Source organism: Leucoraja erinacea, chromosome 15 (genome assembly GCF_028641065.1).
Source record: "Leucoraja erinacea ecotype New England chromosome 15, Leri_hhj_1, whole genome shotgun sequence".
Classification (NCBI taxonomy): Eukaryota; Metazoa; Chordata; class Chondrichthyes; order Rajiformes; family Rajidae; genus Leucoraja; species Leucoraja erinaceus.
In genome coordinates this window covers 24777018-24921196 of record NC_073391.1, presented here as the reverse complement: position 1 = coordinate 24921196, position 144179 = coordinate 24777018, and the positions used below count along the sequence as shown (strand labels likewise).

At 41.0% G+C, this 144179-nt stretch overlaps 2 protein-coding genes across 2 annotated transcripts; both read left to right on the top strand.

Annotated features, from left to right (window-relative positions):
- The first annotated feature begins 23515 nt into the window (after positions 1-23515).
- Positions 23516-74125, top strand: atp6v1ba (ATPase, H+ transporting, lysosomal, V1 subunit B, member a). The gene is made up of 14 exons (XM_055646926.1): positions 23516-23673; positions 45508-45563; positions 47075-47173; positions 50684-50777; positions 54319-54396; positions 56584-56723; positions 60169-60270; positions 62127-62224; positions 65538-65661; positions 67961-68111; positions 69171-69253; positions 71456-71560; positions 72202-72331; positions 73365-74125. The coding sequence occupies exons 1-14, from the start codon at positions 23568-23570 to the stop codon at positions 73505-73507; spliced, it is 1509 nt and encodes a 502-aa protein (XP_055502901.1). The 5' UTR covers positions 23516-23567; the 3' UTR covers positions 73508-74125.
- A 2709-nt stretch (positions 74126-76834) lies between these two features.
- On the top strand, positions 76835-130260 carry shtn1 (shootin 1). Its single transcript, XM_055646925.1, has 17 exons — positions 76835-82368; positions 88956-89008; positions 98023-98083; positions 100898-100992; positions 109633-109810; positions 111423-111520; positions 113932-114013; positions 115704-115798; positions 116138-116284; positions 118392-118545; positions 120055-120178; positions 121061-121119; positions 122514-122611; positions 124293-124355; positions 126049-126154; positions 126577-126772; positions 128280-130260. Exons 1-16 carry the CDS (start codon positions 82314-82316, stop codon positions 126753-126755), a joined length of 1647 nt encoding a protein of 548 aa, XP_055502900.1. The 5' UTR covers positions 76835-82313; the 3' UTR covers positions 126756-126772; positions 128280-130260.
- Positions 130261-144179: the final 13919 nt, after the last annotated feature.

The window sequence follows — 144179 nt, the reverse complement described above, 5'->3', positions numbered from 1 at the left end:
CTAATATTAATTGTTAAATGTATTATTAATTGTATTTAGTTTCCTTGAACTACTTCACATCACATTTTCTCTCCCCGCCCATCTTTACTGCTGCATGTTTCTTAACTTGTCATCTTCCACGGCAAATGGTTCATTTTCCCTCTGATTACCATTTAAATTCATCCCTTCTGCCTACCCAACAACCTTCCAGACACATCTCAGTAACTGCATCACTTCCCAACTTAACTACAGTACTTGTCTTGGCTGCATTATATAGCTCGCCTTAACTTACTTCTCGTGACCTCCTCCTTAGGCTGACTTTCCAAACTGACCACTTCCTGGACTCACAAAGTTGAAGCTAGCCACCTGGCCTCATCTTCTGTACACTTATCTTCTACTTTTCTGTGGAACAGCAGCTCTTGTTGCTAATTGTGGACAGCATTCACACATGCCTAGTGCAAACTTGGAAACTGTCTTTACTTCAACAAATTTCTCTGCTGATGAGGTATTAAACAATTATGAACACTGCAAAAACACATGGTGATTTGCAGTTTGAGAGGACAACTTTCTTTGTTGGGCATCTCAGAGAAATCAGACAGCCTTCCAGCAGATTTTCCAGCATAGATATAATCTATTTAACAGACACACTAAAAAAAGTAAGTACTTTTTCTTTTCTTAATTGACACAAAGCTTTCCTCCCAGTACCTCTGCGTGCCCTTGTGTGCTACCACTGGTGGTTCAAAATTTACATATTAATTGGGCTTGTCACAACGATTTCGGCAATTCTGAGGCCCATTTTCCAAAATCTACCTCCTTCTTTCAACTCTGTCAATGATCCTTCTACTATTTAGTTTTTAAGCAGAATTGATATTTGTTGGTCAATATGGTCTCTCACTCCTCCTCTGACTTTGTGTGCTGGTATTTATGTAAATCAATATTAATACCTTTTCATCTCCTGCTGCCATTACATTGCACCAAAACTTTCAGTCGCAATTCCATTTTATCCCTTTCTACTATCACGTCTCCTATCATTTGCCACCATGCGTGCACCACTCTCTCTTCCACAGAACAGGCTCCAAGGGGATTTTTTTGAGAAATGCCACAGTAGAACTGCTAATTAATTTAAAATTAACATGAACCAATGTTGAAAGTAATCTTTTACGCCTTCATTGAAAATGATTGTAATGTTGTCCTTTGCGATTAACTTGATCTGTTGATGTTGTTCCCAGCATAGCACATCTGAAGAAGGGTTTTGGCCCGAAACATTGCCTGTTTCCTTCGCTCCATAGATGCTGCTGCACCCACTGAGTTCCTCCAGCACTTTTGTCTACCATAGCACATAACCTAATGTACTGTATTCTTCCTATTACTTCACTCCCTCACAATGCACTATTGAAAGAATTTGCCAGGTGATCTGAAGACATTTGTTCATAACTCAGCTGGATATCCACCAAACTGCCACGATTCTGTACTGCAGCCGGAATAGTTTATCTCATTACAGGCAGCTGAAGAAAAGAATCAGATGGTAGCATCTGGAGGCCAAATCTACTTTGCTGATCATTTTAATGTGAGGTCAAAATGCGGACCTCGGTGAATGTTGGGTTTCAGTGATGAGGGTGAGTAGTGACCAGCTAAGGTTTTTTCTTCTCTTTCTTCTTTTATCATGCTCTACCATATATCATTGGAATTTCGATCTTGTTCTCTAACTTCTTTTTCCAAAGGCATTGAAGCTGGATAGATCCTGGCCTCAAGTGTGGGCTTCAGCAGTGCTTAGAATCCCACGGGAAACATTCCTGAAACACTCCGTATATGAATTCTACTGCATAAATTGTACTGATGACATATGCTGTTCTAAGAGCAGTGAGCCATTCTTCTAATGAGAAGTGCCACGATGGTGCTCTGTGTTTCTTTTTTTAATCTCATTGATTATTTAAATCATTGAAATTAATTAGAGCAGGACACACCACCCGAATCACTCCTTGCAAAATTTTGTGGATTATGTGAATGAATGTATGTATATGCATTTTCAGCATGCTTTTAATAAGACACTGTACAAAGAACGAATTAACGTATTATGCAAAAAAAAAGTCATTAGAATAGAGAGACAACAAGATGACAGTGCTAAAAATGTATTTTGGGCAGAAATGACTGTGACATGTTCAGGGTTCGTTTTCCTCATTAAACTCTTGTGCACATATCACCACACCATTGATAAACCATAAACATTAAAGATTTCCACTTTGTGAATTACAAAGTTCATGGGAATGTGAAGCAATGGATTCTGAATAAGATACTTATTTTTAACAAGCTTGAACAGATATTTCAATGAAGTAACGGATTGATGAAGGCAGTGTTTGATGTTATGTCGGCGGATTTCAATGCATTTTTTGATAACAAAAGATTTGTTGAGCAGGTTGGTAAAAAAAGAGAGGTTGGTAGAGTGGAAGCAACCATTTTAATGTAAGGTCAAAATGTAGACCGGTGAATGTTGGGCTTCAGTGATGAGGGCGAGTAGTGAACTGGTAAGGCTTTTCTTCTCTTTCTTAGTAGAAGGATCTGGAAATAAAGGATATGGAAGCTAGGACAGTGGTGTGCTCCTCGTACAGGATGTGGGAGATCAGTAACTTTTCTAATGTGTAAGAAGAAACTGCAGAGGCTGGTTTAAACCGAAGATAGACACACAAAGCTGGAGTAACTCAGCAGGACAGGCAGCATCTCTGGAGAGAAGGAATGGGTGACGTTTCAGGCCGAGACCCTTCTTCAAACTTTTCTAATGTACCTGGGGATTAAACCCATGTCAGCTACCATTCCTGCCAGACCACATACAGCAGTTGGAGCTGTGGCTGGATTCACTATGGAGTATTCTGGCTCCATAGTTAGATCTGATGCACAGCAGGAAGAGGAGAAGCCTAGATGACTAGTAGCGGTGGGGGAATTGTTTGTCAGGGCAACAGACAGGCATTTCTGTGACCAAGTGCAAGACTCCAGAATGGTATATTTCATCCATGGTGCCAGAATTCCTTTTGCTGAAAGGGTACAGAAGGTTCTAAAAGGGAGAGAGAGAACAGCTAGAGACTGTGGTGCACATTGGTACTAATGACAAAGATGGGGTCTTGCAAAGTAAGTTTAGCGAATTAGGCTCTGGGATCATAACTTTAGCATTACTCCCTGTGCCAAGTGCTAGTGAGGTTAGAAATAGGGTAGAAATAGTGTGATGGGACAGATGAATCAGTTGGTAGAAATCTTGTGCAGAAGGGAACATTTTTTAATATACATGGGTCACTGATATTGCCTCTGGGGTTAGGTGGGACCTGTAAAATAGGATAGGTTGCACCTAAACTGGAGAGATGGTAGGGGTGCAACATAATTCGAAGTGCTGATAGAGTAATACGGCATTGAAACAGGCCCTTTGGTTCAAATTGCCCGTGCTGACCAAGATTCCCCATCTACACTAGTCCCATGTGCCCATGTTTGGTCCATATCCTTCTAAACCTTTCCTATCCATGTATCTGTCCAAATATCTTTTAAATATTGTTATAGTACCTGCCTCAATTACCTCCCCTGGCAGCTAATTCCATTTTCCCACCACCCTCTATGTGAATAATTCCAAATACTGACCCATGCTCTAAGGTATTCTAATTTACCTGTGAGGTTCCTTGCATTAGAGTAAATACAGTAGTGCCTGTTGGCCCTCCCATGCTCAATAACTAGACCATGAAGAAAAATATAATAGATAAATCAAGTTCAGTGGGCAGAGCAGAGGCAGGTTATTGAGCATGTACCTGTCCAAATGTCTTTAAAATCTTGTTATAGTACCTGCCTCAACTGTCTGATCTGGCAGATCTTTCCATATACCCACCATCTTCTGTGTGAAAAGGTTGACCCTCAGATTCCTATTAAATCTTTCCCCTCTCACCTAAACCTGTGTCCTCTGGTTCTTGATTCTCCAACTCTGGGTAAAAGACTCTGTACATTCCCCCTGTCAATTCCCCTCATGATTTTATAGACCCCCATAAGATTATCCCACAGTTTCCTGCTCTCCAAGGAAATAAGTCCTAGCCTGCTCAACCGCTCCCCATAGCGTAGGCCCTCAGGTCCTGGCAACATCCTCGTAAAGGGCCTGTCCCACTTTCACGACATAATTCGCGACCTTTTTTACTCGTGGACATTTTTCATCGTGCTAGAAAAAATACCCCGACCAACTTAATGCCACGACCTCCTACGACCTACCTACAACCTACTAAAACCTACCTACGACCTCCTACGACCTCGTGATGACCAGGCTGCGAGTATGAGTCAAGGGCAAACTCGGCAGAGGTCGTGAATTACATTGTGAAAGTGGGACAGGCCCTTAAATCTTTTTTACATTCTTTCTTCTGTAGCTTTACGACATTCTTCCTATTGCAAGGTGCCCAAAACTGAAGACAATATTCCAAATGTGGCCTCTCCAACTAGTTGTTCAACTGTATGGCCTCGCCAATGTTTTGTACAGCTGCTTTACTGATTTATGCTCAAGGTTTCCGCATGGGAAGACATGACTAGTTCCCATCTTCACCGCTTTCCACTTTCTGCAGAGAGCGTTCCCTCTGCAACTCTCTGCTTAAAGGGGCTGTCCCACTGTACGAGCTAATTCAAGAGCTCTCCCGAGTTTAAAAAAAAATCAAACTCGTGGTAAGCACGTAGAATGTACGGAGCGGGTACGTCGGAGCTCGGGACGTCTCTTAGTGACTCGTAACGCTAACGGCAGGTACTTGGGAAACACGGTAAGCTTGGGAAGACTCGTGAAGATTTTTCAACATGTTGAAAAACGTCCACGAGAGCCCCGAGTACCTACGAACAGCCATTACTGTAATTCTCCGAGTTCGAATCAGGGGAAACTTGGGAGAACTCCTGAATTAGCTCGTACAGTGGGACAGCCCCATAACTCATCCCTTCCCACCCAAACCACCACCTCCCCATGTACCTTCCCCGGCAACTGTAGGAGATGAAATACCTGTCCCTATACCTCCCTCGACTCTGTCCAGGGAACCCAACAGTCCTTTCAGGTGAGGCTGAGGTTCACTTGCGGCTGCTCATTTACTGTATCTGCTACTAGGTGTGGACTCCTATGTATCGGCGAGATCAAGTGCAGACTGGGCAATTGTTTTGTTGAACGCCTTCGCTCAGTTCGCCTTGGCCTACGTAATCTCCCAGTTGCCAAACAAATTAATTCCCCTTCCCATTCCCATATTGACCTTTCTGGCCTGGGCCTCATCCACTGTCAGAGTGAGGCCAAACACAAATTGGAAGAAAACCACTTCATATTTCGCTTGGGCAGCTTACAACCCAGCGGTATATATATTGATTCCTATAACTTCAAGTAACCCTTGCATTCCCTTTCTCTCTTCGTCCCTCCCCCACCCTGGTCGACCTACAAGTTTAACTGTCACCCTGCTTAATTTCACTATTTGTATCCATACAATATCACCTTCCTCAAGTCAACAACTGACCTTTGTGGGCTCCACCTTTACTTGATCGTTGCTGACTTTGATTTGTCATTTTGCATACCTTTCATTTATTTGTTCATTGCACCTTTTCATATCTCTAGTTTCAGTCTCCCCTGACTCTCAAAATGAAGAAGGGCCTCGACCTGAAATGTCAACTATTCCATTTCTCCAGAGATGCTGCTTGACCCGCTGAGTTACTCCAGCATGTTGTGTCTATCTTCTGTGTAAACCGGCATCTGCAGTTCCTTCCTACACATCCAATACTCAGTGCCTGGACTGATGAAGGCCAGCAAAGATTACTCCGTCCAACTTTAATGACACTTTCTGGGAAATTTTCTTGCACTCTTTTAGGTGAGAACAATGCACATAGTCCTACTGTGGAAGCTCTCACCTAGTTTGACTTCCCAAAATGACTTCTATGAATTATAAATGGATTGGACAAGCTAGATGCAGGAAAAATGTTCCTAATGTTGGGCGAGTCCAGAACGAGGGGCCACAGTCTTAGAACAAAGGGGAGGTCATTTAAGACTGAGGCGAAAAAAAACTTTTTCGCCCAGTGAGTTGTGAATTTATGGAATTCCCTGCCACAGTGGAGGCCAAATCACTGGACGGATTTAAGAGAGAGTTAGATAGAGCTCTAGGGGCTAGTGGAGTCAAGGGATATGGGGAGAAGGCAGGCACGGGTTATTGATAGTGGACGATCAGCCATGATCACAATGAATGGCCTCCTCCTGCATCTATTTTCTATGTTTCTATGTTTCTATGTAAAATGAAACAAAATAGCAAAAAGGTATAAGATCAACAGTTTTATAGTATAGTGGGGTTTTAACTTCCAAAAGTGTAACAACTCACTCTTATCCAAAGTGAATGCCATTTGCTATTCCTTGACTCACTTAACTACTTGTTCAAGATCTCTGCAATTTTTGACAACCATTTTCACTGTCTACTATACCTCCCATTTTAGTGTCACCTTCAAATTTCTAATCATGTCTTGTACATTTTTATCCAAATCTTTTAAATAAATGGTGAACAACAATGGGGCCAGCCCCGATCCCTATGGCACTCATAGAAACATGGAAAATAGGTGCAGGAGGAGGCCATTTGGCCCTTCAAGCCAGCACCGCCATTCATTGTGATCTTGGCTGATCATCCACAATCAGTAAACCGTGCCTGCTTTCATCCCATATCTCTTGATTCCGCTAGCCCCTAGAGCTCTACCTAATTGTCTTTTAAATTCATCCAGTGAATTGGCCTCTACTGCCTTCTGTGGCAGAGAATTCCACAAATTCTCAACTCTCTGGGTGAAAAAGATTTTTCTCATCTATCTCATTGTAAATGGCCTCCTCTTTCTTCTTAGAATGTGGCCCCTGGTTCTGGACCCCCCCCTACATTGGAATTTTTCCCCCTGTATCTAGCTTGTCCAGTCCTTTTATAATTTTATATGTTTCTATAAGATCACCTCCCATCCTTCAAAATTCCAGTGAACACAAGTCCAGTCTTTCCAACCTTTCCTCATGACAGTCCCGCCATCCCGTGGATTAACCTTGTGAATATGCTGCCAGAGGAGCTGGTGGAGGCAGATAGAATTACTATATTTAAGAAACATTTAGTTGGGCATGGATAGGTAAAGCATAGAATATGGTTCTAATGCAGGGATCGGTGTGGATAAGTCGACTTGCAAAAAGATTGGCATGGACATGGTGGGCCAAATGGCCTATTTCAGCGCTGCGCAACAATACATTTTTTAAAAACTGTGGCGAATGGATATTTTCCAGACTGGAAGGAATGATCCAGTATTCCCCAGAACCTATTTGAATACTATTGAGGACACTTTTTACATATATTAATCATTTGGATTTTGGTAAACGAAATATAAGTTCAATTTCGTAATTTTCATTTCTTTTGCAAAGTAAATGACCTGTAAGATGAACTCTGTTTCTTCCACTTTAGGTGCTGCCTGTCCAGCTATATATTTCCTAGCAATTTTCAGTTTTATTTTAAAATTTCCTGCATTTGTAATATTTGGATTTTGGATCACTTGTGATCCAAAGCTCAGACATGGAGTAAACAACGATGAAAATAGTAGCAGTTTTCAGAAATTATATGTGGAGATAAAACAAAAAAAAAATCATGGCAGATTATATACTGGTGGAAAATTAAATGTTGAATAAGAGAGAATGAGGTGAAACAATAATAAACAATGATATAATTTGCAGGATTGGAGAGTTCCGAGGATGAATATAACTTTAAATATGGCTAGACCAATGAAGAAAGTATATTTGATTGTAACTTTAGTAGAAAAGTAAAATAAAAGTAAAAAGTCGTGTTGATGATTTGTAGCTTTTTACACCCTCAAAACATTGACTGTTTCTCTTTCTATCTGAACATGCTGAGTCTTTCTGACATTTTCTATTTTTGAAGTTATGTTAAATCTTCTTATAAAACACCGATTAGATTTATCCAGAGAAAAAGGTCATCCTTAGATTGTAGGAACTGTAGTATGGAAGAGAATTCGAATAATCATACCCCGGGTGAGTGACCTCAGTTACGAGGACAGGCAGGAGTAAATGAAGTTATTCACTTGAGAGCGATGTGACTGATAAGAGATTTGATGGAGACATGTTGTATGTATTATTTTGATGGAGTCAATGGTGACAAATTGTTCAGTTCGGCAGAAGAGCCTGTATACAGATAAAACGCATTTAATGTAATTATCTCAAGAATAGGGTGCCAGGATAATGATTGTTTTCACACACTGAGTTGCAATCTAGAATACACTGTCAGAAAGTATAGCAGAATCAACATCAATATTAAAACTAAAGGGCTACGAGGGAAGATAAATTAATTATATAGTCTGAAGAGAGACAATAAATGGAAACGCATCTTTCTGCCGTGCTCTATGATTCATTAAGTCATTTTGGCTAACTGATTGAACTGTTTAAGCCTCGCTAGGGTATCAAATGGATGGGCTTCTGGAGGGATCAGAATGTTTCAGAGATTATCATTAGTTTACCAGTCTGAACTGTTTGCGATGTATTCATGCTGACCAGGGTGATGATTGGACTTGGCATGCAATAAAATAATACCATTGAATGTAATATGCACATCTGGGACCCTGTTTTGAAAACTATGCTGGGGATATATCATCATGTTGTATTAATCCAATAATATTACCTTAAGAATGTGTATATTATGCTGTTAAATAATGCTGAAACAAAAGTATTAAATGGCGAATTTAAATAATGTAACTTACAAAATTTATCTTGACTTAAAATATGATTAAAGTTTACGGTAACCTTTTAGGTAAGGTCATACAATTAATGTAATTTGGTGAGTTTAAAATACAGCAGAATGCTAGGTTAAATATTTTGGAGAACTATAGGGATGATCTAAGTGGGTCAAATGATCTTTATCATTGTTGACTTAATCTTGGTTTTAAATCAGATTTCTCATAGCTGAACAAATGGTGTTGTAATTATGTTAAAGCAAATGAGTATTAATCCTTCCTTCCAACCAAGCAGAGTTCAAAACCAGATGAAGTGTACTGAATACATATTCAATACCTTTAACGTTTCAGGTATAAGTGGATTTGATTGTGAAGTAAATAATAATTTTTTTTGAGTATTACAAATTGCATTGAAATCAGAGTGTGCATGTCTTTTCTATAGATGGCACCTGAACAGCGAATTTAATATACAAAATACAGACTTACATATATTTGAGCCTTTCATGACCTCAGATAGTTCCAAAGGATATGTCAAACATGTATCTTTTAAGGCGCATTCATGGTGTATGGAAGGAAATACGAGAAATCTACACACAGTAAGCAATTGCAAAGAGTAATGGGGTAATGATAGAAAAATATGGTTTAGTTATGTTGAAAGAGAAGAAATATTAGGCTAAACATTAGGGATCATTTATCCCTCCTTCAAAATAGCATTGACTACAATTTTCAGAGAAAGCAGAGGGTGTGAAGGGTGTGGTTGTGATTTTCTACATTTTGCCTGAAATCCTTCACCTTATATGGAACAATCCCTCAGTCCAGCAATGAAGTCACAACCTACATTTTGCGCCTAAATTTATGGAACAAGACTTGAAGACACAACTTACAGTCTTGGGGCAACCGTACTATAACCTAATAATACTGCTACAATGGAGGCTACAAAGGGGTGGAAGATTGCAACCTTCATGTGGTCCGCCCTGTTTTGACTAATGCAATCAACTCACCATGCACAAACGGAAGATCAAATAGAACAAGTTGTCCAACAACTTTAGGCTGTGCACAGCACACGAAAGAAGAAGAGGCTACAAAGAGAAATTATATTACTCATCTGCCTGTCTGTCTATCATTATTTCCTTTCTCAGTTGATTTGTGTGACTAGTTTTACGGACTTTATATAATATGCATTGATGCAATATATGTTGCCCAAAAGGTTTTATCCTCCCTTAGTTTGATTGGCTTATCAACTAAACCCAGTTGTGTGTGCCTGTATGCATATGATTAAAATTTGGTTTTATTTCAATTATGTAGCTTTCTGCTACCTTGTTATTTTTTTTAATTATTTGAGGATTTTCATTGCAACTATAGTTAATATGAAATGTAATTTGTCTTTAGTTAATGAATTATTAAATAATTGCAATGCGAGCCTGAAAAGTGATACGGTAGATTTTATTGAATAATAAGTCAAGCCAGGGAATAGGGTTGGGATTTGGTGTTAAATAGGAACAAACTTACTCTAGGAGTTTTGTTAATAGCTAACTAGACTAAGTGGGACACGTAGGGTCCCTGTCACACGGGAGACCTGGTCCCCCAACGCAACCCATTCCCCCAGCACAATATTCCACCACTCACCCATAGCCCCCAACTGGCCAGGGACGGCTCATTTTCTCTCATCCCCAGCACTCCCTCCCCCTCCACTTCACCTCACTTTTCTTTCCCCCTCCTCCTCCCCTCCACAATTCCTCACTCACCACTCCTATCTCCTACCCTAAGTCACTCCCTCCCTCCCTCCCTCCCTCCATACCTCCTCTCCCCTCCATACCCCCCCCTATTCCTCCACCCCCACTCTCCCTCCTCACCTCCCCACTTTCCCCTCCCTCTCCCTCCCTACCCCCTGCTCTCCCTCAATCCCCCCCCCCCCCCAGTCACCTCACCTCCACTACTTTCACCTCTCCCTCCCTACCTTCCTCTCCCTTAATCACCCTACTCTCCCTCCTCACCTCCACAGGATCTTGAGGTTGCCGCTCCTCTCCCTTCTTGCATGCCCCGGAGGAGCATCAGCCATCGGTGCCATCAGAGCCAGGCTCAGCACCCAGGTCTCGGGTTCCTCGGCACGGCTCTGGAGCACCAGCAGCTATGGCTGTGCCGGCAGAGGCCGCGCCAACCTCCGGCCGCTGACCGACTGACAGTGGACGAGGCCAATCTGTGCGGCAATGGTGCAGGAAGGGGCATCGCTGTCCTGGCGGTGACTGACGCGAAAATAAACCAATCTGTGCATGTGCAGTTTTTAAGATTTTAAAACCTTAATAACTTTTAAAATATATCACCGATCGGAACAAAACGCGTTGCACTTGCAGCACAGGAGAATGGTGATTAAGGTTGCAAAAAATTGTCGCGCTATCATGTACCGTTTTTGCACAAATGTAAAACAAATGCAAACTGGAAGATAACAAGATGATAGTTTTAGTTATATACTAGACCAAGTGGGGCCCATTGGGTCCAACGCGGAGGGGGGGGGGGGGGGGCACGGTGTCACACGGGAGGGCTGGTCCCCGAACGCGGCGTCGATGTTCAACCCAGAGACAGATGCCCCCCCCGGAGCCAATCACCCCCATCATCCGTTCCCCCAACGTAACCCGTTCCCCCAACACATTCCGTTCCACCACTAACCCGTCCCCCCAGCGCAACCCGTTTCCAACACTCACTCACTGTGCAGGTCATTTTAAACTTGGTTGGGCATTGTGACATCATAACTGCCTAACTGCCAATGCAGATTTGAAGAAATCGAACTTTTAAATGTCACTTTAAAACTTTTAAATCTACTTCCACTACATCCCTCTCCTTACAACAGAGAGCAGCAGCAGAGAGCAGCAGAGAGCAACAGAGATCACATGGTGATGTCATTGGCCCACAATGTCCATACTAGCCCTCTGGAAACCAGTCCCTTCAGCCCATAATACAAATACATATATGGGTATTATAGATATATAGATATAGAGATAGATAGATAGAAAGATAGATAGATAGAAAGATAGATAGATAGAAAGATAGATAGAAAGATAGATAGATTTCACATGCCATTATAGATTACCTAGAATGGTGTATTTCGTAGAAGTCTGACAAAGATCTTGTGCTACCGACGTTTGTCAAATCACAATACAGAGAATGGACTAAACATATATTTATAAACAGAGGGAAAATGAAATAATATTTATTTCTCTGAATGCATACTGATTAGAGACATTGCTGGCAAAAACTTAGGCAAATGCAGTAAAAAGTTATATTGCAACAACATTTACTCCCAAATTATAATTCTCGATTTGTCTTAGTTTCAAAATTATACGGCACAATAAAACAGCCCTTCGGCCCAACTGATTCATGCTAACCTGGATGCTCATATATTCCCATTTGTTGCATTGCCCCATAACCCTCTACACTTTCCCTATCCATGCACTTGCTCAAATGATCTTTAAACATTGTAGTTGTACCTCCCTGCACTACCACCTATTTCCCTTTTGTTACACCAAAAAGTCATTAATTAAGGAATAGATTTGATATAGATATTCAATATAATTATGGAGAGGGACAAAACTGGACCTAGGGTTGAGATTTTTGATTGGAGAAAGGCTAACTTTGAGGAGATGCGAAAGGATTTAAAAGGAGTAAATTGGGACAGTTTGTTTTATGGGAAAGATGTGGAAGAGAAATGGAGTACATTTAAAGGTGAAATTTTAAGAGTACAGAATCTTTATGTCCCTGTTCGGTTGAAAGGAAATCGTAAAAATTGTAAAGAGCCATGGTTTTCAAGGGAAATTGGACACTTGGTTCGGAAAAAGAGGGAGATCTACAATAATTATAGGCAGCATGGAGTAAATGAGGTGCTTGAGGAGTATAAAGAATGTAAAAAGAATCTTAAGAAAGAAATTAGAAAAGCTAAAAGAAGATATGAGGTTGCTTTGGCAAGTAAGGTAAAAGTAAATCCGAAGGGTTTCTACCGCTATATTAATAGCAAAAGGATAATGAGGGATAAAATTGGTCCATTAGAGAGTCAGAGTGGACAACTATCTGCAGAGCCAAAAGAGATGGGGGAGATATTGAACAGTTTCTTTTCTTCGGTATTCACCAAGGAGAAGGATATTGAATTATGTGAGGTAAGGGAAACAAGTAGAGTAGCTATGGAAACTATGAGGATCAAAGAAGAGGAAGTACTGACACTTTTGAGAAATATAAAAGTGGATAAGTCTCCAGGTCCGGACAGGATATTCCCTAGGGCATTGAGGGAAGTTAGTGTAGAAATAGCAGGGGCTATGGCAGAAATATTTCAAATGTCATTAGAAACGGGAATAGTGCCGGAGGATTGGCGTACTGCGCATGTTGTTTTATTGTTTAAAAAGGGGTCTAAGAGTAAACCTAGCAATTATAGACCAGTTAGTTTGACGTCAGTGGTGGGCAAATTAATGGAAAGAATACTTAGAGATAATATATATAAGCATCTGGATAAACAGGGTCTGATTAGGAACAGTCAACATGGATTTGTGCCTGGAAGGTCTTGTTTAACTAATCTTGAATTTTTTGAAGATGTTACACGGGAAATAGATGAGGGTAACGCAGTGGATGTTGTGTATATGGACTTCAGTAAGGCCTTTGACAAGGTTCCTCATGGAAGGTTGGTTAAGAAGGTTCAATGGTTGGGTATTAATGGTGGAGTAGCAAGATGGATTCAACAGTGGCTGAATGGGAGATGCCAGAGAGTAATGGTGGATGGTTGTTTGTCAGGTTGGAGGCCAGTGACGAGTGGGGTGCCACAGGGATCTGTGTTGGGTCCACTGTTGTTTGTCATGTACATCAATGATCTGGATGATGGTTTGGTAAATTGGATTAGTAAGTATGCAGATGATACTAAGATAGGTGGGGTTGCGGGTAATGAAGTAGAGTTTCAAAGTCTACAGAGAGATTTATGCCAGTTGGAAGAGTGGGCTGAAAGATGGCAGATGGAGTTTAATGCTGATAAGTGTGAGGTGCTACATCTTGGCAGGACAAATCAAAATAGGACGTACATGGTAAATGGTAGGGAATTGAAGAATGTAGGTGAACAGAGGGATCTGGGAATAACTGTGCACAGTTCCCTGAAAGTGGAATCTCATGTAGATAGGGTGGTAAAGAAAGCTTTTGGTGTGCTGGCCTTTATAAATCAGAGCATTGAGTATAGAAGTTGGGATGTAATGTTAAAATTGTACAAGGCATTGGTGAGGCCAATTCTGGAGTATGGTGTACAATTTTGGTCGCCTAATTATAGGAAGGATGTCAACAAAATAGAGAGAGTACAGAGGAGATTTACTAGAATGTTGCCTGGGTTTCAGCAACTAAGTTACAGAGAAAGGTTGAACAAGTTAGGGCTTTATTCTTTGGAGCGCAGAAGGTTAAGGGGGGACTTGATAGGGGTTTTTTAAATGATGAGAGGGATAGACAGAGTTGACGTGGAAAAGCTTTTCCCACTGAGAGTAGGGAAGATTCAAACAAGGGGGCATGACATGAGAATTAAGGGACTGAAGTTTAGGGGTAACATGAGGGGGAACTTCTTTACTCAGAGAGTGGTAGCTGTGTGGAATGAGCTTCCAGTGAAGGTGGTGGAGGCAGGTTCGTTTTTATCATTTAAAAATAAATTGGATAGTTATATGGATGGGAAGGGAATGGAGGGTTATGGTCTGAGCGCAGGTATATGGGACTAGGGAGATTTGTGTTTCGGCACGGACTAGAAGGGTCGAGATGGCCTGTTTCCGTGCTGTAATTGTTATATGGTTATATGGTTATATACAGAGCTTCGCATAAACACAAATACAAATCACAAACTAACTGGGAACTACTTTGGATTAGTCATTAACCACTCCCTAAACAGTAATTGTACCAAATGTAACATTCCCTGGTGAAAAAAGACAAAATTGAAGACTCTTTGCCTGAATGCAGGCAAATAAATTGACAATTAATGGTACAATTAGAAATGGGCTAATTTACATGCATGGGTTTCAAAGTGATCAAAGTAAAATCAGAATTAAATAATTTAGTGCACATAACTTCTAGAAGGGACAGACAAATTGAATATTGAGTAGTGACCCGGGTAATAAAGAATGATATAAAGGCAGTACAAAGACAATCAACTAGAATACGTTTTATGACAACTAAGAGAGACCAAAGGACCTAAACACTGTCTAGTGTTGTAACTTAAATATATTTGATCAAAAAATATATAATGCATACTTTATGAGAGGCCCAGGAGCGGTTGGAGCGCCTGGTACAGCGTTGCCCACTCTGCAAAGCTCCATCACACTTCAAAAGAAGTGGTCTGGAGGAAGCCGCTGATTGGTGGAAGCGGACTAGGGGAAGCAGCTGATTGGGAGTAACCCCAGGTATGTATTTCTGCTTTCTGGTCGTACATTTTAGTTAAGGGTTCAGTGAGTTAAGGGTACAGTGCTTTTTAGTAAAGGTATAGTTTAAAGGATTAAGATTTTTATAGTGGGAGTGAGTTGTTTTAATTTGGGGGTAAGCCATGTCAGTTGAGATCGGCCACGTGCATTGCTCATCCTGCAACATGTGGGAGATCAGGGATATTGTCGGTGTCCCTGGTGACTACGTGTGCAGGAAGTGTGTCCAGCTGCAGCTCCCGGCAGACCGCATTGAACGGTTGGAGCTGCGGTTGGATTCATACTGGAGCATCCACGATGCTGAGTCATGAATAGCACGTACAGTGAGTTGGTCACACCGCAGGTAAACGTTAAGTGGACAGAAAGGGAACGGGTGGCCACTAGCCAGCGTAGCAGTAGACAGGTAGTGCAGGAGTCCCCTGCGGTCATCTCCCTCAGATATACCATTTTGGATGCTGTTGGAGGAGATGGCTTATCAGGGGAAGGCAGCAGCAGCCAAGTTCATGGTACCGAGGGTGGCTCTGTGGCACAGGGGGGGAGAAAAAAGAGTGGAAGAGCTATAGTAATAGGGGATTCAATTGTAAGGGGAATAGATGGGCGTTTCTGCGGCCGCAAACGAGACTCCAGGATGGTACTTTGCCTCCCTGGTGAAAGGGTCAGGGATGTCTCTGAGCGGCTGCAGAACATTCTGGAGGGGCAGGGTGAACAGCCATTCTCATGGTGCACATTGGCACCAACGATATAGGTAAAAAACGGGATGAGGTCCTACAAGGTGAATTTAGGGAGCTACGGGATAAACTTAAAAGTTGGACCTCAAAGGTAATAATCTCTGGATTACTACTAGTAGACGTGCTAGCCAGAGTAGAAATAGGAAGATATTTCAGATAAATACGTGGCATGAAAAATGGTGCAAGGAGGAGGGATTCAAATTTCTAGGGCATTGGAACCAGTTCTGGGGGAGATGGGACCAGTACAAACAGGACGGTCTGCGCCTGGGCTGGAATGGAACCAATGTCCTTGGGGGAGTGTTTGCTAGTGATGTCAGGGAGGATTTAAACTAATGTGGCAGGGGGATGGGAGCATGAGCAGAGAGACAGAGGGGTGTAAAATGAGGATAGAAGCAATAGGTAACCATATAACCATATAACAATTACAGCACGGAAACAGGCCATCTCGGCCCTTCTAGTCCGTGCCGAACACTTATTCTCCCCTGGTCCCATCTACCTGCACTCAGACCATAACCCTCCATTCCTTTCCCGTCCATATAACTATCCAATTTATTTTAAATGATAAAATCGAACCTGCCTCCACCACCTCCACTGGAAGCTCATTCCACACAGCTACCACTCTCTGAGTAAAGAAGTTCCCCCTCATGTTACCCCTAAACTTCTGTCCCTTAATTCTCAAGTCATGTCCTCTTGTTGAATCTTCCCTACTCTCAGTGGGAAGGCTTATCCACGTCTATCCCTCTCATCATTTTAAAGACCTCTATCAAGTCCCCCCTTAACCTTCTGCGCTCCAAAGAATAAAGACCTAACTTGTTCAACCTTTCTCTGTAACTTAGTTGCTGTAACCCAGGCAATATTCTAATAAATCTCCTCTGTACTCTCTCTATTTTGTTGACATCCTTCCTATAATTAGGCGACCAAAATTGTACACCATACTCCAGAATTGGTCTCACCAATGCCTTGTACAATTTTAACATTACATCCCAACTTCTATACTCAATTGTCAAAGGCCTTACTGAAGTCCATATATACAACATCCACTGCTTTACCCTCATCAATTTCCCGAGTAACCTCTTCAAAAAATTCAGAAGATTAGTCAAACATGACCTTCCAGCCACAAATCCATGTTGACTGTTCCTAATCAGACCCTGTTTATCCAGATGCTTATATATATTATCTCTAAGTATCCTTTCCATTAATTTGCCCACCACTGACGTCAAACTAACAGGTCTATAATTGCTAGGTTTACTCTTAGACCCCTTTTTAAACAATGGAACAACATGCGCGGTACGCCAATCCTCGGGCAGTCTTGGTGTGCGTGGCCCCTTGGGCAAGAGTGACCATAATATGGTTGAGTTCATCATTAGGATGGAGCGTGACATAGTTAATTCAGAAACAAGGGTTCTGAACTTAAAGAAAGGTAACTTTGAGGGGATGAGACATGAATTGGCCAAGATAGACTGGCAATTGATTCTTAAAGGGTTGACGGTGGATATGCAATGGAAAGCATTTAAAGACCGCATGGATGAATTACAACAATTGTTCATCCCAGATTGGCAAAAGAATAAATCAGGTAAGGTAGTGCATCCGTGGATAACAAGGGAAATCAGGGATAGTATCAGAAGCCTACAAATTACCCAGAAAAAGCAGCCTACCAGAGGACTGGGAGAAATTCAGAGTCCAGTAGAAGAGGACAAAGGGCTTAATTAGGAAAAGGAAAATAGATTATGAAAGAAAACTGGCAGGGAGCATAAAAACTGACTGCAAAAGCTTTTATAGATATGTGCTGATCTTGGCTCACCTCAAATCCTGCCTACCCCCCCACACTGGACCCCCATCAGTTTGCCTACCGGACCAACAGGTCTACAGAGGACGCCATATCGGCGGCCCTACACTCTGCCCTGACCCACCTGGACTACAACAACTCCTACATCAGGCTGCTGTTCATTGACTTCAGCTCTGCCTTTAACACCGTCATCCCCGCCAGCTTGATCACCAAACTCAGTGGACTTGGCATCTCCACCTCCCTCTGCAACTGGACACTGGACTTCCTCACTAACAGACCACAGTCTGTTAGGGTCAATAACCTCACCTCCTCCACTATAACACTGAACACCGGAGTGCCACAGGGCTGTGTGCTCAGCCCTCTCCTCTACTCCCTCTTCACCCACGACTGCATCCCAAAGTACGGATCCAACGCCATTATTAAGTTTACTGACGATACCACGGTAGTAGGACTGATCAGCGACAATGATGAGTCAGCCTACAGGGAGGAGATCCAGCACCTGACAGCCTGGTGTGCCAACAATAACCTCGTCCTCAACTCAAAAAAGACGAAGGAGATTATTGTTGACTTCAGGCAGACCAGAAGAGGCAGTCATACCCCCATCCACATAAACGGGACTGAGGTGGAGCGCGTCTCCAGCTATAAATTCCTCGGAATACATATCTCGGAGGATTTGTCCTGGTCCCTCAACACCTCCAAGCTGATCAAAAAGGCACAGCAGCGCCTTTACTTCCTGAGGAGGCTCAAGAAAGCCCACCTGTCCCCCCAGATCCTGACCAACTTTTACCGCTGTACCATAGAGAGTATCCTGACCACCTGCTTCACGGTATGGTACAGCAGCTGCACTGCTGCGGACAGGAAGGCACTACAACGGGTGGTAAAAACCGCGCAGCACATCATCGGTGCCCCGCTCCCTGCCATGGATGCCCTCCACCGAAAACGGTGTCTGAGACGGGCTGGGAAGATCATCAAAGACCCCTCACACCCCAACCATGGACTGTTTGCCCTCCTCCCATCAGGGAGGCGGTACAGGAGCCTCAGGTCACGTACTAGTAGGATGAGAAACAGCTTCTACAATAATACAATTACACTGCTGAACTCGGAGTCCCGCCGATAGATTTCTCTGGTCCCTCCGTCCCCATTGTTTAATTATTCTGTATTTTTTGATTATTCTGTATCTTCTCTCTTTCTATTTTTTTTATTTCTTTATGCACAACTACTACGGACTGACGTAAAACTGCATTTCGTTGTACTCGTATTTGTGCGATGACATTAAAGTTGAATTGAATTACTTGAAGAGAAAAAGATTAGTTAAAACAAATGTGGGTCCCTTGCATTTGGAAAAGGTGAATTGATCATGGGGAACAAGGACATGGCAGGCCAATTGAATAACTACTTTGGTTTTGTCTTCACTAAGGAAGACATAAATAATTTGCTTGAAATAGCAGGGGACGGTGATCAAATGGAGGAGCTGAGCTGAGATGGAGGAGCTGAGTGAAATCCAGGTTAGTCGGGAAGTGGTGTTAGGTAAATTGAATGGATTAAAGGCCGATAAATCCCCAGGGGCAGATAGGCTGCAACCCAGAGTGCTTAAGGAAGTAGCCCCAGAAATAGTGGATGCATTAGTGATAATTTTTCAAAACTCTTTAGATTCGGGAGTAGTTCCTGAGGATTGGAGGGTAGCTAATGTAACCCCACTTTTTAAAAAGGGAGGGAGAGAGAAAACGGGGAATTACAGACCAGTTAGTTTAATATCTGTAGTGGGGAAAATGCTAGTCAGTCATTAAAGATGGGATAGCAGCACATTTGGAAAGTGGTGAAATCATTGGACAAAGTCAGCATGGATTTATGAAAGGTAAATCATGTCTGACGAATCTTATGACATTTTTCGAGGATGTAACTAGTAGGGGGAACCAGTGGATGTGTTATATCTGGACTTTCAGAAGGCTTTCGACAAGGTCCCACATAAGAGATTAGTATGCAAACTTAAAGCACACGGTATTGGGGGTTCAGTATTGATGTGGATAGAGAACTGGCTGGCAGACAGGAAGCAAAGAGTAGAAGTAAGCGGGTCCTTTTCAGAATGGCAGGCAGTGACTAGTGGGGTACCGCAAGGCTCAGTGCTGGGACCCCAGCTATTTACGATATATATTAATGATTTGGACGAGAGAATTGAATGCAACATCTCCAAGTTTGCGGATGACACAAAGCTGGGGGGCAGTGTTAGCTGTGAGGAGGATGCTAGGAGGCTGCAAGGTGACTTGGATAGGTTGGGTGTGGGCAAATGCATGGCAGATGCAGTATAATGTGGATAAATGTGAGGTTATGTGAGGATAAATGTGAGAAGACCAGGAAAGTAGACTATTATCTGAATGGTGGCCAGTAAGGAAAAGGGGAGATGCAACGAGACCTAGGTGTCATGGTACACCAGTCATTGAAAGTAGTCATGCAGGTGCAGCAGGCTGTGAAGAAAGTGAATGGTATGTTAGCATTCATAGCAAAAGGATTTGAGCATAGGAGCAGGGAGGTTCTACTGCAGTTGTACAGGGCCTTGGTGAGACCACACCTGGAGTATTGCGTACAGCATTGGTCTCCCAATCTGAGGAAAGACATTCTTGCCATAGAGGGAGTACAGAGAAGGTTCACCAGACTGAATCCTGGGACGGCAGGACTTTCATATGAAGAAAGACTGGATAGACTCGGCTTGTACTCGCTAGAATTTAGAAGATTGAGGGGAGATCTTATAGAAACTTACAAAATTCTTTAGGGGTTAGGCTAAATGCAGGAAGGTTGTTCCTAATGTTGGGGAAGTGCAGAACAAGGGGTCACAGTTTAAGGAGATGGGGGAAGTCTTTTAGGACTTAAATGGCCTACTCCTGCACCTATTTTCTATGTTTCTATGTTTCTTAATACTGTTAGAGTATTGAGTATAGAAGTTGGTTGGTCATGTTGCAGTTAAAGGGTCTCGACCCGAAACGTCACCCATTCCTTCCCTCCAGAGATGCTGCCTGTCCCGCTGAGTTACTCCAGGCTTTTGTGTCTCTCTGCGGTTAGATAAGACGTTGGTTAGTCTGCATTTAGAGTTTTGTGTTCATTTCTGGGCACTATGTTATAGCAAAGACGTTGTCAAGCTGGAAAGGGTACAGAGATGATTTACTAGGGATGTTGCCAGGTCTCGATGATCTGAGCTATAAGGAGAAGTTTAGTAGGCTGAGTCAGCAGAAAGACTATACATGATTACAATCGAGCCATCCACAGTGTACTGTTAGATAAAGAAATATTAGATAAAGAAAATAACGTTTAGTGCAAGATAAAGCCAGGGGAGCCACGCACGCAGAGGGAGTGTCCCAGGAGCCATGCTGGCCCAATCTACCTTCTGAACAACCGCGCTGCTGTCTACCAGAATGACGATCGAAGACCGGAATGCCTCCCGGTAGGCTCGACTCGCACCACAGGCCTTCCAGGGGACTGCGGAGAAGCCGGGCGGTGAGGCCTGTCTGGGCCAAGGGAGCCTCAGCGGTGGCAGCAATGAGTCTCAGCAATGGCAGCGGGTGTCTCGGTGGCAGCGGGAGACTCCGCAGTAACAGGAGCCTCAGTGGCGGTGGGGCCTCAAGGTCGATGAGCATGAGGGGGGAGGGGAAGACAATGGGGACCCAGTGTGAGGGGGACCATTGTGAAGAACAATGCGGACCCGGCGTGGGAGGAACCGCTGTGTGGGACGGTGGGAGAACAAAGGGGAACCTGGCGTTGGTGGGGTGGGGAGGCAGTCTAGTTTAGAATCCTCTGCTCAGGGGATAAGTTTGTGTTTGTTTGTTTGTTTGTTCATTTGTTCCAGTGAACGCACTGAGCACGCGACAGCCAGCCAACAGTCGCCTATCTTTCTGGTTTTGGTTTCACTTTTAATTTCATGTTTTTCTGTACCTTGTGTGTTGTGACCGTCAGCTGACCAATTTTCCTCCGGGGATGAATAACTTTTTATCGTATCGTAAAGTCTGATTAAAGATACTCCGATTGTCTTTCGTGAGGTAGACAGTAGCTCAGGACTGCTCTCCAGTTGTCGGCAGGATGGTTCAGTTGCCTGATAACAGCTGGAGAAGAAATGGTCCCTGCATCTGGAGGTGTGCGTTTTCACACTTCTGTACCTCTTGCCTGATGGGAGAGGGGAGAAGGTGGAATGAGTCTCGTCTTTGATTATGCTGGGGGCCTTGCTGAGGCAGTGATCTTCGACCGCCAGCCTGCGGCCTACACCAGCCTGAAGCCGCAGTCTCCGGTAGGGAAGAGCCGATCCTGGACTTACCTTGACTTTTACCTCGTCCTTTATCATCTGGACGCCCGCAACGACGGCTGTAGAGGGTTGAGGTCCAGACCACGGGGGAAAATGGAGGACTGGCCAATTTCTGTGCCTTCCACCAAAGTGATGAATGCTGTGGTGGATGTTTGTGTTAAATTTTTATTGTGTTTGTGTGTTCTTTATCATTGTACCGCTGCTGACAAATTCATTTCAATTGCACTTTATGTGCAATGTGACGAATAAAACTAATTGATTGATTGATAGAAGTGTTCATGGCCCATTGAGTTTACTCCGCCATTCAATCATGGCTGATCTCTGCTTCCTATCCCTATTTTCTTGCCTTCTCCGCATAACCCTTAACACCTGTTCTAATCAAGAATTGGTCTATCTCGGCCTTAAAAATATTCACGGACTTGGCCTCCACAGCCCTATGTGGCAATGAGCTCCACTGATTAACTACCCTCTGACGATAGAAGTTCCTTCTCACCTCCTTTCCAAAAGAGCGCCCTTTAATTCTGAGGCTATGACCTCTGGTCCTAGACTCTCCCACCAGAGGGAACATCCTTTCAACATCCACCCTATCTATGCCTTTCCTTATTCTGTGAGTTTCAATGAGGTCCCCCCTCAAGCTTCTTAACTCCAGCGAATAAAGGGCCAGTGCTGTCAAATGCTCATCATATGTTAACCTACTCATTCCTGGAATCATTCTTGTATAATCAATTGAAGGGAGGTTGGTTTGTGTGAAGGTCCGTTCTCTCTTTTGTGTGCAGTTCTATTACAGTTTTCATGCTGTAAAACACAACAAGCTTAACTCAACAGCGAGTACATGGTTAGCCAATATTAACTCGTGCAGTTTTAACTATTAACAGAACACCATACACGTCTTCACATGAAGATAGACACTAAAGCTTGAGTAACTCAGCGGGACAGGTAGCATCTGTGGTGAGAAGGAATGGGTGACGTTTCAGGTCGAGACCCTTCTTCAGACGAGTTAGGGATAAGGGAACGAAAGATAGAGACGGTGATGTGGATAGATAAAGAACAATGAATGAAAGATATGCAAAAAAGTAACGATGATAAAGGATAAAGAATAATAGCTGTTTGTAGGGTGAAAATCAGAAGATAGTGCGACTTGGGTGGGGGAGGGAAAGAGAGAAGGAATGCCGGGGGCTACCTGAAGTGAGAGAAATCAATACTCATACCGCTGTAAGCTACCCAAGCGAAATATGAGATGCTGTTCCTCCAATTTGCGTTTAGCCTCACTCTAACAATGGAGGAGACCGAGGACAGAAAGGTGTGTGTAGGAATGGGAAGGAGAATTCAAGTGTCCAGCAACCGGGAGATCAGGTTGGTTCACGCGGGCTGAGCGAAGGTGTTCCACGAAACGTCTTGTATTTACAGAATCCAGTAGTTCCCAACATGTAGGATCTTTGGTTCCCAAAACTAAGGTTCAGAGCTTCCCCGCTCCAGCGAGGCCCCGTCGTCTTAGCAACGGCGGCGTTCCCCCATTGGACAAGACGCTCGGTCCGGCCGATGGTGACGCGACGAGACGTTACGTAACGCGCGCTCCCGCGGCCGCGTCGGGCCCGCGCGTCACGTGAGCCGGCGAGAGGTTTCGTGCGCGTGCGAGCGGGGGCGCGCCGGAGCCCAGTGGGAACATGTCGCTGATGGTGGAGCAAGCGGTCGCCAATGGATCTGCACGGTTTGCGGCCATGGAGCACGCACAAGCAGTGAGCAGGAACTATTGCTCGCAGCCCAGGCTGAGTATGTGTCCGGACATTTCCTGACGATCAGCTGCAACCTACTGAAAGTTGTAAGAGTTGTAAATATTCGGGGCCCTTGAGGTGCTGGCGATTCATTTACTTTTAATTACAAGAGCAGGGGTTCTGCTTCCTAGTTTAAAGCATTCAAGCAAAAGTTTCATTTCCAGGATAGGTCACGTTGGCTTTTCAAAAACTATTATGAAATGATTATTCTCTCGGGTATTTTTCTTCAATGCAGTTAATGTTTTATTTGTATTAAGTGTAATTCAATTTTCTCGCCTGTATCAGGCGGAGGCTTCGTGTTGATCCATTGATATCTGAAAGCCTCGGAAGTGTCACGGTTAGCAGATCAATTTAATTGTCATGATTCGCATGTGTCAGTTACTTTTGGTTAAGTTTTAGGTTCTGACCTACGAGAGTCAGAATATTTCTGGGAATTGAATGGAATCTCTCTCCACCTCTATCTGCAGTTTAGTTTGTTGCATGATCATCCCAAGATTTCATGTGATTCAGTCATGTGATGAGAAAAATCAGGACATTTAAATGTGGATGACTAGTTGGTTGCTTTTATTTTTGAATTATTTTGTTACGCTGTTTACATTGGGTTAGTTTAGGGCCCTCAGACTCGGCAATGAAAACATTTTTAACCTCTACGATTACGTTTTGTTCAAGTAAGCATGACTATCAAGTTTCTTTGCACAAATATGGAGGAGAGCTTCACTAGCTATAAATTAAGGAGTGTTCAAATAACATTGTCTCACTTTTAAGATAATGTCATTCTCAGGTTTTGAAAAATGTGCATATATTTTTGTGAATACTAAAAACCTATCTGATTAAACTTTGTGCTGGCAGGTTTCACTTTTTTAACACTACAAAAACATTTTCAGGTTGTTATATTTATAAAGATGATTGTAACAACATTTCCTTTTTATGTAATGCCAAATGGAACTTTTAAACGAGGAGCAGAATTGACATCACAATCTGGTCAAATATTTCACTTGGTGATGATTTTAAACTTTTGCAAATATTGTCACTCAACTATGTCCAATAGTACGAGGATAGACAAAAATGCTGGAGAAACTCAGCGGGTGAGGCAGCATCTAGCTATAGACCCTTCTTCAGTCTTCAGGGTCTCGACCCGAAACGTTGCCTATTTCGTTCGCTCCATAGATGCTGCCTCACCCGCTGAGTTTCTCCAGCATTTTTGTCTACCTTCGATTTTCCAGCATCTGCAGTTCCTTCTTAAATATGTCTAATAGTACGGTAGGGTTGGGTTATGCAGCATAAGTGACACCATTAGTACACCATAGAATTCTCATAATTTTTATTTGCATCTCTTTGAATGTTACTTGATGAGATTTGGGAGTAATTCAATCTTGTTGTTCATAAGAGAAAAATTCTGCCTAAAATATTCTGATGGGGTCAGATTTGTTTTCTTCTGACTTTCAGTTTGCTGATAATAACTACCAAATGTTGACATCCCAGTATCAGCATTCCAGTGAATGTCATTTCTCTTGAAAAGCAAGAAATTGTTGGAAATTAACTTAGTTGTCTGAAATCATCCAACAACTCTTCAGAGAAAATAATACCTAATCTACCTAAATAATACCTAATATACCATTCATTTGCAATGTTATATTTGAAATTTGAAAATACCATAACTAATGATTTTAATCGGATAGTGACAAAATGGACTTTGTGGCATCAAACTGGGAGACATTTGCCTTTGCAGACGATAAAATCAGCTAAATTTGGAATTTTGCTCCCTTTTCTGTTAATTAGCAGCATAGAAAAGTTCCAATTTAGTTTGAGCTCCAATGTGACTATTTTGATTGATGAACTGCTCCATATTCAAGAACTCAGCAGCTAACCTAAATGAGGATACCCATGCCATCACAGACATCGTCAGTAAATATGTAGAGGATTACATCTCAATCTGACGAATCCCCAACTGACAACCACAATGAGCTGTGACTCACTCCCTAGTGAGGATCAAGTCTGATGTGTTCAAGGGAGATGATCCTGACATCAGGAAATCTAGGTATGTCCTTTGCAAAGCCATCGGGGACACCAAGATGATTCCAGACCAAACTAGAATCCCACGCTATCCACACAGATGCATACCGACAAATGGCATGCATATTATAACAGGGAACAAAGTGAAGTTGGGTAGAATTACTGGCAACTCTGCATCCCTCCCTATGACCTCAGTGCCGTCTGCTTGTCTTGAACAGGTCAGTGGTATGGTCCAACTGCCCAACAGCCTTGAGTTCACCTGTACCCCCAGACGCCATTTGAGTTCACCTGTACCCCCAGATGTCAGATTGGCCTTCTTGAATGTACCCAGAGAGAGCAATTGACTTGTGTGGAGTCCCTGGCCATGTTCTCAGAACCACCCAGTTCTGTCATATCCATCATCATGAAGTGCTTTGAGAGACTGCTCGTAGCGCACATCAAAGCCAGCCTCGCAGGCAGGTTTGATCTACTACTTCAGGAAAGCAGTCAACATAATCATTGACCACTTAGTCATTCTCTCTTCTTTCTTCTCCTGTTAAGCAGATGATAACAAAAGCTAATAAACACATACCATTAGATTCAAGAATAGTTCCTTCCCTGCTGTTATCAGACTCGTAACAACAATCTCTCCTGTGTTGAGGCTAATTTTCCAATGTACCTCATTATGACCCTTGCATTTTTTAAATCTGTACTTTCTCTGTAGCTGAAATACCATATTCCGTACTGTCTGAAGTACTCGTGCGCCATATGTTGGTTCACGTCAATAATAAGCCAATACGAATATCTTTAAAGTCTGGATTATTTTCACATTGGAAAGGGAGATGTTCAGACAGAGATGTTTGTAAAATTCACTTGAATATTGCATCAGTGAGATACAATTTTTCTGCAGGTGCTGGTTTAAACTGAAGATGGACACAAAATGTTGGATTAACTCAGATGGACAGGCAGCATCTCTGGATAGGAATGGGTGACGTTTCGGGTCGAGATCTTTCAGACTGAAAGTTGGGAGAAGGAGACAGTGATAAGGAAGTGTAAGGTGCGAGAACGAGACATCAAAGGGGATGAAGTTCAAGAGAAATGTAGAATAGATCATTATTAGCTAGGAAAAGGTAACAACAAAGCAAATAAAATGTAATTAGGAACTGTCGGACTGGTCGGGGAACTGGGAAGGAGGAGGGATGGAGAGAGGAAAGCAAGGGTTACTTGAAGTCAATATTCATACTCTGGGGTATAAGCTACCCAAGTGAAATATGAGGTGCTGTTCCTCTAATTTGAGCTGGGTCTCACTGACAATGGAGGGGGCCCAGGACAGAAAGGTCAGTATGTGAATGGGAGGGGGAATTAAACTGTTTAGCAACCAGGAGATCAGGTAGATTTAGGCGGACTGAGCGGAGGTTTTCAGCCAAACGATCGCCGAGCATTTCTTGCACCATCCTAGCCACCTTTCCTCTTGGTACGCTCATCTCCTATTCCTGAGTCCCATATTTCCCTCTTACTTCGCTCCTCCCCCTGAACCTTTCCACTTGTCCCTCCCTCCAGCTTTGTATTTCATTCCCATTTTTCCTTATCTGACACCCTTTTGTCTCGTTTTCACCCATCAGCCAATCAACTCTTATCCCAACCCCCCCACTCCACTCCACAACCTGTATCCACGTATCACTTGCCAGGCTTTGCCCACCCCCACCGCCAGCACTCTTTTACAGCTTTTTGCCTCCTGCTCCACTCGGTATGAACGTGGATCCTGACTGAATCATTATCTGCCCATCATTCCCTCCGCAGGTGCAGTCTGTTATTGATATAGTGCCATTATCACAGGTGAAGAGAGAACTTGATGTGTTTTCTGGGGTAGACACAAAATGCTGGAATTAAGGGCCTGTCCCACTTGGCTGTCATTCGCGCGCCATTTACGCGACCTGCTGGCGTGTGGGTAGCGCGGGACGGGCTCGTGGAGTGATGTGGAGTGGCGTGGAGCAGTGTGGACTTCGTCCTGAATGAAATCTTCGCGCGCCACCGGCCTGTTGCATAACTGACGGCCAAAATTGGACAGGCCCAAGACCCTGGTATGACGCAACGTCTCACCTCCAACAGCAGCAGAAGCAGGCAAATGATCGCCGAACTCGGCCTGGGGCTCACGGCCGTTACGGATCCGGATCCGCCTCCAATCCTACTTCCAAATTCTGACCAAACAAATCTTGTTTTTTTACTGTTGAAAATAGCATGTGCCTTAAAAAAATGCATCTGAAGTAACAGATTCTGTACGAAAGCTACATGTTACTTAAGTAAGATAGACATAAAAAGCTGGAGTAACTCTGCGGGTCAGACAGCACCTCTCGAGAAAAGGAATAGGTGACGTTACAGGTTGAGACTTCTTCAGACTTCTTAAGGATACAAAGGACAATTATTATCACATACACCAAATGGTGTAGTGAAATTTGACTTGCCAATGCAGCACATGAATAAAGATAGGACACAACATTAAAGAATTTAACAATAAACATAAAAACATCCCCCCACAATGGTTCCCACTGTGGGGGAAGGAGTCCACGTCCAGTCCCATCCCCTTTTCACCCATAGTCGGGCCTATTGTGGCCTCCGCAGCCAGTCCGATGTTTACAGGCTCAGATGTTATTTAAGCAACATTGCTTAAGTAACATAACTAAAGTAACATCTCCTGACTTTTCTGGTTCTCAATTTTCAATTTAAAAATCTTGATGCATTATGAAAGATGTCAGGTGTCAGCAATTATGTTAAGAGTGATTTTCTTTCTCCCTCTGTGCATAGAAACAAGAGGTATTCTGTGGCTTTAGTTAGTTATGTTCTAGAATCTTGTGGCTAAGGTGAATTTAGTGTGAAGCCCTTTTTTAAATTAAACTGTGGTCTAAATGCTTGTGTTATATATTGCTGAATCTATTCAGAGCTTGCCAAACTTAGGGACATGAAACAAATATTTCACAATATTTGAAATGCAAAATCATTAAAGGAAAAATCAAATAAAAATTGCAGGATATCAATTTTGTCTTTTTCAGTTGGTGTTATTTTCTTGGGTAAACACATTTTGCTGAAACACTGCATTTCATTGAGAGATTGGCATCTGTATGGGTTTGAGAATTCTTGCCAATTAATTACTTTTAAAGTGCAGTTGCTGTTTTAATTTTGGAAATACATATTCAATTTGCGCACATCAGGTTCTATTAAACAACATTATGCTAGTACTCAAATGTTTTTTGATGAAATCTAAAAACTGGAGATCAATTTTAGTTTTAGAGAACCAGGCCCTTCGGCCCCCCGGGTCCACATCGACCAGCGATCCCTGCACATTAACACACGCCTACACACACTAGGGACAATTTACACTCATACCAAGTATACAAACCCAAGCTAATTTACCTACAAACATGTACGTCTTTGGAGTGTGGGAGGAAACCAAAGATCTCAGAGAACTCACACGCGGTCACGAGGAGAACGTACAAACTCCGTACAGACAGCACTCGTAGTCAGGATCTAACTCGGGTCTCTGGTGCTGCAAGATGAGTAAGGCAGCAACTCTATTGCTGTGTCGCCGATGCTGCAAATCTGATATAAATGAAAAGATGTTAGAAACACTCACCAGCTTAGGCATCTGCAAAGAGAAAAAAAAATAATACTTTTGGTTGAGGATGCTGTTTTGTGATATTGATTGAGAAATAAATTGATTCTTAATGGGTACAATGTCTTTCTGGGAGGACTTTTAATATTGTGCAAACTTACTCTTGTGACTTCACAGTTCAACAATTGATAAAAGGAACAGAAATCTGTGGTCATAAAGCAAGCAGATTCTTATACTTTCTCTTCCTTTTTTACACATTGCACTTGAAGTAAGCAATCAAAAATGAAATTATTTGTTAAGCGTTGATACAAAACAATTATAATAGCTGTACTAGTATATCTTCTAAGTATTATTTGGAGGCAGAAAAGTAAATGCAGCCTGCTACAGGATATTACTGTGGTGTATTATGCATCAATTTTGTTACTTATTCTTGTCTGTTCTGGAATATATGCAATCACTGCATTTATCAAAGTAGATTTGAAAGTGCAGATTTATTCTGCGTAAGTACAAAATTAAATCCTGACCAGCAGTTTTTTGTTCCTCTATCTGAGCGTCTACTTTCAAATGAACCTTACTTTTTGGTCTCGCTCTCCCTCCCTCCTTGCATCAAAGCTCATGCTTCCTGCTACCCCCACACTGTTATTCTTGTGTTTACTTTCACATCTGCCTTAGCTCCAGTTTTGCTCACCATGTTTTTGTAAATTCCTTCTGCATATCATGGCATACTTAAGGCCATTTTTAACATCATCTCAGCTCTTTCTGTATCACTTGCTCTATCCACAATTACCAAATGGTCGGAGGACATTTTGCTCCCAACTTCCTTGTCCGAATTGCACCAATGTTCATTTGCATCATATCAAATAGCTCGGCCTCTCCCTGTACCTTTTTTTTTATCAACTCTTAAATATTTTGCCTTTTTAAACCTATCATCTTTAAAACCCATGGTCTCTGCTGCCTGACAACATGCCACAAATGTGCTCCTGGCATAGTTCAGCCTCCAAAACGAGCTGTTCTCTGCTTTTGATGATTTCATTTTCTACCCAAATATCCTTTGCTTGCCTTCAGTAACCAAGTGCAACCATTTTATCACATTTGCTTATATTGTTTTGCTTCTAGCCTAGATTATTGACAAGAAGGTATCTGAACGTTTCCTCTTTTATCATCTACTGGTAGTGGTTGAGATGGGAGGTTGGAATGTGCTCCCAAATTGTTAAATATTGCGTACTTTTAATTACTTTATGCTCCAGTCACTAAATATCTTGTGAACATTTTAAAACATTATTTAATTATACAGTCACCACGTCCATCAGCACTTTCACTGGATTGAAACCATCAGTCTCTAACTTTTGAGTTTGTCCCTGGTACGCCCAGCTTGTGACCAGGAGGCCCAGGAGCGGAGGAGGAGGCCCAGGACAGAAAGGTATGGGAAGGTGAATTAAAATGGTCCACTCGGCCTTGGCTGATCGACAGGAACAAACATAAACTCGGTGACTGTTTTGATGAACACTTGCACTCAGTTCACCAAGACCTACTGGATCTCTGGGTGGCTAACCATTTGAACTCCCCATCCCCACAATGACCTTTCTGTCCTGGGTCTCCTCCATCGCCAAGTGAGGCCACATGCAAACTGAAGGAACAGCACCTCATATTCATGCCTGTGCCTCTCTGCCCGTGCCTGTGCCCAGAGGACTTTGTTGCCCTTGATTTTAGGATATCAGTCCCTAATTAATATGTGGGATGTAGATAACTCTGGCCAAACCATAGTTTATTCCACATTTAGTATTTCCCTTTCGGAAATTGCTAACTTGAAATGTTAATCATTATCAATTAAGTTGTTAGGTATGGAGCTTCAGGGTCTTCAGAATGACAGTACTTCAGTTCAATTCAGTACTTCATGATAGAATGCTAGTATAAATTGGAGTGGGTATGTTTCCCATTTGCCTGTCATTCTTTTTCTGAATAATGTCTCGTACTTGTGAGGTACAAGTGAAAAAAATTGGGAATTTGCTGCAGACCATATTTTTCTTCCTTTGAGCTAATTCTCTCACTGGATCATAAATGTAAGATTTTGCATCATCTTCATCTTAACTATGAATTTAAGTCTAATTCAACAATTCTTGTTACTGAGACATAATTGCCTTTTGCCACTGATTCCAATTGGCTATCATCCTTGGATCCCATGGAATTTGTATTTTTGATTAGCCTCCATATGGGACATTGTCATAGCCCCACCTCAACTGGTTTGATCACCTTTTTGTGCAACTCGAAATGAACGCACATTCCATGAATAAAGATGTGTGATAATCGATGCCATTGACATTCCTGGTGCAAGAGGAAATGTGGGGTTTTAATCCCTGATTAACTACAAGTATATGTGTGGATATATTGAAGATGAGACTGCCTGTGAAGCGTCTGCAAAATCTATCTTTGTCCACCACAATCCAAGGACAGTTTAAAGAAAGGACCGCTGATCACACATTACTCATGTAACTGTAATGTAGTGAATACCATGCATGGAAGTCTTCTCTAAGAAGTGAACATCTGAGGTAACATCTTAAAAATTCAGTAGGGATATTGAAGAAGTTGAGGCAGGATGTTTGGGGGAGATGGCTGGTCAATGAAAAAAAAAAATTTTCTATTAAATTACTGCATGATGCTAGATTAAAAAATGTGCTTCAAGGCCATTGCAACAAAGAGATGGAGTCTTCAGTTATGTAGACATTTTCTTTAAAAAGGTACAATAAATTAAATTTGCTTAGGAATGTGGACGATTATGCAGAGGCAAAAAAGAAAATTTTAGGTTTTCAGTGAAATAAAATGATTTATGCACCTTTTATTGTACCATTTTAACATGAAAGGAAGCAATTATGGGAATCTTACCCATGCTCTCTATCACGTGTGTAAGAGGAAGATTGGCAATTGTTGTTTCTTTCTAATGTAATCTGATACACTGTTCTATTTTGCACATAGTTTCAAAGGAATAAGAATGAGTTACTCTGAAATCAGAGCATAATTGAGCAAGTTGTTGACTTTACCTCATGCTGAATTTTTTTTCTATCTGCTTTGTAAAAGCTATAGTCAAGAGAGACTTGACTGTTTAATTGTCAACAGAACAATGACATTCTTACGTGGCAATTTAACAAGCCTGTAAATGTAATGGAGATGATATATAATAATCAAAGAATACAATATGTTATTAACTGTAAAACTAGGTGACCACAGTTGTGCAAAAAATAGTCCATAGTGCAACCAAAGTGTTGCTTTGGATGTGGCTATGCCTTGCCGAATTGCATTGTAAAACCACTGTAAAAATAGAGAAGGAACTTGAAATGTGGTAATATAAATTGATCAATTATTACTCAACAGAATACTTACGCCATTAATTTTCCTAAATGTCCATGCGTCATGTGATTTGATGCCTTTAACATAAACTTGGGTGGCAATAATTGTTTCATTTTCAAGCTCCATCATTGATTTCTTAGATGCAACAATTTGTAGAGATTTGGGAGAAGTGTGAGTGGTGAATTTTGATGAGAAAGAAACATGGGAAAAGGGCAATGACATCGGGTATATTTGCACAAATCTTTGAATGTGCGAGATGAACATATTGCGAAAGGTTTTTTTTTTTGAACGCCATTTAGGATCTTGGACTTTGCATGTAGGCTACAGAAGCAACAAGGGTTACGATAAACCTCTGTAGAATATAGACACAAAAGGCTGGAGTAACTCAGCGGGACAGGCAGCATCTCTGGAGAGAAGGAATGGGTGACATTTTGGGTTGAGATCCTTCTTCAGACTGATGTTGGGGAGTGGGCAGGAAAAAGAAAGAATGCAGTCAGAGACAGACTGGTGGGAGAACTTGGAAGGGGGAGGGGATGGAGAGAGGGGGAAAGCAAGAGCTATTTGAAGTTAGAGAAGTCAATGTTTATACTGCTGGGGTGTAAGCTAGCCAAGCAAAATAAGAGGTGCTGTTCCTCCAATTTGCGCCGGGCCTAACTCTGACAATGGAGGAGGCCCTGGTCAGAATGGGAATGGGAGGGGGAGTTGAAGTGCTGAGCAACCGAGAGATCGGGTAGATTAAGGCGGACTGAGCAGTGGTGTTCCGCGAAACAATCGCGGAGCCTGCACTTGGTCTCGAGATGTACAGAAGTTGACGTTGACACCTGGAACAGCGGATACAGTAGATGAGGTTGGAGGAGGTGCAAGTGAACCTCTGCCTCACCTTGAAAGACTGATGTTGTCCTTGGATGGTGTCGAGGGGGGAGGTAAAGGGACAGGTGTTGCATCTCCTGCGGTTGCAGGGGAAAGTACCTGGGGAAGGGGTGTTTGGGTGGGAAGGGACGAGTTGACCGGGGAGTTGCGAAGGGAACGATCCCTGCGGAAAGAAGAAAGGGGCGGGGATGGGAAGATGTGGCCAGTAGTGGGATCCCGTTGGAGGTGGCGAAAGTATTGGAGGATTATATGCCCAAGACTATAGAATGTTGATCAAGCTGAAATTGGGCTATTGCATGCAATTCTCTTGCTCCAGGAAGGAGAGTGCACACCACATGTCATATATTGGTCTGAATGGTTGACTTTAGTTGGAGAAGATTGAAAGGTGATTTGATAGATTTGTTCTAAAATAAATTGTTGTCACTGCAAGAAGGGTTGAGAACTGGAGGACAGATTTGAAGTGATCACCAAAAGAACAGGGGTGATGTGCAGCAGATGTCAATATCTGGAGTTTTTTGTTCAAGGATGGTGGCTTCAGATAAAATCCTTGCTTTTAAAAAGAAATTTGGCCAATTATGCAAGGATGAAAAAGTGTTTATTGGGGAAAAAGCTGTTGAATTGGACGGATCAGATTGTTCCTGTAGCATGCTACAACAGGTTCAGTGGTCCTAATGGCCTCCTTCAATGTTGTGACCATTCTGATTCTAGTCCATGCTTCTTGAAAGAGCAGCAAAATTATCACACTGCTGACATCGAAGAAAGTTGCCTGCAAAGAGGTAAAGATCAATGTAGTTTGGATTTTATCTTTCGGTTACTGATTCTAGGAGATCTTTGGATCCAGAGAAGTGATATTATAAAGCTGGCTGAACAATCAATTGTAATAGAAAACCAAGGATTTAAAGGTGTGATTATTAAGTGCAGAAAACCGGCGTGATAATGGATCATGAAGGTGGGGAAAATGGTGTCCATTTTTGCCGATTATCTGCTACATGTCCGGAGAACATGAATAGATGATGTTGGGGCCCTTTTTCAAACTGATTCAGTCTGCTGAGTTACTCCGGCACCTTGTTTTTCACCTTAGAACAAGGTGCCAATGCCGCTGGTCTGCACCAGCGAGCCCTACTTCACGGACTACTGTACGGTCCAATTGAGCTCACATTGTAGCCCCTGGCCAGCAGCACTTTTGTTCAGGTCACCACCACCGACAGGATGTGTTCGCACACCGTGGGGCTCTCTTCTGCTTCTTTCTTCGCTTTGTCTGCTCTCTGCTCCACTGTTACCGTCACCTTCTCCCCTGCAGTTGTGACATCTTCTGAGGTGGAGTATATTGCCGACTCTGGAGGAGGACGTGACAGCGTGGAGAGCGGGCAAAGCAAGAAGCACGAAGCAGCAGATGGTGCAAGAGGAGGGATCCCACGATGACCGTACGTGTCCTGTCTGTTACGGGGGCCTGAGAAAGTGCTGTCCCCAAGTGCCACAATATGAGCCTCAACAACAGCCACATCAACTGATCCTTGCTACAGGTGAAGAAGAGCTTACTCGTGCACCTTGAGGATTGGGGCTGTAAGTGGACTGGAGGTAGTGTGAGCTGGGGGTGGCATCGGCAGGTCTGTCAGCCTTAACCAAAATCTTTTATAAAGGGATCCATTAAAATGAGGGTTTACTGTATTTATGGAATGCAAAACAGATTGGTGTTTGCTATTGGGATCATGGCAAAACAGATTGGTGTTTGCTATGGGGATCATGGCAAAACAGATTGGTGTTTGCTATTGGGATCATGGCAAAAGCTTAAATATTGTAAACATTTTCAAAGGGTAAGGTAAATTTTTGTATGTTAAACATGGAATTGTTAATTAATTGGGAATGAAAATCCGCACAATTAGATTGAATGGCCAGAGATGGGCCAGTGCAAATTGTGATTAATACACCATTAAATTCATACTTGCATCATATCGATCAAACGGAACATTTAATTTTCTCGGCAAAAATGATTTTTGATCAAGTTATTGATTTCTGAAGGTTGCACTGGAGAAGGCTAGGTAAGAGTTCATCTTTGAGTGCAACAGGAAATCCTTAACTACAATTTCTGGATTTCCAGATATAATTGTGCATCTGCATTAACCATAATTTCCTATTAGTTTCATTATGAAAAGACACACTTATGTGATGTGGACAGTTTTACAAAAATCTATATTGATGTAACAGATCCAAATGTTGAAATAAAGACTAGATCTAAAAATTATTGAATATTGGTTGTGTTCATTGATTTTTTTTTGTAGCTTGGCATCTATATAAACCATATAACAATTACAGCACGGAAACAGGCCATCTCGACCCTTCTAGTCCGTGCCGAACACATAATCTCCCCTAGTCCCATATACCTGCGCTCAGACCATAACCCTCCATTCCCTTCCCATCCATATAACTATCCAATTTATTTTTAAATGATAAAAACGAACCTGCCTCCACCACCTTCACTGGAAGCTCATTCCACACAGCTACCACTCTCTAAAGAAGTTCCCCCTCATGTTACCCCTAAACTTCAGTCCCTTAATTCTCAAGTCATGTCCCCTTGTTTGAATCTTCCCTACTCTCAGTGGGAAAAGCTTTTCCACGTCAACTCTGTCTATCCCTCTCATTTTGAATACCTCTATCAAGTCCCCCCTTAACCTTCTGCGCTCCAAAGAATAAAGCCCTAACTTGTTCAACCTTTCTCTGTAACTTAGTTGCTGAAACCCAGGCAACATTCTAGTAAATCTCCTCTGTACTCTCTCTATTTTGTTGACATCCTTCCTATAATTAGGCGACCAAAATTGTACACCATACTCCAGAATTGGCCTCACCAATGCCTTGTACAATTTTAACATTACATCCCAACTTCTATACTCAATGCTCTGATTTATAAAGGCCAGCACACCAAAAGCTTTCTTTACCACCCTATCTACATGAGATTCCACTTTCAGGGAACTGTGCACAGTTATTCCCAGATCCCTCTGTTCACCTACATTCTTCAATTCCCTACCATTTACCATGTACGTCCTATTTTGATTTGATTTGTCCTGCCAAGATGTAGCACCTCACACTTATCAGCATTAAACTCCATCTGCCATCTTTCAGCCCACACAACAATGTATTCACATTGTACATTAAATTAAGAAAAAATATCCCTCACTAGTAGAACTTTTGCTGAAATTAACAATTAAATCTACAATATATAATGAAGTTAGGGCAGCACTTTGGCCTAGTGGTAGTGCCGTTGCCTGACAATGGCAGAGACCCGGATTAGATCCTGACAATGGGTGCTATCATTACGGAGTTTGTACGTTCTCCCTATGGCCGTGTGGGTTTTCTCTGGGTGCTCTAGTTTCCTCCCACACTTCAAAGACGTACAGGTTTGGCTTTGTTAAGAAAGATTGTAAATTATCCCTAGTGTGTAGGATAGTATTAGTGTATGGGGTGATTGTTGTTTGGCGAGGACTCTGGGCCACAGAGCCATTTCTGTGTTGTACTGCTAAAGTCCAAAGTGAATAAATAGAAATCTGAGAACCAGTTTGAAAGCCGCTGATTCAATATACTTGTTCTCGTGGACATTGTAGTGTATTTTGGGAGGGTTATCAAACCTTACGTATGTTACCAACATTACTGATAATTTGCTCATATAATGATACCAGCATACTCGTAGCACTTTGAATGAAGCACACTGTCCCTTGGCATTTAAGGGAGATTATTAAAGGTAAATAGTTACAAAACAATTTATAACTTCAATTTATTTTCTAATAATTGGTACCCTTTAGAGTTTCCAGAAATCAACCTTAAAAATTGCATAAATGTTTATTCATGCGAATGTTGAATTGGGGTCTGGTGTCTGGCTGCAATATGCAAAGATCATTGATGTCAGAGCAAAGCAAAACGGAAGAGTTCTTGATTGTTGTGATTAAGATTTCCATGTTTGAATATGTTTTCAAAAATGTCGTCAAATGCCTGAGTTGTTACAGAGACAGGTACTTAATAGTTACTGAATCACTGACTTCAGTTATTTATATCTAGAATGTAATGTCACAGGGACTTTAAGAGAAAATGATGAATGACTGCACATAAAGTTTAATTGTTTTTCTTTGTGAAGTTGATGAGCTAATTTAGGTCTTTAAATGATTTTTAAAAAATGATAGAATCAGTAAACAGGTTTGGTAGCACAAAAGCTAGAGCAAGGATGACATATTTCCTTCCCTAAAGAGCATTAGCAATACAGATCCATTTTTTTTTTTTACAACACTGACAGTTCTCTTCATTGAGATGAGCATATATGCAATTAATTTTAAATTCCCCAGCTTTTGATGGTGGAACTTTAATTCTGCTGATTCAAGGGCTCACTTCTGTCGCTACTATCCAATAATTTAAACACTGCTACCATCATACCCTGTAGGTAGGAGATACACTTAATTTTGTGGAATTGTTTACACTGAAAATCAGACTGTTGCATAAAGTATTAATACTTAATAATTAAGTTCAGTTAAATCCATCTATTTACAGAAGCATTTTCTATGCAAATGGAATTAAATCAAACAACTTAAAGCTGTTTTTTATGGTCTCAATGCTTCAGTACATGCCACAGCCAATCCTTTATTTTTGAAGTTTGGCTTACTGCCTTTAAACAGAATAATGTGACAAAAATAGAAAATGCTGAAAATACTTAGCAGGTTAAATAGTATCCATGGAAAGAAAAAAACATTTCAAGTTGAAGAAATATTCTGCAATATTTTCAGTTTTTGTTTCAGATTTCCAGCATTGACAATTTTTAATTTTCAGTAAATTGTGACAGTTTATTTGTGCACAGAAAGATCTCACAGATAACTGAAAAATAATTGGATGATCTACCGTCATGTTTGGATTGAGGAATGAATGAAACTGGGGAGCTTGCATGCTCTTTGGATAGTGCTGTCGGATCCTATACTTGCACCGTGGAAAACTAACAGCGCTGCACAAAGTCTCACCTGAAATATAACACTATTAACACACATCATTGAACTAGCACATCAGATGATATCTTCGTCCAGAAGACAAGGCTGTAGTAGATTGCTTTCTTGAATTTTTGTTTAGAAAGTGGCGGGAAAGGGAGAATCTTTGAAAAATTAGCTCCAATCATTTTCTTTGAAATGTTTAAAGTTGGATTCAGTGGACAAGCAGAATATAATTTCCTTTCTAGTTAAAATGAATCATTCTAAAGTGAATTTGTTCTTGGTTTTATTAAATACACAAGTACTGCAGCTGAATGAATAATCCTTTAACATTCCATCTATGCAAGTATTCTGGGATTGAAATTATTTGATTGTTTAGACAGACATGCAAGTCAATATTATGCATAATATATGCATGATTTGTTGTCATTTAATAATATATTGGCAATTTTAACTAATTTAACAACTGACTTTACCAGTTTCACTCTAATACTCTGTCTTAATTATGTTGAAAACATAAAGACTACTCTCCTTATACAAACAATTTCTTAACATGATATACATTTTCTTCATTTGGTCTATGCCGACAAAGATTCCCCATCTACACTGGTCCACCTACCTGTATTTGAACCCTATCTCTCCAAACCTTTCCTATCCATTGACCTGTCAAATTTAAAATATATATATTTTATAGTACCTGCCTCGGCTATCTTCTCTGGCAACTTGGTCCGTATATGCACCACCATCTGTGTGAAAAGGTTGCCCCTCAGGTTTCTATTAAATCTTTCTCCTCTCACCATAAACCTACATCCTCTGGTTCTTGATTCTCCTACTCCGGGTAAAAGATAGTGCATTCACCCCATCTATTCCCTTCATAATCTTACACACCTCTATAAGATCACCTCTTGGCCACCTGCGCTCCAAGGAATAAAGTCAGCCTGCTGAATCTCTCTCTCTAGCTCAGGGGCTCAAGTCATCACTGCACTCTTTCTAACGTAACAACATCCTTCATATAGTTAGGAGACCATAATTGAACACACTTCAAATGTAGCCTCACTAACGTCTCACTAAGGGCGCGCAGCATCGTCAAGGACTGCTCTCACCCCAGCCACAGTCTGTTTACCCTCCTACCATCCGGGAGGCACTACAGGTCTCTCCGTTGTCGGACCAGCAGGTCCAGGAACAGCTTCTTCCCTGCGGCTGTTACGCTCCTCAAGTGATTGTTGAATCAGATAGTTGAATTTCATGAAGAACAGAATCAGCAATGTGAATTATTGAAAGAAGATTTCTATAGAAATACTGCATTTCTGTGTGATATCATATCAAAGAAAAATGACTTGCATGTTTCCTTGCAAGGTAAAACTAAGTCTATATATGATGTGGCAAAATATTCAAGCATTTCAAAAAAGCTATATTTTTTCAAAATTCTTCTTCAAAATGAAATTTCGGTTGAACATTTTCCCCAGTTAGCGAAGGTCCTTGAAGCAGGAGGATTTGTGTGAATCATTTGAAGAATACGCAGCTGTTATAGACTTATTAATTAAAATATACAATGAAAGATTCACTGACTTTGAGAATCATGATGTCACACTCAAATTAGCATTTCAACCTCACCTCGTTGATGTCTCCAAGGCTCCTAAAGAACTACAGATGGAATTGATTGAGCTCTCAGAAGATGACATTTTAAAGTCCTTATTTGATGCTCAGAAAGATCCGATTGAAATATGGAAAAATGCAGTAGAATACCCACACCTTCAGTAACGTGCACAAAAAATGCTTTCTTGCTTTTCAACCACTTATTGCTGCGAATCTACATTTTCCTACCTAACTCAAATCAAGACGCCCTTAAGGTCACAAATAATGGATACCCATCTAGAAGATCAGCTGAAACTACGTACCTCCATGTGGCAACCAAATATTCAAATGCTTTCCCACAAAAAGCAGTCACTACAATGTCATTAAAAGTTTAGTTAACTTTAGAATTAACAAAATGTTTTAATTTTTTTGAAGTTAGTACATAGTAGTTAGATTTTTACAAAATAATGTACATTTTCAAGTGAATCTAAGTGAAGTTTCTTGGATGCAGCCTTGTTAGATTACAGCTAACTTAATGCGGCATTCCATCATGAAAAGGTTCCCCATCCCTGATCTATGCTATCAGTGATATCACCCACTTTCGGGTTATCTGCAGACTTATTAATCATGCCTTCTACATTCTCATCCAAACCATTGATATAAACTAGAATGGGCCCAGCAATGATCCCTAAGGCACACCTCTAGTCACAGGCCTCCACTCCGAAAAACAACCTTCCACTATTGCCCTCTGCTTTCTTCCATGAAGCCAATTCTCTTTCCAGTCAGCTGGCTCTCTCTGGATCCCATGCGATCTAACCTTCCATAGCAGCCTACCATGCAGAACCTTACCAAATGCCTTGCTTATTCCCATATAATCAACATCTATGACTTTGCCCTCATCAATCTTCTTGGTTACTTCTTTTAAAAAAAAAAATCAGATTCGTATGGTACCATCTCTCACGTGCAAAACAATGCTATCTATCCCTAATTGGCCTCTGTCAATCCAAATGCATATATATCTCCAGTAACATGCCTACTACAGATGTGAGGCTCACTGGTCTATAGTTTCCCTGGCTTTTTCTTGCAGCCCTTTTTGAAAAGAGGCACAACATTTGTCACCCTCCAATTTTCTGGCACCTCACCAGTGTCTAATGATGATTCATAATCTCAGCTAGGACACTTGCAATTTATTCTCTAGTTTCCCACAGTGACCTCAGATATATCTGATCAGGTCCAGGAGATTTATCTACCTTCATATGCATTAGGATGATCAGCACCACCTCGACAGTAATACGAACTGTTCTCCATATATCTTAATTAACTGTTCCAAGTTCCTGAAGCCTCATGTCTTTCTCCATGGTAAAAACAAGAGAAATAATAATTGAGTATCTTGTCCTTCTCCCGCAGCTCTGCGCAGACTACCACATCACCCGATCCTGGCCTCTCTCCACTGGCTCCCTGTGCGGTTCCGTATACATTTCAAGACCCTCCTCTATGTCGACAATGCCCTCAATGGGCTTGCCCCCTCCTACATTAAAAGTCTTCTCACCCACCTCTCCACCTCCAGGTCCCTCAGATCGGCCGACTTGGGGCTGTTGTATATCCCGCGGTCTAGGCATAAGCTTAGGGGCGACCGCGCCTTTGCGGTTGCGGCTCCTAGACTGGAACAGCATCCCCCTTCCCATCAGAACTGCCCCCTCCATCGACTCCTTTAAGTCAAGACTAAAATCTTATCTATACTCCCAAGCCTTTCCTGACGTCCACTGAGCGAGGGCTATATGTATGTAGTTTGTTTGTTAATACTATTCTTATAACAAATGTAAAGCACTTTGGCCAACGAGAGTTGTTTTTTAAATGTGCTATATAAATAAATGTGACTTGACTTGACTTGACTGGTTTCTGAGAGGCCCTGTTCTCTCTCTAGTTGCCCTGTTTCACCTAATTTACATAAAATCTCTTTGTATTTCCCTTAATATTATCTGCCAGAGCTATCTCCTGTCCTCATTTTTGCTCTCTTGATTTACTTCTTAAATATGTTCCTCTGTTCCCAAAACTCCACCAGGGATACATGATCCCAGCTGCCTACACCTGCCCCACAACTGACTAGTGCATACTTTTAGTTCTAAGTGTACTGAGGTCAAAATAAAACATTGACATTTAAAGATGCTTTTGACTTGGAAGTGTCTCGTATTTTACAGACTATTGTCTGAAAGAATTAAATTGATGTTCAATTTCACTTTTTTAGTTAAATATTTACCAAGGAAAAATAATAAATTGTACTTGATTTGTAAAATGTATGTGGTATATTAATATTTTGAGTGTCCATGTCACAATGCTGAAAATTCTTCAGACTCCTCTTCCTGCTATCGGTGTTTGTGTAAATATCTGCAAATGGGAGAATAGATGACTTTTTAGTGGGTGGTTATGAAGAAGCCTCATAGTACTGAATAAATAAATATCTATGTAAATCGTTGCTTTAAAAATATTTCTGATAAAGACACAAAAGACTGATGTATCTTTTGTGTAATTATCACAAAAGAATGAACATGGTTTGATGAAGTTTGTGCCCAATTCAACCAAGCCACAATACAATGCAGATTAAATGTTAATTTACCACCTCAAACTTTTCGTAGCCACAGTGGCAAACTATAACATTAATGAGGATGAATTTAAGTGTATTGTGAAAATGCTCAAAATATTACTTGATATACCTGTGCAAATTTGTAAGTTGTGTTCTTTGCAAAGCATTCTTTGTGTAGCACTTTGTGTAAAAGTTTCTATGGAACTAAAACCACACATTGGAACTGAAAAGCCTGCAAAGCTGGCATTGGCCTGTAGCCCTTTTATGCTCACTTTGCTTTATCTGTGAAACATTCTGAAAATGAATTTAGTGTTTTAGCTTTATTCTAGCTATAAAAAGATCACTTTAGTAAGACATCTATTTATTTCAAACATAATCCACATGTTATTGAAGCACAAATATAATTGCTGTGCTTCTGTTAAGTTAACATTGTGCTAGACAAAAAGTGAAATAAAATCTTGGGGGGAAAAAAACTGTCGTATTGTCAAGTTAAAGTCCTAACAAGTTTACCCAGATACTAAATGGCTTGAGATATTACACTTGAGATATTACTCTTGTCAAATTCTTCGCAATAGTAAATAGAAAGACTAATAAGGATCTTGCTTGAGAGACCTTGAGTTGATGAGATGGATATGAAAAAAGGGGTGGATAGCATATTTGAATCTAGCCAAACCATATGATTTTAATGTGCCATGGTGGAGATAGTGAAGGAATAGTGGGAGGAGGGGGTATAGTAAAGCAAACCTAACAGAAGGGCCATTTTAATAAATAGTATTCAGAGCTACTCTTTACCGTCTTAATCGTGCTAATCTTGCTCTTATGTATACAAACTGAACTGACTTGTTATCTAATTCAAAACTGAACAGCAATACTATGTAGCATTCTTTTAATGTGGCTGTATTATTTTGAAAATGAGTTGTAATTTAGGTAGTCTTTTAGTAGATTACATCACTGAAGAGAGCATGCTTCACTGTTACCACAACTTGTAAGATTTATTCAGTTTAGAATGATGCTGTACCCTCCAGCCTTTTAAATCAAATGTGTTGGAATGCACACTGCTTTCTTTCACTCCTACTTGAATGGGCCCTTAGTATTTCACACCAAGGTGTCCTTCAGGGTGCTGGGTCAGGCTACCAAAACAGCTTCTATGAAGGGATTAGAACCAATTAACATCTTTGTACACAAAAGCTGCTGGCAGCTGAACAGACGGCCCTGTGACCTGCTCAGGAGCTGCATGTTAAACAGGGGGTTGTGTACTTGAGCTCAAGTGGGGAAGGGGTGGAGAGAGTTTTTATTTATAATTGAAATGGTGCTTCCTGATGGATTATGGCAAAAAAAAAAACCTTGCACTGAATTAGTTGTGCAAAGGCAGTCTAAACTCAGCTGACTTCCAAGTAATACAAAATGTTGTATTATTAAATCAACATTAAAACTGATTCTTCAAAGTATCAAATCCAATTCAAATTATATAACGTTGTCAGTACATTATTTTCATTGCATTGGACATTTCAAATTATATCTAATCACAATAAACTGATGCAGCATTTTGAAATTGTAATATTTTATTTTATTTTAATTGTTTTAATTATGACAGTAAACCATGTAATTCAGTGACAACATAGGTTTTTTTATTTCTGCCTCTACCTGCTTAGTTTTTGTCCCCATTAGACATTGTTCAGGTTTAATTGTCCAATGTTTTGCACAACTATCTCTATAATGGCTGATTGTATTTAAAAAAAACAAGTATCCAAAGTAGGCCAAAAGATTAAGGTCCTTCTTGAGATAACCAACCTGAAGTTTTTAGAGATTAAAAAAAAATAGAATTATACTTTTCCAACAAGTGGTGGTCTTCAAAAATATGTCTTGTGTCTTAGTTTAAGCATTTTGTAACTTCCAAATGGAAACTAAAAATACTGTAGGTGGTTGCAACACTGTTATATGGCTTTCATGCTTGAGCAATTTGTCTTCCTTCTTCCGATGTTTGCTTATTAGTGAATGAAATGCAGGTGTGTGGGAAACAGCAAGCGAACATTGACAGGTTTATTCTGTTGGCTGCAGCCTAATTAGTTGCATAGTAGATGCGCCCCGCTAAGCTTTAGTGCACTGCAGTAGAGCTGGTCTGTTCTAATTTCCTCGCAGCTTTGATATCGGTGAAGAGATTGACGGATTACACAAAAAGCAAAGTGTGATAGAAGCCAATCGAAACAATGCAGTCCTTACTTCAGCCACCACAGATGTGAGAGAAGGCTGATCAGAAATAAATGTCAATCATAGTCAAATTGTCTTCTCTGCATGGGTAATATTTTCCCATGTAAAATAAAAAGGCCAAGGTAATGGGCTGTGTCTCCATGTATTGCTTTATCACCTGACAGAAGCATCAAAGGTTGCAGTTAAATAATAAGGCAATTTTGAACACTTAGTAATGTGTCAAAATCATGCTGCAAAATGTGCTTTTTTTTTTACAGCTCACTGATAGTTGACCACCCATACATGCAACAGTAATGCCATTGTGTCCAGTTCATCAAATGGTGATTCTGTTAATATATCGAGGCTTGTCCACCAATTGAAGTATTCCATGGATCTTTTCATTCGGGTTGATGAAAAATGATCTTTGTGATCATGGTGATATAGACGGGAAAACGTTTAGTAAACAGAAAGCAACACCTCAATGGTGTTTGAGAATGCTAGATTTATACAGAAGCTGTATGGTGAATTTTGTCTTGCATTGTCAGTGAAAATGTAAAAATCAAATCTGTTGTGTATATTAACATCAACTACATTTTAACTAAAGCTTAACATTGTGAAGAATTTGAAAGTAATATATTCCTTGTTATATTGCATATTCTGTGCTGAATTTGATAGTGAATTTCTAAAGAATACTAATTTTATGTTAATTTTATTTTTTAATAGCCTATAAGACTGTGTCTGGTGTAAATGGACCGTTGGTAATTTTGGATGATGTAAAGGTATTTATAATAAAATGACATGGTTAATTTGGAATGCCAATTAGATGTATAATTTTGATTCTCAACCAAATAACTGGTGTTGTGGCAAGAAAGGTTGTGCCGATATGATTTCAATGGCACGCTTATAAAAACAACTCTTAATTAGCACCTCGATCCATTCAATCAGTTTTGCTGCCCCAATAGAAATTTAAATACTTAATGTGCTATTTTGTCTGAAATTCCATGATGCTGAGCAATAAAAATGTAAATAAGTAAAACTGTTTGAATTGGCAAGCATGCCATTGTTTTGAGGAAGAAATCTGTAAATGGGGCTGACATGATCAGGAAATGGGTACTGATATTTGCAAAAAATGAAATTAATTAAATTGTACAATTCTTAATTTGATCAAAGTATAAGATTGTTTTATATAAATGTGGGCAGCTTTTTGAACAAATTATTAGTTTGGTTATACTCATAGAGTAATGCAGTGGAAACAGGCCCTTCGGCCCAACTCGCCCGCACCGGCCAACAATGTCCCAGCTACCCAAGTCCCACTTTCCTGCGCTTGTTCCATAACCCTCCAAACCTGTCATATCCATGTACCTGTCCAACTGTTTCTTAAACAATGGGATAGTCCCAGCCTCATCTACCTCCTCTGGCAGCTGTCCCATACACCCACCACCCTCTCTGCGAAAAGGTTACCCCTCGGATTTCCTATTAAATATTTTCCCCTTCACCTTGAACCTATGTACTCTGGTCCTCGATTCCCCTACTCTGAGTAAAAGAGTCTGTGCATCTACCCAAACTATTCCTCTCATAATTTTGTATACCTCTATGAGATCTCCCCTCATCCTCCGACGTTCCATGGAATAGAGACCCAGCCTAATCAATCTTACCCTATAGCTCACACCATCTAGTCCTGGCAACATCCTCTTAAATCTTTCCTCAACCCTTTCAAGTTCGACAATATCCTATAACATGCTGTCCAGAACTGAACACAATATTTTAAATGTGATCTCACCAACGTCTTATCCAACTGCAACATGACCTCCCAACTTCTATACTCAATATTCTGATTGATGAGGCCAAAGTGCCGAAAGCCTTTTTGACCTCCTTATCTACCTGCAACGCGACCTTCATGGAACCATGCACTTGTACTCCTAGATTCCTCTGCTCCACAACACTACCAAGAGGTCTACCATTTACTGTGTAGGTCCTACCCTTGTTCGACATCCCAAAATGCAACACCTCACACTTATCTGTATTAAATTCCATCAACCATTCCTCCGCCCACCTGGCCAATCGATCCAGATCCTGCTGCAATCGTTCACAACTATCTGCGAAATCACTAACTTTTGTATCATCAACAAACTTGCTAATCGTGCCCTCTATGTTCTCATCCAAATCATTGATGTAGATTACAAAGATGATGTAGATGTTAGCAGAATAGTTTTCTTGTACATATGGTTTTTAATAGTTTATTTATCCTCAATGTATTAAAACTGATGGCATTTTTGTTTGTTTCCATCAGTTTCCAAGATACGCAGAGATTGTGCATCTGACACTTCCCGACGGCTCCGTTAGAAGTGGACAGGTTTTGGAAGTCAGTGGCAATAAGGCCATAGTACAGGTGGGGATCTTTGATACTTTTATGGTAGTAGATTGAATGTGGTTATATTTACTGACTCGTGTGAAAGATTATCTGATTACCTGAGAAATCGTTAATGAATGGGCAATAATATAGTAATTATACAACAAATTGTGGGAAAATTTGAATATATCCATTTTGGTTAGGAAAACAAAGGCAGATGTTTTTTTACTGGTGTTAGATTGGAAAAATTTGAACAACACAGGGATCTCATCCTTGTATATCAGTCATTGAAAGCAAATGTGCAGGTACAGCAAGCAAATAAGAAAGCATACAATGCATTACCCTTCGTTGCAAGACATCTGAATACGTATGGTTTTGCATGAAAAGTGTACGTGCATTTGACATAAATTTGGTAACAATCTAAATATTAATCTTTATAGTTCAACAAATGTGAAAAATAAAATGTTAACCTTTTTAAACTTTGGAATGCTTCTAGCATACAAGTCTTGTATAACTATTGCTTATTGCCACATTTTCTTCTTTCATCCTTGTCTCAAGGTAGAAATTTATGCTGAAATTAAATCTCCATAAGGCTAATAACCTAAATGGGCTACGTATAAATGTGAATCATCATTATTTCTACTAGTCTATATGTAGATGGAAACCATTTTATTTTAGTTTATAAATGTCATCTATATAGAACACTAGACTAAGTGGGAGCCGTCACTCAAGCCTGTTGTGCTGGCAGCTCACTGACTCACGGCTTGTGGGTTGGCAGTTGACTCACAGTTATTCCTTGAAATTCCATTTCAAGCAGGGTACAAAGCCACCAAATTCAAGTGCAGTTTCTTACCACTTCAAGCAGGGTGCAAGGCCACTAAAGACAGCGAGTCGTGACCTCTCCCTCCTCCATCTTGCAAAGACTGAGTCACGCCCACACTTCTGGGTTTTACAGTCCCTCCCCCCCCCCCCCCCCCCCCCCCCCCCCCCCCCCCCCCACCAGAACGGACGTGGCCTTCATGACATGATTGACAGGTGAGAGAATCTCAACATAGAAACATAGAAAATAGGTGCAGGAGTAGGCCATTCGGCCCTTCGAGCCTGCACTGCCATTCAATATGATCATGGCTGATCATCCAACTCGGTATCCTGTACCTACCTTCTCTCCATACCCCCTGATCCCTTTAGCCACAAGGGCCACATCTAACTCTCTTAAAAATCGACATTTTTTAAACACTAACAACTTTTATTTTTTCATCGATGGGAAAAATACTCGGCACCTGATGAGCGGAGGGGACTCTTAGTAAGATAGGCAAAAATCACAGGCATACGTGGTAGCGTTTTATTCTAAAATCAATATAAAGCGCAAACAGGAAGTGGTCAAGATTAGACTTTTAGTTATATAGAAGGCGAGGCAACATTAGTTAGGCAAGGCAACTTTAATTAGGCAACACAGCTTTAGCATTTCCAAACCAAAGGCAACACAGCTTTAGCATTTCCAAGCCAAAGGCAACACAGTTTTAGCATTTCCAAACTATATTTTCAAACCAAATTAAGGGCACTGAAAGTTCAGTAAAACCACTCACATTTTCGTAGACATGTGTCCAGTGTAAGTCACAGTTCAAACTGAGAGAAGTGACCCTCCCACTCCCCCATCTCGCAGAAACTGACTGAGGCACTCAACACTTCCGGGTTTTATAGTCCCTTCAGAAGGGGCGTAGCCTTCAGGAGAGAGAGTCTCAACATTTTTAAAACACTAATAACTCTTTTATTTTTCATCGATGGGAAAAGGCCTCTTGTCCTGCACAGCGGAGGGGAACTGAGTAAGATGGCGAAAAAACACAGCCGTAAATGGCAGAGTTTTTTCTAAAATCAATATACAGAACAACAGGAAGTGGTCAAGATCAAACTTTTAGTAATATAGATAAGATTTATAAACTCTTATTGATATTTTTTTAATCATGATCAAGTGTAACTAAAAACACTAAAATAAACTAAAAATAACCAACTTTGAGGGGAACCCACATTTAAATGTATGGTAACTCGGGTGCTTTGCCAATGTTTGAACCTTGTGAACCTACGCTGCACTTCCTCAATAGCAAGAATGTCCTTCCGCAAATTCGGAGACCAAAACTCCTCAAATTAGGAGACCAAAACTGCACGCAATACTCCAGGAGTGGTCTCACCAGGGCCCTGTACAACTGCAGAAGGACCTCTTCGCTCCTATACTCAACTCCTCTCGTTATGAAGGCCAACATGCCATTAGCTTTCTTGACTGCTTGATGTCCCTGCATGCTTACTTTTAGTGACTGATGTACAAGGACACCCAGGTCTCGTACTTTTCCTAACCTGACAGCAGTCAGCTAATAATCTTTTCCCACTGTTCTTGCCTTGCAAAGTGGATAACCTCACATTTATCCACATTATACTGCATCTGCCATGCATCTGGCCACTCTAAATTTTAAAATATACCATCAATTTGAACAAACCTTGTGGCATTTGTGGCACAGAAGAATGGTGAGTAAGGTGGCAAAATATTGTAGTGCTATCGTGCACCGATTTAGCGCAAATAGTAAAACCACGCAAACCGGAAGAGCACAAGATTTGAGTATTAGTTATGTATAGATAGATAACAACATTTATCAAGTTTATTTTACTTCATTTGCCATTAAAGGAGAAGGCTCTGATTGATCTGTTTCCTGGCCCCGTCCTCTCTGTGATTTGAGTAGCACATGTTCTTGGATTTCAAATATATTTATTTAAAATAGCATTTATTGGATTTGTGTGTGTAAAAAAAAAAAAAAAAAAAAAAAGTGTCATACTATTAGTTTTCATTGAAGAACGTTTTCTCCGTTGAATATGGTGAATCTATTTTTGAGAAGTCTTTGCATTCTGTTAAAATTTGTTCCAAAAAAATCATCATTAAATAATAACCATATAACCATATAACAATTTACAGCACGGAAACAGGCCATCTCGACCCTTCTAGTCCGTGCCGAACACATATTCTCCCCTAATCCCATATACCTGCGCTCAGACCATAACCTTCCATACCCTTCCCATCCATATAACTATCCAATTTATTTTTAAATGATAAAAACGAACCTGCCTCCACCACCTTCACTGGAAGCTCATTCCACACAGCTACCACTCTCTGAGTAAAGACGTTTCCCCTCATGTTACCCTTAAACTTCAGTCCCTTAATTCTCAAGTTATGTCCCCTTGTTTGAATCTTCCCTACTCGCAGTGGTAAAAGCTTTTCCACGTCAACTCTGTCTATCCCTCTCATCATTTTAAAAACCTCTATCAAGTCCCCCCTGAACCTTCTGCGCTCCAAAGAATAAAGCCCTAACTTGTTCAACCTTTCTCTGTAACTTAGTTGCTGAAACCCAGGCAACATTCTAGTAAATCTATTATTGTACATTATTGTACATTCTTTTGAATTTGGGCCTACTTTATGTAATCTCCATTGATAACATACTGATGATAGATGTCAAAGAATTGTGGTATTTTGTGTGTATTTGAATGTTTTCTTTCATCCTGCCGCAGGTTTTTGAAGGAACATCAGGTATTGATGTAAGGAAAACAGCCTGCGAGTTTACGGGTGACATACTTCGCACACCTGTATCTGAAGATATGCTTGGTAGGTATATTTTATTTTCTATAGTATGCCTTATAATTATAGCCTTATAATTATCTATTATAGTAATAATTTGTAGTATGCTTTTAGAACTTCTAAGAGTATCACACACTGGTTTGAAAAATGTAAATCTTCCCACTTTTTAATGAAAAATGTTGGGACTAAAGATAGATTCTATTTATGAGCAGTTTGTCTCTAACACATTCAATTTACTTATGTCTTAATATTCCATCAATAATCTGAACCTTTTGTAAGATCTTTAAAAATGTGAAAGCACACATGTAGGATTCTTTAAATTTCCCCGCAACTATTGATTGAAATTGGAAATGTACGGTTTTTGCAAACTGAATGGAAAATGTGCAGGGCATGTGACCTTTGGCTTGGCTTTGATAATTGTTTCTTAGCATTGTAAAAACACTGGAAGAGAATAACATTGGAAAGAGCTTCATTCTGGAAAAGTTTCCAACTCTCTTATGCTCAGTTCTCACAAAATACTCCAAGCAAAAAAAATAGTTACATCATGATTAAACATTTTAATTAAGCTCCTCAATATTTAAGTACATTAGTTTATAATTGCTCACCTAGGTGGTTGCCATTGCTATATCAGTGGGCTCTTAAGTTTTTGCCTGAAGCATCTATTTGTCAGCAAGATGACAAAAGTAGGGAGATTATTATTATGATATAGAATTTTTGCTTTAGTAATTATTGAAAGTGTACAGATACTTAAAGTGAGTAAGCAGGATTGAAATAAATGATAATTTGGAGAAAAGTAGAAACATGGACTGGATGAATGGTTTTACTGCAGCCTTATGATTGCGGTTTCCTTTTAGATGGGGTCTTGGCTTTCACTTTAATTTCATGAACAGTGAAAATTTGCATTCATGATGACTCATACGTTCATCAATGAAGTATCATATACCTATTAAAAGCCTGACCTTGGATGTGTGTGTGTGTGTAATTTGTTTGTGTATAATCATATCTCTAAAAAATGAGGCGCTAACGGTAATATTTTTCCATGTTTCCATGTTAAACATGTTTCCGGTAGTTTTCTACTGTGAAGCCCAAAATCGCCTTATCTGAAAAATTCATGCTTTATTTCTCGAGTTATTAATGAAAATGATCAAAAATATGAAAAAACGTTGTAAACAAACCCGCTGTCTTCTTGCTCGTGCTGCGAGTGATGTCACCACCCCCCTCCGACCATTTCCCCCCCATACTCGGGCCCTGCCTGCAGCCGGAGTGAGGGAGTATTGCTTTGGGGAACCAATCCTCCCCTGTGACGATGCCACACCCCCACCCCTCAAACTCTACCCCCTCCCTCTGCCCCCCTCCCTCTGCCTCACCCTCGTCCCGCCCCCCACGCCTCCCGTGGGGGCTATGGGTAGGGGAATGCCAACGGGTCTGCATTTGTACACTTTAATATCAATGCCCTAACAGTAGTTATTACTGGCCCATTCATTGCCATATATCCAGTTTGGTATACATCAAAGTATTTGGTTTAAACTTGGTACTTTTTCTGAAGGAGTTTTGAACAAAATAACTAAATCCATGCTATTACAGACTGAGTATATTTAAACAGTGAAGTTTGCAACTTTATTTGCACTAATTGCATTGAGAAGCAGAACTGCATTTCACCAAGACTCGTACTGGGCATTTAGTTAAATGTAAAGCTAGGCTGCAATTTGGCATTTGAGCATTTGTTGTACAAAATAACCAATCAGACTATACCTAATATCAGTAAATTTAAGCAGGTTTATGGAAAAGAGATCTTTAAGTTTACCATGTTACATACTGGCCAAGAGGGCACCTGAGACTTTAACACCTGGAATTTGAAGATGCTAGTTAACTTTCTTATCCTCCACCCCACCAATGAAAGCTGGTACATTGTCTCCTGACTCGCTCTTTTTCAAGTTAACTATTAATTGCTTGGTTTTGTTGACATTGAGTGATAGGCTGTTGTTTTGTCACCACTCAACCAGGTATTTAGTTATAATAATAATAATATATTTCATTGTCATTACACATAGGTGCAACAAGATTTGGTATGCAGTTTCCATCCGATAATCATAACTTAAACAACTAATAACATTTAGATACCCCGAGAAACATGATTTATTTTTTAAAAAAAAAAAGAACAGTAAAACAGTCTAAAGTGCAAATATGTCTGTGCCGGGTCGATGTGCGTGAATACAGTTCATGGGGGTGGGGGGGAGGGCCACTCAGCAGGGCCGGTTCAGAGCAGCGATAGCTCTGGGGATGAAGCTGTTCCTGAGTCTGAAAATGCGGGCGTAAAAGGCCTTGTAACGACTGCCGGAAGGTAGGACTTCGAACAGACTATTACAAAGGTGTGAGGAGTCTTTATGGATGCTGATGGCCTTCCTGAGGCACCGTGTGTTGTAGATGCCCTCCAAGGCTGGTAGCTGTGTCCCAATAATCTTCTGCGCCCTGTGGACGATGCGCTGAAGAGCTCTCCTCTCTGCCTCCGTGCAGCTGAGATACCACACAGAGATGCCATATGTTAGTATGCTCTCTGTGGTGCTGCGGTAGAAGGTTGTCAGCAGCTGTTGGGGCAGACCAGTCTTTTTCAATGTTCTTAGGAAGAACAGTCATTGTTGTGCCTTCTTGACCAGCGCAGCGGTGTTGGTGGACCATGTGAGGTCCTCTGAAATATGTGTGCCCAGAAACCTAAAGCTGGACACTCTCTCCACACTGTCCCCGTTGATAGAGTTTGGGGCGTGTTCCCCATTTTGTGTCCTCCTGAAGTCGATAATCAGCTCCTTGGTCTTGGAGGTGTTTACGGACAAGTTGTTACGTGAGCACCAGTCCGCCAGGTTCTGCACCTCTGCTCTGTAGTTTGTTTCATCACCGTTGGTGATCAGCCCGATCACCGTTGTGTCCTCTGCGAACTTGACGATGGTGTTGGTGTCGAATGCAGGAACACAGTCATGTGTGACGAGGGAGTAGAGCATGGGGCTCAGTACACAGCTAAATCATCATGATGTGATTTGACCAACAACAGTGGTTTTTTTTAGCAAATTTGTAGTCTACTAATTTCTTATGGTGGATTAGCTAGAACTAAGGTGACTGTCTCAAAATAAGTTGGTCATTCAAGAAAGGTAAGATATTTTTTAACCCAGAGGACAGCAAATGTTTAAAATTGTCTATTTAACAAATTTTGGCCACTGGGTATATCGAAGCTGCACATTTTTAAATATTAAGGGTAAGAAGGGCTATAAAGGGATATACAGCACAAAAATAGCCTCGTCGGCCCAACTTGCCAATGCCGACCAAGATGACTCATCCACACTAGTCCTGCTTACCTACGCTTGTCCATAATCCTCTGAACCTTTCCTATCCATTTATCTGTCCAAATGTATTTTAAATGTAATAGTATCTCCCTCAGATTCCTATTAAATCTTTGCGGTTAGTTAGTAAAGTGGCATTGAGGTGGAAGATCAGCGATCAATATATTGATTAACTGAGCAGGCACAAAGACTGAATGGCCTACTGTTTCTATTTCTTACTTATTTGCATTCCATTACAGGCAGAGTATTCAATGGATCAGGTAAACCTATTGACAGAGGGCCTACAGTATTGGCTGAAGATTTTCTGGATATTATGGGTAAGCTGAGAGCTAATTATAAAAAATGAATTTTGTTCAAGAGAAAATTCATCTGTTAATAGACAATAGGTGCAGGAGTAGGCCCTTTAGACCAGCACCGCCATTCAATGTGATCATGGCTGATGATCCACAATCAGTACCCCGATCCTGCCTTCTCTCCATATCCCTTAGCTCCGCTATCCCTGAGAGCTCTATCTAACTCTTAATGCAGACACAAGAAGGCATTTCAGATGCTGGTTTACAAAAAAATGGCACCAAGTAAAGAGCAGGTCAGGCAGCATCTCATAGGTGGGATTTCATGTTGGAATCTTCAGATCTGAAGAAGGATCCAAACCCAAAATGACGCCTATTCACATCCTTCGGAGGTGCTGTCTAACATGCTGTTACTCCAGTATTTTGTCATTTTTTCATGTTTAATATTCTGATCATTATGACATAAATATAACCCTGCATAGGTGTGGTAAAATTCACAATGAAAGTAAAGATAAAAGTTAAAATCACTGCAATGGATTGTGTGTAATCCCGTCCTGATCTCAGCTGGTGAGAAGCAGTGAGCGGAGGTAAAAAATTGTCTTGAAGACTGGATTGTTTCCCAATCCCAGATGTTCCTTGATCGCCTGTCGAGGCCTTTTCCTGCCACTGTCAGTTAAGATACCATTGTAAAGAAAACCCCCAAAAAATATATATATTTTTGTTTTTTGTTTTTATCTATGTATTATAAAAATTTCTGTTGATCTGTGGGGTTCAGACAACACAAATTTTAGGTAATCTACATACACCTTCCACCAGTTCCATTTTATTATATTATCTCATTTCAATGTTGTCTGCTTCAACCAACTGTTAATTCAATTACTTTAGATCAATCAACAAAATATATTCCTAAAGAGTTTTCATGCGATGCTGAACCTAGTAAAACATAAACATTTTGCAGCAATATAATTATAGCTCATGTATGCTGTTCATTTATTCTACCACCAAAGAGCTCCTTGTAACAATCTGCATTGTATTCCCCGTGCCCATTTTTAACGTTTGTTTAGCTTGTTCTGTAGCTACCTCAGTAGCTCACCAAGCAATATTGTACACCAACCTCAAATTACATTCATTTTCTGTACATACAACTTGGGGTGCTAGCGTTATAATCAGGGTTTCTATCATTTCCTTCAGAACTTTGGCTTTTGCCAAGAGGTTATCTTTTTCCCCATTGACTTAAACTGAAGCATCAGCATTCCATTTGGAACCATTTCAACAACTTATGCATATCATCATAGAAATTCCATTGGTTCCCTAAAATTTGTCAGGTCATTTATTATTATAGACACTTTTTAAAATCACCATTCTATGCTGAATTACCATTTAGGAAATATTAAGTGTCGATAATGGAATAGCAGCTAATGGAATTTTGGAACCATCAGCAATAATGTTAATGGTTCCTTGGAGGCAATGACTCCAAAAGTAATGAGTTTGTTTTCCAATGGAATAATCACAGTAGAGGCATTGGTGTGCTTTCTTGATTGTAGTTTCAATGTAGTGGTCTAGGACAAATTGTTGGTAATATTTACACCTTGGAAGTTGAAGCTCTTGAACATCTCCACTTTGGCACCATTGATGCCGACTGGGGCGTGTATACCACTTTGCCTGCTCAGTTGTCATAATATTTTGTGATTCAGTAGCATTTACTTTGATATTTATAGAATCATAGTAATGTGCAGCACAGAAACATGCACGTATCTATCTACACAATTCCCATTTGTCATGACTATCTCATCTATGCCCTTCAGAATTTTGGAAATCTCTCTTAACGTCAATGCTCAGCCTTCTAAGTTTCTGTGTGATTGAATCCAACCTATCCAATTTATCTTTATAACTACATCTCTCCATTCCAGGCAACATCCTTGTGAATCTTTTCTGCACTCTCTAGCAACCATAACCTTCCTGTAGTATGGTGACCAGAACTGTACATAATCCTCTAAGTGCAATTTAACCATTATTCTGTACAACTGCAACATGACATCCTGGCTCTTATACTCGGTGTCTTGACCTATGATGGCAAGCATACCAAGTTGTTCCTGCAAAGAGCTTTGAAGTGATTTACTGTGTTAAACGTTACATAACTACAATTTTTGGTTTTAACACGGAGTATTGTTATTTTTGACATTGCTCCATGAAGACATCTACTATTTTGTTTAGGTCAGCCTATAAATCCACAGTGTCGTATATATCCAGAAGAAATGATCCAGACAGGAATCGCTGCAATCGATGGCATGAACAGTATTGCTAGAGGACAAAAAATACCTATATTTTCAGCAGCAGGTTTACCACATAATGAGGTTTGTAGAAAATAAATAAACCTTTAGTTGGTTTGGTTGTCACTAAATATTTTGTTGGGATAAAATTGCTTTAATACTTGGTGAACCAAGTAAATCTGAACATTAAAGGGAAAGCACTTTTTTATTCAGTTGGTCACTCAGTTTCCATTTGTAAATGGTTGAGGTCAATCATCCAGCTTCAGGTCATTACTGTCAGAATTTATCAGGAAAACATCCTAATCCCAACTTTTCAGCTATTTCACCTATGACCTAATTTCCATCATCAGGTCAGAAATGAGGATGTCCTCTGATGGCTGCATAAGTTCAGTTCTACTTCTAAGAAAATAGAGGCGCTGCTGTGCCTTATTCATGATTACATATATGTGCAAGGTGCAAACAATAAAGTGACCTGCCTCAATGACTACTGCCAGTTGCTCAACATTGACCATATGAAGTGCTTTGAAAGGTTGGCAATGATTTATGCCTGCATCAGTCTTCCGGAGAATCTAGACCCTTTTAAATTTGTGGGAAAGTAGATCTACAGAGGACACCACCTCTCCTTGCACCACAATCAGCTTGACAATCTATATATTACTAAAAGTAAGACCTTGACCACTTCCTGTTTTTCTGTTTCATGATTTTTGAAAAAACGCTGCCACTTATGGCTGTGATCTTTGGCCATCTTACTCAGAGTCCCCCTCCGCTGCGCAGGGCAAGAGGATTTTTCCCATTGATGAAAAATAAAAGAGTTATTAATGTTTAAAAAATGTTGACATTCTCTGCTGCCCCTGCTGGTGGGAGGGCGGAGGGGCTATAAAACCCGGAAGTGTTGTGCCTCACAGTCTCTGCAAGATGGAGGAAGCAAGAGGGTCACGTCTCTCTGAGCTGTGAATAACACTGAACACATGTTTCCTCAATTGTGAGTGCCCTTAATGTGGTTTGAAAATGAAAATGTGGTTGCTTTGAAATGCTGCACTGCAAATGGCTCTTGGTGGTGGTAACTGCTTTGAAATGGTGCACTGCAAATGTTTGTTGGTGGTGGTAACTGCTTTGAAATGCTGCACTGCAAATGGTTGTTGGTGGTAGTAACTGCTTTGAAATGCTGCACTGCAAATGGTTATTGGTGGTCGTAATGCTTTGAAATGCTGCACTGCAAATGGTTGTTAATGGTGGTGACTGCTTTGAAATGCTGCACTGCAAATAGTTGTTGGTGGTGGTGACTGCTGGGAAATGCTGCACTGCAAATGGTTATTGGTGGTGGTGGCTGCTTTGAAATGCTGCACTGCAAATGGCTGTTGGTGGTGGTGGCTGCTTTGAAATGCTGCACTGCAAATGGTTGTTGGTGGTGGTGACTTGACAACTTCCTGTTTGCACTGCATATTGATTTTAGGTAAAACGCTACCACTTACAGCTGTGATTTTTGGCCATCTTACTCAGTCCCCCTCCGCTCATCAGGTGCAGAGGATTCTTCCCATCAATGAAAAATAAAAGTATTATTAGTGTTTAAAAAAATGTTGAGAATCTGTCTTCTGTCAATCACACCATGAAGGCCACGCCCCTTCTGGTGGGTGGAGGGAGGGATTATAAAACCCAGAAGTGTGGGTGTGGCTCAGTCTCTGCAAGATGGAGGAGAGGTCACGACTGTTTGAGCTGTGAATGAACTGAACACACTGAATGTCTACTGAACTGTGAGTGTGGTGTTTATGTGGTGTGTGGTTTTATGTGTGGTTTTATGGTGGTTTCACCCTGATTGAAATGGTATGAAACTGCATATGAATGTGATGGCCTTGCACCCTGCATGAAATCGTATGAAACTGCATTTGAATTTGGTGGCCTTGCACCCTGCATGAAATTGTATGAAACTGCACTTGTATTTAGTGGCCTTGCACCCTGCTTGAAATGGTATGAAACTGCACTTCAATTTGGTTATCTCAGTCAGTTGGAATTGGTCATCACATTTCCTTCACCCTGCCCCTCAACACTGGTGTTCCCAAAAGTTTTGAACAGTCCCCTGCTCTACTCCCATTGATCCTGAACTGTGTGGACAAGTAGAGTGCCAATTCGAACTTTAATTTTTTTCACGATAGGATGCATCTCAGCCTGGTATGGCAGCTGCACTTGTCTCGACCACATGAATCAGCAGATTGGTAAACGCCTCTAAGTGCATCACAGGCTCGTCACTTCCTTCCATTTGGTCCATCTTCAGTGTTTTGCAAAGGGAGGGCTGATAGTATTGTATATGACTCCTGCCACCCTGTTCCATTTTCTCTCTCCTACGTTCTGGAAGAAGATAAAGAACTTGAAGTCTGAAGTTCAGACGTAAGACCAGCCATCTCTTTCACACCCTTGTCCAGGTGGCGCTGCATCGTACAGTTATTCTTAACTCTTTCTCATTTGGTTATTCCATTATCGCACTTTAGTTTTTATATAGACTATTTTAAATTGTTCTACAATCGTTACACCATTCTGCTTCTTTGCATTGATCATTGCATTGTTTGTTGTGTCTATGATCAAGTACATTGTTTACTCTTTGAGCTTCATGTGAAGAAGGAATTTCATTGCATATGACAATAAACCAAACTGAATCTTTTGCAAATTACTTCTGGTGTAAAGTGGGTGGTTGGACGATCTAGGTAGAATTGATGAACATGTGAGAGAAAATAGCTTAGAAGGAATTGTGGGGAATGGGATTAATGAGTGCTTTGAGAATCAGCACAATCCTGATGTGCCAATTGGAAATCTTAGTCGTGAGAAAATCAAAAATAACGTGGACCACAAGTGTTTGAGGGAAGATTTAAAAGAAAGTTATTTTATTTGAATAGAGCCTAAAGAAAATTATTAGAAACTAACCTGCACCTCCTCCAACCTAATCTACTGCATCTGCTGTTCAAGGTGTCAACTTCTCTACATCGGTGAGACCAAGCGCAGGCTTGGCGATCGCTTCGCCCAACATCTCTGCTCAGTTTGCAATAAATAACCCGATCTCCCGGTGGCTCAGCACTTCAACTCCCCCTCCCATTCCAAATCTGACCTTTCTGTCCTGGGCCTCTTCCATTGCCAGAGTGAGGCCCGGCGCAAATTGGAGGAACAGCACCTCATATTTTGCTTGTGTAGTTTACACTCCAGCGGTATGAACATTGACTTCTCCAATTTCAGATAGTCCTTGCTTTCTCCCTCCTTCCCCTTCCCAGCTCTCCCACAAGCCTACTGTCTCCGCCTCATCTTTTTCCCGCCAACCCCGACATCAGTCTGAAGAAGGGCCTCAACCCGAAACGTCGCCTATACCTTCTCTCCATAGATGCTGCCTCACCCGCTGAGTTTCTCCAGCATTTCTGTCTACCTTCGATTTTTCCAGCATCTGAAGATCTTTCTTAAACAACCTGCATGGTCAGCGGTGTTTATATTTCTGAATATATACGTTATCTATAATACACACATTGGTTGACACATTTGAATTGTTTTTCAGATTGCTGCCCAGATCTGCCGTCAAGCTGGCTTAGTTAAAAAATCCAAAGATGTTATGGACTACAGTTCAGTGAATTTTGCAATTGTGTTTGCAGCTATGGGTGTAAGTGAATTTGAAATAGCTGTATAAATATTGTTAACTGGTGTGCCAATTCTTTTGCTATTAATTGGAGTGAGATCAGTGGCACAATCAGCTCCAATGCTTTTGTTGCAGTTGCCACATAATTTCCTGTGCACTTTAGGTCAATAGATTGTTATGTGAGGAAAGAGATTTAGTTTTCACTAGACCAAGTGCAGACCCGTTGGTTCTGTTCCCCCAAAGTGCGGTTGTGGGTGGGGGGGGAGGTGGCACGCAGTACTAACAGCCCCCCCCCCCCCCCCGCGCACACGCTAATTACCCCCCTTGATATTATATTAATATTATTAATTCGCTCCTTTTACCCCATAACCACTCTGACGCATGGCCCCCAACTTGCAGTCACATCTAGAGAGGGGGGGCGGGGGTAGAGAAGGGGCAGAGATGGAGAGAGAGAGAGACAGAGAGAGAGGGGCAAGAGGGAGAGGGGGGTGGAGGGGAGGAGAAGAGGGAGGGTGGCTGAGAGGGGGGGGGGGGCGAGAGAGGGGAGGGGAGGAGAGAAGGGGTGAGAGGAGGAGAGAAGGGGTGAGAGTGAGGGGGAGAGAGAGGGGGGGTGGGGAGCAGGGAGGGGGAGGGAGGGTGGAGGGAAGAGGGTAGGTGGTGTGGAGGGGAGGGGGGTTTAGGGGAGGGAGGGTTGGGGGAGAGGGGGGGAGAAAGAGAGGGGAGAGAGAGAGAGAGAGAGAGAGGGGGGTGCTGAGAAGGGTGAGGGGAGGGGGGGAGATGTGGGGAGCAGGGAGGAAAGAGGGGAAAGGGAAAGGGGGGGAGAAGGGAAGGGGGGGGGGGGGAGGGAGGGAGAGGGGGGGGGGGGGAGAGAGAGAGAGAAGGGGGTGGGGTGGGGGGGGGAGAGATGTGGGGAGCAAGGAGGATGGAGAGTGGGGGAGGAAAGGGGGGGAAGGGGAAGAGGGGGGGGGGCGGGGGGGGGGGGGGGGGGGGGGGGGGGGGGGGAGGAGGAAGGGGGGGGGGGGGGGGGGAGTGGAAGGGGAGTGAAGGAGGAGGGGGAGAGTGCCTTTTTACATCAATCCAAACCCCCCCAAACAACTATTTGCAGACAGTGCCATTTTACTTCAAACCAACCATAATTTCATTTTCAAACCACATTAAGGGCACTCATAGTTGAGTAGACATGTGTTCAGTGTTATTCACAGCTCAGAGAGAGAGAGAGAGGGGGGCAGAGAGGGAGAGAGGGAGAGGGGGGTGGAGGGGAGGAGAACAGGGAGGGTGGGTGAGGGGGGGGAGAGAGGGAGGGGGGGAAAAAAAGGGGTGAGAGGAGGAGAGAAGGGGTGAGAGAGGGGGTGGGGAGCAGAGACTGAGTGAGGCACACCACTTCCTGGTTTTATAGTCCCTCCCCCTCCCTCCAGCAGGGGCAGCAGAGAGAATGGTGAATTTTTAAAAAACATTAATATCTCTCTGATTTTTCATCGATGGGAAAAATCCTCTGGTACAGAAAGGCAGTCATGGACTCTGAGCGTGGTGGCCAAAAATGACGGTCGTAGGTGGAGGCGTTCTCTCGGAAATCGCAGCACAGTGGGCCAAAAACGGTCAAGATCAGACTTTTAGTAATATAGATTGTTGTAAATCCTGGAAACCTAACTAGCACTGACTCTAATCTGAAAAGAGAGAGCAATAATACTAGTGAGCTGGTGTGGCAATTTCACCATAATCTTGGTCTGTACCTCTATCTTCCTTTGGTGCTCTCACATCCTTCATCGTTTTTCTACATATTGCCTTTAGAGGTAGTTTTGAAACTGCATGTCAGATGTTTTGGACTAATGGGGTAGCCGAATTTGTCAAATTCCATTTTGAGTACGTATTCTGTTTCACAGGTTAATATGGAAACAGCAAGATTCTTTAAGTCTGATTTTGAAGAAAATGGATCAATGGATAATGTTTGTCTGTTTTTGAATCTTGCAAACGACCCAACGTAAGTAATTTAAAAGAGCACTTTATATTCTTGGCTTGCTGCAATTATCACAGGTTATGTTGTATGAATTAGATTGGCATTGTAGTTGATGGGCAAGCACATTTTTAAGATGGTAGATGTTTCATGTTATTGAGGAAAAACAAGAGAGGCACTGGTGATCAAATTATCCCTATCTTGGCTTCATCTGTTATGCTCATCTCATCATGTTTGTTATACTGAGTTTCTCAGAAATATCCAACCTTATGGAAGAATCGTTCAATAGCCTATTAAACATGGTGAAGAAGCTGTTCCCGAGTGATGAATGTTTTTCTATCTTCCCAATGGGAGCCTGGAAAAGAAGCAATGATCGGGGTGGGATGTGTCTTTGAGGCAGCATGACATATAGATGGATTCAATGGTGGGGAGTGTTGTGTGGACTGGGCTACAATAGCACCTCTTTGCAATTTCTTGTGGTTTTGGGCAGAGCAGTTGCCAACCAAGCTATGGTGCAACCTGACAGTTATGCTTTCATTGTGCATTTATAGAAATTTATAAGAGTCATGGAGACATGTTACATTTTCGCAGTCCCATGAGGAAGTAGAGGTCTTATTGTGCCACCTTGGCTGTCACTTCAGTGTGGTTGGTCCATTACATATTCTGGCAATATTTACCATAGGTGCTAATTAGGGCATGTAGTCCATTCTGTTTCTTGGAAAGGAGAACCAAGTCAGCGATAAGGAAGGCAGAATAAGAGAGAAGGTGAGAAAAAAGATGTAAGGAGTCTGAAGAAGAGTCCCAATCCAAACCTTTGTCTCCGCCGATGTTGGCTGAACATATAACCATATAACAATTACAGCATGGAAACAGGCCATCTTGACCCTTCTAGTCCGTGCCGAACACGTATTCTCCCCTAGTCCCATATACCTGCGCTCAGACCATAACCCTCCATTCGTTTCCCGTCCATATAACTTTCCAATTTATTTTTAAATGATAAAAACGAACCTGCCTCCACCACCTTCTGCGCTCCAAAGAATAAACATAGAAACATAGAAAATAGGTGCAGGAGTAGGCCATTCGGCCCTTCGAGCCTGCACCGCCATTCAATATGATCATGGCTGATCATCCAACTCAGTATCCCATCCCTGCCTTCTTTCCATACCCCCTGATCCCTTTAGCCACAAGGGCCACATCTAACTCCCTCTTAAATATAGCCAATAAACTGGCCTCAACTACCTTTTGTGGCAGAGAATTCCACAGATTCACCACTCTCTGTGTAAAAAATGATTTTCTCATCTCGGTCCTAAAAGACTTCCCTCTTATCCTTAAACTGTGACCCCTAGTTCTGGACTTCCCCAACATCAGGAATAATCTTCCTGCATCTAGCCTGTCCAACCCCTTAAGAATTTTGTAAGTTTCTATAAGATCCCCCCTCAATCTTCTGAATTCCAGTGTGTACAAGCCGAGTCTATCCAGTCTTTCTTCATATGAAAGTCCTGCCATCCCAGGAGTCAGTCTGGTGAACCTTCTCTGTACTCCCTCTAAATCAAGAATGTCGTTCCTCAGATTACGAGACTACTGGCCTCTGTGGCAGAGAGTTCCAGAGATTCACCACTCTCTGTGTGAAAAAAGTTCTCCTCATCTCGGTTTTAAAGGATTTCCCCCTTATCCTTAAGCTGTGACCCCTTGTCCTGGACTTCCCCAACATCGGGAACAATCTTCCTGCATCTAGCCTGTCCAACCCCTTAAGAATTTTGTAAGTTTCTATAAATCCCCTCTCAATCTCCTAAATTCTAGAGAGTATAAACCAAGTCTATCCAGTCTTTCTTCATAAGACAGTCCTGACATCCCAGGAATCAGTCTGGTGAACCTTCTCTGCACTCCCTCTATGGCAAGTGACTAAAGACCTAACTTGTTCAACCTTTCTCTGTAACTCAGTTGCTGTAACCCAGGCAACATTCTAGTAAATCTCCTCTGTACTCTCTCTATTTTGTTGACATCCTTCCTATAATTAGGCGACCAAAATTGTACACCATACTCCAGAATTGGCCTCACCAATGCCTTGTACAATTTTAACATTACATCCCAACTTCTATACTCAATGCTCTGATTTATAAAGGCCAACACACCAAAAGCTTTCTTTACCACCCTATCTACATGAGATTCCACTTTCAGGGAACTGTGCACAGTTATTCCCAGATCCCTCTGTTCACCTGCATTCTTCAATTCCTTACCATTGACCATGTACGCCCTATTTTGATTTGTCCTGCCAAGATGTAGCACCTCACACTTATCAGCATTAAACTCCATCTGCCATCTTTCAGCCCACTCTTCCCTGGCATAAATCTCTCTGTAGACTTTGAAACTCTACTTCATTATCCACAACCCCACCTATCTTAGTATCACCTGCATGCTTACTAATCCAATATACCACACCATCATCCAGATCATTGATGTACATGACAAACAACAGTGGATCCAACACAGATCCCTGTGGCACCCCACTAGTCACTAGTAACCCCAAGAGTTACTTCAGCCCTCAAGATTCCAACATCTGCAATTCCTTGTTTTTCTGTCTTCAATAGATATGGTGGGTCCTGGGACATTTTGAGGAATAGGAACTTTGATGTACTAGTCCAAGGATCCTGAAGCAGGGGATGAAGTCGTTGTATGAGATACTTGCCTCCATTAGCTTAGGAAATAGAAAATAAGTGCAAGGAGATAATAGTAACATCTTATAAAACATTGTTTAGGCTACAGCTGCAGTACTGTGTACAGATCTGATTACTATGCAACAGGAAAAACTTGATTCTCTGGAGAGTGTGCCGAGCAGATTTACCAGGATATTGTCTGGGATGGAACCTTCCAGCTATCAGACCAAATAGGAAGAATTTATGTTTGTTGGTAAGGAAGACACATAAGGGAGCCTGACATAGATGTTCAAATTTATGATCAGCAAAGCTAGGGTAGATTAGCGGTGCTGAGATACAAGATCACTGATGATCATATTGAATGCCAGAGCAGGCATGATGGGCTGAATCGCCTTTTGCTATTGACACAAATTTAAAGTTTGACATCCAACTTTTCTGCTTTTTGCCAATTCCCACAATATTTTAGCATGATGTCAATTTTCAGTACAATGAAACATTTAAAGTTGATTAAAGAGAATTAACCAACATATTGGTCTGCCCTAAAGATGTCAGCCTGTATGCTTGCTCTGAACTATCTAATCTGCAGTACAATATTGTATTTTGTATGTGCAAAACGTAAACTGAAATGTTTACATTCAGAGGCAACTACAAATCTTAGTACTGATGGTTAGCTGTCTTTTCAACAGCATTGAACGCATTATTACTCCTCGCCTTGCACTGACTGCTGCTGAATATCTTGCCTACCAATGTGAAAAGCACGTGTTGGTTATTTTAACAGACATGAGTTCTTATGCTGAGGCTCTGAGAGAGGTATGTGTTTCTTTTAATGTTTATCCTGAATTAAACAAGAATTTTCAAATGTTGGTTGTGACTGGAAGCATTTATCGGTTGATCCTATAGACACTTTTTTTGCTGAGGGACTGAAGCTGCTGCAAAATGCACATGTACTATAACAGTAACCTAGGAGTAGTGTGAATAATGAAATGCAGAAAATCCTGATCATGCTTTTGTTATTCTAGAATTGAACTAGATTTCTCTCTCATTGACTAGCCAATCAACACCAAGAAAATAGAAGGTACGCAAAATTGCTGGAGAAACTCAGCGGGTGCAGCAGCATCTATAGAGCGAAGGAAATAGGCGACGTTTCGGGCCAAAACCCTTCTTCAGACTGATGGGGGGGGGGGGGGAAGGAAGGAAAAAGGGAGGAGGAGGAGCCCGAGGGCAGGGGGATGGGAGGAGACAGCTCGAGGGTTAAGGAAGGGGAGGAGACAGCAAGGGCTAGCAAAATTGGGAGAATTCAACGTTCATGCCATCAGGACGCAAGCTGCCCAGGCGGAATATGAGGTGCCTTTCCTCCAATTTCCGGTGTTGCTCACTCTGGCAATGGAGGAGACCCAGGACAGAGAGGTCCGATTGAGAATGGGAGGGGGAGTTGAAGTGCTGAGCCACCGGGAGTTCAGGTAGGTTATTGCGGACTGAGCGGAGGTGTTCGGCGAAACAATTGCCCAACCTCCGCTTAGTCTCCCCGATGTAAATCAGCTGACATCTAGAGCAGCGGATGCAGTAGATGAGGTTGGAGGAGATACAGGTGAACCTTTGTCGTACCTGGAACGACTGCTTGGGACCTTGAATGGAGTCGAGGGGGGAGGTGAAGGGACAGGTGTTGCATTTCTTGCGGTTGCAACGGAAAGTGTCCAGGGTGGGGGTGGTATGGGAGGGAAGGGAAGAGTTGACAAGGGCCTTGCAGCATTTACCTTGGTGTTGCATAGAAGCTTCTTCAAAGCAGGCATACCTTGAGATTTTGCACCGGAAGTCAAAAAGACTTCTTCAAAGTAGATCTGAAGAAGGGTCCCAAAGCGTCACCTCTCCATGTTCTCCTGGGATGCTGCTCGATCCGCTGAGTTACAGCAGCACTTTGTCTTTATTTTACGTCAAAGCATCTGTGTTGGCTTATAGTTTAGTTTAGAGATACAGTGCAGAAACTGGCCCTTCGGCCCACCAGATCCGCGCCAATCGGCGATCCCCATACACTACCATTATACACACTACGGACAATTTGCAATCTTTACCAAAGCCAATTAACCTACAAACATGTACGTCTTTGGAGTGTGGGTGTAATCCGGAGCACCCGGGGAAAACCCGCGTAGGCACTGGGAGAACGTACAAACTGTGCAGAGAGCACCAGTAGTCAGGCTCAAACCTGGGTCTCTGGCACTACAAGGCAGCAGCTCTACCGCTGCGCCACTGTGATGCTCACGGTGTGTGCTAATTTATTTAAAGGGCCTTGATCCCAAGAAATTCTCATTCATATGTGTGAATATAACCAGTTAGCTCCAGCTGATATTTGTACACTAACTTTTGAATATTTTCTGTAGTGGTAGGATAGATATGGCAACACAAAGAACATAAGTTCCCCTCTCCCATTTTAGTAATGGCTCTAATTAAGGTCTAATGGGGAACCAGATTGCCGGTATATTGATTTACTACTGAAACAGAGCATATGTCTTCCAGCTTCTGAGTGCTCAGAGTATTGACTATTTCAAGATTTTTGGAACAACATCACTTTAACATTTTGGCGAGGAGATCTATACATGCAGAGTAGAAATGAATGTCATTCCCCAGAAAAGAACTAGGAAATTGGAATGGTATTGTCCATTGTCAAGAATTGTATTGGCTTTGGGAAGAATTACAGGATTGCTTAGGAATAACATCAGAGACCCCTTAATTTTCCCAAAGATAGCAGCATAGGCAGAAGGCTTAAACGGATGCCCTGCATTGAGCTTCGGAGGGATCCTGGGACAGAATTTTGAGGTTGAGTGCAACTTCTGTAATCCTGATCTTCCTTATTCTGCAAAATTAGCGCGTTGGCTTGAACACCAATTTCACACCAATTTCCTCGGTCTTGATTTAGTACAAAAAATATGCGTGTATAATGAATTATTACTTTCGGTTGCATAGAATCTCTGCAATGTACGTGAGCCCTATTATACAGTGTTTACCAATTTTCCTTTTGTACTTAGCAATAAACATTGCATCAAACTAAAACATGAAGTACTTTGAATATTTGCAGTTAAAATGTATGCAAGTTGTTTATCTTTTCTACTTTAAGGTTTCAGCAGCTCGAGAAGAAGTACCTGGGCGTCGAGGTTTTCCTGGTTATATGTACACAGATCTGGCTACTATCTATGAACGAGCTGGACGTGTTGCAGGCAGAAATGGGTCCATCACACAGATTCCTATACTCACCATGCCAAATGATGGTGAGTAAAGGGACTGAATTTTTAGTTGATCTATAAATGTTTTATTTATACAGTGTCATGTATTGAAATAACATGTGTAAGTAAGAACTGCAGATGTTGGTTTAAACCGAAGATACACACAAAGCTGGAGTAACTCAGCAGGACAGGCAGCATCTCTGGAGAGAAGGAATGGGTGACATTTCAGCTTGACACCTTTTAGACTCAATAACATGATGCATTCGGAGGAAAAATAACTAAGTTAGACAATTTTAAACAATGTGCTGGACAAAGACCTGGTGTTTTTACCTATTTACTCTTCTCCTTGTACCATTTTCTTGTCTCCTCCAACTTTCACTTTCTCCTTCTCCATTTGCATCTGCCTCTAGAGCTCTTCCCTCTTTTTAAAGGAGGTAAGACTGCTGCAAAAAGCATAAACCACAGAATTTGAGAAATTAACCAACATATTTCTTGCAAACTTGCTTCCCTCTTCTGTAATTGTGGGTTTAATTTTGGGAAGCATCAGTTTGTAAAGCTATGAAGCCCTTGGCAAAACTGCAGAATAGATTTTTTTCAGAATTAAATTAAGGATGGGAGATGTAATTTAGGAGTCTAGGGGATGGTTACTTTGTTTTTTTTGTTGTTGCAGGGAAGATTAAAGTGAGATTATTAGAAGTGTTGAAAATTAAGTGCGAATACAAATGTTTACATCGTGGGTGGTGTGTTGATGTAATCAGTAATTAATTATAGGGCATAAATTTTATTTTGAAAATAATTAGAGGATATCATTATGAATTGCAGTATAATGACTGTTAGGGCCATGGAAGCAGATTTAATAGAAACTTTAAAGATATTCTTGTATATGCTTAAAAAAAAATGTGCCACAGGGCAAGAACAAGGTAGAGGGATACACCTTTAAACTTGTGGCTTGTGCCACATTGACTGATTCTCTTGTAGAAGTGGTGGAAAATCCTGCTACAATCTTTTTACTATCTGAAGAATGTATTTCAGATAAAATGTGTCTGAAGTGCTGGTTTACTGCGGAAAATTAAATGATTCTATGCCTGTTTCTATTCATTGTAGATATTACTCATCCTATTCCTGATTTAACTGGATACATCACAGAAGGACAAATCTATGTTGACCGTCAGTTACACAATAGACAGGTATTCAATCAGTGGGTATATTTAAAAAAAAATATTGCGTATATTTATGAAATTTGACATAGTGGTTAGTTAGATTATGGCCCTATTAATTTAAAACCCTCGGATAGTGAAAGCACTAAGTTTGATATGTGGAGGAGGCAGAATTGAAAAGCAGATAACTCGCGTTAAACTTGTATTGAACTTTGGTGAGACTGAACTTGAGAATACTGTAAATCTTTATTGCTTGTCAGTTTACAAAAGGAAGTTCAAAAATACCAGAATTATGCTAAATATTGAAGGCTTTGTCTTTCAGAAGATTAAGCAAGTTGGCGCTCTGTTCTATTGGAGAAAGAAGACAGGAACCTGATTGGAAATCTTTGCAATCAGAGTTTTAGTTTAGTTATATTACAGCATATGTCAAGTCAAGTCAAGTTTATTTGTCACATACACATACGAGATGTGCAGTGAAATGAAAGTGGCAATGCTCGCGGACTTTTGTGCAAAAGACAAACAAACAAACTATAAACACAATCATAACACACATATTCTTTTACATAATAAATAATGGAAGGAAAAACGTTCAGTAGAGTTAGTCCCTGGTGAGATAGGCGTTTATAGTCCGAATGGCCTCTGGGAAGAAACTCCTTCAAACCTCTCCATTCTCACCGCATGACAACGGAGGCGTTTGCCTGATCGTAGCGGCTGGAACAGTCCGTTGCAGGGGTGGAAGGAGTCTCTCATGATATTGTTGGCTCTGGAGTTGCACCTCCTGATGTATAGTTCCTGCAGGGGGGCAAGTGAAGTTCCCATAGTGCGTTCGGCCGAACGCATTACTCTCTGCAGAGCCTTCTTGTCCTTGGCAGAGCAATTCCCAAACCAGATGGTAATGTTCCCGGACAAGATGCTTTCCACCGCCGCTGCGTAGAGCACTGGAGGATCCTCGGAGACACTCTGAATTTCCTCAATTGCCTGAGGTGGTAAAGGCGCTGCCTTGCCTTACTCACGAGTGCTGAGGCGTGTGATGCCCGTGTCATATCCTCGGAGATGTGGACTCCCAGATATTTAAAACAGTTCACCCTATCCACAGGATCCCCATTTATCCTCAATGGAGTGTACGTCCTCGGATGATGTGCCCTCCTAAAGTCCATGATCAGCTCCTTCGTTTTTTTGATGTTCAAGAGGAGGCTGTTATCCTGGCACCAAAGTGCTAGACCAGCCACCTCCTCCCGGCAGGCCTTCTCGTCGTTGTCTGAGATGAGGCCCACCACCACAGTGTCATCAGCAAACTTAATTATTGAGTTGGAGCTGAACCTAGCCACACAGTCATGTGTGTACAGGGGGTACAATAGGGGGCTGAGGGCTTCAGCCCATTGAGTGCATGCAGAACATTTATCGGCCACTCATATTATTTCTATGTTATCCCACTTTGCCATCCACTCCCAAGGGCAATTCTTAAATATAGAGACCAATTAACCTACAAACCAGCTTGACCTTTTGGGATGTGGGATGAAACTGGAGCACCCGGAGGCAACCCACATAGTCACAGAGAGAACGTACAAACTTCACACAGACTATACCCGAGATTAGGATTGAACCCAGGTCTCTGACGCTGAGGCAGCTGCTCTCCCAACTGTGCCACTGCTGTGTGAAAGAATTTTAGAAGATGGATTTAAAATTGATTCCACATGCAAACAAGAGCAGAACTTTAAGTCTTAAATGTAATATCATCACTGACAAATACAGTAGGGAGTGTTGGAAATGTGTTTACTGAGAGAATGGTTAGAATATAGAAATGACTATTTGCTTCCCTGGGAATAAGGCAGTCAGAAAATCTCAGTTTGGCCACTCACTCACCTGAGGAGTGTTGATGCTCACAGAACTTCAATCAGGACAATGCTCCAACCCTAAGTGAAATAAACACTTGGACCAGTAGCTACAGTAAGCAATTTTCAATTCAACTGCCGTGTCGTGACATGGTTGGGAGGGATGGGGAAGGGGGGAAATGAATGGTAACATATAAACAATTGTGACTGAGTGCACTTTACTCTTGCATTTTATGCAGTAATAGGATATGTACAGTGACTCACAATTTGTTTGATGCAAATTATCTGTCCCTCTAATGTCAACTTAAAAATTACTGCCCATGGGGGATAAATGCATCTAGGTATTCACTACGAAAGCCAGAAGAAAATTGTCTTACAACTTCAAATTGCTCTTTTACAGATCTACCCTCCTATTAATGTATTACCATCACTATCTCGATTAATGAAGTCTGCCATAGGGGAAGATATGACACGGAAAGATCATCCTGATGTGTCGAATCAACTGGTAAGATATGCAAATTCAATATTTAAAATTCAATGGTTTCAGAAATTAGATGTTATCTAAAATGGAACAGATACTATTTATTTTTTTAAGCCTGGATGAACAAATGCACTTAATTCTGAATTTAAAAGCTGAGTAGCATGTAATGCAGTTAAGCTAATCTTGTTTAGTTGAGAAGGGGCATGAGGTTTAGTCTATGAAATAGATTTACTTTCCACAAATCATTGTTAGATTACCATAATAACTATTGGAAAGAGAATTGGAAAGTAAAATCTCTACACAAGGCTTCTTGTAAGCATATGAAGCCAGGTTTAGCCAGTCCAATCCTATATCCATCACATAGGTGCTTCAAATGATGTACCAATCTTTGTAAAAAAGAATAGATTGTAGAAGGGGAGTAGTTTGATTAATCATTTTTATTCATTATTTCTCTTTTATTAATATTAACACAAGCATGAAGTTGACCTTGTTTAAAATTAGGTTCCTTACACTCATGAAGTATACAAAGGTATTGAAGATTAAATAAAACAAAATAATATTAGCATGATTAAAACTAGTCTAGTTATCTAGATTTTAAAACTTTTTTCTTAATCTATTTTTAAAGTATTTCTGAATAAGCTGTGAAAATATATATTTCTTTTTAGTATGCTTGCTATGCCATTGGCAAAGATGTCCAGGCAATGAAGGCTGTGGTTGGTGAGGAAGCTCTCACCCCCGATGACCTGTTATATTTGGAATTTCTGCAGAAATTTGAAAAGAACTTCATTGCACAAGGTATGTGCAGATGGTCGTGTGTACAATGAGAAAGTTTCAAAATCTTTAATCCAAAAGTAATTTCCATGTGTTATTTAGAATCGTGATTGTTTGAAAGATACAGCAGGGTAACAGGCCCCTCCACCTACCAAGGCCGTGCTGACCCTCGATCACCCATTCACATTAGATATCCCACTTTTGCATCCACTCCCTACACGAGTGACAATTTACAAAGGCAGATTAACTTACAAACCCACATGTCAATGGGATGTAGGATGTTGCAGAGGAAACCCAGGTCACAGCAAGAACATGCTAACTCCATACTGACAGCACCCGAGGCTAGGTTTGAACCTGTGTTTCTGGCACTGGGCCAACAGCTGTGCCAATTTTTTTGGTTTGTTCAGGATCTGGGTGCCTGCTGGATTTGTTCCTTATCCATAGTTAATCAGAAATAGGTGGTGGTGAGCCCCTGTCTGTAACAATTGCAGTCCTTCTCATGGAGGTACTTCTACAAAGCCACTGGGTAGGGATTTAGTTCCAGGACGGACCGATTATCAAGGAAAAACTGGGTAAATATTTCCAAGTCAGGTGCATTACTTGGAAGCAAATCTGTGTGGCGTGATGAATCCATGCAACCACTGCATTTGACCTGTTTGTTGGTAGAGGTCATGGATTTGGAAGGTGTCAGAATAATCCAGGTGAGTAACTCCAGTGCATTTAGTAGATAGCACACATTGCAATAACTGTGCACCAGTGGTATAGAGATGGATGCTTAGTGTGGTTGATGAGGTTCTGAAAAAAGTGGGCTGCTTAGTCCTAGAAGGTACTCCGCTTAATGTTTGTATTGCACAATAACATGCAATGGGGAGAATTCCATCAAACTCCTACTTGTGAGACAGAATGGGTGGAAAGATTTTAATATGTTAATAAAAATATTTGCAAACACATCTTATTACTATTGGGTATTAAATTTAAGTTTATAATGTTTCTGTGATTACAAAGAAAATATGCAAATTAGAATTTGGATAAGGGTAATTTTCTTTGTTTTGCTTAGGTGCTTATGAAAACAGGACCGTATTTGAAACACTGGATATTGGGTGGCAATTACTCCGGATTTTCCCTAAGGAAATGTTGAAACGTATTCCTCAAAGTATTCTGGCAGAATTTTACCCAAGAGATTCTACCAAGCATCAGTAAATCTCTAAATACAAGAGTAAAACCTTTTTATTTTACTTTTAAAAGAAACATTAAGTATTGGAACATTATACACTTTACACACTCCAATTGATTACATATATCTGTGTTTGTATTGTAAAAAATTAAAAGTTGTAATGATCAAACTATCACTTTGGAGTACGCAAATTGAAGCTACTTTTTAAAAAATGTTTACCTGTTTAGCATGCTGATGTTCTTAGAAATGTATTTACACCTATTGGTGATCAAACAACCATTGAGAAAGGTAAATTATCTCACAAAAGTAAAAATTAGATATTCAAAGGGAATTGCAGAGCCAATCAAGCCCTGAAATGGAGGGGGACTATGTATAAACAGCACTGTAATTTCTACACAGTGAAACCAAAATGTATAAAAATGGCCTTTATTAAAATCTGACAATGTGCACTTTAACCACAAGTGATTTTTTTTTCTATTACAAATCTCAAATTGTGGAGTACGAAGGCAAATAAATAACTGATGGATCTTTGTCCCAAACATTATGGAGGGCACAGTAAATAATCATTAACTAGACCTTTACAGTTATGAGGTGTGGCCAAAATGACAATTATTAGTACAAAAATAAACAGGTTGTTTAAAGTGTATTTGCCTACGTAGTCATTTATTTCAAAACTGGAATGTATTCTGTGACATTTAAAGTCTTGCTTAAAAAATGTTTCTTATCAAGACATAAAGTAATGGAACAAAAAGATCCATCTAAAAAGATTTATCTAAATGGTGCACTTTTTTTATGTACTGATCTTGAGAAATCGCTCTGTCTTTAAATATAGTTATTATAGTGGTGAAAATATTATTGAAAATCATTTGAATCTCTGATTGCTGACTTTCTAGCTGGGCAAAAATAAGATATAGGAATACATTCCAATTGATTACAATAAAAAGAAACTGAGAACTGTATAAGGGGCTTTGATTAACAATCTTTCTGTGCAAAGATTACAAGGGCGGAATGTTGATCTGTGTAAATAAGAAAATAATATTGGAGCAAATTTACATTCCTTCGACTTAATGCTTTTGTTTTTCAAGCTGTCTCTTACCCATTAAACCTGGGTCAAAAATAATGTACATCCATGTAAAATAATGTTAAAATTAGATTTTGGTGGATATTTGTGCAATTAAAATATACATGGTTACAAGCAGGAAAAAATATATTTAATGTCTAAATCATGTCAAGAGAGTACATTTTCTATAATGATATTATTGCAATTGATACAGTATAAACCAAAGGATATAATTATTGGATATGGTTTATTGTTTTAGTGCCGTGATCTTTTGGTGTACCAATGTGAATTTAGTGCCTTTCCATTGTTAATCAGTTATTAAATACTATGCACTTCAAAGCATAAAGACGTAATGTGCCTCCAAGATATTTTACTTCATCGCTAAGATTTAGCAGATTATTTTTCTCGTGTGTCTAAATGTAAGAGAGACTTTAAACTTTAGGATATTTTATTTTGGTTTAAAAAATGAATTGTGTTCTCTCCTTCATAAACTGTTACAGAAGCAACATTTCCTTTTGCTTGCTACCAATTTCCATTTTATTCTTGCATGGTTTATCTGCGGTATTTAGTGAACCTTTCTGTCTGACTCAGGATAACTTCTGGTTAAAACGCATTAAGAATCCACAGACTTCCCCAATGTATTGTCCCAGTCTGTTCCTTTAAAGCCACCATTCCTCTGTCATACCTTATCTGAGACTTTCCACAATATTCTACTGACCTGTTTCCATTGGTGATTTCCACCCAACAACCCTGTACTGTTTCCCACTTCCCCTCCCTCTTCTATTTCATTTTGCTTGTTGGCCAGAGAAAGGATGGGTTTGCCTGGCAAACAGTTGCCCAGCAAGACTCCTCTTGCTGGACCTTGCTTTCTACCATATCAGGCATTATTTTCAATAGAACATCCTTTAGTTTAGAGATGCAGCGTGGAAACAGGCCCTTCTGGACCATGCCAACCAGTTATCACCCTGACATTAGTTTTATCCTACACACTGGAGACAATTTACAGAAGCCAATCAAACTACAAACCTGCACGGCTTTGAATTGTGGGAGGAAACTGAAGCACCCAGAGAAAACCCACCCGGTCACGGAGAATGTGCAAACTCTGCACACAGCACTTGAGGTCGGGATTGGACACGGGTCTCTTGTACTGTGCTGCAATTTCTGTCACCTCCAGTAAGATTCTACCACCAGACACATCTCAGCATTTGGAAGATACTGTTTCCTCACAACATATGTGGGTGGGTGCCTGGCACGGAGATCGTTCCACTGAAACGGGCTCGGTTATCGTTTTACAGAAACTTCTCTACATCGGCGAGACCAAGCGCAGGCTCGGCGATCATTGCACTGAACACCTCTGCTCAGCCCGTCTTAACCTGCCTGATCTCCCGGTGGCTCAGCACTTCAACTCTCATTCTCAATCTGACCTTTCTGTCCTGGGCCTCCTCCATTGTCAGAGTGAGGCCCAACGTAAATTGGAGGAACAACACCTCATATTTTGCTTGGGTAGTTTACACCCCAGTAGTATGAACGTTGACTTCTCGCACCTCAGATAGCCTTTGCCTTCTCTCTCTATCCCCTTCCCAGTTCTCCCATTAGCCTTACTGTCTCTGCCTACATTCAATCTTTGTCCCGCCCCCTCCCCTGACATCAGTCTGAAGAAGTGTCTTGACCCGAAACATCGCCCATTCCTTCTCTCCTGAGATGCTGCCTGTCCTGCTGAGTTACTCCAGCATTTTTTTGTTTCCCTTTGGTTTCTCACAACATCCTGGTCAATACTTACATCGCCACCAATTTCTCAAACACTTTCTTCTGCAACTGAAGTTGAAACAATGATAACTATTTTACTAACATCTACTACAAAACCACTGACTGATGGGGAGCGAGAGCAGAGTTACGGGGTATAGAAGAGGCCCTGGTGAGAGCCTCATCCATAGTAGAAGAGGGGAACCCCGTTCCCTGAAGAATGAGGACATCTCCGATGCCCTATTGTGGAACAGCTCATCCTGGGTGCAGATGTGGCGTAGACGGAAGAAATGGGTGTAGGGGATGGAGTCCTTACAGGAAGCAGGGTGGGAAGAAGTGTAGTCCAGATAGCCATGGGAGTCAGTGGGTTTATAGTGGATGTCGGTCAGTAGTCTATCATGTGCGATGGAGATAGTAAGGTCAAGAAATGGTAGGGAAATGTCGGAAATGGTCCAGGTGTATTTGAGCGCCGAATGGAAGTTAGTGATGAAGTGGATGAAGTCAGTGAGTTGTGTGTGGGTGCACCAATGCAGTTGTCGATCGATGTAGCGGAGGTAGAGTTTGCAGATGGGGTCCTGGTACGTCTCGAACAAAGATTGTTCGACGTACCCTACAAAGAGGCAGGCATAGCAAGGGGCCATGCGCGTGCCCATAGCTACGCCTTGTATTTGGAGGAAATGGGAGGAGTCAAACGTAAAGTTATTAAGGGTAAGGACCAGCTCCGCTAGGCGGAGGAGATTATTAGTAGACTGGTTCTGCGGTTGAGGGGACCGACCAACTGCTCCATCCTTAACTCCCTGGTCAATTTATCCCTTCCCACCCAAACCACCCCACTCCTGGCAACCGCAGGAAATGCTACACTTGTCGCTTTACCTTCTCACTTGACTCCATTCACGGACCAAATAGTCTTTCCAGGTGAGGCAGAGGTTCACCTGCACCTCCTCCAACCTCATCTATTGCATCCGCTGCTCTCGATGTCAGCTGCTCTACATCGGTTAAACTAAGCGTAGGCTTAGCGATCACTTTGCCCAATACCTCCGCTCGGTTTGCATTAACCTACCTGATCTCCCGGTGGCTCAGCACTTCAATTCCCCCTCCCATTCCGAATCTGACCTTTCTGTCCTGGGTCTCCATGGCCAGAGTGAGGACCACTGTAAATTGGAGGATCAGCACCTTATATTTTGCTTGGGAGGTTTGCACCCCAGCGGTATGAACATTGACTTCTCTAATCTCAGCTAGTCCCTGCTTTCTCCTCCCCTTCCCAGTTCTCCCACAGCCTACTGTCTCCGCCTCTTCCTTTCTTTTTCCCGCCCCTCCCCACATCAGTCTGAAGAAGGGTCTCAACCCGAAACGATGCCTATTCCTTCACTCCATAGATGCTGCCTCACCCACTGAGTTTCTCAGCATTTTTGTCTACCTTTAACTATTTTACCTGGTCCCTTCACGCCATCCAGCAACCCAAACAGTCCTATCAGGTGAACCAGCAATTTACTCGTTCCAATCTAGTGCAATACATTTGGTGTTCACAATTCCTCTACATTGGAGAAACCAAATGGAGAAACAGATTGAGTAACTGCTTAGTGCAGCAACCTGAGCTTTTTGCTGCTTGTCACTGTTCAAGTAACTAGTTTTTTTTTGTGTATATTTAGAATCAAACAGTTCTGATGTCAGGTTATCCGTCTGTAACATGAGCTCAGTTTTCCCTCTGTGGTCATTGCCTGATCTGATAACCATTTCCAGCTTTCTCCCTGTTGGTTTTGTGTTTCAGGAATAGCTCTGATCTCTATGTCACATTTTTACCATGTCCCCTTTGTTGGCCATACAGGTCTGTAAACAGAATCACATTGATCTCATTCATTCTATCAGTGATATTCCCTTCCTCCTATCTATCACTCCTCCATTCACTCTGCATAAAACTATCACCTGACTTTCAAAGTTTTAATGAAGGATCTTTGACTTAAAAGGTTAACTCTTTTTTTCCATGTATTTTCCCTGACTTACAGACAGACAGACTGTTTCCAACATCTATTTTCTAACACCTGTATTTTTGTAATGTTCACCAACTTGTCTCTTTGGTAGGTTTGAGCACGTAAGTTCCACTGTACTTGTAGTTTACTTCTATAAGAAGATGAGCTAATTCTGGGCCTTACAAATTGATGCTGAATGCAAATAGAAGTTGTCTTGATAAATGTTTATGAATTAGTCGGAGATTTGTGGCCACCACTGAGGGACCACAGGAAACTTATAGACTAGAGAAACTAGGATTGTTCTTATATAGAGATATTTTTCAGTGGGGATTTTAATAACTTTTCAAAACTACTGTGTTTTAATATTTTAATATGGAGAAACATTTTATACTGGCAGGACAGTGAGAAACTCAAAAACATTGACATGAGACTTGCATAAGAACCTGAGAGATGAGCAACTGTCTTGCTCTCCATGTTATGATCTGCAATGCTTCCTGAAGGGGATGGTGGTAGATTTATTGCAAGTTTAAAAAATAAACCTTGCAAAACATTGTTGAGAAGTTGTTGTGTGATTTGATTTAAATAGCTATTGCAGAGTGGGAAAATTTGACATATTTTCCAGTGCTGTGTTACTGAAACATTCCGTAAAGTTGTCTATCAAGTGTGCAATTTGTGAATTCTTGCATTTCATTTGCGACTGCATTTCAAAAATTTGAATGATTGTTTGGAAGGTCTACAGTTGTGCAACAAGACATGAAATGGCTGCAGGTATTACATTTCAGCTGGAAACGCAAGAGACTGGAGGTGCTCAGAAATGAAGAAAGAAAGCTGCTCAAAGAACTCCAGTCAGGCAGCATCTGAGGGAAAACAATGGTCAACGTTTTGGGTAAAGACTGCTCAGCCTGAGCAGTTTTGCATAAACACAGTTGTGCTTTATTTTGTATTTTGAAACTGGATTTGATTAATTTATTCATAATTTCTACAGTGCTCTTCGGGCATGTGGATCAAAATGAAAGGTAATCCAAGTAATCGCGCTAACACGCTTTTACTCAGCAAAGGTTATCAATTCTCCAATCAATTTTCCATCTGCTCTACCAAAGTCTAGGCATGTTAGCCTTCATAACAACATGTTAGCCTTCATAACAAAATTATTTGATGTTGCCTAGAAACCATGCCCTTTGGAGGAATTAGCTGTAGCTGAAGCTCTAAGATAAATGGAAATGTATTGGACATTTATTACATGGTGAAATGAACACAATGCCACCTTCCTGCTACTGAAATTGCCTTGGGAAGCTTTAGTTGAATTTTAGACAATAGACAATGGGTGCAGGAGTAGGCCATTTGGCCCTTCAAGCCAGCACAGCCATTCACTGTGATCATGGCTGATCATCCACAATCAGTACACTGTTCCTACCTTCTCCTCATATCCCTTGACTCCGTTATCTTTAAGAGCTCTATCTAACTCTCTTGAAAGCATCCAGAGAATTGGCCTCCACTGCCTTCTGAGGCAGAGAACTCCACAGATTCACAACTCTGAGAGAAAAAGTTTTTCCTCATCTCCGTTCTAAATGGCCTACCCATTGTTCTTAAACTTGCCCCTGGTTCTGGACTCCCCCAACATCGGGAACTAGTTTCCTGCCTCTAGCGTGTCCAATCCCTTAATAATCTTCAATAAGATATCCTCTCATCCTTCTAAATTCCAGTATATACAAGCCCAGTCGCTCCATTCTTTCAACATATGACTGTCCCGCCATCCTGGTAATTAACCTCATGAACCAACACTGCACTCAATAGCAAGAATGCCCTTCCTCAAATTTGGACTTAAGCTTTCTTCACTACCTGCTGTACCTGCAAGCTTACTTTCTGTGACTGATGAACAAGGACACCCAGACCTCGTGGTACTTCCCCTTTTCCTAATTTGACACCATTCAGATTTTAATCTGCTTTCCTGTTCTTGCCACCAAAGTGGTAACCTCCCATTTATCCACATTAAACTGCATCTGCCATGCATCTGCCCACTCACCCAACCTGTCCAAGTCACCCTGGATCTTCATATCATCCTCCTCACAGTTCACACTGTCACCCAGCTTTGTGTCACCTGCAAATTTGCTTATGTTACTTTTGATCCCTTCATCTAAATCATTAATGTATAATATAATTAACTGTGATCCCAGCACCAAGTCTTGCACTACCCCACCAGTCACTGCCTTCCATTCTGAAAGGGAACCGTTAATCCCTACTCTTTGTTTCTTGTCTCCCAACCAAATTTCTATCCATGGTAGTGCACTACCGCTAATACCATGTGCACTCATTTTGCCCACTAATCTATCAAAGGCTTTCTGAAAGTCCAGGTGCACTACATCCACTGGCTCTCCCTTGTCCATTTTCCTAGTTACATCCTCAAAAAATTCCAGAAGATTCCATTAGCTTAATACTAGCATGCCACTAAAATTGAAGGCCAGGACCAAAATTATGCATGTGACTTATCTGCCTAGTTAGATTATCAACTTTGTTCAGCTAGGCAGTATAAATTGGGTGTAAGCAAAGCTGATATTGATCTGGAAGTGTTAAGTACAGCAATATTTTCTTCAAAGTTGAATATGTATACTTGCTTTCTTTGGCTGCATGAAGGTGCTGTATATCAGCTGCCACTTGTTAAATTTTCCTTTGATTTGTAAGTATTCAAAATGGCTCAGAGCAGCATTGGACATAAATTTCCAAATCTCCAGGAATGGAAAATTCAAGAAAACAAAAGCGGAAAGTCTGTCCTAGAACTTCAAGTAGGGAAGTCCTGGCTGTATTTTGTCTGTACATTTCATCTTCAGTCCTTATGACCGCAATGATTTCTGCCTATTTCTCAATTACATGCTCACAAGAATGCCATCGGAATACCTAGCAATGGTTTCCCTATGTGCAGAAACAATATCCATCTCTAATCTACTACCTTCCCATGTCTCTCTGTATCTACTACTTGTTCAGTGCTGAAATGCTGCAACTAAATATTGACTTTACCCCTCTCGCTGGTTTCTACCTGACAGTGAACTATATCACTTGCAAACTTGGTTTCAAATGGTCCCTGCCAATGTTTTTATTACATTGCCTGACTCTGCCACCATTACTGCTAGTTTGTTGAAATTACATTAATTCCATTCTTACCCTGGAGCTGACAATTTCAACACCATTTTTTCTATTTTACCCTGTGTAAACCCAAGGTCGCCCAGACTATGCTTATATCCAAACTCACACCAAGTTCCTTAAAATATTATCTTTTTGTTCAAGCTTTTGAGGTAGCCCAAAACTTCCTTGTGTAGCTTGTCAAGACTTCCTGCACTGTGTCGAAGCACATTTTGTTGCATTAAAAGTACCGTATACGATATTCTCAAATTTAAAGGGTAACATTGACACCAACATGTGAAAGACCCAAGATGGATTTTGATTGAAAGATACATATCTTTCTTTATATATCTTTCTTTAACTTCTTTCGGCCCCTAGGTCAGCGAAAATTATTGATCACCCGTTTACATTAGTTCTATGTTATCCCTTTTTAGCATCCAATCCCCACACCCGAAGCAATTTACAGAGGCCAATTACAAACTTGTACATCTATGGTTATGTGGAAGAAAAACGGAGCACCCAGAGGAAACCTGTGCGGCTATTTACCTGTGTTTGCACGTGACAAATCAAAAGCACAATCTCATTAAACGAGTTTGTTACTACCAGTTTCATAGCAACATAATATCGATCAAAATCAAAATTGTTTCATAACGTGATAGCCGCACACGACCAAAACATGTTTGGTTAATGCCCTATAATAGCTTAATAGCTTTCGGATACGTAACACATTAATATCGTTGATCAACATAAACACCATAAATAACGTATTTGTGTCAACCTTGTTCCTCTTCCTAGAACAATCATCCTATCCCCACTCCTTCCGGCTTCGTGTTCAGGTTAGGTTCACTTACACTGAGCCAGAACTGTCAGTCACACCCGGTGCCACACGCTGTAACCTGCCGCCTTCCTGCTGACAGGTGGATTCCAGAGCTTAAACGGTTCGTGGAAATGGCCACTTCAGAAGAGGAACAGATCGCCACCCTCAACGACTTGTCCAAACAAGGTGCGTGCTTGTGTTGAAGAGATTGTCTTTCACCTCTATGCCCTCGGAACCTGCAAGGGGCTCCTTCCCCTGACGTGCCTGTTCCCATGTTGTGTGAGTCTGGGTCTCACCTGGACCTTAAAGCTGTTTCTAAAGTTTGGGAACTTGGTGAAAACTTGGCTAGAATGCAAATGGGTGACGAATGTTGGCTTTGGTAACATTTAAAACAAGTCGCCAAATTCCACTGTTCAAGAAGTGGCAGATCATAGAGTTACGTGGAGGTTGTAAGGACAACGATATTTAACAAAATGCGAGGCAGAGGCAACGCACCTCTGAAAGAATCATGCCGTTTATATGTTTCAACGCCTTAGTGATAAATGTTGGGCATTTTAGGATTTTTAAAGTCGATAGACTTTAGAATGCGCTCTATCACAAAACGTGGCTTCGTTGATCATGCTTAACAGCTATTGCGCTCTCCCTAAATTCAGACAACTTTATGAGAGTGTCAAAGTCCATGCTGGGTAATTTCAGTAGTTTTTAGTTGCAGGTATTACAGGTATTAACAGAGATTTTCTAAAATATGTGTTGTCTAGATTAAATCTCTAAAGTGGTTCAAGAATCATTGATTATAATAATATATATAATAATATAAAAAATAATACAAATTCCTCCTGAGGCTGTTAGTTTAAACATTTGGAATTCTACAATCAGCAGTCTGTTCACTGGTGGTGTTAAATTTTATTTGTGTGGTTTATTGGCACACGACCCACCTGTTTATTGTATGTAATATTGTAGATCTTTTGGGGGTTGATGCTGGCACATGTAACTGGGTCCTGAACTTTCTATCACAAAGGCAGCAGACAGTCAGGGTGGGCAGTAGGACATCAAAAACCATAGCCGTGAGCACTGGCTCGCCCCAAGGCTGTGTCCTAAGTCCCCTGCTGTTTAGTCTGCTTACACACGACTGTACTGCTAGACTCAATAACAACTTCATCAACAAGTTCGCTGATGACACAACAGTGGTGGGTCTCATCAGTGACAATGATGAGTCGGCGTACAGGATGGAGGTGGAGCTGCTCACAGGATGGTGCAAATCCCACAACCTCATTCTCAACGTGGGAAAAACTAAGGAGATGGTGGTTGACGTCAGGAGGGCGGGGAAACAACACCATACACCTCTGCACATCAATGGAGCTGATGTGGAAAGGGTCAGCAGCGTGAAGTTCCTAGGACTCCACCTGTCAGATGACCTGATGTCCACAACCAACACCACAGCTCTGGTCAAGAGAGCCCAGCAGCGACTACACCCTCTCCGAAGACTACGTAAAGCAGGTCTCCCCACTACACATCTACGAACTTTTTATAGGGGGACAATCGAGAGCACATTAACCAACGGCATCACTTCCTGGTTCGGGAGCTGCAAGGCGTACGAACGGCACCAACTTGACAGGATTGTGAAGACCGCCAGCAGGATTATTGGTGCTCCACTCCCTTTCTTGCTGGACATATACAGGAAGAGATGTATCAACAGAGCCATCTCCATCATCAAAGACCCCTACCACCCATCGCATCACATATTCTCCATCCTGCCATCTGGGAAGAGGTACAGGAGCATTAGCTGCAAAACCAGCAGGATGCTCCTCAGCTTCTTCCCGCAGGCTATAAGACTGATAAACGGACTTAGCCCCCTGCCAAAGTATCGCGCACCAACCATCAACCTGGACACACTGCAGCAGCTGTCGATCGGAACGCCTGTTGATGTTTAGTAGAGAGTAGAATGTTTAATTTAATTTGTTCATGATATATGTATTTTTATTTCTATTTATTTGTTGTTATTTGTACTGCACACTGAATGGACACTGGTTGAGCAACGTTTTTTTGTTTCCTCTGGGTATGTGAGCACTCAGGTAATGACAATAAAGATATACTGATACTGATACTGACTGATAGATCAAAGGTTAGCTAAAATAGGATCTGGCAAGATTAGACAATGCGTTTTTGAATATGGTATGTATACAGATGGCTGTTATTCAACTCATTGGATCCATGTTGACTGCATCATGCGAGCATGAAAGATGAAGTATCTTGGACGGCATGGGCAAGTTGGTTCAAAGGGCCTGTTTCCCTGCTGTATGACACTGGAGGTGACCCTGTTGTGAACATCAAATGTAACATGATGGAATAAAACAAAATGCAAGTGAATTGTTTCATCTGGAAGGATTGTTTGGATCCCTGGATGGCGGGAATGGAAGAGGTAAAACGGCAAATGCTGGACCGCATACAGTTGCTTGAGGAAATGCCGTTAGGTGATGAGTGGCTGATGGAGATGGATGAGTGGATAGTAGGTAATTGAAAACAAAACCATCCCTTTGGAAAACCTGGAGTGGAGGGGTTTGTGGGAGGGATGATATAGCTGATGGTAGTAATTGCAATGGAAATTGTGATATGAACATCACAAGAAGAAACTGGAGATTCAGTATAATTTGTAATCTTTTGAGTAGCAGAATGAATTGTATGAATTATAAGAACAATTATAAGAACAAAACAGGTTCACCCACTTAGAAGCTGTTGGGACAGAAAACGTTATCACACCGAGCGGCGGACTGGCTTGTGAAGCAAAAAAGGGCTGTTGAGCCAAAACCAAAGAGGCCAGCATCAGGCAACGCCATTGTAGTTAGAGACTCCATTGTGAGATGTAGGGACAGGGGTTTCTGCAGGAACAGACGGGATTCGAGGATGGTGTGCTGCCTTCCTGGTGCCAGGATCCAGGATGTCACGGACAGAGTGCAGAAAATCCTCAAGGGCAAAGGTGAACAGCCGGAAGTGGTAGTGCACATCGGCACAAACGATGTCGGAAAGAAGGGGATGAATATTCTGCAGCGTGACTTTAGAGAGCTCGGAAAAATGCTGAAAAGCAGGACCTCCAGGGTTGTTATCTCTGGTTTGCTTCCAGTTCCTCATGCTGGCGAGAGCAGGAACAGGGAGATACGGGACCTGAATGTGTGGCTGAGGAACTGGTGCAGGGGGCAGGGATTTAGATTCTTAGATCACTGGGATCTGGTTTGGAGTAAGGGGCAACTGTACAAAAGGGACGGATTGCATCTTAACAGGTGGGGGACCAGCATTCTGGCAGGCAGGTTTGCCACTGCTACACGGGTGGTTTTAAACTGAATAAGGGGGGTGTGGTGTCAAATGGGATAGTCGAGGACGGAGTTCAAGGGAAAGAGAGTAAAGGGATGGTTAATGACCCCAGAATTAACGGGAAAGGAAGCTCACAAAGGGATAGGAGAGTATGGCCAAGTTTAATAGGGATCGATGTGAAAGGTGAGATGCGTAAGGAATTAAAAGTATTGTATATGAATGCGCGAAGTATAAAAAGTAAAGTAGATGAGCTTGAGGCTCAGTTAGAGGTTGGTAGATATGACATTGTGGGGATTACTGAGACGTGGCTGCAGGAGGATCGGGCCTGGGAACTTAATATTCAGGGTTATACATCCTAGAGAAAGGACAGGCAGGTGGGCAGAGGAGGGGGGGTGAGGGATGCTTGTGAGGGATGGAAATCAGTCCCTTGCGAGGGAAGACATAGGGACTGACGAGGTAGAGTCACTGTGGATTGAGTTGAGGAATTGTAAAAGCAAGAAGACACTAATTGGTGATATCTACAGACCCCCAAATAGTAGCCGCGATGTAGGGTGTAAGTTGCAGCAGGAGTTAAAACTGGCATGTAACAAAGGTAATGCCACTGTGGTGATGGGGGATTTCAATATGCAGGTAGACTGGGAAAATCAGGTTGGTTCAGGACCCCAAGAAAGAGAGTTTGTAGAATGACTCCAAGATGGATTCTTAGAGCAGCTTGTAATGGAACCCACCAGAGAAAAGGCAATTCTGGATCTAGCGTTGTCCAATGAACCAGATATGATAAGAGAACTCGAGGTAAAGGAACCGCTTGGAGGTAGTGATCATAATATGATTAGTTTTAATCTGCAATTTGAGAAGGAGAACGTTAAATCAGATGTGTCAGTGATGCAGTTGAACAAAGTGAACTATGAAGGCATGATAGGGGAGCTGGCCAATGTAGACTGGAAAGGGATCCAAGCAGGAATGACCATGGAACAGCAATGGCAGGAATTTCTGGGCATAATCCGGAAGACGCAGGATAATTTCATTCCAAAAAGGAAGAAAGATTCTAAGGGGAGTAGGAGGCAACCGTGGCTGACAAGAAGTTAGGGATAGAATAAAACTAAAAGAAAAGATGTATAACACAGCAAAGAGTAGCTGGAAGCCAGAGGATTGGGAAACTTTCATAGGACAACAGAAGGAAACAAAATGGGCAATATGGGCTGAAAAGATGAAGTACGAAGGGAAGCTGGCCAGGAATATAGAGAAGGGCAGTAAAAGCTTCTTTAGATATGTTAAGGGAAAAAGAGTAGCAAAGTCAAATGTGGGTCCCTTTAAGGCAGACACGGGTGAAATTATTATGGGCAACAAGGAAATGGCAGAAGAGTTGAATAGGTGCTTCGGGGACTAAGGAAGACACAAACAATCTCCCAGATGTACTGGAGGACAGAGGATCTAAGGGGGATAAACTGTCTGTGATGCAACTGCAATATTCTTGATTAATGATTTGGAAGAGGGAATTAGGAGCAACACTAGCAAGTTTGCGGATGACACAAAGCTGGATGGCAGTGTGAACTGTGAAGAGGATGTTAGGAGGTTGCAGAGTGATCTGGACAGGTTGAGTGAGTGGGCAGATGCGTGGCAGATGCAGTATAATATAGATAAATGTGAGGTTATCCACTTTGGCGGCGAAAACAAGAGGGCAGATTATTATCTCAATGGGGTTAGGTTAGGTAAGGGGAGGTGCAGCGAGACCTGGGCGTCCTTGTACACCGGTCACTGAATGTTGGCTTACAGGTACAGCAGGCAGTGAAGAAAGCTAATGGAATGTTGGCCTTCATAACAAATGGATTTCAATATACGAGTAAAGAAGTTCTTCTGCAGTTGTATAGGGCTCTGGTGAGACCACATCTGGAGTATTGTGTACAGTTTTGGTCTCCTAATTTGAGGAAGGACATCCTTGTAATTGAGGCAGTGCAGCGTAGGTTCACGAGATTGATCCCTGGGATGGCGGGGCTGTCATATGAGGAAAGATTGAAAGGACTAGGCTTGTATTCACTGCAGTTTAGAAGGGTGAGGGGGGATCTTATAGAAACATATAAAATTATAAAAGGAGTGGACAAGCTAGATGCAGGAAAAATGTTTCCCAATGTTGGGCGAGTCCAGAACCAGGGGCCACAGAGTTAGAATAAGGAAGAGTCATTTAAGACTGAGGTGAGAAAAAACTTTTTCACCTAGAGAGTTGTGAATTCATGGAATTCCCTGCTACAGGGGGCAGTGGAGGCCAAGTCACTGGATGGATTTAAGAGAGAGTTAGATAGAACTCTAGGGGCTAGTGGAGTCAAGGGATATGGGGAGAGGACAGGCACGGGTTATTGATAGGGGACGATGATCGCAATGAATGGCGGTGCTGGCTTGAAGGGCCGAATGGCCTCCTCCTGCGCCTATTTTCTATGTGTCTATCTATGTTTCTAACAAGGTAGAGGATTGAGACTCAGCTTAAGAGAGTTTAAAAGGGGTGATAAATATAGAAATGTTACAATGGTAATAATTAGCTAACAATAGGAAGACCCAAGGCCCAGGACACCAGTGAAGTTTTTCAAATAGGAAGGAAAATTGCTAACTTTCTTTGAGGAATCTTCAGAAATAGACATTGCAATACACGGTCAAAGTATACAGCGGGATATAGATCTACGATACAAATTGGCGGAGAAATGGCAAATGGAGTTTAAACCGAACAAGTGCGAGGTGTTACACTTTGGGAGATGAAATGTAAGGGGTAGATATACAATTAATGGCAAGACCCTCAACAGCATTGATGTACAGATAGATCTTGGGGTCCAAGTCCAAAATGCAGTGAAAGTAAAACATGTAGGTGGAGTGGTAAAGAGGGCACATGGTGTGCTTGTCTTCATATTTTGGGGCATTGAATGTAAGAGTAAGGAAGATATGAAGCAGCTTTATGGGATTTTGGTTAGGTTGCATTTGGAGTATTCTGGCAGTTTTGGTTGCTCCATTGCAGGAAAGATGTGGAGGCTTTGGAAAGAGTGTGGAGGAGGTCCAAACAATTCAACATTACAGCTGAGAAAGCACACCTCTGCTTTCTCATAAGACCAAGGAAATTTAACATACACTAGATTTATACCTAGGCCTGGTTAGGGGTATAAATGCTTTACCATTAAATGCACAGAGCTTTTTCTAACAAATATATAATTCCCATTATTAAAAACTTGCCGTGGCATCAAAATATGTATTTTGGCCAGGCTGTGCATAATGTTGCCCAACCCATTAAAAAAAAATTGTTTGTGTTTTTCTTAAAGTTTTATTTAACCCCTACCAGACCTTTGAATATTATTAAACCTTTCTCTTTGCATCATGTTAAGATCCCATGATTATGAAAGATGGGACTAAATTACAATCTATTCTGTAATATTTCAAAAGTTCTACTTTAGATAGTTATTTGACATCAGATGTTCTTTTTTCTTGCATAGCAATTGATGGGTATGACAATCTTGTGAAAGAAAATGAGAAGATGAAAGAGGAGGTGAGTAGTTTTCAACATCAAGCAATGACCTCTGCTGTTGCAACATCTTTAAAGAAGCAAATCATTTCTGAGATATTCAAGAATCAAGAGTGTTTCATTGCCCTATGTTTTGAAATGGAGCAATGGAATACTTACTTGCAGCAGCACACGTTTGTAAAGACAGTACTCAATAGACATTATAATAAACAAAAAATTACATAAATTTATGTCCAAAACAAACTTACAATGAGCCACAGAGGGAAATATTAGAAAGCTGTCCTAAAAGCTTGGTCAAAGAGATAAATTTCCAGGAGCAAAGAGAAAAAATAGATTGAGGAGGGGATTTTGGACCTTAGGTTCTTGGTAACTGAAGGCACAGTTGTTAAAGGGAGCTTCAGCGGCCTGAATTAAGGTAAAGGAATGTTATGGAGTTGGAGGAGTAAATACTTGGAGGAATTTGTAAAAGACAATGATAAAGTTTAAATCGCGGTATTAGCTTAATTAGGAATTAGTTTAGTGGCAGATTCATGGAAAATGGGGAGGTTACAGGTAATATTGAGGTCTATGCTCCATCTATCATGGTGAAGCATGTGAGCATCCAGCATAAGTCTGAGAATATTTTGAATCTTGTTATTTCGCTGGTTGTTTTGCTGGTGATCGCTGGTCGACGCAGACTCGGTGGGCCGAAAACCGTATTTCTCCTCTGTATCTCTAAAGTGTAAAGTCACACCAACTTTTCTCTGAGACATTAAAACCAGACCAGATCCCATTCAATCTCCCTTCCTGTTTGATGTACTTGACCCAGCTTTCAAAACTGTAAAAGAAGAGAACAAAGGATAAAATAGGCTGCTGGGCACTTTTGTGTTATTATGAGTTATCATCTTATAATCACAGATGCATGGGATATGTTGCCACAGGTGATACGAGGCTCTGTCAAAATTGTGCCATCTTTTCATGGCTGGGTTAGTAGGTAGGTGTTGAGTTGAAGTAGCAGATGTAATTCACTTTGTCCAGAGCTTTATTTGTTCTGAATTTTGGATGGGATGTCTGCTGATACACTAACATTTCACTTCATTCTGATCATTGTGTTGAAATTAGTGCCATCTTGGAAGAACAGTTTTCAGATTCCATTTGGGTAGATGACAAGCTAGTGGTAGGGACATTGAATTCTCCAATATTAGGTACCTAACCCACAAACAACCCTTTTTGTTTCCTTTCCTTCTCTCTTCCCCGTGCCCCACCAAGGCTTGCACACTTCTCTCCTACCCCCTCCTCTTATACCTATAATCCTTCTTCTAGTTTCATATTTTGCACTTCTATCCTTATCTCACACCTTTAGTCTTTTCATCTCTTGTCTTTGGCCAACCGCCTGTCTAGCAATAGCTCTACTCGCCTGTATCCACCTATCACTTGACTGGGTTTGTTTTGCCCCTCCTCTTTACCGGCTTTCTCCCCTCGGACCCGCTCACAACCATCTACAATCAGTCTGAAGAAGGTCCCCGTACAAAATGTTACCTATCCCTGTTCTCCATGGATGCTGCCTGGCCCGCTGAGTTACTACAACACTTTGTCTTTTTTTCCTAAATATTCACCATGCCTACCACATTCTAAATTAATGAGAAATAATGTATGGTATATTCTATCAATAACTAGAGAGTGGTCCTGAGTTATTATCTACCTCATTGGAGACCCTTGGACTCTCTTTAATCGGACTTTACTGGAGTTTATCTTGCACTAAATGTCACTCCCTTCCATATAACCATATAACCATAAATGTTACTCCCTTCATCATGTATCTGTACACTGGATGGCTTGATTGTAGTTGTGTATTATCTTTCCGCTGACTGGTTAGCAGTCAACCAAAGCTTTTCACTGTACCTCGGTACACATGACAATAAACTAAACTAAACTTTTTTGATCACTTAGAAAGAACAAGTCAAGCCTTTGTCATGCAAATTATGGATCCTTATTCTTTGTAAGGGAGAGATGAGGGGAGAGAGATGGGGAGGGAAAGAGGGGGGATGGAGAGATGCAGTGGAGAGAGAGAGAGGGGGTGGAGATAATTCAGTTCATCACATCCATGCTGGTTGCAAAGGAAATAAAAAATCTGATTATCCCAGTCTTCTCCAATTATTTCCTTGTATCTCTGCAAGTTATTCTCTCTTACATGCCCATGAACTCCCATTCAATTATTTTTTGCCATTAACTACATTAGAGGTCGACTTACAGATGCATATATTAATCTGAAAAGCAGCACATATTTAGGATGTGGGATGAAACTGAAGTAATTGATGGGAAACCACCTGCTGAGAGAGAATGTGCAACCTTCCATGATTCATTGTAACGTATTTCGTGAAGTATTACATTAAAATTAGAATTAGAATTAGATTAGAATTAGATTCCTTTATTGTCATTCAGACCTTTCGGTCTGAACGAAATTGTGTTGCCTGCAGTCATACACAGAACCAATAAAAACTAAAACATACAATAAACACAAATTAAACATCCACCACAGTGAGTTCACCAAGCACATCCTCACTGTGATGGAGGCAAAGTCTTAGTCTCCGTCTCTTCCCTCCTTGTTCTCCCTCTGCGCTGAGGCAATCGATCCATGCTGGAGATGCCGCCCTCCAGTCCAGCGGACCTCCGTGGTGATGTCGCCGCCGCTGAAAGCCAGAACACCGTCTCCGCTCCGAGACGGCCCGCCACAGCATCAGCTCTGGGCAACCGCCCCAGCTCCAGTCCGCTGCCCCAGCTCCGGGTCCCGCAGTCTCTGCTCCGGGCAGCCGCTCCAGCTCCAGTCCGCTGCCCCAGCTCCGGATCCCGCAGTCTCAGCTCCGAGCCCCGCTGCATCAGCTCCAGGCCGCCGCCGAAAGCCAGAACGCCGCACCAGCAAGTCGGGCCACCGCTGCCTCAGCCCCGAAGACGGCCAGCCTCTCGTTGGTAAGTCCTGGCTGGCTCTGCCTTCCGGAGCCTCGGGGTCGGTCGCAGGCTGGAGGCCGCCAGCTCTGCCATTAGGCCTCAGCGCAGACGGAGGCAGAGATGGGGGATACGACACGAAAAAGTCGCATTCTCCCGAAGGAAGAGACAGAGAACATGTTTCACCCCCCCCCCCCCCCCCCCACCCTCTAACACAACCCAACAAACTAAAACTTAACCAAAACAAGACCAAAAAAACAACAGAAAAAAGTAAAGACAGACGGACTGCAGGCGAGCCACAGCTGTTAACAGTGCCGCCACTTCCGGAACATAAAATAGTTTTCAAAAAATCACCCTTGCATTTGTGCTCTTTTAAAATTGAAGTCAATACTAATGTGACACAAATAATTTCCTCTGTTGTGCTGGATCATTTGGGTATCTGCCTTCCACTTCCAGCATTTTGCAACCCTGTAAGCTGAGATGCCCAGTTGATGCCCCTTTCTGGCAAGCTCTTTTGCCTCTTCCCGTGTCTCCTAACTATACCTCATCCTCGCATCTGTCGCCTCAATAACCACCCAGCTTCAGTCACGTTTCACATTTGCCACCCCTTAAACGGATGCGTTTTCCTCTCTTCTGCTGACTATATTGTGCTAGTTAATTAACTGATAATTCAGTGCAACTGACTTTGAGAATCCCATCTGCTGCCAATGCAAAATATTAAAGCAATCTCCATCCTTTCATTCCTGATCTGTTCTCATATAGCTGTGATGCTTTATCTCCTCTCTTTCATTTTCTTCTCCATTCTTCTTCTCTGCTCCACTTTCTCTTCTTAGATCCTATTTATCTTCCTAATCTGTTTCTTCTCATTATCATTTTTCTATTCTCCTCATCTCAGCCTTCTTTCCTTTTTACCCTCTTCTATCCTTTTTCCTCTTATATACTCCATCCATCTTATTTTCTCTCAGCCCTTCTACTCTCATCATCTCTCTTTCTTTCTCTCTCTCCTTCCTCTTTACAATCATTCTCTTTTCAGCATTCCTCCTTACTTTCCCTTTCCATCTACATCAAGTTTTTTCTACTATTGCTTCAACTGAATAATTCAACTGTCCTCAGCTTCTTATGTGAAACCACTGTTGCTGATATTGTGTAATTACTGCTCGCTACTTAACTCCTTTCTAATGGTACATTTTAAGGACATTTATTGGGATGAAAATAGTCTGTAAAGATAGATGTTATGATGTAATTATATTGTGTTATGCAAACATTTTGAATTTTTGTCATGAAAAGCAAGCATGAGGCTTTCACCTGTTAGATAATAAGGCAATGCAAATTGTGTTAGCTTAATTTTAATATAAATATATCAGGTTATATTGTTTCAATGTCGATAACAAGGAAAATGGAACTGGGACAAGGAACTGCCTTTGGTTATTCAGACTTGTAATACACATCGTTAGTGACACTATCGACACTACCTCACATTTATCAGCATTAAACTCCATCTACCATCTTTCAGCCCATTCTTCCAAATGGCCTAAATCACTATAGACTTTGGAAATCCTCTTCATTATTCACAACACCCCCTATCTTGGTATCATCTCCATACTTACTAATCCAATTTACCACACCTTCATCCAGATCATTGATGTACATGACAAACAACAAAGGACCCAACACCGATCCCTGAGGCACCCCACTAGTCACCTGCCTCCAACCCGACAAACAACCATCCACCATTACCCTCAAACTTCTCCCATTCAGCCACTGTTGAATCCATCTTGCTACTCCTGCATTTATACCCAACAGTTGAACCTTCTTAACCAACCTTCCATGAGGAACCTTGTCAAAGGCCTTACTAAAGTCCATATAGACAACATCCACTGCTTTACCCTCGTCAATTTCCCTAGTAACCTCTTCAAAAAATTCAAGATTAGTCAAACATGACCTTCCAGGCACAAATCCATGCTGACTGTTCCTAATCAGACCCTGTTTATCCAGATGCTTATATATATATTATCTCTAAGTATCTTTTCCATTAATTTGCCCACCACTGAAGTTAAACTAACAGGCCTATAATTGCTAGGTTTACTCTTAGAACCCTTTTTAAACAATGGAACAACATGCGCCGTACGCCAATCCTCGGGGACCATTCCCGTTTCTAATGACATTTGAAATATTTCTGTCATAGCCCCGGCTATTTCTACACTAACTTCCCTCAATGTCCTAGGGAATATCCTGTCAGGACCTGGAGACTTATCCACTTTTATATTTTTCAAAAGTGTCAGTACTTCTTTTACTTTGAAACTCATAGTATCCATAGCTACTCTACTAGTTTCCCTTACCTCACATAATTCAATATCCTTCTCCTCGGTGAATACCGAAGAAAAAAAATTGTTCAATATCTCCCCCCCATCTCTTTTGGCTCTGCAGATAGCTGTCCACTCTGTCTCTCCAATGGACCAATTTTATCCCTCATTATCCTTTTGCTATTAATATAGCTGTAGAAACCCTTTGGATTTACTTTCACCTTACTTGCCAAAGCAACCTCATGTCTTCTTTTAGCTTTTCTAATTTCTTTCTTAAGATTCTTTTTACATTCCTTATACTCCTCAAGCACCTCATTTACTTCATGCTGCCTATAATTATTGTAGATCTCCCTCTTTTTCCGAACAAGATGTCCAATTTCCCTTGAAAACCAGGGCTCTTTCCAATTTTTACTGTTTCCTTTCAACCGAACAGGAACATAAAGATTCTGTACTCTTAAAATTTCCCCTTTAAATGTCCTCCATTTCTCTTCTACATCCTTCCCATAAAACAAAATGTCCCAGTTCACTCCTTTTAAATCATTTCGCATCTCATCAAAGTTAGCCTTTCTCCAATCAAAAATCTCAACCCTAGGTCCAATTCTGACCCTCTCCATAATTATATTGAAACTAATGGTATTGTGATCACTGGACCCGAAGTGCTCCCCAATGCATACCTCCGCCACCTGTCCCATCTCATTTCCTAACAGGAGGTCCAACACTGCCCCTCCTCTAGTAGGTACCTCTATGTATTGCTGCAAAAAACTATCCTGCACACATTTTACAAACTCCAAACCATCCAACCCATTTACCGAATGTGTTTCCCAGTCTATGTGTGGAAAGTTGAAATCTCCCACAATCACTACTTTGTGCTTACTACTAATATCTGCTATCTCCTTACATATTTTCTCTTCCAATTCTCGATCCCCATTTGGCGGTCTATAATACACCCCTATAAGTGTTGCTACCCCTTTCCCACTTCTCAGTTCCACCCAAATAGCCTCCCTAGATGAGCCCTCCAATCTATCCTGCCAAAGCACTGCTGTAATATCTTCCCTGACTAGCAATGCAACACCTCCACCTCTTGCCCCTCCAATTCTATCACACCTGAAGCAACGAAATCCTGGAATATTTAGTTTCCAATCACAGCCCTCCTGCAACCACGTTTCACTGATCACCACAACATCATACTTCCAGGTGTCTATCCAGACTCTAAGCTCATCCACCTTTCTTACAATGCTCCTAGCATTAAAATATGCACATTTAAGAAACCCCCCGCCTCTTATTCTCTGTTTATTTCCTTTTTTTTCTTTCTCCTCTTGTGCCCGAGTGCTTCCCTTTTCTGCTTCCTGCCTCCCATTCTGTCTACTAGCTTTCTCTATTTGAGTCCCTTGCCCCAACCATTCTAGTTTAAAGTCTCCCCCAGTAGCCTTTGCAAATTTCCCCGCCAGGATATTGGTCCCCCTCGGGTTCAAGTGCAACCCATCCTTTCTGTACAGGTCCCACCTTCCCCAAAAGAAGTCCCAATGATCCAGGAACTTGAATCCCTGCCCTCTGCACCAGTCTTTCAGCCACGCATTTATCCTCCACCTCGCTCCATTCCTACTCTCACTGTCGCGTGGCACAGGCAGTAATCCTGAGATTGTTACCTTTTTGGTCCTTTTCCTTAACTCTCCTCCCAACTCCCTAAATCCTCCCTTCAGGCCCTCTTCCCTTTTTTTACCTATCTCATTGGTACCTATATGTACCACGACCTCAGGCTCCTCTCCCTCTGATTTCAGGATATCTTGGACGCGTTGAGACACGTCCGAGACCTTGGCATCAGGGAGGCAGACCACCATCCTGGTCTCCCGACTGCGTCCACAGAATCGCCTATCCGACCCCCTAACAATAGAGTCCCCAATTACTATTGCCCTCTTCTTTTTGTCCCTATCTTCAGGAGCAACAGGGCTGGTCTCTGTGCTGGAGGCCAGTCCGCTCTCGCTACCCCCGGGCAGGCTGTCACCCCCATCCGTACTCAAACAGGAGTACTTATTTCCAAGGTGTACCGACATTGGAGTACTCACTCGTCCCTGCCTCTGCCCCTTGCCCTTCCTTAGCATGACCCACATGTCTCTCTCCCGTGGTTTTGGAGTGACCACCTCTCTATAACTCCCCTCTATGACATCCTCACTCTCCCTGACCAGACAGAGGTCATCGAGCTGCTGCTCCAGGATCCTAATACGGTCCCTTAGGAGCCCCATCTCGCTGCACCTGGTGCAGATGTGGACGTCTGGAGGGCCATCCGACACCATGACCTCCCACATCTGACATCCCGAACAGTACACTGCTCTGACTGTCATTCTCTCGCCTTACCCTGGATCCGATACAAGTATAATACAATAGAAACTGCTGCGAGAAATCAGCAGGTATCTGACTCACAACAGCTGCTCCCTCTTGACCTTTAAACTGCACCTTTAGTATATAAACAAAAAGCACTGTACCCTTGGCTCACTGTACCTTTACTAAAGCACTGTACCTTTAACCAGAAAGCAGAAATGCTAACCTGAGGATGCACCCAATCAGCTGCTTCCTCTAGTCTGCTTCCACCAATCAGCGGCTTCCACCAGAACCCTCCCTATGGAGTGTGGAACGTTACAGATTTCTGTAAACCCTGACCCTCCTCCACTCACTCCAACGTTCCCGGGCCTCTGTAAAAGCAAGCCCCGCACTCGATTTATATACTCACAGCCCTGACCCTCCTCCACTCACTCCAACGTTCCCGGGGCTCTGTAAAAGCAAGCCCCGCGCTCGATTTATATACTCGCAGCCCTGACCCTCCTCCACTCGCTCCAACGAAATTAATGACTTAATTAATTATCCAGTGGATTGTCAGTCAATAGAATAATATTGACATAATGTTACAGGTTGTGATTTTATAAAAAAGCTTCTATAACTAAGGTAAGAAGTAAGTAATGGAGGTGTGCTTGTATCAGTGCATTATAATTCTGAAGCAGGGATAATGCAGATAATTTGCAATAGGCTTTCCTGATGTATTACATAAAATAGAAAGTTTATGTTCAGATATTTTATGTTCAAGTTTATGTTCAGATATTTGATGCAAACATAAACTCAACACATTTTATATTACCCTTTTGGGCAGCAAAGGTTCTCCACTCTTAGATGGGTCTCCTCAGTTCAGAATATGGAATGTGTATAAGATGTTGGGGCACAGAAGGCTGAGGGGTGATCTTATAGAGGTGTGCTAAAATCATGAGTCTTTTTTCCAAGGCTAAGAGAATCAAGAACTTCAGTGCACAGGCTTAAGTTGAGAGGGAACAGATTTAATAGGAACCTGAGAGGTAACATTTACACACAGAGGGTGATGGGTATATGGAATGTTGCCACAGGGAGGTGGTGAGTGAATGGAATGAGCTGCCAAAGGAAGTGGTTGAGGCAGGTACAATAACTACATTTAAAAGACATTTGAACAGATATGCGGATAGGAAAGGTTTAAAGAGATATGGGCCAAACATGGGTAAATAGGAGTAGCTTAGATGGGGCATCTTGGTCGGCATAGACAAATTGTTCTGAAGGGCCTGTTTCCGTGTGCTATGACTTTATCTCCATCAACACGTGTGCAAAAGCATCACTGCATCAAAAGCAGGTAATTGAGGGACCTTCAGAGAATTTGCGAAATTGGACCAGTTCACATTGTTTCAATTAGTTCACGTTGTTCCACTGGCCAGGTGGATTCTGAATCTCTGATGATAATGGACATCATCTCCTGGTTGTGCTCTGTATAATTTTTTTTATATATTTTATATTTATGAACAGAATATAAGATTGACTGAGGAAAAAGATAATGCTGTTCAACAAGTGAAAGAACTCCACAGAGGTGAGTCATTATTTGACCTGTTGAAAGGTGACAGTTGTTTCATTCATTTCAATAGACAATAGGCAATATTCAGCTCTCTGTGGCTGAATACGATGAGACAGGAATATATTCTGTCTCATGAGGCTTTGACAGTGGCCTGAGTGACCATCTCTGCTGAAATATCAATAGCTTTATTGTTATAGTTCAGTTAAACAATTAAACCGAAAGTGTAATGAAGAAACAATGGTCAAAGTTTAGGAGCATCGCATTAATGAACACTGTTTTCTGATGTAATTAGCAGCCTCAAAAAATAGTTTGATCTCTTTTTATTTATTGAGATGTGACCATGGCTGACAATGCTACCATGTTTTATCCATCTCCACAGATGCTACCTGGTTTGCAGTGCAAAAGCTACCCGATTTTATGTGGGTTAGAAAATAAAACATAAATATATTTTACATACTTTTCTTTGAAGAAGGATAATAGATGATGCATTCTGAATGTTGGAGTTTTAAAGCAATGTTAAAATTTGACAAAGATGAAGATGGTATCAATGTTCAAATGACATTTGAACAAGTTGTGAAAGGTCTAGAGGGATATGGGCCAAACATAGGTACAAGGGATCAACATGGATAGGAAACTTGGTTAAAGTGGGCAAGTGGGCCAAAGGGCCTGCATTTGTTCAGTATCTATGAATGAATCTAATAGTTACATGGCATGTTAAATAGATAAAATTGCAAAGTGCTTCACAATGGGATAAAGGTGGAAAAAAACACACAAAGTGCTGGAGTAACTGAACGGAGCAGGCAGCATCTCTGCAGAGCAGGACCGATGATGTTTCAGGTCGAAGTCCTTCTTTAAGTCTGAAGAGAGGTCCTGACCTCAAGTGTTACCTATCCATGTTCTCCAGTAATGCTGCATGACCTGGTGCTTTGTGTATTTTTTTATGAACCGGCATTTGGAGTTCCTTGTTTCTGGATATGGAATGAGATACATAGAAAACAGAAGAATTCAAAATCTAAAGCTTAATTCTTATTATTTTTTGATTTTTTTTTAATGTGAGGGTTGAGGAGAAAATAACATGTGGGTAAGAAGCAAAGCCATGACTCTTGACAGTTTTTACACCAGAGATAGTAGTAGGGGTTAGTGGTGGAATGGGGGGAGTGGGGTGGTAATGGAAAGATGGAGTTTGTAACTAGTTCAACCAGTGATATAGGGAAGAATAGAAGCATAGGGAATAGCTTGGAGGAGTTTGAAGAAGAGGCCATGGATTTAACATCTATCATTAATCCATATTCTAATAAACATGAAAAACTATCCCCAAACTTCATGGATCAGTTTATGCTTGCCAGGGTCCTCCAAGCCACCACTTGAATTGGTACCTGTGATATACTCACACCCTGATGTTGCCCAGATGGAAGCAGTGGGATGACCTGGCTGGTCCTCCAAATACTCGGACACAGCAATGACGTCTGGATGGTTGCAGGAAGAAATTAAGACTGAAAATAATTTGCATAACAAATATGATGTGCTATAGCAAAAATAAAGAAGAATATTGTTGTACTGAATTTTGAACTTTAACCAGATAGCTGCATACATTTAAAATTCAGATGACATTTTCCAGAGAAGCCGTAACAATGTACACCAATGGAGAATTGAATATGGTCTTGAAAGTATTTTTGTTCAGTCTTCGGCTTGGCATCACTCAGGTGAATGGCTTAAAGTTGATGTGAACAAAAATTGAACGAACAATATTATTATGAAATGACCTTGGCCTATAATTAATCTCGAATTGGAAAAAAAATTCCCAACTCCAATCTTAGTTCCAGCTATTTTATATTTGTAAATTATCTTGGGTTCTGTGCAGTTTTGATTTGTAATTAGGCATGAACACATATTGTGTGCGACTCCTGTTTACCGAGGCCAGTTTTATATGTGAAGTAGCTGCATTCTATACCCAATTACATGATTTCATAGATCTCTGAAAATTGGTTCTATTCACAGTCAGCGATAGAAAGCCTCAACACAATCATTTCTTTTCAATTGACGATGGCAAGGTTGATGACAACATGATCATTGTGTTATAATGATAAGACCACCAAGGCATTTGTACTTTTCATCAAGGCGTTTCACAGAGTAGATACAATTTAATTCACTACACTGTCAGCAATGCTCACATTTGTCTGATACCATTATGCTGCCCGTCTCCACAGTTATAATCACTGTCCTAAGAGGAATGCTGATAAATGATCTCCAGCAGTCAGAGAAACTCTCAATTAAGCCTGCCACTTTCAATGTGTCAGATTGTCTTATGCACTTGTACAATTTTGGTTTCAATCCTGTTTATTTACAATGCTTACCAATAATTATGCTTAACGTGCCATTAACTGAGAAGGATGCCCTGCTAAGAAGACTGCCAGAATCTGTGAAGGTTTCAGGGGGAGTTGCTGGAAGTCAGCACCATCGGAGGCTTTTAGTCTCTGATGGGATGCTGTGGTAGTGATTATAATGCAAGTATCAAGCTCATCAAGTCATAATTAGATGCCACTCAAATGTGCCACTTGTAATAACAGTGTTGATTCATGTTTTCTCTGTGACAGCAGCTGTTAATTAGTTAAGTGGATTCAGTGGCCTGTTCTTGCTGCAGTTTATGATTACATCTGAACATGTTAAGGTTACAGATGTCTTCCAGCCTTTTCTTGCCGTGGAAAGTTTTTATTCCCCATTATACTTTAACTGGGCCTCATAAAGATTATTTAACAAAATTAATCGTCTATAATTTGAATGTTTTCTGTAAATGAAGTGATGACGGGTAAATATGTTTTTTGATTGCAGTCTCTCGAATGGTGATTGATGAAGTCGGTGTAATTCAAAGCCACCTTGACATGGAGAAAAGTTGCCGTGAAACTGCTGAAATATTTGCTTCAAAGGTATATCTCATGTATCCAACACTATGTCAAACTGATTTTCTTCCACTCTTATACACTAGAATTTTCTAACTCTTTGATTTCCCATTCCTCTCAAAATTATCTTTGAGCCAGCCATTATTTAACCATAACTTACTGACTCTCTCTGCTCGCCCTCAATATGTAGTATTCATCTTAAACAGTCAAGTTAAAATTTAGTAAAAGATTCTGCGCTATCTCTGAAGTCCAGTTTTTCTTTTCTCTGAGAAACACATAGAAGTGATGGAATCTTATACTGACTATTAACAATGCACATTAAGGTTGTGATGGATTTCTAAGTTGATTCAATCACTCCGTTCCCAAAACTACTTGAAAAACACGATCTCCTCTATTAATTCCATTAACATGAATGTCACGTTTCAAATTTGAAATCTCTAACTTCAAGTGTATGCATAACACTAAAGAACCTGTTGGGTTACAGAACGTTATATTTTACCATGAATTTCTTCTTCTAGATTTTTACTTTTTATTGATTCTATAAATTCATGAAATGAACAATGATAATTTCTCAGCCTCGATTTTTTGTGAGTCTTGACAGAACTGATGAAATGTCCATCTCCTGGAACTGATGAGTTTTCATCTTGTACATTGTGATATTTGACACTTATTTGGCAGTAATGAAGCAACTGAACTTTCAAGAATAGTTTCATTGTAACATCAATCAATCGCTAAAACAATTATAAGAAGAATAAAAGGACTAGAACACTTGTTCTGGTCTCTTTTTATTTTACTATTTTCACATTCTCATCAACTCCGTCAAGATTGAACACATTAGGGGAAATTTACAGTAGACAATAAACCTCCCAATCTGCACATCATTGGAATGTGGGAGGATACTGGGGCAACTGTGGAAACCCATAGACAATTGTGAGCCATCCTCTGTCAAAATCGAAGAGGCTTGCAATAGATCTGAGTGATGCTTCTGCTGTAGTTGGACATCTGACAGCTTGTGGAAACTCAAATACAACACTATAACTTGCATCGTCAAGTGTGTGAGGAAGTGTTGGGGTACATGAATGTCAAGTAGAAGAATTACTTGATAGATATGGTGGTTGGGTGAGTGGTTGTTGCTTAGATTCATGCATGAGGTTAGTGATGCAGTTGTTGGAAGAATGGATTGAATGCTGAACCCTCTGACCAAGGCATCAATTATGACCAAATAGCCCCCAGATTCCGGAATAGTTTCTTCCCAGCTGTTGTCAGGCAACTGGTCCCCTCGTCAGCTAGAGTGTGTCTATGTTTGGTTTAAACCAACATCTGCAGTTCCTTCTTACACATCATATCTACCTCATTGGAGATCGTTGAACTTTCTTTAATAGAATTCATTGGAATTCAATGTTATATCTCTGCACTAAATGTTGTACCTTCTATCCTTTATCTGTACATAGTGGATGGCTTCATTGTATTCATGTATATAAACAAAGAACTGTGGATGCTGGTTAATAGAGAAAAGTACACAAAGTGCTGGAGTAATTTAGCAAGTCTGGCAGCATCGCAGGGAAACGTGGATAGGTGATGGTTCGGGTTGAAAATCTTCTTCAGATGTATAGTTTAAAAAAGAAAACTGGATAGCATGCAAACAAAATCTTTTCACTGTATCTCGATACATGTGACAATAATAAACAAACATTATTAACTCCTTAGCAAAACACATTGATGTCCTTGGGTTTTAATCCTCACAGCAACTTATCCTGCCTCCTGATCTTGGTGGGTGCTTGAAAATCTTTGAGTAGGGGATTCCCCTTTTTTTCACCTCGAGTAGCTCCAATCCAGACTAAAAATCAAGACATCCGCACCCTTGTGCCCTCATTGGCCTGGTTTCAATTAGTGTCCAAAGCTTTTGCACCAACTTCATCCGCTGATTACAATAAATGCATTACTGTCTTTAGATGCATGCATATTTTCAATCCATACTAACTTGTTCCAATGGTCTTTCACAAAATAGGAGCCTGTGGTCATGGTCATGGACATTCAATTGCCCCATTAGAAAACTACATAAGCTGAAAATGTGAAGATGATCAAGAGCATGAATATTGCGCCCACCTTCCATTGAATCATATATCATGAACTCAGGTTTTTCTATGATATTCAGTCTCTCCCTAGATGTATATATCAAACAAACTGTTGCTTCTATACACTTCTTCCCTTAATGAATGCAAAATATCCTCTTGGAAAGAAGGAATAAGATAGATGTTGACTACCTATATTCATTTTTCCAATGGAAATAATTTCATAAGTGTTGTAATGTAAAAGATGATTGATTCTGGTATAGGTTACATCAACTTCGCTATATGTCTGCAATTCCCAGAATAAGATTAATAAAACAAATATGACACAATTTTGGATATAAATTGTTGCACGACAAACATTGATTTATACTGTACAGATTGTAAAAAATAATCTGTAACCATGACTTCTAATGAGGACCTCTGCTCCCAGTTTCTGATTAATTTTATCGAAGACTGTAATTTTATGTAGTTGGTTCATCAGAGATGCATCACTTTTAGAATGATTTATATAGATCGTTGATTGCATGTGGATGCTCTCTGGCTTTCTCATCAGAAAATGGATTGGCAGAATATATCAAGGGCACATTTTATTTATAATATATGCCATTTCTGAGCTTTTACTCTCAGATATCACAGAAATCACACCTTCCAGGGGATAGATGTGAAGGTATTAGGTGTATATTTTCCCAAGGAACTAACTCAGAATTTTGATTGTAAGAACATATCTCAACCCATTAACTTGTCTTCACAATATAATTATTTGAAATTCATTCTGATGCTAACAAGGAAAATTACAGAAGCCAAAGGGTTATTATACTGCTCTGAAAATGATGTTTCTTTTAGAATTGTATTCATTTAGAAAGTGACGTGTCAGCGTACAAACCTTAAGGTTAAATATCTGTGCACATTCAGTCAAACAAACAAATACCATACCAACTAAAATCATTATCTGAAGCATTAATTGTCTCACTGTGAATCATAATTTTAAAGCAACCAATTTGCATTCAAAGGGAATTTACTGAACAACTATTTGCAAAAACATCTGGATATCATCCAAGATAGATTTGTTTTGCGAATATTTATCAAATGCATCCCAAAAAATCACCAAGGCTTTCATGACAGTTTTTAGAAAGATCATAGCTACAGGCAGGTGCAAACACTGCCATTTTCTTTCCAAATCATATGCTGCTATGATTTAGAAAAATATTGTCATTAGTCCAAAATCATGGTGCAATCCAACTAATAAAACTTGTCTACATCTTCACCACACAGACTCTCATGGTTCAAGAAAGGAGTTAACCATAAGTTTCACCAGGCCAGCAATATTTCCATCAATTTCCATGCTGAATTGAAATGAATACATTGCTTAATTTTGAATGGTTGATTTTGATTGAACACATACCGAAAACGGAGCTTTAATTGTATTATTAAATATTAGACATGCTCTATATACAGTTTCATAACATGAGCCGTTTCAAATTCTGAGTTGTCTGTTTATAACAGGAATATTATAATTCTAATTTTATTGGTTTTCCTTTTTAATTAAATTAATATTTAACTAAGTTGACATTCAAAAATATTACTGGTAGACAAAAATGCTGGAGAAACTCAGCGGGTGAGGCAGCATTTATGGAGAGAAGGAATAGGCGACGTTTCGGGTCGAGACCCTTCTTCAGAAATATTACTGGTATCTTAATGTTGCTCAACTTTTATCCTAAGTTTTACATTAAATGTCAGGTTACTGCTGGATCTTCAGAATATTTCAGCTCATGTATTTTTGTAAAGTTCATGTAAGGGATATTGGTATCAAAGGCATGGTCAGAATTTAATATCCCCAATGCCCTTGAGAAGTTCAGTTTAGAAATTCAACCTTAGAAACAGGCCCTTTGGCTCAGGTAGTCCACACTGACCAATGCCATTCACACTAGTCCTATGTTATTCTTCTTTCTCATCCACTACCTACACACGAGGGGCAATTTACAGAGGTCAATTAACCTGGAAACCTGGACATCTTTGGGATGTGGAAGGAAACGGAGCACCCAGAGGAAACCCACGTGGTCACTGGGAAAAACTGGAAACTCTGCACAGACAACACCCACGGTCAGGCGCAAACCCAGGTCTCTGCTGCTGTGAAGCATCACCTTTACCAGCTGTGCCACTGTTCTGATGAGCTGCCTTGTAGAATTGCATCAGTTAGAAGTATAGCCCCATTTGGTAGTTTCCGATTTAGACCCAGACGTGGTGAGGAAATGGTAATAAACGTTCGGAGAGCTTGCAAGGGTCTGTTTTCACTGAAAAAGTCTGACAGCGGCAAGGATAACTACTTATAATGTAAAATTTATGATAAAAGTTGATCAACATTGAGGTTGCAGTAATAGTTATGAACGTGGTCCAACTTTCTTCCATTTACTTTTTTGCACTTTAATTTCTCGTTGTTGGAACCTATGCATTTGGTAAATTGCTAAATCACTGTAGATTGTACACACTGTAGCTATTGGGAATGAGAGGAGGAATTTTCTCCCCCAGATTTAAAGTGTTGATTTTTGGTGGGTGATATTAAGCTACCTTTGTATTATTCTGAGTATTGTTCATCCAGGTAAGCGGACAATTCTGCATCTGATTCCTGGCAAGTAGTTAATATGTGGCCGACATTCTCAGGGGATTAGAAAATGAACCACTTGTTACGTAATACTCTTTGACATGTTCTCACAACGACATTTACCTACAATTCAATTAAGTTTCAAATTGACCCTTCCACCCCACCTAACCCCAGGATACTGATTGTGAGGAATTTGACGACAATGGTACTATTGAATGTCAAGGCGAAAGCAATAGAATCTCATGCTTGAGATACTATTGCTTAGCACTTAGATGGTGCAAATGTTATCTTTCACTAAGCAGCCCATATTGCCACTTGGGTCTGTGTGCACTCACAGACTTCTTTATCAACTAAGGTATTGCAAATTGAATTGAACCCTGTGTAATCATTGGCAAACAATCCTACTTCTGACTTTACAGCAAAGGCAATCTTTGGAGCAGTTATATTTGGTTGGGCCAAGACATTCCACTGAGAAATGTCAAGTGCAATATTCTATGGCTGAGATAATTGGCTTCAAACAACAAGAACAATTGTTCTTTGTATTAGATACCACTTCGGTTTTCTCTTGATTCCTATTGACATTGGTTTTACCAGGGCCCCTTGATCCTAACCCGGTCAAATGCTGCTTTGGTGACAAAGCCAGGCACTCTCACTTCTCTTTTGGATTTCTGCAGTTTGCCCACATTCAGGAAGGGAAAGTGAAGGAACCATGCACCTGTCTGCACTGGCTGGACAGCCATGGGAGGGTCAAAAGCTTCCAGTTCCTGAATGTACACATCTCTGATGATATGTCCTGGGCCCAGCACATCAATGCAATCACGCACAAAGCTTATCAATGTCTTCAGTTCCTCAGAATTGTGAGGAGATTTGGCATGTCATTGAAGAATCTAATGAACTTCTACAGATGCGCCATAGTGAAGATATTAACTAGTTACATAAACTAGGCCTGGTTTAGAAATTCGAATGCTCAAGAATGAAGAAAGTTGCACAAATTGGTGGACATTGCCCCGTCCATCATGACCTCCCCACCATCAAAGGGATCTACAGGAAGCATAGCATAAAGATGATCGCTAATATCATCAAAATCCCTCACGACCCTGGCCATGCTCCTACGGACCCGCTACGGACATTCTCCGAGTTCGAATTGGGCCCTTTAAGGGAAGATTATGTCTGTGTAACTTGATTGAATTGTTTGAGGTAATAAGACGGCTCATCGCATGTAGTACATTTAATGGAAACTGCTTGGAGTTTAAAGAGGAATTTGGCAGCGTCCAACCAGGAATGTAAAAACCTTTAGAATCTAAGAGAATTGTGGCATGTTGGATTCAATGTTTGGTCAATGAGAGAAAGTCAAGAAAAATATTTGTGATTATGTGCAATAATCTTTTTGCAGGCACATACTGGCCTCTTTGCTTTCAATGACATATATTGATGACTTAAAGACCTTCTCAAGATCTTGTTGCAACCTCCCAATATAGAGTCATACAGCATGGAAATAAGTCCTTTTAGTCCAACTTGCCCATGCTGACCAACATGCCCCACCTACACTAGTCCCACCTGCCTGCATTTGGCCATATCCCTCTAAACCTGCCCTATCCATGTACCTGTCTAAACACTTCTTAAACATTGCAATAGTACCTGCCTCAGCCACCTCCTCTGGTAGCTCGTTCCATGTCCCTAACATCCTTTGTAGAGCATGAGTTGCATACTAGTCAGTCCAGTGCCACTTGAAATATTTCCTTATCTTCAGGCGGTACTTACACATTCATTATGCATTTAAGATGTTTGTTGCCTGGCATAGAAATCACAACAGAAGACCTTTGCCTCCTCTACATTGAGAGAGCTGTTTTCCACCCTGAATCAGAGCCTCAGGCATTCCACCTTAATTTGCTCAAAGTGAACGATGGTGAAAGTGCATGCATTGCTGGGATCTTTGCATGGATTCACTGCTGGTATTTCATAAGGTTAAAATCCATTTCTTTAAGTGATCCAGTTTTGCTTATCAGGCTTTATCATTCTTTGCTTTGTCAGAGCTGTCTCTGCTCTTCACAGTTTTGAAGTGCACCATTATCAGATTCTTTGGGAGTATTTAGAATACGTTTAAAAGAGTACAGCGCATGGTTCCAAATGAATAACAAAGCAGCACATGTATATCCTAGTGATTTAAAATGTGGTTGACATTTCTTTGGTTTAGAATCCAATATAATAGCTGTACAATGTGATTTGTATAATAATAAGTGTGTGTACTATCCTCTTGGCACAAAGACTTCTGCATTTCTGCTGAGGTTCTATAAAGTGCTGGTCAGGCCACATTTGGAGTACTATGAGCAGATCTGGGCCCCATATCTGAGGAAGGATGGTGCTGGCTCTGCAGAGGGTTCAGAGGAGGTTTACAAGAATGATTCCAGGAATTAGTGGGTTAGCGCATATAAAGAGCATTTGCAGCACTAGGCCTCTACTCGCTGGCATTTAGAAAGTTGAGGGGAGACCTGATTGAAACTTACAGAATAATGATAAGCATAGATAGAGTGGTTGAAAGGATTTTTCCACTGGGATAGTCTGGGACCAGAGGTCATAGCCTCAGAAATTAAAGGCGCTCTTTTAGAAAGGAGGTGAGGGGGAACTTCTTTAGTCAGAGTTAAGGGCCTGTCCCACCAGCATGTGACCGCATGCGGCTAGCGCGACCTAACGTGGTCGCTTGAGCCGTACGGCCTCGCGGGGCCGGTCCCACTTCGATCGTCGGAGCCATATGGAGTTGTGCGGGGCTGGTCCCGACATCGCACGGGGCAAAAAATTCCGCGCGGCAACGGCCTGTCGGCCCACAGCCGTATTGAGGCCGTACGCAGCGCCTCAACGGGCGTACCCACCGTCCCGACGCCATACGCAGCGTCTTGATGGCGTACGCCTAGCGCATGGCGTTGCGTGATGACGTAACTGTCCGATGCAGTGCAACATCCAAATTCAGTCGGCCCGCCTCCTGCCCAGCTGATTGGTGAGTATGATGTTGGGACCAGCCCCGCACAACTCCAGACGGCTCCGCGGTTGGAGTGGGACCGGCCCCGCGAGGCCGTACGCCTCAAGCCAACACGTTTGGTCGCGCTAGACGCATACAATCACATGCTGGTGGGACAGGCCCTTTAATCCGTGGAACACATTGTCACAGAGATCTGTGGAGGCCATATCAGTGGATATTTTTAAGGCAGAGATAGACAAATTCTTGATTAGAATGGTTGTCAAGGGTTATAGGTGAAGGTGGGAAAATGAGATTAGGAAACATAGATCAGCCATGATTGAATGGTGGAGTAGACTTGAAGGGCCGAATGGCTTAATTCTACTCTTATAACTTGTGAACTTGTAACTTGTGAATTTTATATCTTCATCTCCAATAACTGCAATTGCCTGGTCACAGGTTACTCTACCTTTAAGTGATTATCGTCACTGGTGTCTTAGTATTCAGAGATGCTGGCAATCCAAACATAGTATATTCTGGAAATCATCTCACATTTTACCTTATCTTGTTTTTCCTTTCTTGAAAGAATGCCATAATATCGGTCAAGAATATATTTTTTGGATAGATGTGCATATTTCTCCAACTGGCCCATCAGTTTGTACCTTGGAAGTTCATCAACAGCTGAAGTAACACAGAGAACTGCAGATACTGGAGTCTTGAACAATACACTAAGCGCTGGAGTAACTCAGCAGGTCAAGCAGCATCTATGGAGGGAGGAAGCATCCTGACCCTAAACATTATCTATCCATTCCCTCCATAGATCCTGCCTAACCCACTAATTTACTCCAGTATTTAACACTAATGGCATGTAATTTAATCTTGTCTTGTGCCATGGCACTTGACGAATGATAGTAATATTTGATCTAAATATTGATCTTTTCAAAGTTGGAATAATTCTTTGTTCAAGGAATTTCTAAAGGAAAAATCCCTTAAAGACCCATTTTTAGTGAGAATGTGTTTACCTTTGCAAACCCTTTCATTTGCAGCTCCACAAGGACAATAAGAACCTTAAAAGAATCAGCATGCTCTGCATGGGGAAACTGGCAACAGATACGCTCCCTGTTGAGCTTTCCTTAGGAGAAGATTCAACAATTGATGCAACAAATATGCATTTAGACAAGGATGTTGGATGTACTTCAATAGAATGTCAACATCAAATTCAAGGTGAGTTAGTATGAGGAGAATGTTTTATTGATAATGGGGACATCCTAATGCCACCAATGCCTTCAATTGAAATTTAAAGAAAAGATGGTTATCAACAATTGCAGCAGCATCTTGATCAGCTGGTCAAGTGGGCTGAGGGATGGCTAATTGAATTTAATGCAGATAAGTGTGTGTTGCATGTTGGGAAGTCAAACCAGGGCAGGGCCCTAGGACGTGTTGTTGAGTAGAGGGATCTAGGAGTACAGGTACATTGTACTCCGAAAGTGTCATCACAGGGATATAGATGGGTTGAGAAAGTTTTCGGTATATTGGCCTTCATTGGTCAGGATATTGAGTATAGAAGTTGGGATGTTATGTTACAATTATATAAAATGTTGGTGAGGCTACATTTACAGTATTGTGTTCAGTTTTGATAACCCACTATAGGAAGGATGTGGTTAAGCTGGAAAGAGTGCAGAGAAGATTTACAAAGATGTAGCCAGGACTTGAGGGCCTGAGCTATATGGAGGGGTTGAGCAGTCTAGGACATCATTCCTTGGTGCGCAGGAGGCTGAGTGATGTTCTTATAGAGATGTATAAAACTATTAAGATAATAGATAGGGCACATATTTTTTTGCCCAGAGCAGGAGTATCAAGAGCTAGAGGACATAGGTTTAAGGTGAGAGGGGAAAGATTCAATAGGAACCTGAAGGGCATCTTTTTCACACAGAGGGTGATGTGTATATGAAACAAGTTGTCTGAGAATGTAGTTGAGATAGGAACTATAATACCATTAAAATACATTTTGACACGTCCCTGGAGAGGAAAGTTCATCAACAGCTGAGGTAACATGAACGGCAGACACCGGGAACTGCAGATACAGGTACTGGAGCCTTGTTTAGAGGGATATGGGCCACCCATAGGTAGGTGAAACTAACATAGCATGGGGCATCGGTTGGCATGGACAAGTTGAACTGTAGGGCCTGTTTACGTGCTATATGACTCTATTGCCATATTGTAGCATTGCTTAATTCTTGTAAAGTACTTTATGGATTAGAGATCATAGTTTAATGGAGGTTGTTTTTGATAATTGCCATAAATTGAATGTCTGGCCTTATTTGTAGAGTGAAGCAAATCTTGTAAGAGTCCATCATAAGCCCGTATTCACATATTGGTTTTTAATACACTATTTTAAAATGGTACACAGTCCAGTTTTGGGGTTCAATTAGGTCTATTTTGAGTTATTTTTTTTATTGTTGGTAAATGATACTGTAAAATGATTTTGAATTTGGATACTACGTAGACAACCAATGGCTGTGTTCAATGGCTAACCTGCAAATGTTTAAACTTATTTGTTTCCAATGACAGTTTCTGTTGTTTCCAAATATTCCAATCTTTGTTTCCATAATTAGCTGGTGAAGGAATAGCCGAAGTAAGTAAATGAATAATAGTCCATTCTGCTAAAGATTTTCATCTTGTTCAAACCCTATTGAAGCCAACCTAAACATAGATAGTGCTAAACACTGTTCCACTCCTTTCCTCTGAAATTCCTTATCTTAATATTTCTAAAAGTTCATCTCAATTATAAATTAAATCTATCGTTTATGTAAATTAAAATGTTTCTATAACATAGATCTTCGAGAAAAACTGACAATAGCACTGGAAGAGAAGAAGCAGTTGTCTTTTCAGCTGGAGACCATAAAAGGTCATTGCAAGGACTTGACTGCTAATGTAAGTATCCAATGCAAAAGATATCTTGTTGAAATAAAGAAAGGCTCTTGAAATAATTATGAGCACTATTTTAGCTGAGTGGTATTAATCTTCTGGAGTCTGAAGCGTCATCTGTCGATTACATCTCCAGATGCTGCCTGACCTGCTGAGTTCTCCAGCATTTTAGTTTTTGTTCAAAATTCCAGCATCTGCAATCTTTTGTGTCTCTATAGTATTAATCTTAACTTGGTAAAAGCCAAAAGATCATAGGTTCAAACTTCACATTCAAGATTGTGTATATTAATAATGCAATATTCCATTCCAAGTTAGATAAGGATGTGCCCGTTATACTATTTTTCCTGATATTCTAATCAATATTTATACACCACATCCGCTGGCTCCTCAAGACTACTTTTCAATTTTGTGTATTTTTGGCGTTTGAGGGGTTAACATTACTTGTGTGGTAATACTTCAAAAGTTAATCATGGCTGATTTAGTGTCATAGCTTTTAATATACAGAAGTTTCCTAATCTCCCATTGCCACCACATGTCTCATGTCTTCGTAGTTCATTTACATTTAAGACCTGGCTTCAGATTGAATGAAATTACTTAAAATCTTAATTAAAAAATCTACCATATTATGATCTGCATGCCCCCTCCCCTCCCTGCAACATCCCAAGGCCCTTTAACTATAGTTCACCAATTTGCTCCTTCTCATTGCACAAAACTGGATTTAAAATCGCCTGTTCCCTCACTAGTTCTATAACATATTGATCTAGAAAGCCATCTTTCGTGCATCCCATGAATTCATTTCCCACACTATTGAAGCTAATTTGGTTTGTCAAGCTGATATAGATTGAAGATGGCCAATAATATTGTATATATGTTATATGCACATTTATTTTCCTGGTTTCCCCTTGCCCTACTTACCATTACAGATTGGGGACAGGGCATTTATACCTTATACCAATGTTTTCTGTCCTTTGCTGCTGATTTTAATGTTTAACTTTCTGATCTCAGTTCCTTCCCCTCAACTACTTTTTATATCATTTGTTCAAATCAGACACATTAAATCTACTCCAACTGCTCATCCATTTTGTCATATTTTATTAAAATTTTGTATCATGAAACATTTTATACTCAATATTAGTCACTTTGTAAATGTCTGTGTAATGGCTTCAAAATTAATTAATTCATTAAAAATAGTATTTCATTGCCAGTGAATATTTGGGATTCTAGGATTGTGATAGGTACTATACAAATGAAAATGCTTGATGTAAATCCTTAAAGCAGCTTTTACAATTCACCGTGTTAATTGCATGACGAAAATAGTTATATGTGACTTTGCCCACAGGTAAAATGCAGTCAAATACATTATATTGATGCAACAAACAAAAATCTTAAATATCATCATTTGCCTGAGAATAATTTTGTAACATTAGTTCTTTCATATTATTTCAGGGCATGGTTTATTTTCCTTAATGCAATTTTTAACATTGTTATTCTCACAACATTTCTGTTTTGAAGCTTTATTCTGGGATTGAGATGCATGTAGCAGAGAGAAAATATTGACCTTATTGACATCTTAGAATCGTGGCCGTGAACAGAGGATAAACAAGAGCTAAGAGGTTATTGAATGTTTTCTCAAGACAGTCCAATTAAGTGAGATAGAGTGGCAACATTATTGATCAGATGCTAAATCCACCTTTTTGATGATGGTTAAAAGGTTAAAAGCAGGAGGGAAGAAAACTGGTAGAATGCACTAATGAAAGGAGCAACAATTGGTACCTGCTGTTCAGTTGTATCAAAGAAATCAAGCAGAGATTAAAACTAAAATGCTAACCACTGAAGGGAACATCAGTCAGCACCTGAAAGATTAAAGAGAGGTATTGTTTCAGTGGATCAATATTTACTGAGTTTTTTTTGAAAAACGATAAAGATAATAAAATAAAACGATACAATAATCTACAAAGAAATTCATTGTGAATTTGGCACATTTTGAAATGCTAAGTATTATTGAAAAGTTCTTCAATATAAATATATAAATGGTTCAGTATAAACCAGCTAAGAGATGTGAAAAATATCTCCAACTACGGATCAACTAAAACAACGACCAATTATTTACTCCAATTAGCAACATGGCACATAGAACAGGTAATGTTTATCCTTGAAATCTGGCTTATATTTTAATGTTATTCCCTTTGGGATAAAGACAGCATTTGACCAAGTAGGGTATCAAGGAGCCCTGGTAAAACAGGTCAATGGACATTAAGGGAAAATGTTTGGGCTTGTACAAATGACATGCCATCTGACTTCTCAAATAGTTTCCTCATTGTAGATAAGCATAAATATCTCTAATAGATATTACTTTTAGGTGTTATTTTAGTGATGCTGGTATTTATTGTAATATATATTCCTTTTAATTTTTCTAGTTACAAAAAGAAGAAGAAAGAAACATTGTTCTGGCTACAAAAGTTGACAAACAAAATCAAATTCTAGCCAAGTACAATAAAGGTTTTTGAACTTTTAATTCATAAGTATTGTTCTAGATCAATAGATTGGTAAAACTGGATAGAAAACAATTGCTCTATTTTACACTAAAATATAAATTAAACTTATTGAAGTATGCTATGGCAGAGAGAGTCTGACAGAACTCTCATCAGAGAGGGGAGAACGTCTTCAAAGTAGGCATGCCTTGAAGACCTTTCACAATGAAGATGTAGACAAGTAACTGCAGACGCTGGTTTACAAAACAAGACACAGAGTGGTGGAGTGAAACAAGAGGTCAGGCCGCACCTGCGTCAGGAAATAGACTGGATATTTTGGGTAAAGACCCTTCCAGTGACCTGAACCGAAATGCCATCAATCCATGTTTTCCAGAGATGCTGCCTGATCCGCTGAGCTACTCCAGCACTTCGATGGGTTTTTTTGGAAACCAGCATCTGCAGTTCCTCGTATTGCCAATTATGGAGACTATATTGGCATCTGCCCCAATCATTAAGCAGAAAAACGTGCCAGTGTACAGATGTAAACATTCTTCTGACTTCCTCCTTGCATTCATATTACTTTCTTTCATAATACACAGACATATTTCAGCAAAATGTTCTCTCCTCAAGGTACTAGTTTAATCTTGCAAACAATATAAACACTTATACCTCTCCTGACATCCACTTGCCTCATTTGCTAATACAAAACGTTAATTATTATTGAAGAACGTTTTTTAATTCAGCACACTTTTGTAGTAATAGGTGAAAACTGAAGATATTGGTGCAGGGCATAGCATGCAGTGGAAAGGTGTGGACCTTAAACGTCCACTGTCCATTTCCCTCCACAGATGCTGCCTGGCCCACTGTGTCCCTTTTATATTCCAGCTTTTCCTTTAACTTACTGATTCTTTATTTTCTATATAGTTGCTGTTAAGATTGAGTAAGGTTGCATGCTTTCTTTCAAAGTAGAAAGTAAATCAAAATTGTCCCCATATTTTGAAAAGGAAATATAATGTAATGAAATGTGTGATTACCCCACATCTTCATTGTGTAATGAAGGAAAAATATTGGGCTTTGGATCTGGAATATTAATGGGTGCCTTTGTATTTTCTCTTTCTCTTATCATTTTCAGGGAGCATTTTCCTTTCAAAAGAGAATGTAAGAGTTGGATAAGCAGATTCTGCTCCTCGGGTGGCAATGAGTTTAAGTGAGGGAGCTGGACAGTGTCCATCCATTTTCTCCATCAATAAAACCTGGTGCTCCACCTAGTGATGTAAAAGAGAACTTGCTCAAATAAAGCAAACAATCAGGATTATTTAAGCATGAGAATCTAGTTTGGTCTTTCGTGAATTTGGATTCAAAGGTGTGAACTCCAACTCTAATTGTTTTTCCAGAATCAAGTGCTATAGTATCGTGGCTATGGAGGCGTGAATATTTATTTTTGAGCTTCTTTTCAAACAGTAAATTTAAAAAAAAAGAATCATGTAATAATTATTGGAATAGATTTTAATACATCTTTTTCTAACTCAAGTAGTGATAATCAGATATCCAAATAATCCCAAAAGACCTTTATTTATTTTTTAACTTGGATTTAAGTGGCACATACTGCACACACTTTAATTTTATCTGCATATTTGAAGCATACTCAGATTCGCAAGTTCTGTGCAATAATATAATACACTTTATCGTTGAATGTTAATTATTTGTGTTTATCCAAGTTTCCACTTTGGCCCTGGAGGAATACGAAAGCTTGGAGCAAAGTCTAGAAATGGAGAAAGATCTCCGAGAGGAGGCAGAGTCTTTTGCTCATGAGGTATGAAGATTAATTGGTGTTTTGTGAATCACAGTGTATCTGATCAGTTAGAGGCACTCCAGTCTGCAGAAAAGAGGTACACTACCAAAAATAGTGGCAGCAATAAATCTGCTCATTAACACATTTTGCAGTGACATGCTAAGTACATAGACAAAATAACATTAATATCAAATCAACCCATCTGGCTCATGGTACATTTTGTCCGATATGCAAACATGGATTTTCAAATGTGGGGAACAAGATATCTCGTGGCCTTGTTTTGCAGAAAACTAAAATAGGGGATTAATTTAGACAGAAATCCAAACGCTCGAATTTAGAATTTATTTGTCCTCACTTCAGATGCTTATCGAACAAAAAAAATTAAAACGGCAAAGCCGGGTTCTTATTCAGAATATGGTGCCTCACGAGCAGCTAATGAAAGCTCTTGACGACCTTGCAATTGTGACAGAGGTAATGGAGAAGGAAAGAATTCTGCATGAGAAGAAGGTAAGATGCCCACACTCTCAAAGGAGATCACTTATGTCATAAGGGAGCACTGTATAATGGAAATATATTTTTTTCAAATTTGTGGGATACTGTGGTTAGGTTGGCTTAGCAATGAAAATTCACCCATTGTCAAGTATTGGATTAGACTCGCTTGAAGGCCAAGCGTGATGTTTGTGAACTATATTATTTGTAGAACAGTCAAACAGCTGCTTGGTTACTTTTAACTGATACAAATGTTTGTTCAAAGCATTTTCTTAAAATCTGGGGGAGTGTGCACGTGCGCGCTTTTAACTTTTTGATGTCTACAGAGCTAATGCTGTTTAAGGAGTTGCTGAGTGGGCTGAATCTAATGCAGAATGAGTTGGGTGCCTTGAGGAAGGAGTATATTCATATGTGGCTGCAATTCAAGAGTTCCAAACATCCAATGAGTGATGTGACATGGCTAGAATTAATTGTTATTACTTCCTGAATAGCATGCATTGGAAATAATCCAAGGGGAAAGAATTTATTGTATTTGGTAACAAACTGACTACTATCTATAACAATAACATATGAAGTGCTTTGGAAGATTGGCAATGACCCACATTTGCATCAGTCTTCTGGGCAAACCAGACTCTCTGCGATTTGTACACAGAAAAGTATGTCTATGGAGAAAGCCGCCTCTCTTGCAGTACATTTAGCCGTGAATGGACAATGCATTTCGAATACCGAGACAATACCGAGACAAATCCAATGTCAGGATCCTGTTCATTGACTACTGCTCGGCTTTCAACACCATCATACTGTACTGACTGATCCCTAAATATTTGGCTCTTGGCCCTGGGACCTCCATCTGCATTTGGCTCTGGACATGTTGACTGGCAGACCCCAGTAGATTAGAATTGGTCCTAATATTTCCTCCACCCTCGGGGTTGCATGCCCAGTTCCCTGCTCTACTACCTGTATTATCAACTCCATCTTTAAGTTCACTGATGATACCACTGTTTTCACTCAGATCTACAACAATCATGAGATAAATGATTGAGAGCCCTGTGTCATGGTGTCAGGGCAATAACCTAGTTCCTTAATTTCAACAAAGTGAAAAAGTTGGTTGCTGACCTAAGCAAGCGAGGAAGTGAACACAACTCTGTTCTCACCCACAGAGCTGCTGTTGACAGCTTCAAGTTCCAATGCATCTACAGTGCATTCAGAGAGTATTTAGCCCCCTTCACTTTTTCCACATTTTTTTACGTTTCAGCCTTATTCTAAAATGGATTAAATTTTTTCAATCATCAATCTACACACCATACCCCATAATAAAAATGCAAAAACATGCGATAGAAATTAAAAAGAAATAGCTGAAATATCACATTTACATAAATATTCAACCCTTTACTCAGTACTTTGTTGAGGCACCTTTGGCAGTGATTACAGCCTCAAGTCTTCTTGGGTATAAGCTTGGCACACCTGTATTTCTCCCATTCTTCTCTGCAGATCCTCTCAAGCTCTATCAGGTTGGGTGGGGAGCATCGATGCACAGCTATTTTCAGGTCCTCCAGAGACGTTCGATCGAGTTCAAGTCCGGGCTCTGGCTGGGTCACTCAAGGACATTCCCCATCCAACCTGATGAACCTACAGAGGGTGGTGAATGCAGCCGGTCCATCACATGCTCATCACTTCCCTCCATCCAGTCCAGCTTTTCCATGTTTCGATCAGGAAACCTGGATGTGTAGTCAAGGATGCCTGCCACCCTGGTCATTCCTTTTTCTCTCATCTACCTTGTGGGAGAAGATTGCATGAACTTGAAATTTCCTCGACCAGATTTAAGAACAGCTTCTGCCCCACAGTAGAACCAATAATCTCCTCACAGCCTCTCCATGTACTATTACACTTAACTCTACCTCATTCAGTTAATCCATTGTTGTTCTTTAATATTATTTTGCACTACTTGGTTTTTGCACTGCATTCTTGCAACATTCTGCTGTTCTGCACCTGTCATGTATTTATTGGTCTGCACAGTTAAGGTCATAATTGAAATAGAGGATATGAGATTACATGTGCATAAATACAAGATGCGAGTGAAATAGCACAGAAAGAAATCTAATGTGAGCCTTTTTTTAATTGTAAGATAAAGGAAATGGAGGAACATCTAAATAATTCCAGACTTCAGAAAGAGCTAAACTCACTGAGGAAGCAGCTTACACTTTTTGAAGAAGACAAAGATGAACTCAAACTTAAGTGCAAAATATCTGATCAGCAAGTTAACGATCTGAAACATACCAGTAAGTTGTCCGTGCTTTGATGTGATATAGATCTGAAAATCGAGGCATGCAAGATTGCGGATCCTGGAGTAAAAACAAATTGTTGAGGAACTCAGCAGGTTGAGCAACATGTGCTGAGGCAAAGGGTAGTCGATGTTTCAGGTCAAGATCCTACACTGATGCAGGATCTCAACGCAACACATCAGTGAAAGATTTTTAAAGATTCATTTCAACTTTGTATAGATTATACAGATCCAACTGGAATTCGTGGAACAATTTGCAAAACTATTTGTAAACCTAATTTTCTAACAGCTCTCCTGAGAATGCATGAGGGACTTTTAGTTTCTTGAAAAAATGAACTGATCCTGAATTGCAATACAAATATAAAAATGTAGCAATTTTTCCAATTTAATCTGGTTGTGTGATGAAGTGGTATTTTGTGCTTTCCATAAAATACATTTTATCTGCTTTTATATGTTATGAAACTGCAATTTGCATTTATATTGCTTTTCTCATGTTCAGGCAAATACCTTTGTGCTCTTTGTAATAAGGGAGAAGGAATTGGAGGATATACACTTGAACAGTTGTGAAAAAATGGAGAAGATAAGAGAGGGAATGTAGGTACAAACAAATGAAGAAGTGTGCCGGCAAGCCGAAGGGAAAATAGCTACAAGGAGATAATTGCCTGAAGTATACTAAATGGGTAAATAAATGGCCAACAGTTGTGGAAGGAAGGGAACAAGCAACTTTTTAAATGGAATTTTGTATGTGTGCAGACAACGTAGATGTATTTTAAGATAAACCATGACAAGGAAATGAGCGCTAAAATTACATTTGTTGAGGCATAGGGAAGCAGCATAACTGAAAGGCAGAGATTTCAACATCGAGGAGCTCTCAGTCTCGGGTAGAGACTGATGTCGGGAAGGTCCAAAATCGCTGGAGGTTCTACCAGCCCCGACCCGGGGTGCGATCGCCCGGCACAGGAAGCTGAGATGCCCCCGATGTGGGAGTTTGATCGCCCCGATGCTTGAAGTGTTTATGGTAGGGGAAACGATATGGTGAGGGAAGGTGAACTAGGTCTAAAAGGGAAGAATTGAAAACTAAAATACTGAGGTGGATGAAAATCTGAAATATAAATAAAATACTCAGTTACTCAGCAAGAATGCAGCATCTGTGGAGAGAGAAACAGTTAATAGTTTTCAGGTTAATAATCTTGTAACTAACCTTAAAGATAAATTAGAAATTAGCAAGTTTTAAAATTTAGAGTAAGTAAATGCTAAAAATACTGAGTAGGTGGAATGGAATTAGTTTAACCTCCAGCTAAGGAAGGAGCTAAGGACAGATTACCCTAATGGGAATTACAGAGGGACAGGACAACAGAGTGTGATCATTTTGTCAACTACAAATAAATTCACTGCACTGATAAAAATCTAAGTGTTGTATCTTGTGAATAAATGTAAAAATGCTCCTATAATTTTCTATCACATTTAAGTACTTAAGTAATTTTAAATGCTGGTACTTCTGTTCCAGTTGATGAACTGCAGAAACGCATCCAACAAGCGGAAAGCTCTACACCACCACCACCACCACCGCCTCCACCTCCACCTCCACCTCCACCTCTTCCAAAGCTATCACCATCTGCAAATCCACTAAAGTAAGAACAATGCTTACTTACCTATGATGCATTTTTTGACATACAATCATTTAGGACTATGATGTTGGCATGGTTTATAGTGCTTCAGATTTGTAAAGTCAAATGCTAATCATCGAAGAAGGATCCCGACCCAAAACCTCGACTGCTCATTTCCCTCCACAGATGCTGCCTGACCCACTGAGCTTGTCCAGTACTTTGTGCTGAGCTAAACTATTATATTTTTGGTGCAGAATTTAGAATAATAGAAAGATGACAAGATGTTTTAACAATGTCGCTGCAAATAGATTCATAGAATCACACAGCATGGAAACAGACTCTTCGGCCCAACTTGCCTACGCGGTCAAAGATGCTCCATCTACATTAGTCTCACCTGCCTGCCTTTGGCCCATAATCCTCTGGAATATTCTGTGCTTCCAGGAGGAAACCAAACTAGCAACATTTGATTGTCAAAGGGATATTTGCCATTCAGTTGTTTCTTCTCTATCCTTCTGTGTGTCCGTGTCTGATTTTTTTTAGCTTCCCCAAAGCAACCGTGTTATGACAGAAATCATTCTGTTATTAACAGGATCATCCGTTCATTATGGCTAGGAAGAAACTGCAGATGCTGGTTTACACCAATGATGGATACAAAATGCCGGACCGCCTCAGCGGGCCAGGCAGCATCTCTGATGAGAAGGAATGGGTGATGTTTTGGAATGGGACCAAAACGTGTCTCATTCCTTCTCGATCCGAAACGTGTCTCATTCCTTCTCTCCAGAGATGCTGCCTGTCCTACTGAGGTACTCCAGCATCTTCAGTTCGTTAAATGGATGAGTGATGTAAAATGTCTCAGAGAGTTACTTTAATGGGAGTTTAAGAGCAAGGTGTACATTTTTTCAACAGAAATCTTATGATGATCATTTGTAAAAAACAGAAAGCATCCAATTTGTCGCAGGAATCGGGTGAGACCATCAATTTTACATTTTATACAGTTCATTGTGGGTGTAAAATAAGTTAGATTTAATAAAATACAATTCTGATCAGAAAATGTGTAACCTTGTGATGTCCAATAGTTGACAGAATTAGTTATTATATTGTTGTTCCAGACTGCAGTTGTGTTTTGGCAATGAATAGTGCTGACGGTGTTTCTTACAATTTAACAAAAATTCAAGCATGGTAATGATGAAGTTCACTCCTGCAGCAAGATGTGGACTACAATCAGACTTGAGCTAATAAATGGCAAAAGCTTTTGGAACATGTGAGCCCCTTTCAATGGAATTTTCTTAAGATTGCAGCTCTGACAACTTTCAAGAAGTTTGACACTATCCAAAGAAATGCTGCCCATTTGATGGTATACTTCCATCTCTTAAACATGACATCCCCAACAAACAATCCTTGTCAATGAATTGGTCAAGGACGCAGGTGGATAGGAACAGCTACAACCTTTTTATCTGGTTGCTAACCATTTCAACTCCTCTTCTCATTCCCATATTGACCTGTCTGTCTTGGGCCTCCTCCATTGTTAGAATGAGGCCACATGCAAACTGGAGGAACAACACCTCATATTCTGCTTGGGTAGCTTAAAAATCCAATGGTATGAACATTGAATTCTCCAATATTAAGTAACTACAAATCCTACCCCACCCCCTCTTGTGCCCCACCTGTAAGCGCATCAATTTTTTCCCTCACTGACCCTTTCTCCACCCACCTACATTCCTTCCTCTAGCTTCACAATTCACAACCCTTCCATCCCTTTGTCCCACACTTGTCTTTTCATTTCTGGCCTTTGTCCACCAACCCCCACCTGCCCATCCATCGAATCAACCTACTCCCTGCCAGGGTTGGTCCAGCCACTCCACTCTTCAAGTTGTTTATGCTGCCTCCCTACAATCATTCTGAAGAAAAGTCCGGCCTGAAACATTAGCTATCCATGTTCTCCAGCGATGCTGCTTGACCTGCTGAGTTACTGCAGCTCATTCTGCTATTTTTTGTAAACGAGCATGTGCAGTTCCTTGTATTTGCATCTCTCCTTTTAATTCTTATTTTCTATTACAATTATTTTGTAATCATTGAGCTAATAAATGACAAAAAACATTATGTATAAGAGGAACTAAATGTATGCAATTGAAGCTTTCTCTGTAAACATAATATAGAGAAATACTATGGCCTTCTATCACCAGTATGATAATTGGAATACAATATCAGCCCAATGCCCTTCCAAACATTGTATTTTCATTTTTTTAAATATTGAAGATATTTACATAATTATAATACAAAACATCTTTGGATGATAAAGATACATACAAGTTACATGTGTCATTTTTTTAAAAACTATTATTTTCCCAACCTTCTAAAGACGGATCCTTGGATGAGGTGAAGAAACAAGCAGTTGATGAAATGTTGGAGAGAATTAAGAAGGGAGTTCAGCTTCGGAAAGTTAATTGTCCTAACATGGTAACGGTCTCATTATAATTTTATTTTATTTGGAGCATAATGCATTTCTTCCTTTTGAGAATTTGAAATCTATGCACAACATCCTCAAATTAGTTAATATATTTTGTAGTTGAGGAACCCGAAATCAGTAATTTAATACATTGACATTTGTAGAATTAATAATATGTCTCCTTGTGGAATGGGGAAATGAAAATCTTGTTTAATTTAAACATGGAGATGACTAACAATAGAGCAAATGGGTATCCTGGCTGCTCATTCCAATATAAAGAGTTGAGATTATCAAAGAGTGGCACAGTGGTAGAGTTGCTGACTTTCAACACCTTCAGCACTGGAGACCCGGGTACGATCACGAGCACAGGGGGTGTCTTTGCAGAGTTTGTACGTTCTCCCCGTGACCGCGTGGGTTTTCTCTGAGATCTTTGGGTTCCTCCCATACTCCATAGATGTACAGGTTTGTAGGTTCATTGGCTTTGAATAAATGTATTGTATTGTATTCAATTTATTGTCATTGTCTCATATTAGAGACAACGAAATGAATTTTCCTTACAGTCAAGTATCATAATAAATAAATAAATAATAAATAAAACATATTAAAATTTAAAAAAAAGCACAAACACAGAAGTCCACGACACAACACAACACAGTGGCACCAAAGTTGAGGAAGGTACCATAGTCCAGCCAGCCTCCCTTCTGATCTTCCCAGATGTTCACCCGTGGTCGGGGCCTCCCAAGCACCCGCAGTCGCCGCCACGGGCGGCACGATGCTCAGGCCCTCATGCCGGGCTGATGGAACACTGACGCCGAACCCCGACGGAGAACATCCTCAGCGGCCCGGACCTCCAGATCAGCAAATGTAAAATTGTCCCTAGTGTGTGTAGGATAGTGTTAATATGTGGGGATCGCTGGTCGGCCCAGAGTCGGTGGGCCGAAAGACCTGGTTCCGCGCTGTATCTCTAAACTAAAATAAACTAAACTAAAGATTAGGAATAGTTTGTCAGCATTTGCAGCTGTACTGTAACTCATTTGTCAACCTTATCCCCTGTATTTCTACAAATGTTTTGGCTTTTGTATTTTACACTCAACCAGCTCGAGGTAGGAGAAACTTCTCATCCAGCTCCCAACCTTAGAACATTATATTGCTTCTTATTTAGTTCTGGCTGTGTCAATCCAATAAAATTGTTTATCCCTCTATTTGCATAATTTTGATTTATCATACTCTTAATAAATACATTGTATGCTTTTATATTCTGATTTCTAAACAGTTGCTTCGTTCTTAAATTCAGTAACATATTTAATTTTTAATTTTTTTCACGAAGTAACATATGCATGCTTCATCTGTTTGTAGTTTTTTTCAAATCTACACATTGACGTATGAAATAAACTTGACAGCAATAATACATTTATTTAATTCTGTGATTATCACTTCATTTAAGACTCTATAAGTTTTAAATGTAATTGTGAATTGCAGACACAAACATAATTGTCAATCCTATTGTTTTACTTCCTGGAAAGGGTTTTCACTATAGTTCATCTATTTTTCTTCCATTGCCACCTTATCTCCAATTAAACAATGCTGTATATTTAATTCTGAATAGTTTTGAGATTTCTGTACCTATTAATCAGTTTTGGACTTGATTGATTGATTTGTTTTTGGTTACATTTCCATTTTATTTGCTTCTAGACTCCACTTACTAAGAATGCACCTCAAGAATATACTGCGCTACGCGAGCTCAGGGGAATACTGGTGAGTAATAGTTAACTATTAAGTAATAGTTCCAGTTTACCTAAAATCTTTCTCTACATCCTTTAGGTTCATTTGTAATTGCATAGCAATTCCCTGAAGACACCATTGTTAGAAAATACCTGAAAGTAGTCTGGAGCAGTTTGGCCCTTTTTTTTGTTCAATATGTGGCATTTCCACTTTTTAATTGGACTTTCATTGTTTTCCTCACGTAGGCCACTAGTGCAGGGAACAGGAAGTAGGAAGATGTGGCCTCAGTTGGATAACTATCGGCTTTGTATTGATCCTTATAAAGTAACATAATCTGCCTAACTAGTCTAATTGATAGAGATGACCTAATGATTGGGAATAAACAAGGTAAAGAAGATTATAGCCATTGCCTACTGGATGCACAGATGCTTTTTATTAGGTTAGGACTCTGAGGTGTTGCCACAGTCCAAATTGATTCACGCTCTGCGCGATACATGCCAACGCTAATAGGCGCACCTTCCTTCTTTTGATTGTGAGCTGAAGCATGGGGAATAACGTAATATCATGAGGAAAACAGATATTTTTTTGTACATGTGTGGAGAAGGCATTTATCCATCTCAAAAGCTGTAACATTGGAAAACACAGAGGCAAATGTCTGAGTAACCATTAATAATGCCATTTAAATAAAAATATTCCATTTTCCTTCACTCTGCATTTTTACACAACTTGGAGGAAATCAGCAGCATCTGTGGAGGGAATAGACAGACAACATTTCAGATCATGACTGGAATCTATCCATTCCTTCCATAGATGCTGTCTTACCCACTGAGTTCGTCCAGCACTTTGTGTTTTAATTCAAGGAGGGGGAATGCCAGCCATGACTGGGACATGAAGCACTCCTACCTCCGTGTCAGAGATTTGTGTCCTCCAACCTCGACTTCAGAAAGTTAAATACAATAATCTTGGCTGTCACTGCCAGAGCAGCTGAGATAGGTTACACTTTAAACTTGAGGCCCCATCTGATTTCTTAGCTGGAATTAAATAATCACATGCCACAATTTTGAGGAAGGTCATAGGAATTGGCCAACAGTTAATCCGCTATCAATATTGACTGGAACAGATCACTTGGTCATCACCATCGTTGTTTGCAGAAGCTTGTTGTTGTTTGCCATGTTGCCTACATTACCGCAGTAATTACACTGGACTTTATTGGCCATAAAGCTTGGCTCATCCTGAGATGATTAGGGAACCTCCATAAGGTGAGTTTAAGGGTTGCTTCGAACACATTACAAATGACTTCCACCAGCCTTTAAAGGAAATCGTTTCAAGTTCTTATTCAGGATTGTTCTTCGGTAATCAAATGTAATTTTTTTCCATCTGGATATCTGATGATGAAGGAATTGGGATTGAAGCTCCTCTGGTTAATGAGAATTTCACATTAATTGCACGTTAAAGTTCACTTTAATCATCTCTTTAAACTGAAGAAGGCGCCCGATCCAAAACGATGCCTATTCATGTTCTTCAGAGATTCTGCCTGACTCACTGAGTTACTCCAGCACTTTGTGTCCTTCTGTGTAAACCAGCACATGCAGTTCCATGTTTCTGCCATACTTTCAAGAACCAATGCTACTTAATTGATTGAGGGATGAAGGAAGGTATCTATGATGTTATGTGCTAACTTTAAGTTATTCATTTCGGTGACAAACTTATTTTCTTTCTCTTGAAGAAATCTAATAAAGTTGGAACGTTGGCCACCGTTACCCAGGTTACGGGAGAAAGTGAGCTGGAAAGAATCTTATGTCACAGAAAGGAAATAACAGAAACTGATGCTGGTACAAAGTTCTCAACGGTTCTCTGCTTATAATCAATAGCTCGTGCTTACTCCAAGGGCCCCTAACCATTCGGTCAACTGATTATTCTAGGAGTAAATCCATTTTATTGCAATAAATAAAAAAACTAATCCTTGTTTAGGCTTTCTTTAGTTCTTGTACACTTTAAAGACAAATCTGATATTAGTTTTGGAAATACCATATATATATATCACATTAAAAATCATGAATATTAAAGTATTTGGAACCAGAATTTTGTCATAATTATTAATATTTTAGTATTTAAATTTTTTTTAAATTCTGATAATTCATTAACATTTCAAAATTAGCTAACTATTTCAGAAATAACTAGGTTTTTCTTCCAGATGTATTTCTAGTGAAGCAAAAGAGCAGATTTTAATACAAATATATTATTTTTCTTTCAGGTCTACAACATAAAGCGATTGATACAACATCTCAATGTGTGGCTGCCTTAAGTTCGGGAAATATATTAATCAGGAATAACTTTAATCGAATTTCGGGTCGGAGAGAACGAAGCAAGAAAGTAAATTCAAAGCTTTCAGATTCCTGCTCAGTTCCAAATCAAAAGAAGGAGAATGACTAATCAAAAGTTAAATATTTGTGAGTGATACTTGTATACATATGCGATCTTTTGAATTAACCTTACAGAATTGGAGTTGTTAATTAGTTACTTTAGTTCTTTTTGTGGCTTTTTAAGATACACCTCCTTTTGGGGGGGAATAGATAGTTATTGACAGCCTGTATAATGACAAACCACAATCATCAGAATTTCTTGCTTTTAGGTCCTTCCACTGCCTCAAGCAAATGGCAGCTAGTTGACTAAATTCATAATGTTGCCAAGCGTGCAAGAATACTGCTACATCAATCGCAATGTGCTTTCAAAATATTCTCCAAGAAATTCCATTAAATGTTGTTGTAAAAAATAGACTGCAATTGCTATCGTTCTTATTCAAAACCAAAAATATTTTGCAGATTTTAAAGACACTAAGCGCTGGAGTAACTCAGCAGGTCAGGCAGCTTCGATGGAAAACATGGATCAGCAATGATCCTGGTCGTGACCCTTCTTCGGGTTGAAATGTCACCTATCCCTGTTAGCCAGAGATGATGCCTGAACTGCTGAGTTGCTGTAGCATTTTGTGGGGGGGAGGGAGGGTTCCCCATAAATCAGCATTTGCAGTTCCTTGTGACTCATTTTTAGATCACAAATTTGCAAAGATTGTGAAATACCTTTTTGACTACCATTGGTATGCATCTGATTTTATGGCAATTACGGTAACTTTTTTCCAATTTCCTCAAGAACACATCAGATATACCTGCATTTACAATTGGTTTTCTTTCCATTAACATGTACCACAATTTTTCATTTAGAAATAAATTGCAATGAGCTTTATTTCTGAAAAGATATTGATCTGTTCTTTTTAAATCTAATTAGCATTGAAGTATCCATTTAATAGAATGTATAATACATGCCAAAATCTGCAGGGTGTAATTTTTTTTAAAACTTATTATGAGCTAGGAAAAATGAATGTGACATATGCTGTGACTAATTGTCATATTAAGCCTAACTTGAAGGTGAACAATTCAGTAAGGTTGTAATAGAAGCACTGACTTTTCTTTTAAAGGTGAATTGTTTGTTTTTAAATAACATGAGAGTATTTGTTCCATCTGTCACATATCAGGATTTTGGATAATTTATCAGCAGAGAAAGTGCTAAGCAAATAGGATCAGCCTGTGGCTTTGGCGCTGCCATAGGTAATTGAAGCTTTGATGTGTTGTATTGTTGTGAAATAAATCTAGCTTTTACAGGTGTGTGCCACTCAAAGATTACAGGGGTGTTAAAAGGGGTTAAGTCAGTACAAATAGAAACGGAAATTACTTTCTGATCCGAGGCTTACTGGTAGTGTATTCTTTTGAAGCAATCTATCTTTTTCTGATGCACATTTGATCACCTCTCAAAAACATGATTAATCATTAACAATACAGCCAAAGATGGAGAGATTGAGGGCATGAGGAAATGTTGTAGCTATTAAACTTACTTTTCTGAACAAGGTCACTTAAATCAATTGCAGAAGGACGAGTTAGAATTGTACCATGTTCTGTCTTTCAGGCTAAATATTTTTCCATGGTTGATTTCAAAGCAACAATGCCTTTGTACAGTGTGTGGATCAGAGGAGCAAATTTAATTGGTGAAAGTGAGAGTTTTTTGGAGCCCTCCTTTGTCAATGTGCACGGCTTTTTTCCCCTTCCTCTTTAAAGATTAGATTTTATTAACTCACCCAAAGCAGCGGAGGCACTGATGTTTTGATCCTCTGTATAATTTATTGTGCCAAATGAAGTGCAAAACACCTTAACCGGGAAGGAAATGAAATAAATCTCTGCAAATTCAAGCACAATGTATGATAATGGAAACTGAACAGCACCTTGTATTTTTGTGTTCTGCAGTCATGGTTATTATGTGGAATAAAAGAGTTATGTGTACTTCCTTATTTAGTCCACTGACCGCTTATTAACTGATGAAAAATGATACTTCAGGATAAGTCCTTTGCTGTTAAATCAGCATCTCCTTTATTTTCTATTAACTCTTGCACTGCTGATTCTCATTTAGAAGCACAAATTTTCCAAGATATTCACTTCAGCTATACATTTCTTATTGGCATGGTTCAAATAGTTATAAAATGTTGCGTTATAGAGTGGAATTTGCTCTGATTGCACAATTATGTATTGCTGTGCCTTATCATGAACTATTTGATAAATAGATGAAAACCAATTGATGGCTCCTCTCTCTTGGAATCTTTGGCTACAAAAGACTATGGGGGAGAAATCTCTGGTTGCTGGCAGTAAATGCATTCGGTTCACTGAGCTTCACGTTTTTGTAAAATTCACATGCAATAGAGAAATGGTGTAGTAGCAGAATAACTGACTTGGACACTTTCCCAGCTCTCTTCCAGCTTTTTCCTCTCTCCTCGGTCTACAATCGGCCTGATGAAGGTTGCCGTCCCGAAACGACACCCACCCATGTTTTCCAGAGATGTTGCCTGACCTACTAAGTTACTACAGCATTTTGTGTACTTTTGTGCAAACCAGCACCAGCAGTTCCTTGATTCTGTATGATAACAATAGTTACTGGACAAACATCCAACAAGGCTGTTGACGCACCAGTGTATTTGACTGTCAAGTACCCCCTTTATTTAGGGATAATTAGTGATGTACAGTGAATGCCAGCATTGTCCATGTCCTGGTAAACAAATAATATGTTTGCTTTTATTACAGAGAAACTACAGTATGATCTTTGCAGTGTCCAGAATCAGTATGTTTAGACAGATGGTACACAAAATTGCTGGAGAAACTCAGCGGGTGCAGCAGCATCTATGGAGCGAAGAAAATAGGCGACCTTTCGGGCCGAAACCCTTCTTCAGACTCTTTAGACAGATGCAAGTTTATGTTAGCAATGGAGACCCAATGACTGTGGATGTTTTGGGGGTTTGAGGCCATGAGGAAGTTATGTTGCTATTGAACTGAGTGACATTGCTGGAACAAGGTCACCTCCAGGACAAGGGGTCACAGCTTAAGGATAAGGGGGAAATCCTTTAAAACCGAGATGAGAAGAACTTTTTTCACACAGAGAGTGGTGAATCTCTGGAACTCTCTGCCACAGAGGGTAGTTGAGGCCAGTTCATTGGCTATATGGACAACAGATGGCACAATGGGCTAAGTGTTCGGCTGGCGACCGGAAGGTAGCCGGTTCGAATCCCGCTTGGAGTGCATACTGTCGTTGTGTCCTTGGGGCAAGACACTTCACCCACCTTTGCCTGTGTGTAAATGTAATGTAATTATGTGAAGCACTTTGGGGTCAATGCAAGTTGACTAAAAATGTGCTATATAAATAAGATTATTATTATTATTATTTATATTATATTTAAGAGGGAGTTAGATGTGGCCCTTGTGGCTAAGGGGATCAGAGGGTATGGAGAGTAGGCAGGTACGGGATACTGAGTTGGATGATCAGCCATGATCATATTGAATGGCGGTGCAGGCTCGAAGGGCCGAATGGCCTACTCCTGCACCTAATTTCTATGTTTCTATGTTTCTAAGCAATCAGAGAAGGATGAGTTAGAAAAGTTTCAAGCCAGGACCCTTCTTTAGGCCGATGGATTAGTGAGAAGAAAGCTGGAAATCAGAGGTAAGGATGGGACAATAACTGGCAATTAATAGGTGGATATACAGTGACCTCCATAATGTTTGGGACAATGACCCATCATTTATTTATTTGCCTTTGTACTCCATAATTTGAAATTTGTAATAGGAAAAATCACTCTTATAGAAAAGCTCTCTTATACCTGCATTCAGGGGTGGAAATCCCAGGGGGGACAGGGGGGACATGCCCCCCCCCCCCCCCCCCCCCCCCCCCCCCCCCCTCCCCCCCCCGTTTTGAGCAGTGGGGGACGATTCCCCCAATTTTGTAATCCGGATTTTAAAACTCCGTGAAAATAAAAGCTGTTAAAAAACTCTGTTTTCCGTGAGATAATGGGGGTGGGACTGATGATCAAGGGCACCGATTGGACGAGAGAGATGTTCAGCCGGCTATAGGGCCCACAGCCAATGCCCTGTGTGCGCGCGCACGGCCGCCAAGAAATTGTGTCCCCCCCCCCATGTTTTGACAGTGATTTCCGTGCCTGCCTGCATTAAGGAGGCAATTAAACACACCTGAGCAATTACAAACACCCGTGAAGCCATGTGTCCCAAACATTATGGTGCCCTGAAATGGGGGGACTAAGTATAAGCACTGCTGTAATTTCTACATGGTGAAACCAAACTGTATAAAAATGTTTATGAAAAATGAAATGTTAATGAAAAAAAGACAGAGGTGATTTTGTTTGGCCCCAATGGCTGCCGTGAACCTCCCTTTGTTGACTTGGGTCCACTGGCATTGTCTGTAAAGCCAACAGTTTTAAACCTGGGTTTTAGGATGGACGGTGATTTTAAACACATAAACAAATTGTGTGTGGTGGTTAAGTCCAGCTTCTTTCACCTAAGAAATTGGTCCCCCCCCCATTCCCCCCCCCACAGCATTTTTTTGACAGTGATTTCCATGCCTTTATTACATCTAGGGGACGCACTATAACGCACTCTACTCTGGAGTCGCAAACACCCGTGCTCGTCATGGGTCCCCAAACATGCTGGTGCTCGCCTGAAAACCGGAACTTGAAAGAGGAAGCACATTACGCCAATTTTGGCCTCCCTTCACTGGCTCCCAGTGCACTTTCGAAAAATTTTAAAATAAATTTTATTTGTTTTTTAAATGTTGAATGGGCTCGCCCCGCCTTACCTCTCTGAGCTTGGCCCCCATGCGCTCCTGCCCGGTGCCTCAGGTCAGCTGATTCAGCTGCTCAGCACTCTGTGGCAACAAGGTTGTAAAAGTGCTTTCAAAGGGGTTATTATTATCATTTTCTTATTGCTGCTCCGGCATTCTGGAAAACCTTGACGTTGCACACTTTAGACAGGCCCCCTTTTTTCCATCTTCAAATCCACCCTAAAAACTCATTTTTATTCAATGATGGCTTTTGACCCAAAGACATTGCTCCTGTTTTTGTTGAGAGGTGATGTCTTTTAATTTTGACAAAGGTTTTATAGTCCTTTGTTTTTACGGTTTTTAGATGGTTTGTAATAAAGGAAGTCCATGAAGTTCTCATATAAAGCACTCTGTGGGAACAGCAGTTGGAAAAAGTGCTTTATAAATAAAGTTATTATTATTATACATTTATTAAAATCTGACAATGCGCACTTTAACCACATGTGATTTTTTTTCTCTTACAAATCTCAAATAGTGGAGTACAGAGGCAATGATGGGTCTTTGTCCCAAACATTATTGAGGGCACTGTAGATGTTGAGAGGTGAATGGGTGGAGATATTGACAAAGGCTTGAGGTGAAATGGACATGACAGATGGTGAGATAAGGAAGGAAGTGGAAGAAGTGAAATATAAAGCATTTAAACTTTAGGGATGCAGCAGGGAAACAGGCCCTTCGGCTCAGCTAGTCCGCGTCGACCAGTAATCACCTGATGTACACCAGCACAATCCTACACACTAGGGACAATTTACAATTTGCAGTAGCCGATTAACGTACAAACCTGTACATCTTTGTAGGGTGGGAGAAATTTGGAGCACCCGGAGAAAACCCACAGGGAGATCATACGAACTCGGCACAGACAGCACCCGTAGTCAGGATTGAACCCGGGTCTCTGGCGCTGTAAACCAGCAACTCTAACACTGCACCACTGTGCTGCCAGAGGGGGGAAATGGTTGGAAGGAATGGGGGCGGGGAACACATGCAGTATTAACCCTCTTGAGCACTTCTACACCACAATGAAGTACGATTATTCCATCCCTTGCCCCCATTTCAACCTGTCTGATCATTTGTCAATGCTGCTTCTGCTGGTTATAAACATAAATTTAAGCACGAGGAACCAATGGTAAGAATATTATTGCAGCGGTCAGTGGAGACCGAGGGCCTACCTCAGGCCTGCCTTGGGTCTGTGGACTGGAACCTGTTGAACACCACTTCATCCAACCTGAATGCGTATAGGTCAGTCATCACCGGTTTCGTCAAGAAATACATTGATGATTACATTCTGACAAAGACAATAAGGACCTTGGATGTACAAGGACCTTGGATGTACAAGATACAAGATACATTTATGTATCACATGTACCAATTGGTGTACCAATTTCACAGTGAAATGTGTGGTCGCCATACAGCCATGCAAATAATAAAGAGCACAGAACACGATAGTTTTTAACACAGACATCCCCACACAGCGAGATCAAATTCCCACTGTGAGGGAAGGCTCCAAAAATTCAGTCATCCTCCTCTGTTATCCTCCCGTGGTTGAGAGGGCTCTCGAACCCCCCGCTGTCACAGCTACGGCCGGCCCAATGTTCAGGCCCGCTTGCCGGGGTGAAGGAAGTCCGACGTCGGAACTGGAGGACATCCTCAGCAGCTTGGACATCTGAGTCGGGCACCTCCTACCGGAGTCTGCGGCTCCCGAAGTCCGCAGGCCGCGCCGGCGGCCCTCGGCAAAAGGTCCCAGGACTCCGCGATGTTGTTCAGCGCCGCCCACGTTGGAGATTCTCCAAACCACAGCTCCACGATGTTAGAGCAGCGGCCCAACGTTCCGGTGCTCCAAACAGCGATCCAGATAGGCATTCGCCCGCTCTGCGGTGAATCCAGCACTGCGCCGCCGCTGAAGCTCTGGTCCGGTCCCCGGCAGGAAAGGATGTACAGGGAGTCTCATTCTCTGCTGTCTAGATCTGATATTTTCAAGGATGATCTCACATTGTACAAGAAGGCGGAGGGATGCCAGACATCCAAAACAAGCTGGAGGCTCAGTTTAATCAAGTGGATGTCAGGCAACTGTGGCAGTGTCTGAAAAGCAGCTCAGGCTACAAGGTGAATGTGGGGACAATCCCTGGCTACAAAGCATGTCCATGGGATGAGATTAAACATATTTTATACCTGCTTTGAAAAGATACACTAAGTCCCATCAAGGTGTGTCCACCCCCCCTCCAGTCCCCCACTGGGTCTGGCCCATGCAATTTGGTGGCAGAATTCAGATTGCTTTTTCGAGGGTACACTCTCAGTAAGTGGCTGGCCTGGATGGAGTTTCTGGACAGGATCTGAACGTGTGCTAATCATCTGGATGCAGTTTCTACCAATATCTGCAATCTCTCACTTCAACACTCTATTGTCCCCATCTGCTTCAAGGAAATCTCCATCATTCCAGTCCCTAAGAAAAATACAGTGACCTGTCTCAATGACTATAGCCCAATACCTCTAACATTGAACATTATAAAGTGCTTTGCAAGATTTATAATGCCCCACATTTGTACCAATCTTGTAAACAATCTGGGCCCCTGCAATTCATGCAAAGCAAAACTAGGGCTCTGGTCTTCCTATACTATTCCTGGCCATGTGCTGTCACGTAACTCTGTCTTAATCAGTTTTTCTGTTGTTGTACTTTACACTCTGGCTAAAGAAATTCCTCCTCACTTCCATTCCAAAGGTACATCCTTTTATTCTGGTGCTGTGTCCTTTGGTCCAAGTGTCTCCCGCTACTGGAAACATCCTCTCTGTATCCACTCTGTCTAGACCTTTCATTATGCTTGTTTTACGCTTGTTGTATTTGTGTAGTATTTATCATTGCAATATATGTAATATTTATTCTGTGAGCTACATGTGATCAAGGAATTTCACTTCACCTTGGTGTACATGACAATAAACTAATCTGAATCTATTGAATCAACTTAAGGGACATGAATGCAAAATGAATAACTTAAAAGCACTGAAGACCAATAAATCCCTAAGTTTCTATCCTAGGATTTTAAAGGTGGAAAGTGAGAATATTGCAGATATCCTAACTTTCAAACTTATTTCACTCTGGAACTGTTCCATTATGTCGTTAATTTACTCTAACTTTTAGAAATGCTGATGGAAAGTAACCAAAGAATTATCGGACAATAAACACACATCTGTTGTTGGAAAGTAATGAATCAAAAGTTAAGGAGACCTTTATATTTCTCCCAAAAAATCACAGTGAGTCAAGATGAAATAAATGTTGTGTATATAAACTTCCAGAAAACTTTCATCTATTCCATCATTGAAGTTATTTTTAAGACATGAATAGTTGAGGCTCAATAAATAATCCTTCCTAGTCATCTCTAGTTACATCCTGCCAATTTGAAAACCTGCCCATTATCCCTATTATTTGTCCCCCACTGCTCAGCTAATTTCCTAGTCACTCCAGTAATGCTCTACCAGTTCCATAAACTACCTTTGAGCTAATTATCTCTCATGAGGGAGTTCATCGAGGCTCTTGGATGGGAGATTTTATTTTTGTGCTATTTACGCTTAAGACCTTCCTGCAAAGATCATGCCTGGGCTACATGTTCATAACAGCAAGAAACTCTGATAATCCAGCATCTGATCATTCAGAAATCCTGATGAATTTGCATCTGATTCACTCATTAGTCTGAAATGTGAATCAGGAGTATTTGAGAGAGAGAGTGCATGTGTGCACAGATGTGTGGCCTGAACCAGAGGATCTGAGTGCAGGTGGAGCTGGGGTCAAAGATTGGAGTTGCAGCGGTCAGGAACATGGGCAGATTTGCAGCCAGAACCATGGTCCAGACTTTGTGCTTTTAACCTTATTGGGTTCGCTGACCAATGTACTGAGTATTGAGTAACATGTTCAAAAAAGAAGTGAAATTAAAATGTTTTGTCGTAATATGAGAAATAACAGCCTGGCTCCTCCAAATTCCAAAGGATGTTGGATTGTCAGTGTTTTAATGTACCATGCTGAAACATGGCTGTAGAATTACTTAGCTCTATCTATGGGTGTTGGCTCGGTTGTTTCACATCCACATGGCTCTTTAGAGCTTTGCCAGATTGCCTGGTACGGCTCCAGGCAGGTGCTTGTGCAATCGTGAGAAAAATATGCCAGGCAAGCGGTTGCAAGTTGTGGTAGAATAGAATCAAATGTTGTTGAACCTATCCCACTTAAGATATTGGAAATTTAAAATATACAATGACGGTTGAAGACGGGACCTATCTCCATAAGAATCTTTGTATGGTCATCCTAACAATACATCTCTGATAGGTAGATTGGTCACCATCTTTTTCACATGTTGGCACATGCTCTGGGCCTGCATGAGAGCATTTTCGCCCATAAGCTTGATCAGTACTGCTTCTACTGAGCTAGACAGTGGTAGGCATTGAAGTCCCTGGCCTGGAATATGTAGTGTGCCCTTGCTATTGATTTTTTTGTTGGGTTCTACTGCTGTAGAATCCTAGATAAGGATGAATTCTGATTCATAACTGAGGGAAGGAGGTACATGTTAATCGTAGAAACATACAGCACAGAAATTGGCTATTTTGGCCCACCTCATCCATACCAAGCACGATGCCTATCTCTGCTAATCCCATTATGGATCTGGGCTATTTCTATGCCTTTCTTTTTCAAGTACAATCCAAGGCATTTTAATCCTTGTAATTATATCGCCATCCACCTCTGGCATCTAGTTCCAGGTATTCCATATCCTCTATGTGAAAAACTCACCCTTCAGACCTCCTTTAGATTTCTCCCCTCTCACCATATACCTATGCCCTCTCGTTCTAAACTCTCCTGTCCTGGGGAAATAATCTGGCTCTCGATCCATCTCTTGCCCCTCAATAATCATATTTGACCCAATGCCATTAGAATTTGTAAGGATTGGTATCCATTTTGAGCTCTCTCAGGACTTCTGCCTGCTGCTTGCATACCACTGTAACACCTTCCGATGAGTCTGGCTTGCCTATGAGTTAAGAAGTAGCCAGAGATTGTGATGTAGGATTCAGGATATTAGCCAGAAACATGTCATTCTGTACACGTTAGACTTTTTTTTGAAGATCCCAGTTTTAGGCCATTTTTGTGGGTTTGAGTGTGCCATTGTCATGTCTAAATCTGATGCCCGATTCAATGCAGTCTGATCAGTATAGTCATATTATTGTTGTGTTTGAACGTAGTGGTTAAAAATAATAACGTTGTTTATTTGTTTATTTCTAAGAGTGAACCGTATCTTTTTGAACCTGGAATCAGTTTGGACAAGGCCAGGATACAATGGTAGATTTCTGACTTTGGTGAACCAGATGAGTTCTTGTGACAACTCAGCAATTTCACATCCTCTACTATTGTTATTCCAAATGTATTTTATTCATCCTATCTCATTTCTCTCCTCTGACTTTCCACTTTATTGGGATGAAATTCTAACTGAAGCCAGTGGATTTGTGGTACTGGCTGGATCGCTAACAGAGTAACGTGGCCATTATAATACCATTTCCACATTCCCAAAATATCTTCATTTCAGAAAAAAAGCATTAAATTGTCATAACTGCCATTCAAAAATTTTAAATGAAACAGTGACCAAGCTATAAATGTGACAGATGTCTGTTTGAAAATATTAACCACAACTATACACATGAGCACTATTTTCCAGGCCGACCTTTACTGACAAAATATAAGGCAAATTTATGCAGATGAACATTTGAAGGTGTGGGATACATTAATATTGTTAACTAAGTAAGTTAAATAAATGTGCACATATTGAGGGCAATGTAACTGCTTAAATGGAACAGACTATGGTTGTAAATAAACACAGTAATTGTGCAGAATTGGGTTGTTTAGTAATTTATTTAAGGGGTAATTTATCAGCTGCAAACTGGCAGAATCTTCTTTTTCTTGTCAATTTCTTCATTAACTCTTCCCTCCTCCCAACACTTGAGAATAGGAAACACATTAGACATTGCACAATAAACCCAGCTATTTGCACTATCTGCAAATGACTCTTAACTGGGACATGTTCACAACATTTTGCTGTGACTCTCTTCCCTGCTAAATGATAATGAGCACCTACCGGAGTGTCTCTATGAGACTTGGAGTCTTGTGTCATTGTAAATCACCACTTGTGGCTGGTAATTAGTGGGTTGAAGCTTCCTACATTTTTTTATCTCCAAATCAGCAGGTGTCAGAGAAAACAAAGCACTTATTAGGCCAGGGATGGAAGTGACAGGTGCTGGTGAAGTACGGAAGTGTCATCCGAGAAACCTATTTTTCTCTCTGTGTTGTCCCCCCTCTCATTATTAATTCAATCAGCTGATTTTTTTTTAGGTTTCATTAATCCATTGGAGATGGGCAAACACCAAACCGATTTCTGGATTCTGTTTTATCAGATGATGTGCAGTAGTAGAGAAGTCCTATATCCTATCCTTGGCAGGTTTTAATGGATGAGGATATCTAAATGCAATTGTTAGCTTTAAATAAATTGTCTAAAACACGCCTATGTGCTTTGCCACTCCTTCCTCGGGCCAATGCGAATGCTGTGCAATCCATTGCGGCCTGAACACAGGCTGGATTCACTGAGGGAAAACTCAGTGTAAATAACATCATAGCATCACAGGTTCAAAGAATTATTGCAACATTAAAAAAAAGCAGACATAAGAAACTGCAGGTGCTCATTTACAAAGAAAGACACAAAGTGCTGGAGTAATTCAGTAGTTTGGGCAGCATCTTTAGAGAACATGGATAAGCGATGTTTCAGGTCTGGACCCTTCTTCATAAGACATTTAGCCTATGAGGCTAAATTGAAATTTAGATACATGCTTGCCCTCTTCAAGAGTTACTTGGTCAACCTCATTCCCAAATTTTACCCCATATCGCTGCAACCTTCTCCCATCTATTATCTATGTACATACACCCACTTCACGATTTGTTTGCAAAAGTACATGTGTGTAATTGAATCCTAAAGGATTGGGCTGTAAATTGTATCTACATTAGGTATGAAGCAGTAAGCTTGGAGGCATTGAATGCTTAGATTGATGAATGAGGCCTATAGAGTAATTCAGCACAGAAACAGGCACTTTGCCCCAACTCCTCCAAGATGCCACATCTAAGCTAGTTCCATATTCCCATGTCCTTCTAAACCTTTCCTATCCATGATGAAATGTCTTTTAAATGTGTTATTGTACCTGTCTCAACTACTTCCTTTGGTATCTAATTCTATATGCCCACCACCCTCTGTGTGGGGGAAAAAACTGGTATTGATCCAAGTGACGCATTTGTCCGAGATAATATCAAGCTTGTGTGTTATAGGAACTCTATTCGCGTGGGCAGTATTTCATCAGACTATAAATGTTAGAGGCTAATGAGTTACTTACCACAGGGCAACCAGTTACATACCTGTATCTGTAGCTTGCTGCAAGTGTTAGTTGAGATGACAAAAAAAGGTTTACAAAAAGATGATCAAATGGTACTGAATAAAACTGAACCAGACTACTATGAATTTTGCTATGCTATTTACACCATATTTGGTTCAATGGTAGTGGCACTTCTTATTAGGAATTCCTTCTCATTAGAAGAAATAGCTTTCCTCATGATGTTACTGCTTTTTACATGTGAATACTGTGACAGACAATAGGTGCAGGAGTAGGCCATTTGGCCCTTCGAGCCAGCACCGCCATTCAACGTGATCAAGGCTGGTCATCCCTAATCAGTAACCCATTCCTGCCTGTTCCCCATATCCCCTGACTCCGCAATCTATCCAGAGAACCGGCCTCCATCTCCATCTGAGGCAGAGAATTCCACACTCACAACTCTCTGTGAGAAACGTGTTTCCTCGTCTCCGTTCTAAATGGCTTACCACTTATTCTTAAACTGTGGCCCTGGTTCTGGACTCCCCCAACATCGGGAACATGTTTCTTGCCTCCAGCGTGTCCAAACCCTTAATAATCTTATGTTTCAATAAGGTACCCTCTCATCCTTCTAAACTCCCGAGTATACAAGCCCAGCCGCTCCATTCTCTCAGTATATAACAGTCCCGCCATCCCGGGAATTAACCTTGTAAACCTACGGTGCACTCCTTCAACAGCAAGAATGTCCTTCCTCAAATTAGTGGAGCAAAACTGCACACAAAACACCAGGTGTGGTCTCACTAGGGCCATATACAACTGCAGAAGGACCTCTTTGCTCCTATACTCAACTTCTTTTGTTATAAAGGCCAACATGCCATTCGCTTTCTTCACTGCCTGTTGTACCTGCATGCTTACTTTCATTGGCTGATGAACAAGGAACCCCAGATCTCGTTGTACTTCCCCTTTTCCCAACTTGACACCATTTAGATAGTAATCTGCCTTCCTGTTTTTTATACCAAAGTGGATAACCTCACATTTATCCACATTAAACTGCATCTTCCCACTCACCCAACCTGTCCAAGTCACCCTGCATTCTCATAGCATCCACCTCACAGTTCACACTGCCACCCAGCTTTGTGTCATCTGCAAGTTTGCTAATGTTACTCTGAATCCCTTCATCTAAATCATTGATGTATATTGTGAATAGCTGTGGTCCCAGTACTGAGCCTTAGGGTACCCCACTAGTCACTGCCTGTCACTCTGAAAGGAACCAGTTAATCCCTACTCTTTGTTTCCTGTCTGCCAACTAATTTTCTATCCATGTCAGCACTCTACCCCCAATACCATGTGCCATAATTTTGCCCACTAATCTTCTATGTGGGACCTTATCAAATGCTTTCTGAAAGTCCAGGTACACTACGTCCATTTTCCTAATTACATCCTCAAAAAATTCCAGAAGATAAGTCAAGCATGATTTCCCCTTTGTAAATCCATGCTGACTTGGACCGATCCTGTTACTGCTATCCAAATGTGCCACTATTTCATCTTTTATAATTGACTCCAGCATCTTCCCCACCACCGATGTCAGGCTCACTGGTCGACAATTCCCTGTTCTCTCTCCCGCCTTTTAAAAAAAGTGGGATAACATTAGCTACTCTACAATCCACAGGAGCTGATCCTGAATCTATAGAACATTGGAAAATTATCACCAATGCATCCACGAATTCTAGAGCCACGTCCTTAAGTACCTTGGGATGCAAACCATCAGGCCCTGGGGATTTATCAGCCTTCAGTCCCATCAGTCCACCCAACACCATTTCCTGCCTAATGTGGATTTCCTTCAGTTCCTCCGTCACCCCAGATCCTCTGGCCACATCAGGAAGATTGTTTGTGTCCTCCTTAGTGAAGACGGATCCAAAGTAATAAATTTACTTTTTTCAATCTTCAAGGGTCCAACTTTGCTCTTAACTATTTTTTCCTCTTCACATACCTAAAGAAGCTTTTATTATCCTCCTTTATATTTTTGGCTAGCTTACCTTTGTACCTCATCTTTTCTCCCCGTATTGCCTTTTTAGTTATCTTCTGTTGCTCGTTAAACATTACTCAATCCTCTTGCTTCCCACTCATCTTTGCTACGTTGTACTTCTCTTTTATTTTTATACTGTCCCTGTCCTCCTTTGTCAGCCACGGTCATCCCTTACTCCCCTTGGAATCTTTTGGAATGAACTGATCCTGCACCTTCTGTATTATTCCCAGAAATACCTGCCATTGTTGTTCCACTGTCATCTCTGCTAGGGTATCTTTCCAGTTAACTTTGGCCAACTCCTCCCTCATGGCTCTATAGTCTCCTTTATTCAACTGTAACACTGACAACTCTGATTTACCCTCCTCCATCTCCAATTGTAGATAAAACTTGACCATATTATGGTCACTACTTCCTAATGGCTCCTTAACCTCAAGTTCCTTTATCAAATCTGGTTCATTACATAACACTAAATCCTGAATTGCCTGCTCCCTGGTAGGCTCCAATACAAGCTGCTGTAAGAATCCATCATGGAGGCACTCCACAAACTCCCTTTCTTCGGGTCCAGTCCCAACCTGATTTTCCCAGTCTACCTGCATGCTTGAAATCTCCCATAACAACCGTAGCAGTACCTTTACTACATGCCAATTTTAACTCCTGATTCAACTTGCGCCCTATATCCAGGCTACTGTTTGGGGGCCTGTAGATAAGTCCCATTAGGGTCTTGTTACCCTTACAATTCCTTAGTTCTATCCATCTCCTGTTTCAATGTCACCCCTTGCAAGGGACTGAATTTTATTCCTCACCAACAGAGCTATACACCCCCTCTGCCCACCTGTTTGTCTTTTTGATAGGAGCTATACCCTTGAATATTCAGTTCCCAGCCCTGGCCCTCTTGCAGCCATGTCTCTGTAATTCCCACAACATCATACTTGCCAATTTCTAACTGAGCCTCAAGCTCGTCCACTTTATTTCTTATACTTTGCGCATTCATATACAACACTTTGACCTCTACAAGAAGACAAGATACGACCTTAGTAAGGCCATTAAAAAGACCAAAAGGGACTTCTGCTCCAAGCTGGAGGATGAGACGGATGTTCGGCAGCTGTGGTGGGGCCTGAATGCAATCACCTCCTACGAGGCAAAATCAGGAGGCAGCACACATGTCAGTGAAACTTCACTCCCTGACAAGCTCAATGCGTTTTATGCACGCTTTGATAGGGAGAACACTGATATGCCTTCTCGAGCCACCATTCGCTGTGATGGTATTTCGGTCACGGTCACAGAGGTCGACGTCAGAAAATCCTTCAGAGAAGTGAACCCCCCGGAAAGCGCCTGGATCAGATGGCATACCCAGTCGTGTTCTAAAAACCTGTGCGGACCTACTGGCTGCAGTTTTTATGGACATTTTCAACCTCTCACTTCTGAGTTCCAAGGTTCCCACCAGCTTTAAAAGGGCATCAATTATACCGGTGCCCAAGAAGAGCAAGGTGATCTGCCTCAATGACCATCGACCAGTGGCACTAATGGAAGTGGTGATGAAATGCTTTGAGAGGTTGATCATGGCGCAAATTAACTCATATCTCGAGAAAAATCTGGGCCCACTGCAGTTTGCTTACCGCCACAACGGATCAACGGTGGATGCAATCTCGCTGGCACTCCACTCCGCTCTGGACCACTTGGACAACAAAAACTTATATGCCAGGCTGTTATTCATTGACCACAGCTCGGCATTTAACACAATCATCCCCTCCAAGCTGGTTACCAAACTCGCAGAACTGGGTCTCTGCTCATCCCTCTGCAAATGGATGCTCGACATCCTCATTCAGAACACAGACTGTTCGAATAGGTGGAAAGGTGTCAGCCTCGATAACAATCAAGTCAAGTCAAGTCAAGTCAAGTCAAGTCAAGTTTATTTGTCACATACACATACGAGATGTGCAGTGAAATGAAAGTGGCAATGCTCGCGGACTTTTGTGCAAAAGACAAACAACAAAACAACCAAACAAATTATAAACACAATCATAACACACATATTCTTATTCATAATAAATAATGGAAGGAAAAAAGTTCTGTAGAGTTAGTCCCTGGTGAGATAGGCGTTTACAGTCCGAAATGCCTCTGGGAAGAAACTCCTTCTCAACCTCTCCGTTCTCACCGCATGGCAATGGAGGCGTTTGCCTGACCGTAGCAGCTGGAACAGTCCGTTGCAGGGGTGGAAGGGGTCTCCCATGATTTTGTTTGCTCTGGAGTTGCACCTCCTGTTGTATAGTTCCTGCAGGGGGGGTGAGTGAAGTTCCCATAGTGCGTTCGACCGAACGCACTACTCTCTACAGAGCCTTCTTGAATAAAAATCAGCATGGGAGCACCTCATGGTTGCGTGCTTAGTCCCCTGCTGTGCTCACTCTATACTCATGACTGCGTAGCCGGTCATAGTGCGAACTCCATCATCATGTTCACTGACGACACCACTGTTGTGGGACGTATCACTGATGGAGATGAGTCAGAGTATAGAAGTAAGATTGACCTTTTGACCAAATGAAAAGGAAATATTGTATTGCCCTATTTAAAATGAATTAATTGCTCCTTTATGTGAGTGATGTACTGGGGCTATTGATGTAGAATGTGTCCTTGTGACTTTTGAAAAGGAATCTATTGCATCAATCTTGGGTATGCAAATTTAGAAACTTTTAAACTTCTAAAATCTAATTTTCACTTTTGTCACAATCTTCACAATGACTAAGATAACCATCCGCAAACTTGAAATTTGCAGCAGGATCTTATGCAAATGTTTTGTCTCATGAGAAGCAGATAAATAACTATCCTGCCAAACCAGTAAGCATTCACTTTTTAAGGAAAATCTAGTTGTAACTTTGGTGACTCTGTTATACTCCAATGCGCTTGCCAGTTCCAGTGGAGAGAATTATGAAATAAAATGTTAAATGAATATTGTTCCACTAGCTACAAGGCAAGAATTATAAACCGTTTTATATTATACTTTATAAGCATCCTCTTTCGCAAGCTGTATGATGTTAAAAGCAGTTATCTTAGCTTGAATCTGTTTTGAATGGGAACATTCTAGCTCTCCAACAGAGATGGGAAATGTTTCAGTGGCAAAAACAAAGTCTCCAAGCACCCTGTGGTGTTTTTCACTGGAAGGTTTTACCAATATATTTGTTGCTATCACAGCACTTGGTAAACATTTACTTTTGCCACTTGAGAACTCAATTAACAGAAAGGACCACATGGAGACACTTGATTAAACT

Bases quoted from the DNA above. Each gene is read 5' to 3' on its own strand.
- atp6v1ba (XM_055646926.1), top strand. From the start codon at position 23,568: ATGTCGCTGATGGTGGAGCAAGCGGTCGCCAATGGATCTGCACGGTTT. The intron at 54,397-56,583 runs GTAAGCTGAGAG...TATTTTGTTTAG, and splicing joins AGATTTTCTGGATATTATGG to GTCAGCCTATAAATCCACAG. The intron at 71,561-72,201 runs GTAAGATATGCA...ATTTCTTTTTAG, and splicing joins CTGATGTGTCGAATCAACTG to TATGCTTGCTATGCCATTGG.
- shtn1 (XM_055646925.1), top strand. From the start codon at position 82,314: ATGGCCACTTCAGAAGAGGAACAGATCGCCACCCTCAACGACTTGTCC. The intron at 98,084-100,897 runs GTGAGTCATTAT...TTTTGATTGCAG, and splicing joins AGTGAAAGAACTCCACAGAG to TCTCTCGAATGGTGATTGAT. The intron at 124,356-126,048 runs GTGAGTAATAGT...TTTCTCTTGAAG, and splicing joins GCGAGCTCAGGGGAATACTG to AAATCTAATAAAGTTGGAAC.